Raw genomic sequence first — 139,241 nt, forward strand, 5'->3', positions numbered from 1 at the left:
CAAGGGATTTCTGAATTATACCATTGTGCTGAATGACTCAAATTTGCTTGATTAAATGTTTCCATTGTAAATGTATAATTTTGATGCCTAATTTTGTGCACTGGTTACTGGATAATGGGTTACGTTTTATAATTTCATCTAACTGTACCTCATCTACAACTTGCCATGTTCTTATATTTACTACATTTCTAGCGACCACTAAAATTAGTAGCTCTCTGGCATTTTTGTTTTGCAAAAAGTAGTTCACAGAAGGAAAAATGTTGGAGACCCTTGGTACAAAGTGTTATGTTTTCGAAAGATATAGAGCTCTGGAATGAATGAATGAATTATGCATAAAATTTAGTTTGTTTTAATTTAGATTTTGTCTCTTTTATTTATATATATTATATATATATATATATATATATATATATATATATATATATATATATATATATATATATATATATATATATATATATATATATATATATAAAGTAAGTCGTAAGTGAAATTGTAAATGCAAACTTGCTGTTCATACAATGCCTTTCTTTCTTGGGATTCCGTCATTGTTTAAAAGGGTTTGGCATTATAAGTACTTTTTACTTCAGCCTAAACCCTTTCAGTCATGATCCATGGGGTTGTCTTCTGTTTAGTTTTCTTTTGTAATGCTGCAAAATGACTGAATAAAAAAACTACTACTACTGAACCTACCTAGTTTTGGCTCAGAGATCATGATAATTATTCTACTGAAAATTCATTGATCACAGTCTGCTACTATGTTGTTCACAAACTCAAAAGGAGTCTATACCTTAAACTACTCTGTGAAGGTGATTTGTTAGTATGAGCTCTTTCACGGCAGAGACGTACAGCAGATGGTGCGTGCTGCTGGCGTAGTGATAAACTGTGCTACTGTGTCGACTCTCGCCCTCATCCCTCTTGTTCACTCTCTGCTCATTCTGTTCACTCCTTGCCCCCCCGCCCCCTTCTCGTCCCTGCGCCATGTGGTTCCCATTAGTTATAGTTTTTTTCTCAATCATCTGCATGTGTGTGTTCATCCCACATATTTCTCCTGAAACCCAATCATTTGAGCGTGGCCTCTGTGGGAGAGCAGCAGTGTCCATTTCTTCTACAAATACTTAGCTTAAACTTATGTAATGTTCCCCAGTGGGCTCCACAAAGACGTCTTTAATAATGACAACTACGTGATCTACTAACATCAATTTTGTTTGCTGAAATAAAACCGATTTGGTGTGAACAGTGGATACAATTGAAGAGTCCAGTATGGTTACAACTAACAATTATTAATATGCCGCATTTGTAGTTCTCCTTAATAACATTTCCATATCTTGAACAAAGATTTTGCCAAATACTCACTTAGATTAAGAAAGAAAATGATACATTATAGGGTAAAAATTTACATAGTTCTCAACTGAAATAACCATGGGAAGTACAAAGACTTGTTGAGCATGCCTGTCACGACAATGACTATATTGACTTACGGTTCGATGAATAAGAGGTGAACAAAAAAGATTATGCTGCTTTACAAATTTCAATGATGATCATTTATGGCAATATTTTCTGTTAGTTGTAATTGTAGCACACAGACAATCAAATACTTTTATTATAAGGATTCAAAAAGCTTTTCCCAAACATCCCTAACCACACAATGAGCACACGTGAGTCACATGCTCCTAAAATATTTGTCCAGTGAATCTGATCGCTCAACAGAAAACATGAACAGAAATGGTGCACTGGGGGAAGGGTGAACCACATACAAGTTTTAATTTCTGAATCCTCTCTCTGTCTGGCTCTGCACACATTTACACAAAACTCTGCCACAAACAGTCCATGTATTTTTCCCATTGGGCCCGAGGCTATAGGTCCATCCACACTGACCTCATCTTATACAATAGATGCTTTGTGTGATATTAAATGTGTGTCTATATGAAGGGAGTGGCCCGCGTGAGTAGTGGTTCATGATTGTTTATCTCTTTGTTTCTGTGAGCCTCTTAGTGGGTTGATGGACGATAATGAAGTCTACGCTACACTTGTGTTGTGTACATGTACAGTGAACTATATATAAACTCATGATTTAGAAGGATGTGCAAGTAAAGTGATATTATTCAGTGGAGTAGTACAGAAGTAATTTAAAACTGCATATTCAATTCAGTTCAATTAAATGGAGGGTGCAGTATTTTGGAACCTATATATTTAGACAGTTGCACACACCTGTTGGTCAGAAAGGAAACTATTGTTGTTGCTACCAGGGGAAAAAGACAATCAGTTTAACTGAAGAGTTTGAGTGATATCAAAGGAGCACTTTCCCCCCTTACTCTTGAAGTTGATGGTGATGAAATGTTATGTCAGCGTTATAGTCTTGCAGTATTTGTATTTATATACTTGTAAAACTGCCTGCAACTAGCCAGTGCCTCTGCTCAATTTCAATTTCTCTCCAGGCACTAGGTCAGGAATCGGAATACACTAGATGTTTTGAAAGAACCCCAGGAGTTGTAGACTGTGCACTAGTCAATCAGCGAAGAGCTGTGAAGCCATGACATCAAAATCAAGCGCCTGTCTGGGTCCCTTTTGTGGTGCAGCACAACAGTAAACAAAGCAGTCGAGATGGATGCAGATGAAGCCATACATTCTGTGTTGGCGACGATTCCTGAGATTGAGGATTTAAAGACAGAATAAAGAGAATGTTTGGTGAATTTTATCAAGGGAAAGACGTTATTGCCCTCTTTCCTACAGGATTTAGCGCATTACATACGTCACGACCAAATAGCAGCGATTGGTTAAATAAAAAAAGTACCCACCTACCATTGAGCGAATCCTAATGCTGCGAGGTCAGACGGAAGTGAAATTGGCTGATGAATCAGGCTAGCCTACAACTGCCTGAAAGTTGAAATGTGTTTGATCATTTTGTTAACGTTTGTTTTGTTTAATATATAAAACATCTACGAAATATTTGTCTTGCAAGTTTGCTAATGAACTTAAGACATTAAGTTTGACATGTTAACAAGGCTGAACAGGACTGTCAATTATTAACACATAATGAATGGCAATTCAGTTTTGATCAGTCCTATCAATAAGCTTGTACTTGTTTTTTCGGTTTAGGTAGGCCATTTATTTGGTTTGCCATTGTTATATATGATTGTATATTTTTTGTTTTTGATTGTTAAAGCATTTAATTTGGAGTCTACAAATGTCCAGAGACTGCCAATTTAAACTCATCTCAGTATGTATATTTAATATGTCAATTACAAGCAACTTTTTCTGTTCGCCGCTGTTGGCTCTCATGGATTTATCACATTAATAATGGCTACTACTGCGCTCATTTCATGTTTCTCTACTTGCGCGGCATTAGCTGTTGGTTCTTGGTCCCGTATGTTTTTTTTATTGTCTGTAGCACTTAATCCTTTTGATCTTTACTGGGGCGGTCTGGGTCTGGGCGGTGACAGATGTGCGTGGGCCTATGTGTGCAGCTGTGCCCAGTGCCCCTCTAATCCATATCGTCTGACGCTGCTCATTACCCTGTCTGATTTGAACCAAAGGAAAACCTGTTTTACACATGTAACCTACCGTCCGCTCTGTGCACTTCGTAGGCATGGACTTGTCAGCCAATCAGGACGAAGAAGGCGACCAGGAGGTGTTTCAAGTGGAGATCTGCCGTGAGAACAGGAAGTGCGCATTCCGGACCGCTGCGGGCAAATACTGGACCCTCACGGCCAATGGGGGCCTGCAGTGCACCGCCTCCACCAAGTAAGCATCACCTAGAAACATAAAAAATTAGAATCTCTACATTTATGATTGAACAGGATGTTACTACTTTTATGTGTAACTGGAGCTAGGAGTTTCCTGAGTGATTGAATGTTAAGAGTGGGAGGTGTGGAGTGAGTGGGCTTGTGTCATCCCTGTGGCATGTCTGACCACATTTCCATCTTGGACGTGCATGTGTGTGCGTGTGTGTATGGGATCCTTTCATTGTTCTGTTTCTGTACCTCCAGAGAGCTCACTTTTGATCTTTGACCTGGACTCATCCCTTAAGTGATTTTTGCTTTTAGCCATGGTTGAATAATTAGCTGTTGCCAAAACAAACGGTTTTCTCATATTGTTCAAAAAGCGTAGGAACATTTAACCAGATATACTTCAGTAAACATAATGAAAGCTCAGCAGATATTATGACAATTTTTACAATGTAAATTCTAAACCAAGATTTGCTTAAATACAAAAAAGTCTTTTGGTTTGTGTGTTGTGAATGTTGCATTTTTGTAGTTACTATTGACAGAAACGAAGAATTTCAAACAGCACCTTTTATGCAAATCGTGCGATACGTTAAGAAGTTAAACCAGTTTTGGAAGCATCTGTGTTTACCATTAAGTGTTTTTCAGTTAGGAGACAGTTAAGTCGGTTGTGCATTAACTTTGTGTTTTCTCAATGTTTTCCTCACTGCACTAAAGCCTTGCAACACATGATCATTTTTCTTTAAGAATAATTAACTTGATATGCAAATTGTTAGTTAGTAGTTAGTTGGTATCATACTTTACATTTGGTTAATATTTTTCAAATTTTCCTAACAAAGGATAGACAGAAAACTTGGCGATCTATAGCCCTTTATTTAAAAGTCTTATATTATGTGATTTTCTGATCTATGTTATAATGTTGTTTCCTCATCAAACAAACTTTTGAGTTTTGTTTTATTTCATTCACACATGTTTAACACACAAATCCTGCATATTTAGGCTAAAGTTCTTCTCTCAAACAAAAAAAAAAAAAAAAAAGTGGTAATATAGGAAGTGGGTTTTTAAACTTCCTACAGCTTCACTAGAATCTGGACCTGGAATTGCCAAACTCTACTGAACTAAAGGTAAATGGTAGCTCTTAATTTGTAAACTACCTCGACATGACATCACAAGGTGGGCCAGAGCATTCTGAACTTTGGAGATGTAGACAATCTAACCTCAAGGATTACTCAAACGTGTGTGAATAAAATAAACCACAGCTCCAGGTATGTTTTTGAGGAAGTAACATCATTATAACAAGCTCAGAAGAACCCATTTTGTGTAATAGAGGACCTTTAAGTAGAAAGATGAGATGGCCATTGAGCCTTTCACTGCAGGAAGTCTTTTGCATTCCTTTGTCACATTCCTGTTACTCGACTCTCCTTATCTCCTCTAGATACCACAAACTGCTCCAGAAAAAAGTGAAAGTCTTTTAATTAACCATTTGCTTACCAAGTGAAGCTTACCCCTCAGCTGTGAGTCTGCCAATCCAATTACCCAACAATCACTTAAACAGCCGGGAGTAGCCTGTAAGCAACAGGCGTGCGAAAATGAATGGGTGCTTTAAATTTACATGCTACTTGGATATTCAGTAGCCTAGGACGGTACTTGAGTGTCAAATGTAATTAGTACCTCAGCGCTCACTCACACCTTTACTTTCCCCGTCTGTGTGTAGGTCAGCTAATTGCTACTTCGACATTGAATGGCGTGGGAAGAGGCTGACTCTCCGGGCCGCCAATGGGAAATATGTTGCTGCCAAGAAGAATGGACAGCTAGCAGCCACCATTGATGCCGCAGGTATGTAGATCACAAATGCTCTTGGTGTAATTTTGAATACCTAGTGGATTGAGTTCATGTTTGGGTTAAACTACTGCTACTGCATCTACTGCTACTACTACTACATCATCTACTACATTGGACCCGTATATCTTATTTCTTGGACACTCAAAGAACTCACTTTTGTCTGTGCCCTGACACCAAATGCAGTAGATAGTTCAGATATCAAGATGATCTAATTGTAGTCCAACCGCAACTATATTTTCTCTTCTTCACAAAAACATTTATTCTTTTTCGCCTATAGACCAGTGATAGCCAGGCTGGCGCTACCTAGTGCCTCCGCTGAATTTAATTTCTCTCCAGCAACTAGGTCAGGAATCAGAATACACTTGACGGTTTGCAAGAACCCCGGAAGTTGTAGACCGCACACCAGTCAATCAGCGAAGAGCTGTGAAGCCATGACTGGGTCCCTTTTTTTGGTACAGCACAACAGTAAACAAAGCGCTCGAGATGGATGTAGAGGAAGACGAAGGAGAAAGACGTTATTGCCCTTCTTCCTACAGGATTTGGGAAAAGCTTAATATAAGAGTTAGCCCCGTTAGTGGCACATTACATATGTCACAATCAAATAGCTGCAATTGGTTAAATAAAAAAGTACCCACCTACCGTCGACAAATCGAATTCTAATGCTGCAAGGTCAGATGGTTTCCACGAAGTGTAACCAGCTGAAGAAGCAGGCTAGACCAATGATGTCATGTTTGAGATCGAAGTATAAATATTAAGATTGGAAACTGACTGAGTTCTGGTTCTTGAATGCTTTTCAATCTAAGATGAAAACATTAGAGACTGCCTTAATAATGTGCATTTGTTTTGCCAAATCTATGATCCATGTTGTTTTACTGTTGTTTGTATGAATGTGTTAAACTGCGGCCTTTTGACCAGGACTACCTTGAAAAAGAGGTTTTAATTTCAATGGGATTTTTTTTTCCTGGTTCAATAAAGGTTAAAACAAAGGTTAAATAAAGGTTAAATAAAAATATACTCTTGCCTGCTATTCCTCTGCTACTGCTTTGTGCAGACTCCACACCCAGCATAACGCAATGACAGAAATGCTGTATAAATAACTTCCAGATGTTTTTTTCAGGTCCAAGTGAAGAGTTCATCATGAAGTTGATTAACCGTCCGATCATTGTGCTGCGCGGGGAGCACGGCTTCATCGGCTGTAGGAAAGTGACAGGGACGCTGGACTCAAACCGCTCGTCCTACGACTACTTCACCCTGGAGTTTAGAGACGGAGCCTACAGCCTGCAAGGTGTCCTCTCTCTCCTCTGTAACCAAATGTTTGCCAATTAACAATGAGTTTTAAGATCTCATATATCAACTGATGTTGTTTCTTGCAAATTAATCCATCTAGCATTTTACTCCTCACTACTATTACAACTTAACTTTGGATTTCATGTTGTAATACTACGATTTTAGATTATGTAATTTTTCTGGTGGAGGGTTCATCACCTGCTTTTCTCCATAGAGATGTTACTGGTTTGCCAAAATTTTTCCACTATATGACATTAAACTATCTCCACAGAGACTAGCATATGTTAGCTGTGTTGGGAAAGTTCATTTCCTACATGAACTAGTTCAAAAGTTCAGTTTACAGATTTCAAAATGAACTAGTTCATTCATAGTTCATAGTTCATAATTGTTTATAGTTAAGTTTGTTCATAGTTCCAAAAAATGAACTGGTTCATCATTCTTTTTTTTTTTTTTTATACATTGCTGTGAGCGATTACTTTTCAATATCATAGCCAAAGCCCATATAGAACCACGGACAGCAATTATTTTATCAGTTTTAACAATTAAACTATGTGGTAGATTTTTTTCATTCACTTTTTTGTTTTGACTTGTTTCAATGATGCATGCGGCGATGTGACGCTTGTGGCTAGTGTTGTTGCCAGATTGAATGTTTTTCCACTACATATTAAGGGCTCTTTATAACATGTTTACCCGGGTTACTAGGTATTTTTAATTAATGAATACAAGCATAGACCAAACATAAATGCAAGATGGGTAATATAATGGGTTTCACAAGTAAGTTGTATAGCGCTCCTTTAAAGAGAGTATAGTATTGTGCCATCTTAAACTTCTTTGTTCACAGTTATAGAATAGTAGTTTGACTGAATATTGTCCTGTGTTCAGACTCCACAGGTAAATACTGGATGGTGGGTAACGAACAGTCGGTGGTGAGCAGCAGTGACGCGCCCGTTGACTTCCTGTTTGAGTTTTGCGACTACAACAAGCTGGCCATCCGTCACGCTGCCGACAACAAGTATCTCCGCGGCGACCACGCTGGCGTACTCAAAGCAAACGCCGACGACCTGGAATCTGCAACCTTCTGGGAATACTGAGCGAAACCACGGCAACGGCGTCACTGCTGTGGAGCGTGCACACAGCACTCCCGTCCCCCCATCTACCTACCTACCGCTTTTTATGTTGAACTGCACACTAATAAGGAAGGGTCATTTATATCGCCTTCCCTCCAGGCTCTGCTCTACAGTGTCAAACCTTTTTATTTTTTATTTTTTGTTGCCATAGTTACAGAGGGGCTGTGCACTTTCCCCTGCTCCGATCTGGTTGGCTGCTCGACCCGTCACTCCTCCCATCCTTGCCTTATGATTGGGCCTCCCAGTGTGGCTCGGTCCCTTTTACCAGAGCAGAGCAGAACCACAATAAAGCCCCTATCTTATCTCCACGTCCCCCCCCGTTCCCCTCCTCTTAATGTCTCTATTGTGAGCAGCACACGATGGCAGTATTTATGACGTCCGACCGGGAGATGCTTCTACCTGATCTAATAACCTAAACAGTCACTTCCTGTTTGTTCATTTGGTCATGTAGCAGCACCTCCATAAAGTTGGATCACTATGTATGTTTCTGGAGATGGCCATGATGCCCGTGTCCATTAAAAAACTATGATATAACTGGATTTTAAAATTATGGAAGACTTTCATCTCGAGTGTTAAAAAAAAAAAAAAAAAAAAAAATCACTATAAAATAATTTCCTGTGTTGTTCTAGCTGTGTTCTCCTTGGTTGGGAGTCTGAATGTCCTGGATCAAACAGGATGTAGGAAGTCAACCCCTCCCCTTTTTATGCCCCAATAGCTATTGTTCAAAGTTTCAGATAATTAAAAATAGTGCGGTAGGTTATGTTTATTGCACTCACCTGTCGTACTGGAAGAATAAGATACCCTTTTTGTATGTCCAAGGCACAGACATTATCATTAGTGGTGAAGAAGTCAGGTAGGTGTAGGAATGTCATAGGCCCCTGTTCAAAGCCTTTACCTTCAGCTCAACTAAACCTTAAACATCTCATTGATTTCTGGTGCTACTAAATCTCAAAATAATGCCGGTTTCTTAACATGCTGTGCACAAAAACATGTGCAAGCCTTATGTGTAATTTGTAAATTTTTCGGTTTTCATTACTGTCTGAACGTTGACAGCCTTAACAAATGCATTTTATCATCTCTGTTCCTGTCTTGAGTTAAATAAAGCTTTGCTAACATCTCATGAATTTTACTTTTGCCATTGCACACCAGGGCTGTTTTTTGTTTTCATGCATTTTAGAATGACAAAGTGGTTCTCATCTCTAATTCTCCCCATGTGGAAAGCCAACCATTGTTCCATCTCTTCATCTCAAAGGTCGTACAGTCGTGTGCCATGTTGGTTATCGTCTTCATGGCACCGACAGCGAGGCATGGTCAAAGAGATGTGGAAGGTTACGTGGTAATGACTGTGCCTTACATGCCAGATTTTCTGGGCCATAGAAGAAAAATGTAAGGAAATGGAAGATTTTGGAAAAAGAAGTCCACATCTTTGCTTTGTATAACTGGAAGTTCCTTTTTGTATTATTTTGTATAATTTTTTGATATTGTGGATGAATAATCTCTCTTGTGCCATTGGTTCACCTGAAATTCAACGACCAATAAAACCTGGAATTTGGAAAGCTGTTTGACTCCTTCATTGAATCATATTTTTTCTTACTCCACTACTTTTTATTAACAGAGTATTATCTTAATTTATATATATATTTGTTTACCTTACACTCTATGAGACAAGCCCATGCCAAAATAACATGATCAGGAGTACCTAAAGGACCACAAAGAAGCATAGTTAAAGATTAGAAAAATAAACATTTGGAACAGATAACATTGGAAAATAGACAAAAGCATAATCACTCTATGTGTTGAGATAATCCCAGAGGTAGACCAGCTCAGGTGCTTCATTACCATTATGGTGGGACATTGCATCATCCCATTTTCCATTTGGATAATCCGGATTTGGAGTCTATTTGCCAGTAGCATTATTCAGGCGAATGTATTCATGGGTCTATAGTTGTAGAGTAAATGGTTAAAGTTAAATTAAAAGGGTAAAGTTGTAAAATAACTAGGCTATCCCAAAATCCACAATTCAAGAAAAGGAAAATTTGGTTCAAATGCACCAAGGTAAAATTTTGGATAGCTTCATTAACAAAATAAAAAAAATGTCAGAATTGGTCAATTGTACATTACCTTACAACTCCTACCTGCTGCTCTTTCTTGTGTCTTGATAATTCACGTACATTCTTTACACAGTTCAGGGTGGTAATGTATTGATGAAGCCTCACAGATGCCTCTCCAGTTTCTCCAACGTGAACTCCCAGAGGACCGCCCCGTGGCAAAACAAGCATCCCAATTAATTTAGATTTTACCATTTATACTATGTGACCAGACGTCCTGTATTTACCCGGGACAGTCCCAGTTTTGAACCCTGTGTCCCCTGTCCCATCAGATTTATACAAAACCAGTGATTTGTCCCAGTTTTATACAAAAAAAAATGTCCCAGGTGTCCCTATTTTTCCCCAATTTGATCTAAACCAGGAGTAAATTAAGACTAACCCAAGACTACATCAGGTCTAAACCAGGACTACAGCAGGACTATTACAATTTTTGACTAGTGTGAACCCCGCCAACAGTAAAAAGGAGCATAAATTGTCATTTGTTTAGCCAAAATACAGAAAACCGTGTTTGCTAACGACCACACAGCGGAAAAATGTCCCTCAAATTACAACTGATACGAGAATGTACAATGTTACACACGCTTTTCACTTTTTTTTTTTAACCTACCATCGTAACTCGGGTATGACCCAGTTTAATACAAGAAATGTCCCAGATGTGCCTATTTCTGACCAAATTGGATCTAAACCAGTTCTATATCTGGACTAAACAAGACTAAGCCGGGCCAGCATCAGTAGGTAAGACGCATAAATAGTAATTAGTAATTTGTTTAAATCTGATCACCCTTTACTAGTAACTACTTCCTATTTTAGATTTAAAAATAAACTCAAAAAAAAAAAAAAAAAAAAAAAAAATAATAATAATAATAATTTAAAATAAAATAATTTAAACATTCAAAATGGCCACCGATTGAACCCAGCATTCTCACGTACGTGCCACGCGCCAGTCACGCAGATTTTGGCGACGTGTTACCATGGAAACTGCATCTGGAACAGTTGTCAATGAATTATGGCTGACGGAGTGAAAGCCCAGAAGCTTCATTACGCCTAAATTGCCAGTCCTCGCAGGGGTGGGGGGCTAAGGGCGGGTTAGGATGAGATACCCGGGGGAGACACAGACGGAAGGTGGAGACATGTTTGCTGCTTTTGATCAAGACCGAGTCGCTGATTGGAGAAACAGTCCTGGTTTCCCCTCCCTGTGGCACCCGTTTTAAAAGCATGTCCACTCTGATCGAAAATACTTCCCTCTGAGTGCTCCAGTGGCCATGTCCCCCGGCTCCTGTAGAGTCCCAGGCCTAGTCTGTGTGGGTCAGAGGGTCAGCGGGTGGGTAATCTCTTTAGAGACCAGGATGAGTAACGTGGGTCTGTGCAAGATGAATAGCGGTGATTCACTGTGGATAATGGGGGCAGAGAAGGCAACATAGAGACCTGTGAAACTCTAATGGCCAAATCAGGGTAAACTGATAAAGAATTCAAGTAGGACACAACATAATGGATTTTCATGCAAAGGCCCACTTTAGAGATACATAGTCAGCATCAGTGTGTGAGAAGCAAGGCACTGTTCAGGTCAGATTGCAACCCAAAGCCCACAGATAGGCAAGGAAAGCAGAAAATGAATACACATAAAATGAATACACATAATCTAGCCACAGATTGTAGAAATCAGGAAGGAGCCCTTATGCCTGGAACATATGATTGGCATACATATTTTGGGCCTGGATCCATTTGTTGTGAGGCAATTGACAGGCACATTAATGTTCAAACTACAATTATAGCCTATATTTGAACCTTGAAAGTCTTGGTGCATAAGCCTGCAGAACATATTGAGCACAGTGAAAATCTCAGCTGTAAAAACAATGTTCATGCAGTCTTAACACACACAGACAGGAGCAGCGTTCTGTGAGCAATAAAATTGTCTGGGGGACAGAATGTTGCCAGACACTGGTGTTCCCTGAGGACTGAGCTTAGAGCATTTTACACAGCACACACACAAACATGCACTGCAGCGTGAGCTACTGCTCCTGTCTAGTGTGAAGGTCATCTCGTTCACTGCCTGTGTGTTAGAACAGAAATGAATTCTCACTTTTTATTTAATGCAAAATGACAGGAAGCTGCTGTTGAGGTGCACAGACAGATATGGAGGTCAAGTCTGGTGGAATTCAAATATAAGGCCTCAACAGCTATACAGGCAGACGACTAGCTGAAAGAACACATTGTAAATCCTGCTACCACGGTAAATAAGAAAATTCAATGCAAAAAGGTTGTGCAGATAAAACAGAAAGCGATTACGTTGTGAGTCATCTCTATGACTTGTGGTTTTGACTATTGTTGCTACATAAGCCAGTCTTTGTCCCAGACTTAAATGAGTAATTAACACATAAGTCGATAATACCTCCAAATGTAATCCCACACATTTGTCTGAAAGGCCTAGAGGCATCTTTAAACACTTCCTTCATAGGAGTCTTTCACTACGAAGGGTTTTCTAGTGTTATTTGCTCCTAACACAGTAGTAGGGGCAGGGCACAACAGTCTATGGGTCACAACAGCTTCAGTCAAGACCACACTCATAGTTTGGTCATCCATTGTTAAAAGCAACACTTGACAGATTATAGCAGCATCCCAGGGGCAGTGGCAGGGGTACTTTTGATGTCATGAGGGTCCCATCAGGCTGACCTCATGCATCATGTAAATTAGATTTGGTGAAGTTCACACTAATGCATTTAACGAAGTCCATGCAAAGACGCAACATAGAAATACAAAGTGTATTCTAAACTTCTTTGAGGGTTGTGGACTGAAGAAAATGTGTTATGATTTAAGTTTTTTGGCTAGCTAAATTATACAAAAAGGTGTAATGAACAAGACAGACTGTTTTGCCTCATAAATCACCTTAGAAATACAGAATAATCAATATACACAAAAAAAAAAAAAAAAAAATCTGAGTTACACCTTTGTAAATTCCTCTACTATGGCGATCAATTCAGTTACTCTATACTTCATACAATTTCATTTATCCAACCACCAATAAAAGAGCGGTTTATGGCGATGACCTTCAGCCACTTTGGGATGCCCTTGTGTATTCAGATTGTGAAAACTCAGCATTATTAATTCATGGCCAGTGTAATAAGATACTGAATGTGATTAAAATCCAATTCAGTCTCTCATACAAACAGCATCTGTCCCTCGCTGCCCATGACTAAAACCTTTAGGACCCCTGGGCAAAAGCGGGGGCTCGTCCTTCCACTTTTACAGCAACAAGATGCCGTGTGTGTGCATGTGGCCAAATGATTTGTCACACTCACAGCACACTTTGGGTGAACAAAAGAATCCCCCTCCCCCCCTCTCTCGGGTAACATCATAAGCATGACAGTCGCTAAGCTGTGATTGGTTGAAAACAGGAGTCGACAGTCATGTGATTGGAGCATAGCCTCAGGGTTTAGTTATCATGAGTCAGCCCCTTTTTGCCAAATGTGCAAGGGAGGGGCACAAAATATCAAATGGTGAAGAAAATGTGATAATGGTGAAAAGATATTTGCACATTTTTTGAACAGAACTTTTATTGAAAAATGTGTGCCTTTAAAGATCACACTAAATATAGACAAGGGAATGCTTTTAATTTTTTTTTACTCAAAAATAGCAGTATAAAGAGGAAATAACTGATCTTAAACTGACTGAACTGAAGCAAAAGTAAACTAGATCCACATCAGAAGTAGAAATTGTGAGCCTATAACCCTAAAGTTGGGGCACTGTGTGAATGAGACAGAATGCAATGATCTGCATTTTATTCGTATTATAGCAATTGTCTAGGCTCAGTAACAAATGAAAACAATTCTCTTGATAGAAAATAAAACAGGCCATTCAACCCAGTGGTAATTCTGGTTCAAATTCACATTTTTTCCCTTTTTTGGAGGGGACCAAAAGACAACATAATTTATTGCATTAAATACACTCCTGACTAGTCAATAAACATTTGTCATCATTTTTGTTGTGTGTTCTTTTGTTGTGGCACTCAACCTGAATAAATGTGCCATTTTAATGTAACCTCAATGCCATAGTAGGAATAATATATTATTGTATGATATCTGCAGTCCACTGCATTCTGTTTTAACTATAGACTTTACAGCGTGACCCATGTATTTTTAATTAATATTTTTTTATTTTTATTTAGAAAGATAAACTTGCAAAAGGCTACTGTGTTAAAAGCGTCTGTAGTAGCGGTGGTGAGGTCCATAGTGCATTGGCATCATTTCCCAGTTGTTATGGTGATGTGGGTAGTGGTGATGTGGATTAGGGTTTTGATGGTGCCGCTGCTGCTGGTTGTTATTGTTCAAAGGGGGCAGTAGGGGGGGCACATAGGGCGCAGGGGGAACCGGAGCTAAGGGTGCAAGGGGGGCATGGGCGTAGCGGCCGCGGGGAGGCACGAACAGAGGAGCCTGCATCGCCTGTGGCTGATTAGGGGCCACCTGGTTGAGCACAGGAACAGGCTCTGGAGGGGGTCCCACACGAGGACGCTTGGCTTCAGCAATGGCTTCTGGAGGGGGGCCAACACGCTTCCCTGAATTTTCTGAAGAGAGAAAATTGTGTATGATATATGGCAGTTATGTTCCCTGCCTGGTCTCAAAAATGGTTTATACAGTTCCTTCCATAATGATTCTCTTGATATTTGTAACTGAAGTGAACACAACGATTGCTTGTTATTAGCAAGTAACACTACAAATTACAACAAAAAATAATGCTGTCAATCTAAGAATTCTGATATTCTTCATGATTTGTTTCCATGGCATAAAAAATGAACCTGAGCACCAACCTGCACTCTTCTTCTTGAGCTCAGCTTCTCCTTCCTTCTGAATCTGCTGAATTATTCGCTCATCGTCTTCCTGCAGACAGAAAAAAACAGATCTACATTTTGCACACTGGACTTTGTAATTACACATTTATGTCTCGACACAGTGTCTCCTGAAGCAAACAATCAGGGTGTTTTTTTTTAAAAGAAGGAAACATCAGCTTTTGCAGAGAGAGTAACACATTTATGGAGAGAGGCAATGTGCAGTATTAATTACATGGGAATTCTAATATCCCAGCAAAGTGCACTACTTTATACAACTCCCAAACACTTGTACACTTCCCTACTTGCACATATAGTAAAGCTAATACAGATAGTGCTCTCAGGAGAAACAAATATTTAGATTTTCTTGGCTGGCCTGCTACTTGTGCTGTGCTGCTGGACTAGTGCCATCTCATTACCAGCATGGGGACTAATTGTAGTTTCTGGTTGCCAGTGATACTGCAGCCAAGCCACTGCGGGTTAGTATGGAGTCAGACAGTCAGGGTCATAGAGGGAGGAGAAAACTGTCTGATGACTCCAGGCTAAAACCATTACACTAAAGCAGATCAATAGAGCAGAGTACCGTGGGGTCTGTCCACAGGGAGCACTTGCGGCAGTGGCGGCAGGGGGCGCCGGGAGAGCGGGCGTGCTGACAGAAGTGGTTGTAACCGTTGATGGGCTCTCGGCACAGGTAACACATGAAGCCGCCACACCGACAAGACATCCTGTTACACCCCTCCGACTTCACCAGGCCTGTCCCACACTTGGTGCACTTCCTCACCCGGGCCGCGGTCATCCTTTCCTCACTGTTGAGTGACATATAAATAACAAACTTGTTTTTAGTTTATAAGGCTTAGCAGAAGGGTCATGCAGCAGAATGGAAAATAAATGCTGTTATATAGTAAATATATTTTGCATTGTATGAGCAAACACTGACCTGTTTCATAAATAAAGGCTTTGTCATCAATAAGTTCAGTTTATTTTCGTTCTTGTTTGCAGCTTGGATTTAAGACCATATCCCAATTCTTTATGTCAGCATTTCTCAAAGTGTGGTATGCACACCACTGACAGTACACAGAGCCCTCTACAGTTTGCTTTAATTCATTTTATCAGACTCCATTGATTTAATTATCTAGAACTACAGTATTCATGGATTAGTGTCATTTTAGACCATTCTTCACCCTAATTTTGATCTAATAAAGACCAGGTATAGATCTGGTGCTACTTGATGGAAAGTCGAACATAATCTTTGGTGGCACTTGGTGTGAAAAGTCTGAGAACCAGTGCTCTGTGTATCATACATTTTGTAGAATTGACAATAAAGCTGACTTGGACTTTCTTTCTGCACAGATGTTCTGCATTGATGCCTATACCAGGCTACTTCCTGAGTCTTTCAGTGCCGGGAAATAAGTTGAGCTGTGAACAGGAACAACAGGAAGTGCTGAGCGATGGCCAGCTGAGCTACAGGAAGCAGCCGTTTCTCCACTTCCTGGTACACTGTCCGGGAAATGGAACTCTTTACCCAGATACACTCTACAGGACATGGGGCGGGAAAAATAAAGCTTAGACTGCATCCTCAAATTATAAAATGTATTCACTGTAAATACTATCTCAGGGGTGAAAGGAGTTTTCACCTTTTCTTTCTGTGATCAACTTTCTTGATATTCTGGATTGTGATTGTGTGAATGTATAATTTCAAGTTCAAATGGTCTCACAAGAGGAAAATAATAAGAGTGAACATAGAACAACATGCTTTGGTCTGGTTACACACTGAAGGCTCCATACAAACACTCATGACTGGTCTTGATGAGTTATGTGGAACATTTCCTTTGCTATGAAACAAGATATCACCTTCCACTGGCATCCCATTGATGGGGTAATACCATCTAGCCCACCATGGTCCTCTCAAGAGAAAACCTTTACAGTTTTAGCCTGACCATTAGCAAGGCATCTAAGACATTCATTACCAACAGCACATACAACTTGGTATGTGATGATGGTGTAATGGAAAAGTTTGTTGGCTTCCAGAAAGTATGGGCAGCAGTGAGTAAGCAAGTGGTTAAAACGTAGGCCCACCAATCCAAAAGTTGTTAGCTGGCGCATTCCAATTAGAAAGTTAGTATGGAGATGCTTCTGGCTCTTTCTGACCCTGGCTCCAATTGACCTACATTAGAATATTGTCACCCCTCTCTCTCAAACTGCTGTGGTAAGCCTCATCATTTTAGTTTCAAAACTTTCATATTAACTAATTTTACATGATTCTGGTGTTTTTATTTGGCTCTTTTGTCCATAACAAAATCCTATTCCTAATACGGAACTTGGCTCTAAATTTACTTCTATAATTGTTGGCATCGTGGGCTTTGTTTGAATGGAGTCGAACGCTACGGGTGATGTAACACTTGCTTAGTCCACCCCTTTATACGCTATGCTTGGGCCAGTGCATAATGTTGTTGGTTCCTTGGGCAAGACCCTTGACTGTGGCGTGTTAGGGAGGGGTGGTAGTCTGACTAGTGTGACTAGTTTAGTAGCTTCTATCAGTCTAGCTCAGGCCAGCTATGACTACAGAAATGGCTTAATGCAATGCTACATAAATCAAATGTACTATTATTCATATTTGGAACTTAGAACATGCAACATTAAGTAAAATTAAGCATTTCTTCTATAAATCTTTATATCTTGGCCAAACCCCACTTTTCCAAATAAATAAACAAATAAAATATATACAAGAAAAAATGTGTGTGAATATTGGACATGGAGACACTTACAAGACCACTCTCATGCGGATCTCATCCTGCTCCAGCACCTGCTCACACGTCTTCCCTATGTGCTCCTTCCACTGCACGTTGCACTTCCGACAGCTCTCCTACACACACACACATCAGACACATTCAGCTTGGATTAATTTCGTTTTGCCACTGACCTAACCCTTCGCAACACTATGGGCCATTTCCCAGCCAATTCCCTAGCACTGTATCTGCTCTATATGCCACTGCTGCTGCCACTGCAGACAGAGGTGTGGCTCTCAGAGTGTGTGTGTGTGTGTATGTGTGCTCGCTGACGACTGTCCGGTTGCTTAGAAACAGCCCAACTCCATCCTTCTTGTGTCGTGTCAGCCTTTAAGACGTGGAGCTAGAAAGAACCATCAGAGCAGACTGGCATGCACACAAACCCTTAGCACCCGGCCCTTCAGCTAAGTGGGATGGTATTAATATTTTAATCACTAAGGTAATATTGAATAGTCTGACAGGACAGGAACCCCGAGAATGTTATTCGACATGGAGATTAAAAAGAAGCTGTTCTTTGTAAATATTTCACAACATTTTTGTGCTTGCAATAAACAAGGTTAGCTAGAGGTTATAGAATTCTGGTATTCTAAATAAGAATGACCTCATATAGTCTAGTCATGGGTTTAGCTTCCTGTTCTGTGGTTTCATTTTGACAACAGTTAATCATTCAAAATATTTAATATTTACAATTGTTAATTGCTGTGGCAATTATCTCAACTTTTTATAATGAAACTCATGGACTGACTGTGGAAAGCAGACAACACTACAAATTCAAATTCAAGCCTTATGATTTTTTTTTAAATAGGAGCATTATTAATTTTAGAGTATAATAAATTAACTTTTGTGTTGCAGATTTAGGGAAAAAAACCACCCAAAACCTCAATTGTCAGTAAAAAGCAGATCACAAACGCTAGGAGCACGTGAAAGTGTCAGCATCGTGGTGAAAGATGGCCTCCTAGTGGTGACACATAAACCAGAAAGAAGAAAAAGCTGCTGAAGGCGGTGAGCTGACTGGCTTGGCTGTGTCTACAACCTGTCATACAAAAGCAGGCTCTCTGTAAAACTGAGAGTGCACCTGTGCTCTTATAGTGAGGCTATAAATATCACATGACATCACTCGACCCTTGCACTTATGGGCGTGTCCTCTTTGCACTTTTGACAGTCATCAGTAAACTGTCACATGGCTTTATATAGACAAAGTTACAAATTTTGACATGTGTTCCGCTCCTCTTCGCACGGCTTCTTTCATTCATACCACGCCACTCCTCCTGGTAGCATCTTCCCCATTTTGAATGCAGTACCCTCTCTAGTGTCTGCAGCAGTTCCTTATAAGGTAGTGCAGAAAGCTTGCATTGCACTGATTGGGGGGCAGTGGTTTTGGGTAGGGAGGTGGTCTTGAAGGTATAGGGGTGACCTCCAAGATGATATTCAACATTGGGGTAATGTTAAAAACATTACAGGGTCCAGTATGACCTACATTTAGGTACACTTGATGGAGTAATCACACGCAGGCCTGTTCTTCTCTTCACCACATGTGGAATACATTAGAGTGATGTGTAGGTCAGACGGAGCCAGGGGAGAGAGACGAGGAAAAGTGGGTCAAGCGCAATCTGGACCACATTTGAAACAGAAAAGGAAGAGGGCCTAACCAGTAGGAAACCAGTTCAAGGGGAGAACAGCATACAGACGGCCAGTCAGGGAGCAGCGAGGATTCAAAGGGGCTGGCCCAAGGAAGTGTGTCAGTTACATAATGAAGCCCCTCCCTCGTGGCACTGTACAGCAACAGTGTGCAGCTGGAGTTGGGATGTAGAAAACAGCAGCAGGGACATATACCAGGGGCCTTAAACAAATACTGCCTCTGACCTAATACTGAATTTTAATTAATAAGCATATTATTTTGGCTCTTATAATTTGCTTAATATACAATTTTTATACATATAAAATCATATATAAGTCATATATAATATATTATATATAGTGTATATAACATAAAACCAACAGAAGGAGTCTATATACAGGCACTACTCTCGATGTACAGCAATTATGTAATTCGCCTTCTTAAATTTTTTGAGTGAGTACATCGTGTAATGTAATACAGATGTGCTGTGCAGAGCCACACTAGAGTGGATACTGAAGACCTTTGGCACCATCTATGGACCATTATAAAGAATGGCAGCCAGAATAAGTTTGAAGACACATGCCAACACATAAAATAAATAAAAGTTCTTTCTCTCTCGTTAAGTGTTCACTATTTTTTTAAGTGGTAAAGTGTACAGTACAGTCTATACTGAATTGAATGTTTTTCTCCATAAATAAATACAATGTAGATTTTAACTGAAATAAATACAGATTTTATGTTCAGCACTGTCAGAACACTTTCTCTTTGTCCCGTTTTAGATGCAATGGTAAGTTTAGGTACAGTAAGAGCGGTACAATGGGAAAATAAAAAAAATTGAGTATTGTGAAGGCAAGATTTTGGAAAAAATACAATAAGTTGATTTAAGACAGGAAACCATGTTTAAATGCCTCCCCAACATTCCTCAGTCAGAGGGAGGAGAGCAGGGAATATTCCAGACAAACAGGGCTTGACACCTCAACACACGGCACCTTCTTATCATCCTCCTTAAATGTGGGGATCAATCTTTCACCCTCAAAGAATTTAAACAATGTCTGCCAATTTATGATGTAGTTCACTCAGCAGTGAAAGGGTGTTATAGAATTACAGACTGCAGGAGACTGGGTTCAGAATCTCTAAGCTACATTCTTTAGAATGTAGCTTAGAGGGGTATAGTGTTAAAAGAAATGTAGAGCTCACTGACCTTACGGCAGCGGGGGTTGGGACAGCTAAACCGGGAGATGCCTTTGTCCAACAAGGCTGGAAATTTGCAAAATGGACACCTAAAAAAGTCAAAGCAATTGGAGTTTAAACAACCAGTTAAGCAGCTAGCAACAACAATATTATTCATTAATTAATCTGAGCTACTTCTATGGGTACAGATAATCCAGGATGGGATACGCACACAAGTTGAGAACACGAAAGAATTGAACTAGTGACCTTCAGGATTTGAAGGTGACCTCTCACAGTCATACCCCAGAGCCACTTTTAAAACACTTGTAACAATACACAAGACCAAAATAGAACCCCACTGCCTGTGCACCTGTCCTTAGAAGGCCGCACGTACCTGACCAGTTCATCTGCGCACGTTGCAGCGACAGCCTCCTCTGCCTGTCTCTCGTAGTATTTACACAATACGTTCTCAGGCAACACCTTATTCAGCTCACACACCGGAAATGAACATGGGCAGTTTGCACTCAAGCAACTCAGCTCCGACTGAAAACATACATTAAAACACAGTCAAGCCAAAATCTTCTGACTGAAATCTTCTTCCTTAGATGTGAATGTAAAGATTTAAAATGGTGGTTTTTAAACCTCACGCTCTTCCTCGGGGTCACATAGACCCAAAGAAACTTTTTTTTTTCTTCCCGCTCTCTTGGGACGGGTCAATCAGACCCAAAAATCAGGCGAGAAAATAAATTTTGGGGCATGAGGGCTAGGGATGGTACACAATCTCGTGCCACAAGATCTCGCAAGACAAATTTGCCATAAGATTGTGGATACATGAGGAAAATTATCTTGTGATATTTTTGTTTACATCTGGACTGGACATAAAAGGTCAGGTGTTGGTGAAAAACTAACGGAAACTGATTTGAAAAAAGTATATATACAATCTCAAAAAATCTGAATATCATGAAAAAGTTCAATATTTTTGTCAATTAATTCAGAAAGTCATCCATTATAGAGACTCAAGACACATAGAGTGAAGCTTTCAATCTTCACTCTTTTTCATGACGTTCACATTTTTTGAGATGATCTGTAAATCTGGAATAATGTTAACATCTTTGACCCAATCTTGTGTCTCGTCTTGTGGAAATTGTGTCTTCTCCCACCACTAGTGGTTTCCATTTAAGCACAGTATAATCTCAACCTTTCAGTATTGTTAGTCAATGTGACAAATGTAAAAAAATATTTGACGAGGGTGAGGTGCAAGGGTTTATTATTACCTTTCCAGAGCCAAAAACGGCCTCCTGAGCATATTTCACCAGACACTCTTGACAGAACAGATGCCCATCTGAACACTGGGTCATCTTCTCAAAGGCAAAGTCCCCATAACAGCAACCACACTCAATCAGTTGGCCATCCTACAAGGTTAACAAAAAATACATTATGGTAACTTAATATACATCTTGTGACATACGTGTTATGCCATCAGAAGCAGGTCAGGAAGTTTCAAAGAGCCATACCTTTTTATATTCATCCTCATTGACTTGCAGGGCTAACAGGAAGTCCTCATGCTGAAGACAGAACAGGCAGGGTATTCATTTATTATTAAGAACATTTTATTCAAGGACATTGCACTTCTGTAGCTTTTCACACTGATTTTGAAAATAGTTTCATATATTTTTACTATTGCAGTTTCAAAGAGTGTTTACCTCTGCCCATTCCTTTGCTTTCTGTTGATAGAAGGAGAGCTCTTTTTGCACAGAAGGCTCTAGGTTACTGTACGTTCTGCAAAACCGCCGATCATGTTCCAGGAAGTACATTCTCTTTTCGAGTTTAACTGAACCTGAAGGTAAAGACGGATAACAGATAAATCAATTCTAAGAGGAAAAAAATCATATTAATTTGTATTTTTTAAATGAATGCTTACCATGTTCAAAATGAAAATCAATGTAGCAGCGTTCGCTGGACGTTCTGCTCCGTCGCCTTTTCCCTGAGGGGTCGCCTGAGCTCTGCCACTTCTTTAGAGCTTCCCATAAGGCCTATCGATCACATGTTTAGATTACACATTTACAATAATGAAACATAATAAAACAAGGGGAGTTCTACAAAAATGTATTGTGTTAGAGAAGTACCTTGCGTGTGATTGCATAGTGTCCCTTCAAGGCATTGAGAGCCCATTTGATGTCTTGACAGCTGAGCATCCGGAAATCTGCCATGAGCAAATCAGCAGCTTGCATTATCGCTCCATGCCCCACAACAGCCAGTTTAGAGTAGTCAAACAGGTCTTCTGTCTCCTAGGAGGAAACTTAGTGTTAATCTTTCTGGGACAAATAACAAATCAATAACAGTTTTAAGCTCCAATAAAGGAAAATGAAGGCTTTAAGATATATGTATGTATATTGTATGTGACAATGCATGTGCCCCTATATATAATATATAGGGGCACATACCTCAGACTGGGTGTCTTCGGGCTCCAGGAGGATACTGGAGGCTGCAGCAATCTCTCTTTGAGGATACTGTGGGTTCTCCAACAGCAGATTACAAATACTAAAACAAAAAAGGGTTATAGTAATAACACATCAATAAATAAAAGACTTTCATAATGGATAATAGTTGGGGAAATGTACGAGCCATTCAATAACATGGCCTGATATGAATTCTAGATACTTACACATTCAAGTCTTTCACATTATTCTTTTGGATCAGTTCTGCTACATAGGCTTCCTGAACATCAGGAAATAGATCCAACTGGAGCAAACAAAAAGCGAGGTCACATATAAGAACAAACAGCAGCTCTGGGTGGTCATAGTGTGCTGAGCACTCACCACTTTTGCGACCATGTCTCTGATGTCAGACTGTTGTTCCACTCGTGGTGCAGACGGACCAGGCCGTGCGTCCTCTATCCTAGGAACATCTTCCACCACTGCAGGCACCACCCCTAGGTCTGGGGCAGGTGCAGGTCTGTCTGGGTATGGGGCTGGCTGCTGGGCAACAGGAGCTTGGGTAGGATTGTGGGCTTCATGGTTTTGTTGATTTGGTAAAGGGTTGGCAGGTCCTGGCTGAGGATGGGCCAGGCTCCCAAGGACAATTCTGTGGCTAGCTTGTGGAGGCCCGAGTCTCTCAGGGGCAGCAGCTATGAGCACTGGAGGGGCTGTGACCTGTATGACCTGTGTGGCATTAGGGGTCTGGAGTGGTGCTTGGAGTAGTGCATGGGCGGGGGCTTGGGCAAGTATCTGGGGCTCGATCTGAATGAGATTACCATTTGTTTTGAACACCTGGGCCCTGACCTGGATGTGGGGCTGTGTAAAGAGAGTAGATGCTTGTAAGCTAGGCTGCTGTGGAAGCACAAGAAGCTTTACGGTCTTTACCTGTGCATGGTTGGCCTGGGGTGTGGAGATTTGACTGGGCTGTACCTGCCTGGATGTACCGGGTTGTGGTTGTGCAGATGAAGTGCTGGCCTGAGGATTGTCTTGTGTTACATCACCTGTTCCAGTATTTACCTGTGTCCTTGCAGAAGTATTGGGCACTGTGCTTGCCAATGCACAAGACTGGCGAGAGGCACTGGAGGTACTAGCTTGGGGCTCGTGCTTTATTTGTGCTGAAGTCCCGACCCGAGAGAGTCCAGATGTACTCGGTCGGTCATCAAGTGTTCCTGATGGGGTGGCCTTAGCCTGGACGTTTGTTGAGGTTTGTGTAGAAGAATCTACAGGTTTCAGTGAGTTTGTGTGAAGGGTAGGGTGAGGCAAAGTGGTTGAGGGGCCAGGCTGAGGCTGAGGCCGTCCATGCCCCGACTTACCAGACTCTGGGGCTGCTTCTGCTTGTGGGATGGCCTGGCTCACTATAGAAGTGGCCTTGCTGTCTCTAGAGGTAGAGGCGGTAGATGAGGACGAAGATGGTTTATTTGGAGCTTCCCTTTGCTCTTTATGTTCAGTTGATTCTTGATTTGAATTGAATGAAACCACACTCCATTTTGCAGCTGGACGAATCACTTGTTTGCGAGCTGGAGTATTAGACTGTAAATAAGGAGATAAACAAGCGGGTGGACAAGGTCAAAGAAGCAATTTCAGTGGTGTGACAGTGTGTTTTCTTGTCTCTAGTCTAATAAAAATGTTATAATAATAATAATACATCAGTTTTATATAGCGCCTTTCTGGACGCTCAAAGATGCTTTACAGAGCATTATTCATTCACTCCATACCCGGTGGTGGTAAGCTCCTACTATAGCCACAGCTGCCCTGGGGCAGACTGACAGAAGCGAGGCTGTCACTGTGCGCCATCAGCCCCTCTGACCACCACCAACACTCATGCACACACCATTTTCATACTAGGCAATGTGGGTGCAGTGCCTTGCCTAAGACATAATGACCCACTGTGGCACCTGATTTTCCCAGCAGTCTCCCATCTAAGTACTAACCAAGCCTGGCCTTGCTTAGCTTCTGAGATCTAACGGGATTAGGCTTTGACAAGCTGGTATGTTCACAATAATGTTAAATATCGTCCATAATTTTACAAAGTATTATATTTTCCTATTCCATATTATACTGAGTATTGGATCACCTGTGGCTATATTATTAATAAAAAAAAAAAAAAAAAACTCAATTTACCCCCAGTAATGTGACATCATCATCATCAGGAACGTAAACAGGACTAGAAGGTACCAAAGTCACAGGCTCTTCATCTGAATCATCAGAAATGGTGATCAGCTCCCTCTGCTGCTGCCGCCGTCGTGAACCTATTACAAGAAACTATCATAATCGTGGCATTCAAGGGAGATACCAGGGATATGTTGAAAGTGAAAGTATTTCAGGAGTCCAACCTTGGCTGCGGTGGATGTTGAAACTTCTGAGATGAATGACATCATCATCACTGCCCGCATCTGCCATGGTGAGACACTACGCAGCAGCCCAGTCACAGACTCAACCACACCATCTACTCCACACAAACACACAAGCAATTCACTGCTACAACTGTTCTAGTTCAAAGGATAAACCTAGTATACATATATTATTATTTTATTATTATTATAATTCTTAAAGGTTTTTCCTTTAATATGGGACTTACATGAAACAAAACTAAAATCTTAACGTTAAAACGATCACGCACCTACCGAAAATGCAAATTATATTATATTACATTGTATTATAAGAATAAATAGTGGAGTTATATGAAAAGTAGAAAACCATGTTGACGTCTTTAAAAAAAGTTGCCAAGCCTTTTCTTCGTTCAAGAGCAAAACCAATCAATCAAACTTGGCAGCAAGCTCGACAAGACGGAAAACAGTTTGAAAAAAACTACGATTGTTGATAAAATACCCATATACAGTACTGACAGGGGTTTTTAGACTTAGTACAGGGTCTAAAGGAAAGAATCAGAGGCATTTCCGTGCCCTAATCGTTACAGGGAAGAGAACACACTTTAAGGGCTACTGGAAATTAGCTTCGCAGGCTAGCCTGCTGGGAGGCAGTTAGCTTCCTTGAGTAAAGATTTACCCTGATATCGCACAATGGAAACATAGCAGAGATACATGTTTGGATTTATAAAAGTATGTGAACATGCAAATGTGTAAAATACCACAGCATTGTCCCGGAGATCCAGTGAAAACCGCCCTCTTGGTGGAGAGACATGCAGAGAACATCGGGGAAAAAAACTGCCAAAACAAGCAGAGCGACGTCACACGTACACGCACACAGCGACACTGCTGATTTGTGGGAGTTGTAGTAAAGGACCTAAACATTATTGGAAACAAACAACAAACACACAAACAAATATATGTACGTAACCGTAATGAATATTGCAGTCAATGTTAGAAATTCGGAATAAACAGAACACAAATATTGATTTAATTTATTTTAATATAATCTTATTTACATAGTATTTTCATAAATGTTTAGTACATAGTAAGTTACAATGCTCTTGCATCCATTACACAGTGAACTGAGAACCTAGAAAATGCAGACTGAAATACTGCGGTAACAGTCCTTGATCTTCAATCTACACCAGATCCCACCATTTCACCATCACTCTCTTAATAGGTATTACGTTTCATTTAAAGGAAAATCAACAACTGTAAAGCAACTTTGTTCATTCATAGATCATAGGGGTATGCCTGTTATAAAGGGTCCCTCTTTAACATTCAAGCAAGGAGGAAAAGACAGGCAGGAAGGTTCAAACTGGGCAAAGGAAAACTATATAAAGCATATGATATTTTATTGTACACGTCACATATACAACGAAAATAAAAAACATATTTAGCCTCCTTTATTTCATTAGAGAAAAAGAATATCCCATTTGTGACAGTTGACCTATCCAGAATACCAATGTGTCATAAAACGTACGTTTAAAAATGTGAGCTGGGAAGGTGATTTCCAAGACACTTCAATAAATGTAACAAGGTATTCAAAACAACACACTTTCAGTTTCCATATACTTGAGAGAATTTCTCTGCTTTTAATCTGTTAAAAAAGTAACAATATTCAATAAACCCACTATGTGGATTACTTGTGTAAATAGCCCCTATGAATCGGGAATATGGGTTGATGAGATTAGTGTGAGCTCTGGCTTGAGCATATAGCAGCTTGGTCAGTAATTATAATAAATAATAAAATAAGAGTGGAGGAGAGTGGTGGCAGATACAAACGGAGGAATCAAAGAGCCAACTAAATAAAGAAGCAGGCGTTTGATCATTTTTACAGAATAAAGGGGTGCCATGCCAGACAAACACGCAAACACGTCTCAGACAGAGACCGTCATGCACACATACGTAACAGACGTCCAGGACACACCAGTGGTTAAACATGAAGTATGAATACAAGTCAGTCCATCAGCTTGTCAGACAAAAGCGCGTCTTCCTTGTTCTTCCTGGTTTGAGTTTGCAGGCTTGTTTGTGAGTTTGCTGATGTGATTCAGTGCATCAAGTGTGACTGCAGTCACATTTGTTGTGGTGCTAGACATTCTGAAGACATGACATCATAGTTTGTTAAAATTGAATGATAAAAATGCTTCTCCAAAACATAGGAAAAATCTTTAAAATACTTTTTTCTTTTTACATATTTTCTGCTTTTGCTGTGCTTCCTCCTTTAGCCCCAACAGTTCGGTGGTCAAGAGGCGGCAAGACACTGTGTGTTCTTGTAATGCTTGGCTGCTTGGTATACTACTGTATACACAATATTGTGTTAAAAGGTCAAATGTCAAATCATTGTGTGCAAGTGCAAGCTCAAGTGTGACAGTCTATTGGTTTTAGTTGTGGATTTTCACTCCACAGCAAAGCCACAGGTTTCCTCCACAGCTGTTAGGAGTTTCTCATAGAGTTTCTCATACGTCTCATAGGGAGGGATGTCTATTCTGTTAAAACTAAACAGAGATCACAACAGTCAGTAAAAAAAAAAATCTATAAAAAACAAATTCATTAGTGCTTCATTCATGTAATGTTTTCAAAGTAATCATACCATGTGTGAGCCTTGGGCAGGTTTTCTGTATTGGCATCTATCAAATGGATGGTAAAAAGCCTTGGTCCTGCAGAACCTGTAGAGCCTTACAAACATACATTCTAGTTATCACTGCTCTGCCTTACCAAACAGAATAACATATTAAAACAGTAGGTTACTATTACCAGGTTTAAATGTTAATTTAATGCCATGCAATGTGTTTAAAAGGTTAATGTGATGTGTGTGTGTGTGTGTGTGTGTGTGTGCTGGCTTTATGTCAGTGGCTGACCCACCCTGCAGGGCTTTGAACCCCTGTAAGGGGACTCGCGTTGATCCGGTCACAAACTGCAGGAGGCGCCCTCTCCTCTCTTCACTGAAGGCCTCTACTGCCTGCCAGAACCACCGCACCACGTTGCTTTCACTTGTACAGTGCTTGAGCCGAGTATTGGTCTTCCAATCTGTAAGGTCAATCTTACTCAAACCACCAATGATCAGCTGAAAAGAAAATGCAGAGAGAAAAAAAAAAATCGTAAAAAGAATGATAATATGTTGAATGTATGTATGAAGTTGTAATGTGAAATTGTATGAAACACAGTTCCTACCTCCAGTTCTTTATGGTCAAAGGGTTTGAGGAGATGCTGGGGGATGAGTTCACCAAATCCCTTCTGTAGAGCTAAAAACTGTGCCTCAATTCCACGCATAAACCTCCAGTTGACATAAAGTCTGAAAATTACATATTTATTTGGTCACAATTCAATTCCTTAAATTTAATGCATTTAAAATATAACGGTGACAGTGACGTAAAGAGGAAGAATAGTTAACAACATCTAAGCCAAGACTTTCTGATACCTGACATATTCTTTTTTGTTCTCTTCAGTAACTGGAATATTGCGGCCATTGGGCTTCAGTTCATGTTGCAGGAATTTCCCAAAGGCATTGTGTTCCACGCAGAATGTGTGGTCAAGAACCGAAGTGATATCATTCTCTCTGTGCACAGATCACACAGACAGACAACATTAGTTTTAATTAAATTTTGAAATTTCACTGTCCTAATGTTTTTAAGTACTTACAATATCCAGACAAGGCTTTTGTGGAGCTCTGGGTCAGTTGTCTCCAAATCACTGAGCTGGATGGGTTTTCCAAGCAGCTGTTTATAAAATGGCAGGGTAAAACTGCCATTGATGTAGTGGCCATGGAAAACTGCTAGACCCATAACTCGACCCACAAAATGAAATATGATAGGTGGTCCTAAGGAAATAAAAACATTTGATTGGTGGACAAAACAACTCTTTCAGTCCTTGTTTTATTTCTTTATAGCCTTACAGGGTTAATGGAGGAGTCAGGGTTGATTTGTAGTGTGTAGATGTTGTCTGTAGAATATTGGAACAGGCCGTAATAGGGGTTCAGCATTTCATGACACAGAAGGTATAACCATTCCCTAGAGAAATCAAAGTGTGAATGTAAGCACTTTTCATCTCACCACTACAACTGAAATATCCACATTGCTACTGACCTGGCAACCCCCCCATAGTCCAGGCCTTCTTCCCCTCTGAATTTGACCATCAGCCTCTTTTTAAGGTCTTTAGGGCGCATTTTCATGATCTGCCGATATGACTCCTAGAACCACAAACAAATCACTGTGTATTTCAAAACACACATCTCTCATTTCAGTGAATTTGCACAAAGCTCTAACTCACCTCAAATATCTCTTCTCTGGATACTTCAATGCGACAGTGGCCAGCTTGAGGTTGCTGCAAGGACAGCTCATGTCGGAGCAGCTTTAACTTATGGACCAAGTCTCTTTCATATCGGGCAGCCACATCTCCTTCTCCACCGCCCCCTACTCCCCCACTCCCCTCTTCACCCCCCACTTCCATCTGAGGAGCCTGTGATGGCTCTTTGACTTGCTGTGATTGTTGGCTGATGAAGGAATACAGACAGTCAATAAGGCTGATCATGCACAATATCGAATAAATAAATATCAACTCATGATGCTGGGTTGAAGCTACAAGGTGGCTCCATAGTTATGAGTGCGTAGACAGTCGTTTAGGTTGTGAATGACAGGGTTGTTTTTCAAGTCATACTCAGGCCTCACTTTTACTAGGACTAGTACAAGTCAAGAGTCCAAATCAAGACCTTACATTTTAGCTCTCTTACAGTGCTAAACTAACTTAAGACTTACACCCATCATTAAACTTAACCTTTTTTTTAAAGCAGATACACACAGGCAGTATATTTTTGAAAACTATATTACTGGTTCATGTGTGGGTCTACAAAGTAAGTATGAGTCACTTAAAGCTCAGTCAGGTTCATTGTACAGTAGATTGTTCAATATTTTGTACTACCCACACAGAAGGTTATACCTGATGATATTGTGAAGACGGGGATCTGTGAATTGCGTGGTTCGGTTGTTATGGTCCACAAAATAAATACGCCCAGACACAGTGCTCCTGACCTCCCAGCCCACTGGCAGCGGGCCAAGCTCCTCACAGCTCACACTGGCCAGATCCCTGACAAGAGCAGACTTTAGTCAGCAGTCCATCAAGTAATCTATTCCACTTTCACCCAAATTAATCTGGTGAGCCCTGAGGCGGACCAGTTTTTGTCTAGGCCAGATCCTACATACTGTGTGATCTGAGCCTCTCACATGACATTCTAACCAAGCCTGCTCAGGTAATCAGAGCAGAAAAGTTTAACTTCAAGCTTTATAATGCAGTGTGGTTGCCAATTCTCCCTAATCTTTCAATATATGACCTAAAAATGTAAACACAATGTAGATATTGGAAAAGTAGTTATTAGTTCAAAGGAAAGCAGTTTAGATCCTTCGCTGCTAAAATGCATCTATGTTGATTAAATTGCCTTTTTACAAACAAAAAGGCCTTTCAGCATTCATAGTAAAAATAGGCATCACACTGAGACAGGAGGATGGATTAGTTCAGATGTAGAAAAGACGAAAGTTTGGAAACTTTACCCTACTCTACAGTATGGTTCTCTATAACAGGCTACCTTAGTAACAAGTGAAATTTTCTGTCCACATGGTGATATTCACCTGGGTATTCGAGGGTCGTGCCATGTGCTGACGCCAGTTTGCGTGTGAAGGAAATAGACCTGGCCTTGTACTGTTGTTCGTTGTTCTGTTAAAGACATGATTAAAAGTTGTTCAGTAACATGAAGTCATATTGAAAATGATTTCGTTGCTGTTCAGACTGACCGTATCCTTCAGGCAGGTCAGGTGGTTGGTGTCCGTGCGGCCTGTTCTGAGGCGTGTGGGCATGGCCTCTAGACTCCTGCCCTCTGATTCGCTGCGGCTGGAGCCGGTTCTCTTGACTGGGCGAGTCCAGGCGACAGTTCCCACCTCCCGCTGCTCCCGTAGGATCAGAATAGGGCAGGGGCTCTTCACTGAAACAGCCCTCAAACATAGGTCTGCACACAGCACAACAGGACAGATTAGCTTATGATTTCGGATGTTTTTGATCAGAATACAATATGAACCAAAATTTATTATTAAAATGCATAGAAAGCTTCACTCACCCATCATTTTCCAAAAGTCCTCTGCAGTCCACAACTGGGCCACCACTGCCGATGCGGTCTCGGGTCTGTAAGCTCACTAGAAAACAGATAAATTACGATTTATGAAAATGTGCAAATTTATAACACAATCTTGATATCAGAATCACATGTTGGAGATTTACATGGTGGAAAAAAGCATTAATAAATAATAAGAAATAAGTGACATTGCCATAGCACAAAGCACAGTGGGAGACTTTAAGGCTTATTGTCCAATTTGTAAGATGTCAAAACGTAAACCACATGGAGTGCTACATTTCACGCAGTAGTCTTCTGGAAATTATGTGCCTTCACATTTTAAGTCCTTTACACATCTGTGAACAATACTGTTATACTTTTGGGAATAATTATCATATAAATTGAATTCTGAGATGCATTCAACACTGACCTTTGACAACTAGCATAATTGGGTTTATGTTTTGTGCTGAAAAGAGTAGAAATGATGAAGGGTTCCTCACATAGGAGTGGAACAGTCGAGCAGATAATTCAGTGGGATACTGTCATGGCAAAGAGGAGAGCCAAGGGAATACATCTGCATGTCAGGACTTACCTACGATCTGCCCTCGCACTGCATCACTGTCAGAGGGGTTGAGTTTACATAAATCCAAACGCTGGTCTGGAGACACAGCAGAGATAAGATGTAATGAAAATTATTGGAGTCCACCTTATTTTTCTGGTTTGACTTCACTTACATCCTGTGTCTTTTAGCCGACTGATGGCGTTAGATAAAAGTCGTATGCATCCCAAGAAACCGGCCCCTTGTCGTTTATGGATCTTTTTGTGGTTCCATATGCTGATGGTGATGGAATCTGTTTTGCCAATATATCTGAAAAACAACCATTTTATATATTTTTTAACATTGGTGTCATCCATTCCACACTTAATCCCCTTTAAACAAGCATGTCAGGTTTATTCACAAAGGAGTACAGTGAAAAAACGCATTTGTAAGTACTAGTAATAGTTGTTTTAGGAGGGGCGGGGACTTACAAGTCATAGTGCTGGTTCCATTTGGGGTCCAATGTGCTCTTGACTGTATCTGTGGAGTGGCATTGACCTGATCCATCCACTACCACTTTTGCAAACGGATCTGGCAGACCTGCGGACGCACGAAACAGAATTCAAATTGACACGTGCCCACTGACACACAAGGACAGCGCAACGGGATGAGAGCGCACTTAAAAATAACCCATTAGTTCACGTGTAATGCCTGAGTCTAACATTGATTCAGGCAAACAAACACAAACAAGAGGTTGTGGGTCAATCATTGCGGCTGATGGGGTGCAATTATGGCACAGAAAGGCAACAGCAGTTTGTTACAGAAAACGTACACACAAACAGGTATTAAATTTTTTGGCCATGTTTGATTACAGTGGAATAAGAGCAACCAATGAAATGCTACATGTTGTTTGTTCTGTTTTATTTTAGTAGCAACTGGTTGATTTTTAGGCATTGTTTCTGTGTTTAATATAGTATGTTGCTAATGCTGTTGTAAACAAAGTACGACGAGAGATGCACTGTTAGTAACTAAGAGCTTGTATAAATAAAAATTCAAATATTACGAGACTTCCTGGGCCAACTACAAACAGTAAAAACTATTACTAATAGTGTAATGATATCCAAGTCTCACGATACAATATCATCATGGTATGAACCTCACGGTACGATATTTATTGTGATTTTATGGAGGCTAATATGCTACTTTTTCCTCTTAAAATGCCTTGACAAGACTTAATCCAAAGAACTAAGTCTTAAAAGTGCTTAGAACTGTTATTTCTTCTGGTAGTCAACACTGAAATGGAGCAAAGGATCATGGTCTATGTAGTTTCCTCTGTCTTTTTTTTTTTTTTTTTAGCTATTGCCGCACCGTAATTCTTAATTTAAACAAAGAGACTTGTAATTCGATATATTGTGACGGTCCTCGATATTATTGTGAGAACTTTGACGATACGATATCATGATATTTCGGTTATTGTTACATCCCTACCTATTAAATCAATATATAGGGCTAACCAAGATATCGGCTGACCCAATATTTCGAAGCGAATCTGGCAAATATTTCAGGATCTGCAACATCCAATACCAGTATCAGTGAGTCCATAAATACGCCTTTATAGTACGTGACAACTTCTTTTAAATGTATTAAATTTTAATAAGCATGAATAGCAGAGGGCATTTCATTTAGACCAGTGGTCCCAAACCTTTTTTGTGCCACGGCCTGGTTTAATGTCAGGCAGTATTTTCATGGACCGGCCTTTACAGTGTGGCAGATAAATCCAACAAAATAAAGTGATAAGACGAACACAAAAACGGGGGTAGTTTGTGAATATAATAATAATCGTCCCCAAAGATGACAGTTTTTTACTACTTTTCTAGCTTGTGGAATAATTCAAGTTATTTATTCCTTCTGTGTGGCCCAGTACTGGTCCCCGGCTCACTGATATAGACCATAGATTGAAGTGGATAAGTATTTGAGTATTGTCTTTAAAAGAATTTAAATAAAAAAAATACAAGCCTTTTTTCACACACATTAATACTTACGGAAAAAGTCTTTCTTTGCGAGGTTCTTGGCACATAATACTGCAAAAGAGAAAAAAATCATTATGAACCAAATGTAATGCACTACTATGTAAATGACACAGTGTAGGCTGATCAACTGTTCTTCTGTACGAGAAAATATATTCACGAGTAGGATGAGTTCTGCTTATGAGGTTAATATTTGAATACAAGTGGACAGTGCTGCTGACGCTGGTAAAGTCATGATCACAGCACACAGAGCAGGGAACAAAAAATGAATACTATGCATTTTTTTTGTACATAATTGTGCAAGAGATAGAGATAGAAGCCAGACGCATGTCACTTTGGTCATCACTTTTCAACTTAAAATAACATATGATACAACCACCACTGAGATCATTTACTCAAAATATCAATTTGTCAACGTCTTGGTTACTAGGTTTTCCAGCACAATTCTAAGAAGGTCATTTCAAAAGGATCCAAACTCAGCTTTTAAACAACAAAAGATTTCCATACAGGTGCTATGCAAATGATTAGTTCTTAGGTTCTGACGAGACTTGAAAAGGCTGAAACTGAGAATCATCATTTGATAAGTGATACGTTTATTTGTAATTCAAATTTACATTTAATAAAATTCACAACAGATATTCATGGTAATGTATTGATTCAGCTGCCCTTCACCAACTAAAAATTGTATATGTCCACATTAGAAATAGACAGATATATCGGTTGGACAATATATCGTGGTGATATATCGTACAGATTTTTTAAAATCTTTTTAGTGTATTCGCCTTAAATCTCCGATATTATGTTTTGGTCAATTTGTTGCCTAAAAAAAACCAAAAAAAAACAAAACACACAAAGCATTTTAAAACACTCTCAACTAAACAAATAACTGCACTAAATGTAATACACATCTCTTGTAAAGGTTTGTGGTAAAAAAAAGGGTTGTAGTTGAGTTTGTACTAAATTTTGAGTTTATCACCCATTGTTGGCTCTGTATTCTAAACAATTGGTATCGGCCATGAAAAAAAACAGATTGGTTGATCTATTGGAAATTTTATATTACCTTTTTCCACAATATGTGAGGAGAACTAACTTCGCAAGTCACGGGAGACTACTACAGGACATAATTTACATAATTTACAATAGAAAGGGCCATAAAATGCAGATTAACATGTGACGGAAACAAAAATATTCTCCATCAGAGTTGAATGAACAATGGGGGCAATGTGGGCACCATTACAGGTAGAAAATGGTATTGATGTCACGGCTGAGGAGAACAAAGAGCTTTTTAACACCCGTACACGCTGTGCCTAATTGAATCGCCATGGTGCCTAAAACAAAAGCACTGCCCTGAGGTGCTCTGGCGATGTGTCATGATTCAGTCAGTCGTGGCTTGTCTGGTGAAGCCGGGACGATTTCCTGTGACCAACCAATAAAGAATGGCAGCAGGATATCCGACCATCTGAGGGTTGTGTGGTAGTGATTCAGGCACACACAGTCTCTTCTTCTTGCCCTCTTCATTTCTTTGCCTCATTCAACTAGCCCAACAGGAAGTCAGTCTCTTTCACTGCAGCCTCAGACCGGGGACACCCTTTAATTACAACCTTTTTTTTTTTTTCTTGACCAGCTCTGCTGAACGTGTGACAAAGTTTCAGGAAATTCCAAAATCTGCCAAGGTCGGGGCTTGTCGCTGGTTGCTGACACTTTTTCCGCTCCTTCTGTCTTGGTGTTGTGAGAGAAAAAGAGAGAGGGAGCAGGCAGGAAAGAGTGCAGCTATTCGTTTAATCATGAGGGAGCACAAAGGAATTTAAAGTCAAAACATGTCCCAGTCAAATCAATAGTGCTCTGTGTTTTTTTTTTTCCTTTTTGGACATTTTGGGAAAAAAAAGCTGAAATATCCAACAAATGTCATTACGGATACCAATTTGATTTGATCTTGAATGTCTTAAATTAAATTCTTTTCTAATAAATAGGAGTCACAGTTTAACAATATGCATTATCTATTATCTATCTATATAGCTAACTTTTCAAATCTCAGTCAGGATGAAGTTAACATTTTAAGTTTAAGATAATCGCAAATATATAGAAACTACAAATTTGCATGCGAAGGCTGCAACTAATTGGCTAACATCTTGTCATCTTCAAAACCAAAAACATTATGTCTCCATGCAGTCTTGCCTGTTCTATACATGTGATTTACAAACATCGTCTGAAAAGCAAGTTTAAGTGTTCCATATTTCAGTCTTTTGCTTGATTTTAATGTTTTTATGTTCCTGAACGAGAACTCCAAAACAAAAACAGCCTGAGCAGCAGGGTACATGCAGCTTCTTGGTAACCCTGCATGTGCTGGCATCAAAACACAAACCAAAGCACTTCCCCATCACCAACATTGTGAAATAATTTGTGTCCCTGTCAGCATGGAGCATATATGTGTGTGTAAAAGATGTGTATGTTGTGTGTCTCTGAGATGTGACTCTGCACATGGCCCAGGGTTGAGAGGATTACAACTGCTTATTCAGCCCCTAAAGCATGCACACTTTCTTCATTTCCAGACATTTTTCTCACACTTCATTCAACCTTTCATATCTTGGTTGTTTATCTGTCCCACTTCCTTCTTCCTCACTGTATTCCCCTAAAATACCTACAGACCATTACCTTACTTTCAGTGTGATTACAGACTAGTGACCTGGCCTGTCAGCACATGGGCACTTGGAGTGTAACCCAAGTATTTGGCACCAGTCCCTGAGCGGCACGTGGAGCAATCGTGAGCAAATTAATCCAATCGCTCAGACTGATCCACAAATTCTTTCAACAACAACTACCTTCAAAACATAATAAATTGTTGACAAAAATGTGCCTTTATAGAAGGGCTGACCTACTTTTTTCCTGTGTTTTTATTATCTAGTGCTTGCCCAGTCCTCCTGCATACACTCAAATAACCTTCAACAAACTACAGCACAAAAAGCCAAAGAGCAAAGGAATTATTTAAATTTTGTTGCTAGTGTTACAAAATTCAATAAAATATAAAATAATTACAATAAGCTCATAGCAGCAATATTAGTGGATATAACAAAAAAATCCAATCCATATCTATTAAAGGTAATATTTTAATAAAAAATGTTGATATGGTAAGACACATGGAGCTGTGGAAACAAAAACAGGTGAATATATCTAGAGTAAACTATTTCAAACTGTAATGCGGCACGTCCTTTCATTGTGGCATAAACAGTGGCCTATATGTACAGACTGGGCTGGTGGGTGGGAGTCAGCTGGAGTGGGCTCTCCATGGCCTTTGTGTGTGCCCCCGCCCCAGACACACGCCTCATCGGGGCCAAACAACCCCTCGGTCTGACAGACTAAACAAAGCGCGGCCAGCCAAGCAGCATTGTGCTGCCATTGGCTCATGGTGCATTCCTCACCCAATTAGGATTCCTCTCATACCTGTGGGGGCGGGGCATTAGGGCAATAACCTCGGGTTGTAGCTGAACTGAAATAATGAGGTGCTTCACAGAACCGCTTGCACCCCTTGGACCAGACTCTAAAGTCTGACTTTGTTCAACCAAACTTGCTGTATTAATCTTTCTACATGTGGCTACCTCACAAAACTGACCGTGGTGAACTCCAATAGCCAAACAGAGTACAGTATGTGTGTTTTTGCTTGACCCAATGAAGTGGAACTGTGAGGTCTGTGAAGGCAATTGTAGTTTATGACCCTGACAAATATCTTAAGCAGGACGAGAATAAACAAACACCAAGAGGATGGTGGTGCCTTTTATCTGAGGTTAACATGTAACAAATGTTCCTGCTTCTTGAAAAATATTCAACATTTTGAGTGGAAAAACATTTAGTAAAACGTTCTGTAATATAAACTCTATATACTCCAGAAACAGCTGGCATGATAGAGAATAGTCTCTCACTCCAAGTTACTTGTAATGCTCATTTGGTTGTGGAAAAGATAAGACAAGGTATCTGTCCTGAGGCAAAGAGTGGTCATTTCCATGTGAAAGGAGGCCGCTGCGTGCCCAGTAGGGATACATTAGCTACAGTACAGTCTTTTGTTATGGCTGTGTTTTGGGAGTGAGAGAGTAGCATGAGACTGTTAGGACCACTTGTAATCATCCACACAGCGATGCTCTCGGAGTACACAGTCTGACACTCGCTGTAGTTTCAGCTGACATAGTGGCTGACTGCCAATCAATACAGGGCACAGTGCTAGCATGCCAAAAACAAACCCAGCGACACATTGATTCACATAGATGCGGCTCGACATTCACTTTTATTCCCTGGTAAAGGACACGCACGTCGCATTCAGGTCAGGCGAGTTCGTCTAGTGGTCAGCAGCAGAAAATGGGTGTAGCAATCCTTAGCGGTCAAAAGCTAACTTCAATTTCACAATACTCCACAACAGTGTTAAAACTAGAAGCCCGGGATCCCTATATCCACTGGCACAACTATCACACAGCAGCAACCAAATCCAAAATTCAGCAATATATCTGATGGACAGAAGAGAATAAGCTTAATTTGGTCTGGTTAGCATGAAGCTAAGCTAACAGGCTAGTGCTGTGTTTGCCACAAAAACCGGATGTTTAGGCAAACAGCAGACCCGATCGTTCAAAGACACATTCGCCCATGGCCTTTAAAGATAAAACCCACTTCTATGTAGTAACCTGCAGAATAATATTTAAGGTAAGGGGACATGCTCTGTAAGCGCTTTCTAACGCGGTGGCTTTTACCTGTCAGTCGGATTTTGATGCTGGACCCGTTCCTTCGAGTCCCAGGATTCGACATCACTCCGCAGAAAACGACCCCCCAAAGTTAGAGTCCCCCCGAACCACAAGTTTCACAACTTAGTGGGAACAGAACGAACTTCTGCGTCCGATCATGCGGCCTGGTGTTGCTTTCCTCTGGGGTAAACGTGTATTATTTCATCGTAAAGTCCTGCGCTCCTTCGAAATCCAACAACACGGGAGAACATTTTCGGGCAGGCTCAAGCACGTACTGACGTCATGTTCTTAACGTGACTAGGGTTACGTGCTCGTGTCCGGAAAGCGTGGGCGTGCACGACAAGTAGGAATTGTAATATTTATCTCTCGACTGATTTATAAATGGTCACTTAAGTCAAAGACGATGATAATAATAATAATAATAATAATAATAATAATAATAATAATAATAATAATAATAATAATAATAATAATAATAATAATAATAATAATAATAATAATAATAATAATAATAATAATAATAATCATAATCATCATCATCATCATCATCATCATCATCATAATAATAATAATAATTATTATTATCATTATTATTATTATTATTATTATTCACTTCTTTTTCACTTGCTACAGGGGATATTGAAGCTCTGACTTCATTTATTTTATTTTATTTATTTATTTATTTGAGACAGGGACAGCGCAAAATTTTTGCATTTTTACCTTAACAGGAGAGATGCATTGTACATCAGGTTGTAGCATCAGTACTAATTTCCACCTGTAGTCCCTGGACAGATTCATTGATTGATTGTATTTAACTAACCTTGACTGTCAACTGTTCTGGAGATCTATGTAGCATGTTTTGGGTTGATGAGATGAGAGCTGATGTTGGTTCCATTAGGCTGAATCAAATCCCACCAATGGCTCAAAGTAGTGAGTATGTTACTTTTAATGCTACAGGAATTACTGTGTTGTTAATATGGACGAATAAACTATTTTCAAGAAGTAATTCTACTCTTCTGCACCCTGCTCTGTGTCACTGTTGCCTAGAGATCAGAGAAGTTGTAAGGGCAGGGATAAGGCCAGAGGGATTTGGAGCTGGGGTTAGTAGCTCCAGGGCTGCAGTATTAGCAGCAGGAACAATAGACCCTCTCTCTCACACAGCCTGTTTACTGGACACTGTAAATCCATGCAGTCCTAAGGAATGAAGCTGTTTTTGGTCATTCTAAACCCAGACAGTGGAATACTAGATATGGCATGAATGTCAAATCCCTTTCTCAAATACTTACATTATCACTATTAGACATATATTTAAATTTTACTTCCCAATCCTTAAACGAACAAGAGATTACACATGCTCATATTTGATTCTCAGATAAAACTGTTGTATATTTAAACTTGCCAACACTTCACAGGTGGGTGGACATCCACTGGGGGCAGATGATGGGAGCGCTCCACACTGGCAACTGTTGGTCTCATTATGTGATTAGTTTATATTTGTGTGCATGTTATTCAAAGTGCTGTTGGAGCTCATGAGACCAGCTGAGTGGGCTACTTAAATCATTCCAGTCATATACAGACCACCGTAGTCAAGGCCCGTGGGAGGCACTTATTTAACATCCATGAAGTCATTTGGTGATTTGGTACCATTAGCAACGTTAAATGATTTTGTCTTTTGATTTCTATGTTAACAAGCAGGTATTATTGAGGTACGTGTAAATGTTTATATATTAACAATAGGCAAGCTGATTTTTGTCATCAGTGTTGCAGAATTTTATTCAGAGAAATCAATACGGTCAGTCCTGTTTTTGACAACATAAAGTAACTTTTCGAACGAGTTTGAGATGATGTGATGTGACCCATATATAAACAATGTCCAAATATGACTGTAAAAACATTGATCCATGTGTATTTCCTATTTGTTTTCAGCAATGAGGAAGTATGCATACAGGCCCCTAGGTGTGCTGTCCTGCAGGATCCGGGATGGGAGAGGAGTGATGGGGAGAGGAAAGGAGATGGCCTCTGCTCGGGTGATGACTTTCAAGGGACACCTTAAATGGAGCGGACTCAGATTGAAGAATTCCCAGTTCCATGGCTGTCAAGGCAGAGCAAAGCGATGGGACCTTTGGGCAGTAGCTGGTTTTAGAGTTGTGCCCATATCGGGAGGGAGCTGCTCTGATATATAACAGGCCGAGTATCAATGTATGTAGTCATAGACCAAGAGAACGCCTGCCTCCTGCTTTGGTGAGTTTTACACATGTATGTCAGGTACTAATTCAAATATATTTAACAAGTATTTTTTTGTTTTTTTTTATTAGGAAGCAAATTATTATTTTGTGAAAGTCTAATAGAACTGTTGTACAAGGGATGTTGTCATTCACTTTTAATAGGGATGTTGCTCATTTGTTGCTCATTTTACTGTGAATCGTAACTAAAAATAATTAATTGGGACAAATTACCAACAGCATTATACCTTTCTGCTCATCTATTTATAATTAATACTTTTCAAATGGTTGCTTTGTTTCTGTGCATGTTTCCTAAATGCATCATGCATTATTTATACCCAGATATTAAAGTACGTTTGGTAAATGGAGCAAGTTACTATTTAGAAATGTTTAACATGAAAAGTAAATACTTAATACAGAAGATATTTAAAACTTAATACAGAAGATTGTTCATTGGTTTGTATCCACAGGGTTCAGAATGATGAAAAATTAGAACTGTTGTCATAGAAATGAACTAGGCTATGTAACAGCAAAACATCGTGTCTTTGAAGCAGTGAAAATAATGAAAATGTTGCCTACATCAGGAGGCAGAAACCCATGAATATTATGCAATAATTTTTTTTTTTATTATTATTTTTATGTTTATGCAGTGGTCCAGAGGAGTGTGTGAGCAGGTTTTTCACTTGTCTGGCGTGCCTTGGCAGCAGCAGCCATGCCGGGTGGATACAAAGGGGAGTGCGGGGATGATGTGGACCCCATGCCATTCCTAGTGCCCTCTGAGAAGGAGCGCCTGGATGCCATGAATTTACCCTATGACATCAAGCGCTCCTGCTGGGTCAAAGACGAGAAGGAGGCGTTTGTGTCTGGGGAGATTGAGTCTGAAGACGGAGATAAAGTCACTGTCAAAACATCCAAGGGCGCTGTAAGGAAACGCACACACAAACCTCTTACATTTTCTTTTTTAGTCTGATTTCATTATTGTATTTGATCTTCTGTAGTCGGTGGTTGTGAAAAAGGAAGACGTCCACCAGATGAATCCTCCTAAGTTCTACCAGGCCAGTGACATGGCCAACCTCACTTTCCTCAATGAGGCCAGCGTTATGGAAAACCTGCGCAGCCGCTACGTCAGCATGAGGATCTACGTAAGTGTTCCAGAAAAGCTAGTACTACAATTTGTTGTGATACATAATTTTTTTTATAGATACAATTACATCCCTGAATATATTATTTAATCAGTTTATGCTATAACAAAGCCCAGTGAAATGCAAATACTATGAAAAGCCCAGTGTATGATGTCAAGATGGTAACATATTTAGTCAGCTTCATAACATCTAACATGAAGACATATTTCAGGAAAAACCTCTCATCTAAGGTGACTCACACTGTCTGAAAAGCTAAACATAGAAAGTTATGGACAAAGATAAATTATTCCCAAAAAAGACATATTCCATCACAGTTGAAAGATTATAAATGGGGGAGCAGGTCTTTATTTAACCATGCACAGCGACCATCAAGTCCATTATATTCTCCTTTCTCTCTAACCCAGACTTATTCAGGCCTTTTCTGCGTGACCATCAACCCGTACAAATGGCTGCCCATCTACGGAGCAAAAGTGGCCCAGTTATACAAGGGGAAGAAACGCAATGAAGTTCCTCCTCACCTCTTCTCAGTCTCCGATAATGCCTACCACGACATGTTGCTGGGTGAGCGAGCTTGAATGTCTTGAACGCAACGTCAAAGGGGGAGATTTCACAGAGGGGGTCCATGAAGAACGGGGGAAGGAAAATCATTTTAATCAGTGTAGTAGAGGAAAAAACAGGTTGGATAAGTGGTTGACAGTGCAGTGAAATAGACATACAAGTGGTGCGTGGTGATGTGAAGGGCCCCCTGGGGAGTTGTTAGACAGCCATTCCACAGTTGTATGGGGATGGAGGGAGTAGGCCAGTTGCTTCAGGTTTGTAATCAGTGTGCCGTGTGATGATTTGTTCAGGGAGTTGAAAATACTTTGAAGCCATTATGTGGAGTCAGGGGAGAACGGGCAGCTGTCTGTGTGGCTGGGAGCAGGATGGAGCACATCCACAGTTCTCTGATCTACTCAGTGGGAAATCATCAGGAATTACTGTCATCCCTCTCACATTGTCCTCCTTATGTCCTTTCATTACAGAGCATGAAAACCAGTCCATGCTGATCACGTAAGTACATCCTATCAAAGCATGACTGACACATTGAATTTGGGAGGTTAATGTAGATAGTAATACTAAGGGGTTTGGAAATGCAGAGAGCCAAAACAATTGATTGGCCAGTCTCCAAACTATTATTGCCCTGTTCAGTAAACGTATGCATGTAGGATCTCTGTGTAATAGAGTGTTTTTCTTTATTAGCGGAGAATCTGGTGCAGGCAAGACTGAGAATACTAAGAAGGTCATTCAATATTTTGCCAATGTTGGAGCATCTGGGAGCAAAGTTTCCGATTCCAAGGCATGTTTTACTATCCAGACATGTATACAGTGTAACATACTGCAGAAAATATGACCTTCTGAGTCTGGTCTATAACACAAAATCTCTTTCTTCACAGGGCTCATTGGAGGATCAGATCATTCAGGCCAACCCAGTGCTAGAGGCATTTGGTAACGCCAAGACCATCAGGAACAATAACTCCTCACGTTTTGTAAGATATAAACTTTCTTTCATGTTAAGTTAAACATGATGATTATGTTAATGATTTTATCTTCATCTTACAGGGAAAGTTTATTCGTATCCACTTTGGCCCAACAGCTAAGCTAGCTGGTGCCGACATTGAGACTTGTGAGTGCTTACACATATTTCTAGATGTATGTTGTGAAATTGTAATATCTTGTGTCTAATTAAAACTTTTTTTAAGATCTGCTGGAGAAATCTAGAGTGATATCCCAGCAGTCTGCAGAAAGAGGATACCACATCTTCTACCAGCTTCTGTCAGGGAGAAAGCCAGAACTCATAGGTATGTGTACAGTAGTGAGTTAACATAGAACACCTTGAGTCCCCTGTTTCTATTAACCCTCTCATTCCTTTACATCGTAGAGGCTCTGCTACTGAGTCCTGACCCGAAGCAGTATGTGTGGGTGTGTCAGGGAGTCACTGTGGTGGACAACATGGACGACGGAGAGGAACTGCTCCTCACTGATGTGAGAAACAGTTGACTTCTGACGTTTTTATTCTGCCAGTCTAAATGACTCTCAAATTGAGATCCTGCTGATGTGGTGTCATATCAGCACTGTGCAGCTCACATGTTTTTTTTTCGTGTGTCTAAAGGAGGCTTTTGATGTTCTGGGCTTCACCCAGGATGAGAAGATGAGCGTGTACAAGCTGACTGGGGGCATAATGCACTTCGGTAACATGAAGTTCAAACAGAAAGCCAGAGAGGAGCAGGCTGACGTGGACTCCACTGAGGGTAGACACTGCTTCTCTTGCTTTTTAACTGTTTCTTTTTCATGGTCAGTATTCCTTTGTATCTTACACAAAGCTTGTTTTTTACACCTGCTGCTACAACATATTTTGGTCTCATAATTAAGTAACATTTTAACACTAACTTTTTGTGTAGTGGCTGACAAAGTTGCCCACCTCATGGCCATTAACTCTGGTGAGCTGCAAAAAGGCTTAACGCGACCCAGGGTAAAAGTTGGAAATGAGTTTGTGACTAAAGGTTAGTCAAAACTGTCTTGTCTTCTTACATCTTTGGTGAAATTAACAATTATTGTTTTTAAACTATTAGGTCAGAACCAGGACCAATGTGTTTACTCCATTGGCGCTCTTGCAAAAGCCATCTATGACAGAATGTTCAAATGGATGGTGACTCGCATCAATAAAACCCTGGACACTAAATTGCAGAGGCAGTACTTCATAGGAGTGCTTGACATTGCAGGGTTTGAGATATTTGATGTAAGGCGCTTCTTCATTTTGTCCCCCCAATTTTCTTGCACTTAAATTAAATAATGTGTCTTCGTGTCTCTTAGTTCAACAGCTTTGAACAACTCTGCATCAACTTCACCAATGAGAAGCTGCAGCAGTTCTTCAACCATCACATGTTTGTGCTGGAGCAGGAGGAGTATAAGAAAGAGGGCATCGACTGGGTCTTCATTGACTTTGGTCTGGATCTGCAGGCTTGCATAGACCTGCTAGAGAAGGTAGAGCACCAACACATACTATGGATAAATATGTAAACAGCTTTTCAACATTGTTTTATCTATTCTACATCTTCAGCCCATGGGGATATTCTCCATCCTTGAAGAGCAGTGTGTGTTTCCCAAGGCGACTGACGCTACCTTCAAAGCAGCTCTCCATGACAACCACCTCGGCAAATCCGCGAACTTCCTCAAGCCAAAAGGGGGGAAGAAAGGAACGGAAGCCCATTTTGAGTTGGTGCACTATGCCGGCACAGTGAGTTGTAGTAATAATTATAACGTAAACAAAACAAATATTTGTTAACAAAACAATATTTCAACACAGCTTAGTTGGTCAAGCACACATTTAGGGCTTATATATGGGGCAACTACAGCTATTAGCTTGATCACAAATTACTGTATGGCTAAACAGTATGGTTACTCAATTAACTGAATGTCTCTCCCATTCTTCACCCAAATTTCAAGCTGCTTTCACTAACCATACCATAAAACATAGTATTAAGAAAAACCTAAAGCCTTTCAACATTAGACTAGTGTTCAGGATGTTATTATATAACTGTAATTTTTGGTGCAATTGTGCTAGTTAGTTATAATACAATGTTTAATTTAGAAGTCTGAGCATATTTGCATATTTTTGCTGTGCTTGTCAAAGGTGGGCTACAACATTACTGGCTGGCTAGAGAAGAATAAAGACCCCCTGAACGAGACAGTGGTGGGCCTGTTCCAGAAGTCGTCCATGCCTCTGCTGGCTCTGCTCTTCAAAGAGGAGGAGACCGCAGCTGGGACCAAAAAACAGAAGAAGGGCTCCTCGTTTCAAACAGTGTCCAACTTCTACAGGGTAACTCCTTCACTCAGCCGTGGCACAGGACACACACACCTGAGCAAACAAGCGTGTCAACATCACACCTCTCCTTTAAACCCACAAGCTCTTTTTACAGCCTTGTGTTTGTGCTGCAGGAACAGTTGAACAAGCTGATGAGCACCCTGCGAAGCACTGCTCCTCACTTTGTCCGCTGCATTGTGCCAAATGAGTTCAAGCAGTCAGGTCAGTGGAGAGACAAAACTGTAATATCCAAAAAGCTTTGTTTAATATAAAAAGGTGCACATGAAATAAGAGTGGTGAAATGTTGTGTTAAAAATTTGATCTTCTTTTGATAAAGGGTTGACTTTGATATATTTATTTAAGGGTCCTTCAGTGGGTTATTTATAGTTTTAGTGACCACTAGTGGTTGGAATCGGCAGTGCAGTCTGACAATAATCAATAATTAATTCCTGAACTAACTGGTACTTTCTACTTCTAATGATTAACTTGACATGGCAGGTTACATGCATATTGTATTATTTACTGAACTATCATTTGCAAAGTCTATTTTGTGGTTAAGGTGTGACAGACAATCATCTGATCCTGCACCAACTGGCTTGTAATGGTGTCCTTGAGGGCATCCGCATCTGCAGGAAGGGATTTCCCAACAGAATGCAGTATCCAGAATTCAAACAGAGGTAATGCATCTCTACTGCTGACACTGTGGTGCACATAAACTTTATGATACTCAGGTTCTTATTTCTTCTGTCATCTTAGGTACTACATCCTCAACCCCAATGTGATGCCAAAGGGATTTGTTGACAACAAGAAAGCATCTGAACTCATTCTCAGTTCAATTAGCCTAGACAGTATGGAGTACCGCATAGGCCATACAAAGGTTTTTAATAAACCAAATAGATTTATATTCTTTCACTTTTCCTGTTTACATTGGTTTTGACTGTCTTCTCAGGTGTTTTTCCGTGCTGGTGTCCTGGCTAAGCTTGAGGACATGCGCGATGAACGTCTGACAAAGGTCATCACTTTGTTCCAGGCTCGCCTCAGAGGAGTTCTCATGAGGATCGAGTTTAAAAAGATGGTAGATCGTCGGTCAGTAAGGCTACAGTGAAAGTCTGTGCTGAGTTTGCACCTTTGAACACTGATTTATCTTTGTGTAATACAGAATTGCACTGATGGCCATTCAACGAAACGTGAGGAAGTTCCTTCAGTTGCGCTTCTGGGGATGGTGGAAGCTTTACACAAAGGTGCACTGGTGTATTTCACCATATTACAATACTAAACTACATTTACATCTATAAAACATATATGTTAACTAGTGATACATTATTACTCCATTTGCCATTAGTCAAATCCTTTTCAGCATGTTCTCCGCTATTTGTGTGTAGGTAAAACCTCTGCTGATGGTGGCCCGTCAAGAGGAGATCTTCAAGGCCAAAGAAGAGGAGCTGAGAGTGGCTGTGGAGAAAGTGAAAGAGTTGGAGACAAAGATCAAAGATCTGGATGAGAAGATGGTCACTCTGTCGCAGGAGAAGAATGACTTGGCCCTGGCATTGGCTGCTGTAAGTGTACACCTATGCACACATTATAGTGTTTTTCTGTTCTATAATATGTTTGCATGATAAGAGTAAAACCCCTTGTGATATTGAAACCACAGGAGCAGGACATGCTGGGAGATGCAGAAGAGCGATGTACTCAGCTGATGCACCAGAAGGTCCAGCTTGAAGAATCAGCCCAGGTGCTTCACAAATATTAAAGAAATACAGTTTTAAATAGAGCTAAACATATGAACAAATATGTGTGAATGAAAAGTCACTGTATCATTTGGACTGTGCACGCAGGACCTCCGTGAGCGTCTGGAGGAGGAGGAGGGGACCACAGCAGCACTTCACAGCCAGAGAAGGCAGCTCGAAGGGGAGATGACTGAACTCAAGAGAGACCTAGAATCTCTAGAGTCAACTCTTACCAAGACTGAGAAGGAGAAACAGGTCAACACAGAGGCATATGGTTTTGTATTGCGCAATAATGTAGAATGAGGTTGGAATGAAGTTGTCATTCCTTTAGAGTTTGGACTTTAGAGTGCGAACTTTGACTGGTGAGCTTGACCAGCGAGATGACACTATCGCCAAGCTGCACAAGGAGAAGAGAGTACTTGAGGAACTGCAACAGGTCCGTGGAAGCACAGTTTACTTTGAAAACAAACTAAAGAATTTTGTGTATACCTGCAGCATTCAGGCTGTATCTTTTTTTCTAAATATAATTTAGAAAACTCTAGATGATCTCCAAACAGAAGAAGACAAAGTCAACCATCTAACGAAGACCAACAGCAAGCTTAACACTCAAGTGAATGAGGCAAGTTATAACTGAATCTGCATTTTGGAGAGAGAAATTCTGATATTTGTTGAAACCTTAAATGATTACCATAACTGAGCATTTTATGTGGCTTATAGCTGGAAGACAGTTGGGAACAAGAGAAAAGAATCAGGGCAGAGGTGGAGAAAGCCAGGAGAAAAGCAGAGGGTGATCTGAAGATGGCCATTGAAAATCTCAATGACATGGAAAATGCCAAACTGGATTTGGAAGATGTCATCAAGAAGTAAACAAATTTACTGAAATTTGTAGATTTTAAAACAAAACATTTCTGCTTTATTGCTGTTGAGTATTTGTGATTTCATTAGTATTAATCATTACTTTATAACACAAAACAGAAGTATATTAATTGGGAGATATTGTCAATCTGTTGCAGTTTCATAATCAAACATGTACTTTCATACAGGAGAGACTTTGAGATTAACAACATGAATGCAAAGTTGGAGGATGAACAAGCTCTCAGCACAATGCTCAGCCGTAAACTCAAAGAGCACCAGGTTTGGAATGAGTGGACTCATTGCCTGAACAATGACGACTAGTTGCCTAAATAACTTTTTTCTATCATAATTAAAATAGGCGCGCATTGAGGAGCTGGAGGAAGAGCTTGAAGCTGAACGAGCCATCAGAGCCAAGGTAACCCCCTTTATAAATAGTGCTCTATATTGTATATGACGTTATAATTTATGAAGATTGAATATGTGATAGGTGGAAAAGCAGAGAGCCGACCTGTCACGTGATCTAGAGGATCTCAGTGATAGGCTGGAAGAGGCGGGAGGAGCCACTGTTGCTCAGGTGAGTTTGACTGGCAGTCAAAATTTTTCTTCTTCAACATTCTGAATTGATGAATGAGCTGAATGATTCTCCCTGTACTTCATTTGTGCATTAGATTGAGCAGAACAGGAAGCGTGAGGCAGAGTTGCTGAAGTTAAGACGTGAGCTGGAGGAGGCCGCGCTGCAGTCAGAGGCCACAGCCGCTGCCTTGAGGAAAAAGCACTCTGATGGCATGGCTGAGCTGGGAGAACATCTGGAGAACCTGACCAGGCTCAAGGTCAAACTGGAGAAGGACAAACTGAGCATGAAGGCAGAGATCGAAGACCTCAACGCCACACTGGAAGCCACGCACAAAGCAAAGGTACTGACAACTGTACAGAAGTTAATTTTCAGTTTTTGATTTCTTGTAGGTATGCCAACACAGAAAATACAAAAAAACTGTATTTGTATTTTAGGTGAACTCTGATGCTCATGCCCATAAACTTGAAGACAGTCTGGCAGAGGCCAATGCTCGCCTGGCTGAGATGGAGCGCACTCAAACAGAACTCAATACTGCCAAAATCCACCTGACTGGTAAAAAGAAATGATCCAGTAGTGTTGTACAGAAACACTATTTTAAAACTGTGGGAATCAATTAGAATAAGAATACACAATTGCAATAAATTATAATATATTTGAAAAGAATGTGACTAACAATGAAGTGAAGGGGGAAAAAACAAGTGAGGAAAAAAAATCTGCTTCATTCATTAAAATAACATAATCATAGATACAGTCTTTATGATGATTGATGTTTGTTGCTGTTTCTGTCCTGAAGCTGAGAACAATGATCTGAGCAGAGAGTTAGAGGATGCACAGAGCAAGCTGACCCAGGTGACTAGGTTGAAGGCCACACTCACCTTACAGGTGGATGAGCTGAAGAGACAGCTGGATGAGGAGAGCAAGGTACACATCATAGTCTGATATGCACTGTTAACCACAGCATTATGGCATTACTTTGACATTTATTCTTCTGTTTGTATGTAGGCACGTAACACTGCCGTGATAGGCCTGGCCAATGCTCGTCATGACCTCTCCCTGCTTAAAGAGCAGCTGGAGGAGGAGTCTGAGGCCAGAGGAGAGCTGCAGCGCTTAGTGTCCAAACTCAACGCTGATGTCACCACCTGGAGAACCAAATATGAGACGGATGCCATCCATCGCACTGAGGAACTGGAAGAAACCAAGTATGTTTTCTTTTTGTGGGAAATAAATATTATATAATAATATACAGGGCTTGACATTAAGCATTTACAAGTACTTGACCGGGCAAATTTTTTACTTGTCCGACACCCAGACTTACTTGCCCGGAAAAACAAAATGGTGCTCAGTTAATTATATAATTTTAAATATGTGCACAGGCTAGTGTTGTAGTACTCTAGACCTTTTTTTAGGGCCTGGCTCAGCACAACATGCTCCTGGGGCAGATCTGTGTCGATTGATTGATTGATAGCATTTATATAGCGTCTTTCAAGATACCCAAAGCGCTTTACAGTTCATTATTCATTCACTTCACACTCAGTGGTGGTAAACTACTACTGTAGCCACAGCTGCCCTGGGGCAGACTGACGGAAGCGAGGCTGCCAATCTGAGCCATCAGCCCCTCCGACCACCACCATCACTCACGCTCACACCTCTTTCATACTAGGCAATGCAGGTGAAGTGTCTTGCCTAAGGACACAACGACCCACTGTGGCACCTGGAATTCCTAGCGGTCTCCCATTCAAGTACTACCCAGGCCCAGCCTGCTTAGCTTCTGAGATCTGACGGGATCAGGCTTTTACAAGCCGGTATGGCCACAGTGTCCTGTGAAAGAGCCCATGTCCAGAAATACTGTTAATTAGTGCTTTAAAATTTGCTTTTGAAATCCTCGCGTTTGCCCTGGTCAGCCTGTACAGAAGGTGAATACAAGTATGTTCAGCTGTTAGGGCCTGGCTTGACTGCACGTACATTTCGCTCTATGCGAGCGTAAAAACTGCAACTTTTGGACGTTTAACTTTTAGAATGCATGGAAAGTGAATGAGGACGGCTTCACTGCAGGTGCTAGACGCACGTATGGAGCAACGCGTCCTGCACGCGTAGATTTCAGAAAATAGGATCCATCCTATTTTTTGACACTCTACACGTATCCCCATCAAAATACACAGAGCATGAATCTTTGGTTGTATTTGTGCCTTTACCGTCAGGACAACGTGCTCCTGGGGCAGATCTGTGTCATGTAAAAGGGCCCAGGTCCAGAAAGACTGTTAATAAGAGCTTTAAAATTTACTTTTTTAAATCGTGGCTTTTGCCGTGGTCAGCCTGTACAGAAGGTAATACAAGTGTGTTCAGCTGTTAGTTTAACTGTAGACCTGATACAAGCGGCTAAACGCGCCCAGTCAAATTTGATCGTCTTTCTCATTGAGAAACACAGAGTCAGAGCTGCGCGTGTACTTCCTGCTGCAAGCTGCCGGTAGAACCGCCTTTGCGTTGACGCACGGCTGTGGTTTCGCGAGGTTACACGAGTTATTGGTCTCGTCTCGGACTCGACCACGTTTGGACTCGGTCTTGAAGGCGCTTGGACTCGGTCTTGTCTCGGACTCGAGGTCTGACTTTAGACAGGTGCGATCATATTTCATTACGGCCACTGCTATCGGCAATAAACTTGTACCGGTGTGCGGGGGCGTGCGGGGTGTCTCGCTGCAGCCTGTGCATTTGTGTGGAGCGCCCCCAGCGCGCGTGCCTTGTCCGCAACAGCGTGTACCCTCTCGTACCAGAATGTATCACAGGGAAGGATAAACTTTTTAAAACATTCTACCTGCCCATCTGCCTCACGTCATCTGCTCCTTCTTTTCGCGCTCTCGCTCCTCCCTGCATATAGCACAAACGGGCTCCCTCTTCAATGCCCACAGATTAGAAAAATAATACTAAAACGAATCCAAATTTATGTTACATTGTTGGCACAAAGCAGCACTACTACTACATGTGGTTGAAGGTTGCCTAATAAAAGTGCTCAAAATGCATCTATGTTTGTCACGACATGCGTTTGGTAAATGTGGTAAATCCCACTGCAAAACCAGCAAGTGAATGTAACTCCAGTTAGAAACTTGACAAAACGGGTTAAAAAATCCTACCCACTTTATTCACTTTGAAGCAGTTTTGTGTAAAATACCAATGGAAGTTTTCTTAAAGAAAGGGTTCTCAAACTGTGGGTGAGAGTCTAAAAAAGGGCAGTGTTCAGTACAGTACAGTTTGCTTGTCTTAATTTAATCTTAAATTAACATTTATCAGATAAAATGGAGATAGATTTCTAAAAACATTGATATATATGTGCCAAAATAACTGTAAAATCCAAATAAATGTAAAAAATGACAAAGATGGTCATGATTTGGTCTCGATGGGCTGTGGTCTTGGTCTCAACCCTCAGAGGTCTTGGTCTTGTCCTGGTCTCAGGACCCTGAGGTCTCGGACAGGTCTTGGCCTCAATTAATGCAGTCTTGACTAGAACTCTAGCACAGGCATATAAAAACTTTTTTTTCATATGAATACCAACATAACATGACCACAATGACTAAATGGTTTGAGAGAGTGGGGCAGAATCTCAAATATATAAAACAAGTTTAAATCATTTCATACTACACTCCACAGTGTAAATATGGAGGGAAAAAAGAAGCATACATGAAAAAGTGTGTCCAAATTTGTATGTATATGAGATGAAAACGATTATCATTGGTCTTCTCATTAAATTGTTCTCTCTTGTATCCACTCAGAGATCTAAGAGTGCCTCAACGTGTCTCAGGTTGTCAGACCCATATGGGCAGGTGACAACTAGAACTAATGTGATTATAGATAAATATGACAGAACATCTATAGTCCTGGTTGCTGTCATCTGGGACCAATGCTGGGACCAATGAGCAAGTTAATCTGAAACTGTGATACATATTGCCTTTTGCAGTGTAACATTTTGTAATGCAGTATTGTCCCTCATATGTAATGGAGTTACACTACTTTGCATTACATCTGATTTACTTTCTGTATGTTTAAAGTTAATTTTGGCTTCATGAGCTTCACAAATATATAGCCTTATAAATCCTTCCCTTGGACCCTCGCCCACAGGTTAAGAAACCGACTTTCACTTGCACATTTCACATTCCAAATATTTTAGTGCCAGTACACCATAGAACTGGACTTGCACGAGCCTATAGTCTGCGCAGATAGTGTTGGGTATCGAAACTCTGTTTCAAGTAGGCATCGACCGAAAAGGCCCGGTAAGTACTGGTAAGTACTAAAAAACTGGTATTAAAAAAAACAAAAGTTCGCTCGGTGCCCACTTTCGGTCCCTTTCATTAAATGCCCGCGTCAATAAGCCAACACACACTTTAATTTCACTTCAATTTATCAGTAGTGCAGGTGTTCACGCGTCAGTACTGCGCTCTGCGCAAATGTACTGCACAAACAGCGCTCATGTTTAACATGTTGAGCATGTCCTACATGTGTCCAAACTAAGTGCAGTGTGTCTTTTACCGGTAAAACAGAAGAGCTGAAGAAACAAGGTGCAGCGTGAAACTTGTATCCACCCGAAAACACCCAGTCTCCAGTGCTGGGCGTTTATAGAGTCTCAAAGCCAAAGTGCGTAATAATAAATCCACAGCCTGCAGTGTCCGCGTCAAATTTAAGCCAAACATAATATGAACCAAAACTCCGCAAAAACCCTGCTCCTCATTGGTAAATATATCCAGCGTGGAGCGCGTGTGCGTAAAGATGTATCCAAACGAATCTGCCTAAAGTTCTCCATAATTCTCCTCCGTCCTCCTCCGAGTAGAAAAAGCGTAAAGTTATTAATCAAAGTAAGAGCACATGCTCTATGCGCTGCCTTTTATATAAAGTGCAGAAAACGAGAAACAAAAGCGAAACTTAAGCGCAGGTCAGTCTTCGTGACAATCAGTTGTGCGTTTATTTGCGTGCGCATTTGGAGTTATACCTGAACCGTGTATAGTAGCCTACTCTGTTTTAAAATATGAATTAACATAGATATAAAGTTATTCAATGACTGAAAAGTATTTTCTTAATAATATTGGCCATTAATTTGCATAAAAACATAAATTGTAACTGTACCCTTTGCGCACTTATAAAGAAAACTACTACATATCTCGGTCCTCTACTGTGGAGTTAGTTTGGACTGCTTAAATTTAGGTCCTTGTTCGCGCTTCTCGTCGCTGCGTAATAGGTTAAGAAAACACGGGATTTACGCGCGTGGCACTGGAGCGACGCACTAGAGGCGCACAGGTAGGACTGTTCTCTATGAATGGATCTCAGTACGATGTGGGAGTGTGCACGTACAGGGCTCCATGAGGACTGAAGTAGAGAAGCAGGTTTAATGTCACGCGGCGTGGTCCTCCGGTGACACACGCCCCGCTCACAGAGCGCACGGAGCGCACGTATCGCTTGGAGACGCCCCGGTACCGTCCCAGTGAATGTTATTCCCAAAAGCACGGGCTATAATAATAACCTATGCATTTTAACTAATTACTGAGATTAGTGAGTAGGCTTGATAAATATATGGCAAATTTTTGGAGTTGGGTTTAGCCCTGAGTTCGCTTTTCATTCCGACGCGTCATGAAGTTTCCTAGATATGTGAGATGTGACGGTAGAATGAGAGACAAAACAAAAGGGGTGGAGTGGCACGGTCCGCACTAAGGGACATTTTTGATTGACTGGGCAAAGATTGTGGTGCAGGAGGCAGCGTAATACTACGTCCGTTTTATTTAAGATGCCTACAGTCAGTGGGAAAGACAAAACATTGACTGTGATGCGCACAGCAACGCGCATGAAGTGAGCACTTGTCACCGCGGCCGTTTTTCGTGGCAGTTCAAAAGGTTGGACTTATCTGTTCCTTTCACGGAAATGAAAAAAATGCGTTATGAACGGACAACCCGTCGCTTTGTTTATCAACCAAATAAATAGTTATTACTGGGGGACTAGATTTGTGTCGCTTTATTTTCACTTGCCCGCTCGGGCAACTAGGCAGAGGAGAGTACTTGCCCGGACAAAAGTTTTAGTTGCCCCGGACCAGCGGACAACCGTTAATGTCGAGCCCAGATATTTAATATAATATAAAGTTCACATAAATTAAAGTCTAAAGTCATATCCACTATTCGAACACACACACTCACACACACACACACACACACACCATGTTTAGCCACTGTACAATGTTTAGCCACTTTAGTAATGGAATTGTTCTTTTCTTTTCCACACATTTAGGCGTAAACTTGCAGTGCGTCTACAGGAGGCTGAGGAGGCAGCTGAAGCAGCTCAAGCCAGAGCAGCCAGTCTGGAGAAGGTGAAACAGAGACTGCAAGGTGAAGTGGAGGACCTCACCATAGACCTGGAGAAGGTACATCAGAGAAGACAAACAAGTAATGTTATGAACAAATATCCTTCTAATTATAATTTTGTTTCAATAGTCAAATGCTGCTGCAGCCGCTCTGGATAAGAAACAGCGAGCTTTTGACAAGATGGCTGCTGAGTGGCACCAGAAGAATGAGGAACTACAACTGGAGCTGGAGACCAGTCAGAAGGAGAGCCGCTCGTACATGACAGAGCTCTACAAACTCAAGACAGCATATGAGGAGAGCCTAGATCAGATGGAAACAATACGCAAGGAGAATAAGTCCCTCTCAGGTACTAACTGTTCATAACATAAATGATAATAAAAGGTTCTATCATGAACTTTGTTCCATCCACAGAGGAGATTAAGGAGTTAGTTGACCAGCTTGGAGAAGGAGGCAGAAGTGTCCATGAGCTGCAGAAGGCCAAAAAGAAACTGGAGGTGGAGAGAGAGGAACTTCAAATGGCTCTGGAGGAGGCTGAGGCTTGTCTTGAGGTACAAGGCAAAGTCTTAACCTTAACATACTACAATATATATGTATTATAATACTTAATGTAATTTATGAGAAGACTTGACTTGTGTTTTGATTGTGGTTCAGGTAGAGGAGGGTAAACTGGTGCGTGTGCAGCTGGAGCTCGCTCAGGTCAAAGCCGACATTGACAGGAGGATCCATGAAAAGGAGGAGGAATTTGAGGTTACCAGGTCAGCACACATACATTCATATACTAGTCTTTATAAAGTGGACCACGTCACTAGCATATGAGTGTGGAGGAAGTATTTTAAATATATTGAAATGACTCATACGTGCTGTTTAGGAAGAACCATGCTCGTGCCATTGAGTCGCTCCAAGCTAGCCTGGAGGCAGAGGCCAAAGGTCGTGCTGAGGCACTGAGGATGAAGAAGAAGATGGAGACAGATTTAAATGAGATGGAAATTCAGTTAGAGCATGCTAACAGAAACAACGCCGAACTGGTGAAAACTCTGAAAAAGCTGCAGCAGCAGATCAAAGTAAGCTGACTCTTTTTACAGCAACAAGCTACTAAACAATTTATCATTACATAAATAAATAAAGTACACAACATAACTACATTGTATGAACAAGTTAGATGTCCTGATTTCTGTGTGTGGTTGCAGGACCTGCAGGTGCAGATGGATGAAGATGCCCGTCTCCACGATGAGCTGAGGGAGAAATACAGTCTACAGGAGCGACGTCTGTGCCTGATGCAGGCTGAGATGGAGGAGCTGCGAGGAGGTCTGGAGGCATCTGAGAGGGCACGTAAACAGATCGAACAGGAGCTGGTGGACACCACGGAGAGGTTCAGTGAGATCAACATGCAGGTGTGTGTTAGGTCACACACAAGACACAGAAGATAATATGTCTTTAACGTGGACTGTTTTCATCTTTGATTTCTTTAGAATCAAAGCCTGACCATACTGAAGAGGAAACTGGAGGCAGACCTCACCAAACTGTCCACAGAGAATGAAGAGCTCATCTCTGAGTTCCGAGCTGCAGATGAAAGAGCCAAAAAGGCTGTGACTGATGTGCGTCATCTCAATTATTTACATTTTCTTCTATCATTCTAGCTAGCTGTAAACATTCCTCTCTCCGTCTTGAACATAGGCAACTCGCCTGTGTGAAGAACTTCGCCAGGAGCAGGACCGCAGCTCCCACCTGGAGAAGGTGAAGAAAAACCAAGAGCAAACCCTCCGAGACCTCACTCTGAAACTTGAGGAGGCTGAGCAGCAGGCTCTGAAAGCAGGCAAACGAACCATCCAGAAACTGGAAACCAGGGTCAGACTGCTTAGAATTTACTGGTTTATTCAGTACACATGTTATGCTAATAATGTATATGTCTGCTCTGATGTATGTCGATATGGTTTCTGTAGATTAAAGAGTTGGAGAATGAGTTGGATCAGGAGCAGAAGCGGCATGGTGAGACTGTAAAAAACCTTCGTAAAGGGGAGCGTCGGGTCAAAGAGCTGATCTTCCAGACGGAGGAGGACCACAAAACCAACCAGCGTATGCAGGAGCTGGTGGAAAAACTACAGAACAAGCTCAAGTCCTATAAGCGACAAATAGAAGATGCTGTAAGTTCAACCATCTATTTTGTTTTAAATGAAAGTTGTACGAACATTAATATGTGTCCTTATGTCACAACAGGAGGAGCAGGCTAACTGCAGCCTGTCTAAATACAGGAAGACTGTGCATGAGCTGGATGATGCTGAGGAGAGAGCTGAAATGGCAGAAATGGCTCTTAATAAATTGAGAACCAGGAACCGAGCATCGACTACAAAGGGGTTCACCTCAGTAGAGATTGTGCAGGTCACTAAACCTGCCAGTGGGGGACAGGGAGACTAGACAGGAAAATCTACACACTCATCAGCAGCAGGTTGGTAACATAATATTTGTTTGTAAAAATAAAACCATGGACTATGAGTTTGTTTTTTCCTTCAGGATGACACATGCCTACCCAACAGAGAAAGCGTCACTGAGGAAGCAGAAAACTGTGCTTCAACAAAGTCTTAAAATGCCTTTAGAAAGTCTTAACACAAGAAGACATCACCTATAGTCTTAACTACTCTCGTCTTAGATTTGTCTCAGCTGTCTGCCTGCTCACTTTGTCACTGCTCTGTGTATGTCCTCTACAGTAACAGTATAATACTGTTGTTCTTTTGTCAGCCTTCTGTTCTTTGCTTCTTAGCTGTGCCTTTTTCTATTGCCTCTTCTCTTTGGTGCATGTATCTGAAATGATGGGTAGGAGAGCTGTGTTCTCACATCAACGATAGAGAGCCCACCTGTGTGTGTCGTTCATGCTGTAGTGTCCTGTCCCTCCTGTTGCAGGAGAATAAACCGAGAGCAAGTCATCCTGTGGTACTGTGGTTTTTACCTGGTTCATTGGAGTTATTCATTAGGTAGCAGCAATAGACAAGAAATTACGTATAATAAATTAACTAAACAAAAGCAATACTTGTATAAAATAATTCGAAATATTAAATGTATGCAATGTTGGTGAGAATTGCACATGGACCTGTTCAAACTCCTCCTTCAACTGTCAATATCAAGTTCTGCCAAAAGGATACAGAAATGGTAGCTGGTGTAATGCTTACAAATATTATGAATTTGAATGAATGATAAAAGTATACAGTACCAGTAGCATCACAAAAATACCAGTGTGACAATGTACAAGAACATGAACACAAGGTGCTCATTTAATACATCAACATGGGTTTATTTTCATGGATCAAATGAATATTTCACATTTTGTACAAAATTATTACAAATGTCTGACATTACTCATCCCTCTGAAACAAAAGGACTATAGAGAATCATGCAGACTCCTCCTTGATCTCACTCAAAAACACATCTCCTGAACAATATGGTACAGTGGAAATCTACAAAGTACAGCAGGAGGGGGAGCAGGTCTGTATGTCTGTCAGTAACGACTTAAATGCCTTCAATGTATGAACACAGTACCACATCACCATGCATGTTTTCTTACGCATTGGTTATGACTGGTTAAGTAGATTTCAAAAAAGGTCTTTACATTAAGAGTTCAAAAGAGCAAACCAGAGGTCTGTCAAGGAAAGGGAGGTACCAAGAAGCTTTAGCCTGGATGTATAAAATGTGAGCAGGAGATGTAGGGTCATCGCTTGAGGTTTTTTTTTTTGCCAATGTACATGCCCAGCACAGACACAAATGAGGCAATGTCACTCATCCGAAAGCTCAGGGTGGACTGTAGCGGCCCACACAGAAGAATATTCAATCACTCCATCAGTGAGAGCATATGATGTAAGACAAAAGTACTGAACACATTGTTAATTAAGATCTGACAAAGCAACATATTTTATTGGGTCATTGCAGAGATTTCCCTCACAGAATTATCCATGACACTGAGGCACTTTCACACCACTTACATTTTACACAGTGTCTGTGTGGAGTTGTGCCTTGATTTTGGACACAGCTACATTTGGAAATCAAATGTTTTACATGCTCAGAGCATTGCCACATGGTTGAAGCATGTTTGCAGTTGGCACATGTACATGCAAAGCAGCAGGGAAAACAAAAAAGGAGCAAATGAATGTGGAAATTAAAGGGATAAAATGTATGTAGACAGACAGACAGACACACACACATAATGTAAGACAGGCTTTTTAAGCATTGAAAAACACCCCCGTCTTGGATCCTCCCCCTCGAGTCACATGTTTGCAACAGCATCAGAGGAGCATTCTGATTGATGGATACAGTTGTCCATTTGTTCAGTCAGTTTCTAATATGAGTGGCGGCTGCTCATTCTCTTCTTCTAAACGCAGGTCATTAAGGTCTTCATCTAGTCCTGCCCCACCCACTGCACCCTGCTCCTCACAGTTACCTAGAAAATATGTGGTACATGATATATTACAAATAAATCATTGTTGGAGAATTAATTTGAAGGATTAAAATATGAAGCACATGAAAAACATATGTATATGTATAGATAGTTAAACCAATACTATGATTTTGCGATTAGATTTATGAAATCAAATTTGCTATTTGGCAGATATTTTGTGTCCTTTGTGAAGATTAAATATGTATATAAAATCTAGCACAAGTATGTACAGATTATAGTGACTAAAAGCATTGGGCCTCATTCATGAATCTTTTCTTAAAAAATGTTCGTAGCTTTCACTTTAAGAAGCTACTGAGAGAACTCTGCCCCAGATTCAAAAAGCGTTCATAAACTCGCAAATTCCTTCGTAAGTGACAGTTATGTCTAATTCACCAACACCTAGCTACGAACACCTGCACGCTCATTTATATTTCATTTACATAGAAAATGAACATGTATTTGGTTAGAAACATCCTCTGAATCTCCAAATATGGCCAATATAGGTTTGGCATTATGATGTGTGAAAGCATAAAGCTGTTGTACAGCTTCAGCTGCGATTTCAAATGTCCAAACTCACATGAACACACACATATTTATTGCGCTTTCTGAGACTGCGGACTCGCGGTAAATAGCGAGGGACGGGGACTGGGGTAGGGGTGCATAAGAGTGCGCTCTGGTCATAGGGTATCATGGGGTATCGGGGGTATTGATTCCAGCGCGGACTATATCCAGGGCTGTCATAGTAGCCCCTATGGAGAGCATTGGAGCTGGAACAAACTGAGGCTCACTGTAGCCTGTACAAAATCTGTACCAACAGACCAAATCCACATGCTCCATAAAACGCCTCATAAATGTTATTGGATCACATAGTAATATGTTTTTAGGAAATAATTTAAGAAAATATATAACTTACAATCATGGAGGAATAAGAATTTTTTGTTGCATTATTGTCAGGGTAATAATATTGTAAAACAGTAAAATTTTTGTTCTTACGAGACTTACTGTCCAGAAGAACATTTTCAGTTAATAAAAAGTTTTGTAAATGCCAAAACTGTTTGTAAGAAGGCCTTAAGTACAAATTTGTTCATAAGAACATTTCATGAATGAGGCCCATTGTTACCTCTTGTGACTGCTGCACTGTAGGTTTGGGCCACAAGTGGGCGGTCATGTGACCCCTGTTCAAGGATCTCATTAGATGGCTCAGCACTGCCATCTAACCTGAGAACAACAAGTAATTGTTAAGATTTGGCAGAAGGTAACAAGTAAAACCGTAATAATGAGAAGTTTTAAATTTTAGATGTGTTACCTGTGCTGCTTCATTAGTGTACACTCTCCTCCCTCTTGGGGGTCTAGATTGTAGAGATACAAATATCCATCTGCTGCTGCCACAAGCAATCTCGGAATCTTCTGAATCCTGATTTGAAACAAGAAAGGTTAAGAAATGTAAAATCAGCCCAGATCCATGTACAGATTATTACCATAAAATAATCAACATAGATTATTTGTACGCGTCCAATAGGCATGTGGCAAAATCATGAGAGAGAGAGATCATGAGATTTTTTCCCCCTTATTTACATTTTGGACAAAAAAAATGCTTAAAAGGTGGCAAGTTATCCCTCTTGAGAAACTGTAGTTCCTAAAACCAGTAATGATAGCAATGACAGCAAAATATTAAATAAAGTAAATATAAAAATGGTGAGGCCAAAATTGTAGGCTGAACCACACAATAAATGTATTATAAATAAATGTAAAAAATTGGTCATGTCTTGTTCTCATGGAACAAATCTCTCATCTTATGGAAATTGTGTCCCACCCCTAGTATCCAGTATGAAAAGTCAATTAACTATTATAATGCTCTTTTGGAAAAATAATAAAAGGTTGTACTTGTTGTTTACTTTCTTTTACTCTTTTCATTTTGTAACAAAAAATAAAATTCATAGACTCACACAGCTAAGGCGCAGATATTTTTGTGTCCGCAGAAAGGCAGGCGCACAGTGGCAAAGGCCCGTCCCTGGGTGAACATCTCTGTAACCTGAGAAGGCAGGTAGGTTGTGGACGCCATCAACATTTTGCCAAGGTATCCTCCCCACGTTGCGGGTTCCTCCGTAGGCCTGACAAGATCCACAGAGCAAAGGTCATTTCCATTGAACAACCTCTGTCTCACAGTGTTGAGCGACATAACGTTAAAGAAATTATGCATACACATATTTTTCTTTTTGTGTCTCTAGCTTGAAAATGTGGACCGTCTCTGTGTTGCTGGAAGCTGATAAGTACAAGCCTTCCATACTAAATGCCAGTGAACAGATGCTCACACACCTGAGGCACAAGACAATTGCATTAGTACATGGTCTATGAACTTCAATATTAGTAATAATAACTGCCAGACTGATTCTGTGATTACAGAATTGTTTACCTTTTGACCCCTCTTCTGAATTCGAAAAGCTTCTGCCCCTCAGGGATTGAAAAAACACGTATAACTGTGCCCTAACAACAAAACACAGAAAGAAAATTAGTATAGAATAAAAGTGAATAAGAGAATGTTTAAAAAGACTACCTTTTCTGATGCTGTTGCAAGTTTGGTTCCACTGGCATCAAAAGCCAAAGCAGCTAATGGACTGTCATGAGCAGGAATCATATTGGCTGCTCGCTGACAAGACAAACAGAAAACAACATGAACCAACTCTGTGCAAAAGTGAAAGACAAAGACACAGTTGACCACTTTTGCACTCACCAGGTTGACCGTGTCAAACACTTGAACTTCACCTATTGTAGCACTACCTGGATACGCCAAGTAACAGTTATCATTGCTGATGGAAAGAGCACACAATCCTGTAAAAAATGTAATAAACATAAAACAAATGTAAGACAGAATACAGACATACCAAGTGAGTCTACTGATTTTTTGTCATATTTAGCTTTTGTTAATCATAGCATGCTACTTCTATTACTTCCACTCACCTGAAGGATTAGGGGGAGTTTCTCTGATAGTGTGCAGAACTTTCATATCACGGATGTTGTGGATGTAAAGTGACTCTTCAAGACAAACTATAAGCCTCTGCATGTAATAATATGTAGGACATTAACAGATGTACACAACAAATGTTTTTCTTTTCTGTAGGTGATTTCTATAGGTCAAACACATTTCTCTTATCTACCTGTCTGTTGAGTTTGACTGCCAAAATGGTGTTGGAATATGAGTAGTTGCATATCTCAGTTCCCTTCTTAAAGTGACAGACTTTGAGCTTCCTGGGAGCTTTGAGACTGACAATAGCCACCAGGCTACTGGAAAACAGGCGCTCCACAATGCACACATCCTCTGTGTCCGCTGCAGGAAGCACATAAGTCACAAAGAATGAACAGAATGACAACCCAGACAGGCATACTGCTCTACCACTACAATATAAGACTATTCCAATATCCATTTGGAAGCTTTATGAATTATTAAAAAGAACAAGCTTTACTCTAATGGTAGTCACTCAATGCAAAGTCAGATTGCGTTAAACACAATTACTCAACACACACACCCTAGTTTAACTATGACGGCTAAAAACAAAACAAAAAAACAAACAAACAAACAAACAAACAAAAAAACACTTACTACATTCATATATTTGCTCCAATTTGTCCACTGAAGACAGGGAGAAAAACTTGTAACCAGATTTTGTACCAACAGCCAAGGATCTGGAAACAATAGAAACAATACAATTAGTCATCATTTCCCAGACAAGAAGAGACAATCAAACGTGATACGAGTCACTATTGTCGCAATACTAAGAGATATAAGGCAAGGCCTTTGTAGCTGGGGTAGAAAAATAGGACTTCCCCTCCCAAACGTCACAGTGATAAAGATTACAAAGTTATTACCCATCACAGGCTATTTCAACAAATGCAGAAAAAGCCAAGCCCTGTCCGTTCGTAGTCGGGTGATTTTGTATTCAGTGCAACTGCTGACAAATAAATATTTCTCAATATTTGACTCGTAACCCAAATCGACGTGATTTCACATCGAGTTCCACGGCTGAATATTAGCTGTAGGCTATGCTATCAGCTAATCTAAGTAATTAAATAAATTAGGGTGATTGGATGAAATAGCTGGAATTCATATTTTTTCTAACAGGAGTTTAGATCAATTGCCGAAATTGCTTGTTTCTTCATTGTGGAAGTTGTCTAAGGACAAGGTGTTCAGAGAGGGAGCTAACGCTGCTAGCCTGACAGCACAGGCCAGTGGATCCAGACCCTCTCCCCGGCCCTGACTTACGTGTTGTCTTGGTTAAAGTTGGCGAAGAGGAGCTGGCTTCCGCCGGCCTCCCCGCTTAGACTGGCCAAGTTCATGGGCTCGGCACCATCGACATATACAGCTCCGATGGAAGTAGCAGCAGGGAGTTTTACTAGTACAGTGATATGGGCCTGAGACGTGCGCTTGTTCACGGGGCCATCTCTCTCCAGCCCCGCTGTAGTGTTCGTGTTGTTGTTGTTTTTCACTGAGGCTGTTGCACTCTCCTACTGCGCATGCGCTAACGTGGACCTGCGACATTTTTTAAAGAGACAGGACTCCATTTAACTTCACTCAAACTACAACAAATTTCTGACAGACCGAATATGGAAACCAATCAAATTACACATTTAGATCTATATATTTGAAATACGAGCAATGTTTGTCTTTTTGAAATATATTCCTTAAAGTGGTAACCAGCAAGTTTGATTCACATACGCCCTCTGTCGTCATTTCATGAAAACGACAATTGAAAAGAAGCTGCAGAAACCTGTGATCTCTAAATAATTTTTAGTTATATTGGTTCTGCTCATCTGGAATGTTATATAAAATATTAGGTCTAAATTAATACTCTTTTATACAGTCCAACATGAACATGATTTGGGTTTTTTGCTCTGATAACAATTTACAGCCTGGAACTATGGGCAATGACTTTGACACAAATCGGAATAGGTTTATAAAAGTATAATTTAAAACACTAGGTATATTACATACCTACATACTTAGTATTTTAGACATTAGACAGCAGATGGCTGTCTAATGCCATCTGCTACTGAGATATCCTTATTAACAGTTAGTGATTATGTGTGCTACATACAGAATAAGGATTACATATTATTTACAAGAGACCAAGATATAGTCTCTGTGTTTTAAACTTATCTAAGTCTGTAAACAGCTTTTTGTTAAAACATCAGGTCAAAAATCATTCCTTGTCAATTCATCATATCTTCTTGTTTTTGCTTAATGGATGTGTTCCAGGGTAGCCCACGCTCTGGTGCAGTTTAAAAGCTTGGTTAGAAAGAGAAACATGTTTTAAGGTGCGTAAGCATGTTTTTGCATGCTGCTGCATAACTGGATCATGTTTATTTATTCGTATCCACCAGGGCAGGAAAGTGGATTTAGGGACAAAAGTCAAGTGCGCCTTAAAGTTGAGGCGCACACATCTGCCTCATCCAAGTTGCACTTGGATCTGTCTCCGAACATTTTTTTTAAATCCATGATCCGTGGTAAAAGTGCATGGAGGGACAGTAGTAAATTCAGCAGCAGTGGTCGTGTGTGGTGGGGAGGGGCTGCTGTTTGTTGCTCCCTTATCATGAGCCATTAGCGGGGAGAGGGAGGGGGCAGAGGAGGGGTTACAAACCCAGTCCCGTGGAACATCCTGCAAACACATCTCAGAGTCTGGACAAAAGTGTCAACAGTTAGCAGCGCACCAAAAAACAACACTTTTACTTCTCTCCTCACATGAAATAAGCTTTTGCCACTGCATTCTCCGGCTCAGTGCAGCGGCTGGACTTATGTGTTTGGACGTGCGTCGGTGGGATATCCGGAATGGGGAATCCGTAGGAGGAGACGTCGCTGTCTGGTGTGCAGTCCACAGATAGAGCGCGCACACAAGACGAGATGGACTTTAAGAAGACCAAATTTGGAAGGTAAACTTATCGCCGTGGTATAACCATGCGGTTGGCCACCAATTGGATCAATTTGGTGCGTTCTGGCGTAATGGCGCACGTGGATACTTTTATTATATTGCTTGGAGCGCACACATTTATTAAAAAAAAAAAGTTTAAATATACAGATAAACGCACGCATCTCATCACTATTCTCGGCTAATGTAACATCAGTTAGTTTACTCGAAAATAATCCAATTCCAAACCGAACATACTTGGTTAGTTTGGCTGCATCATTTTGAAGATCAGAAAGTGATACACAAGAAATCACTTAGAGCAAGAAGCATATGATAAGACATTAATGTACCTCTATTAGCGAGCCTTTATTTTATTTTGCTTTGATCATCACTTGCGACTCGATTCAACAAAGCATGATCAAGTAGTCTACACTTTTTCTTCTTTAAGAAAATACATTGCTCATTTGAAACAACAAAACCAAACAAAAACACTCGATATTGTGTTTTTTATTATTATTTTTTACATATATTGCCATGCATGTGTATTTTATGCAAAAGTCATTATTAACAGTAGACTGGAATATATTACTTTAATCATATTTTTGATGGGTTGACACTACACTGTTGGTGATTCAGGGGACATTAGCAGGTTCACCTCCTGCAGCCCACCATGTTTGTGTAAAATTCTCTCACAGAATTCCTCATATAATCAAGCAAAGTGTTATTTATTTTTCAAATTCTGTCTTATACATTGTATTTGTCTATTTGATGTTTATGCATTTCACGCTTAAGACACATTTTCACTGTTGGGACAATGAAATTCATCTTATTTTATCAAAGACAAAATATTTGGAAAGTTATACTGCATTTGAATATACTCACGACAGTATCTATAGTAAAAAAAAAATAATAATAATAAAATAAAAAAAACCCTGTGCACATGGTAATCATTATGCAAAACCTGGTCCCATGGCAGGATAAGTAGATCTCTAAAAATAAAATGAGCACTGATCTCCAAAACAGTCTTTGACTGTTACACAAATGTACCCATAGTTCTGCAGATCTACTTAAAAGCTATTGATCCTATTGTGTATAATGTGCACTAACAGGCCCTCGCACTAAAATACCCTTGCACCCCACCTCTACCCCAGCTCGGGATTCACGTGTACAGGTTTACTCTGTGGCCTGAGCAGGGATAGTGCAAGACTCATGATGACAATGTCCCCTCTGATCACATCCTCCCTCCGCTGCTACACCCCACCCCCTCCCCTTTTCCTTTCACATCATTACACACATGCACAACAAACATGCACTCACACCGCTCTGTCATAACTGATTAGAGGGACTCGCAGTGTGGCATTCAGGGCCATTGATGGAGCCACAATACAGAAACAGACAAGAGAGCTGGACATAAAAAAGAAGGTCATGCAAAATGATTTAATTTGGGTTTCAAAGCCTATATTGTCATCTTATTGCATTTTACTTTGACCAGCCCTTCGGCAGTGGGTCATTTAAGGATTTCCTTTTAAATTTACAACTGAGAAGATGGTAGTGGTTCAGTTGCATCCACATACAAACTCAAAAATACAATTCAATCCTCATTACTACTACTACTACTACTACTACTATCACTACTACTACTACTACACTACTACTACTACTACTTCACCCACCTTTCCGAGAAGAAATCTAATGACATCAGATTTTCATTCAGAAATTCTGACATATTCCATTTGTTCTACACTTCAAATAGTCATAATTGTATTCCTTGTATATTTTTTAAATTTTATTATCTTATTGCTTTGACTACAATCTCGTGTCTGTAGAATGTTCCAGATGAATCCAGTTGCGCGTGTTTATTCGGGGCATAGACCGTTATACATAATCAAATAACACAGCTGACCAACAGAAACACCTGTGGCCCAGAACACCACTGCTTTTGGAGTACTCGTGTGCGTCTTGACGTGTGAAACGTGATTTCGTAACAGCTCCAGATGTGTTTTTTCCCCTCTGTAAGCTGAGATTTACTGCTGATTAAAACCAACGTGTGCTCTAACTATGAATGGAGTAAGGCTGCCCAAGTAAACGGCAGCCAAAATGCAAATGCGGTTAATGGTTAGTCAGTAACCGTGGTTACACCGAAAAATCAGTCAGTCATCATGTACACAGTGTAAAATAAAAGGGGAATATTAAGGTACATGAATTAACAGAAGTATACTAGTGCAATTACATATGCACAGCTCAAATTAAAATGTATTTAAGTGTCATTAACATTATATTATCAAAATGACAAACTTTCTATACATTTTAAAAACAATGATGATAATAAAATGCACACAAGTTGATCTGTAAAAGGCAAGGTAGTTAAGTGCACAGATAATTTATGATCTTATATTTGAGTATTTTGTATGAAAAGCTTTGGGGTCTTTCTATTCTGGGCATCCTGTTATATGCACTTTTTCCCATTCAAAACATAGGATATTTGTTTTAAATTGTTAATCCACATGATAACAGTAGATACATAGAGTTTTTTTTAATGGATTTTAGTTGTTTGGTGAGCCTACCCCCTGATGTTTTAACTTGTTCTCTCTCAACCGTAAACACACGGTTACTTATTAACCACTGAAACAGCATTTGGTCTTTACATACCCCCCTTAAACTTCTTTCTCTTTTCATGTCTAGATTTATGAACTGCAGAGTACCACCCAGTAAAAGATACCAGCCCACCGAATACGAACACGCAGCCAACTGTGCGACGCATGGAGTAAGTACACACAAGACCGCCTTAAGGAATACTTAGGACTCTCTCCGATGGAATGGCAGTGAGGATTGTGAGGAGGTGGGCTTTTGAATGCACTTGATAATCTGTGATTCAGCCTGTAGCATTCTCTAATCTGCTGTAATCCCTGGAGGCCTTTGGCTGTGAGAGCGTGGAGAGTGAATCAAACACACATAAACATGAAAGAAATCATTGAGAAAACATGCACATAATGACTGTTAATCTTTGAGAGGCATAACATCCTCCCCTGAGATGAACTAAGATGCAATGAAGAACAAAAACTATCCATGCAATTTTCCATGTACACTGTCTAAAACTGGCCAGCAATTATGAAAATTTTATGAAGTGTGAACTGTTTTTACCAAAAATGAATATTAACGTGTACAATGCAATGTGTCAGAGTTACAGATGAGAAGAAAAGAGCCTAATAATTGTCTTTTTTCAATTTCATCAGAATTCTTTAATCAAGCCAGTTTGTTTTAAAATCACAACACAAGAAAGAGTCACATTCAAATTCATGTTCATGTTATCATTTATTACACGTTTATTACACATGTATTGAACGTGTTGAATTCTATACTAATATCTTTGAAAGGCTCTTTTAATTTGTGCAATCTAATGTAAAGCTAAATTGCTCTATATATTTATATTCTTTATCACTGTTTTCATAGTTCTGGATCCTCCCCAGTCTGGTTGGTGGGTCAGTGCTGTACTTCTTATCCGTGGACCAATGGCATCGTGTCGCTGCCTGGCTCTATGGAAGCGGCCTCACCGGTCTATTTGTCACCTCCACACTCTTCCACACTGCTGCTTGGAAAATCGGCCATCTCCGGTGCGTACGTGATCCACACCAGATGTCTATCACAACATAGACACCCTGTTAGGTTAATTATAATGATGCCAGAAGGCTATGATGCAAACAACAGATGTTACATGGTGGTTCCTCATACTACACTACATGAGGTGACTAGACTGTATAATGTTCACATAAGAGCTGATCCTGTGTTGTTGTACAGAGGATTATGGCCTACATGACTGTCCTCAGAAAGACACAACAAATGCCAGTATGGAAAATTCAAGGTTGAGAGGTGACTAATCTGAAAAGTTGTTTTCACAAAATATAGACTCTGTCTTTGAAATTCAAGACTTACACATCATACGGCTATTCAATGTTGATAAAATTATATAAATTGATGTTATGCATTATATTATGTGTTGTATGCTGCCTGAAATACGATTTTCCTTCTGGATAATAAAGTACCTACCTGTCTGTCTGCTGCAGATATCAGTGTTTTTCCATTATCAAGAATATTAAAAGATGGGACTTAAGTAGGATGGGGCAATTATTTTATATTTAATCAAGATCAAAATTAATTCATGTCTAATTGGGAATGAAATGCTTGTTTTTATCAAGCCAATCCCAGCCAGTCCTCTGTCAATAAAGCAGAGTATGGTCTTAAGAGGAAGAAATTTGGTTATTTTTGTTTTTGTTAAATTTGAATGTTAAACAAAAGTCTGTCTTTTTGAAAAACAATACAAAATTTTATTGTAGTTTCACTGGGTTAACAAAGATAGAGCCACATTTGGTAAATTTATTGCAGAAGCACATACAATGAAATACATACAATAACTAATAATTCTATTTATCAGGAAAGTTGAGCAGCGTTTCCACATGTGCGACAGAATGGCCATCTATTTCTTCATAGCTGCCACCTACTCTCCTTGGTGAGTCACAGTGTTTATTTCAATATTCCACTACAAAGTATTACTATTCAAATCTTAGACAACAAAGCCAGACTGTCTTGTTTGTTTAGGCTGATGCTGCGGGAGCTCGGACCTTGGGCCTGCCACATGCGCTGGTTAATCTGGGTCATGGCTTGTGTAGGGTCCATGTATGTGTTCTTCTTCCACGAGAGGTAACCGAGTCCCTTCTTCACGCTTTGTCCTGGTTTGACACTGGACACCAGGGACCAATGTTTAAAGCAAAAACAATGGCGCGTGATGTTGAACATGGATGTTTTGTTGTCTCATGTTGCGTTTTTGGTAACTGTAGGTACAAGCTGCTCGAACTGTTGGGCTATGTGTCCATGGGGGCCGTGCCGGCATTGGTCATCCTGTCTATGGTAAGAGTAAACAACCACTAGCTTTGACTTTGTGTCTCCTTTTTGGCAAATAAATATTTCCTTCCTTTTACTGTGTGAAAAAAGACAAATATGTTGTTTTTTTTTTTAATGCAGATATATGGACAATGGATAATGATATATAAAATAGCAACTTCCTCAAATCTATTGTTTAACATCTTTTCAGCTGATGAGGATGTGTGGGTCTTACCAGCTGTACACCTATAGTAAATTACAGTAGAATTTCCCCCTATTCTATTCTACAGGGCCAAAAAAAGAAACTTAGGTTAGAGGGTAAAAAAAAAAAGTACAAAAAACAAACCAAGAGCGTGAGAAGTCAGAAAAGCTTGGGAAGCGTAGTCCTCTTCAATGGGAATCTTATCCTATCCCTATTTTGTAGTGAACTGGAATGAGATCTCCTTGTTCAAGGGTAAATCTAGAAATCCTTAAAGCCCAATTAATATATCAAATTAAATCTGTAAATTTGTAAAAAAAAAAAGTTTTAATACCATCTTTCTTACACATCAACATTGCCAAAACAGGCTGGTGATAAGTTTTCTATAACCTGATATCATTCATGCATGCTTGTTTTGTGTTTTCCAGGTGGAGCGTGCAGGTGTGGGCGAGCTGGCAGTTGGCGGACTCTTTTACGTGGTGGGCGTGGTCTTCTTTAAGAGTGATGGCGTGGTTCCGTTTGCTCACGCGATCTGGCACTTGTTTGTGGCAGCTGGAGCGAGTGTGCACTACTATGCCATATGGAAGTACCTGTACGTACCGGGGCCACTGCTGCAGACCTCTAGGTGACAGGGAAACGTCACTGTGGGACTGTGGTCATGGTATAGCTGCTATTGATTATTAGGGGCCAAACCGTAGGACCAGCCATTCTTTGCTATATGCAAAAATAACAATGAATGTCAAACAGGGCATTAAAGTCTATCAAGATAGGTTGACAGCACCAAGCACTGAAGTCTGCTGAAGCCAAGTCTTTCTCTAACACATTCCAAGTATTGTGCCATTACTTAAATTGGAGACATTCCTCAACTTTGCAATAGTGCCGTTTTACTCATAAAAGTAACCAACTTTCGGCAAGGTCAGTATGTTTTTAATGATCCCTGAACAGATGTTGTTGGCCTTGGCAAAAAAACATTTGTTTTCCATTGATCAAAAGTGCTTTTATACACAGCAGGTATCACAAAAGCGAGCTGGTCTGGTTACGATCCTGTGGCAGTTTTTTTTTTAGATTCCATAAAATCATTCCACATAAATTGTTTGTGTTAGAAGAATATAGTCTTAAATTTTTATTATTAGACAGGATCACTTTTTAATAAGCACTTTTTCAACACTAAAAACTACCATTTGTGTATTTTTTTTTATGTCTCACAGAGATTCTTAAAGCTCTTATTTTCATTGGTTTCATGACTCAAGCAATGTGTAGATCACAGTTTGGGCTTTTCTGTTTCTGTATTTAAAACACTCAGGTAGAGTTTTAATCAGAAGAAGATATTTTTTAATCAAAAGATCTATTTTGTAATATGTAATTTTGAGATTGTAATACAAATACTGTATTAAAAATAGATACAATGATGAATTTGTTCTCTGTATTTATGCTTCATCATAATTCATATTCAAACCAAATTTGACATAATAATGATTTAGTTCATTTCCTTCACAAAAGTGCACCACAGTGAGGTAGGGCAGCATACATGAGTTACTGAGGCTGCGTGAGGCTGGTGAGGGTCCGCAGTCGCAGAGGCATGGCCACATTAATGTCTCTGTGCCACTGTGGTTTTGTGACGTGAGGGGGTGGCGTCAAAACGCTCTGTGCCACACCAGGGGTTTTCAACAATGACCATAGCTCCTCCCCTCTCGTTACTATGGCAACTAGGTCATCATCATCTGAGCACCAAGCCACTGAGCCACTTCTGGATACAGTCCGTAATTTAGAGAAGAACAGAGAAACCCTAAAATGAAGCACAGTTACAATAAAGTTAAGTGTTCAAGTATAATGCAAATGACAAATACTTATTATATCAAGAATAACCTTGGGATAAGGTCATGGGACCTTGATGCTAATTTAGCAAGAGCACTCATCAGAGTTGTAATGACTCTCGGGTTAGGACACATGCCCCCTGGAGGCGGGGCAGAGGAAGTAATCTCAAACAGCACAGCTTCCAGCGCCTCAAAACAAGAAGTGATGTGTCTAACAGAACAGCGGGAGTCACAAGAAAGAGAGAGGTACTCTCCAAGCACCCACACCTGAAAAACAGTCTAGTGTTTAGTTTACAGGGCTGAAATCGAATGTGCTGAAATAAGTCCAACACACACAAATATGATCTAGCTTTGTAAATAAGTAACTCTCTTACAACATGAGTGTAAATTTCTTCTTTATTGTAGACATTGGATGTGGTTCCAGCAAAATCCAGCAGCTCATGTGATTGGTCGACTACAAGAGAAGGGTGGAGTTTACATAGTTTCAGCAGGTGGTAGCTGAACACTCTGCAAGACATGGATAGATCAAGTCAGGACATAAAGGTCATGCGTAACATGTATAAAGCCCCAGGAAAAAAACAACAAATACTTCACCTATGAATTTCATTCATATAGTTGGGAACTTTGAGGAGGAGACTGCTTCTTTCCAGCTGCACCAGAATCAACTGGGCTAAAAGCTTTTCATTCGCCACCTAAAGAACACTTATTAATATACAGTACAGTTTTACATGTCACATAAAATGACTAATGTCCCACCTTAATAACAGTGTTGAAAAATATATGCAACAGTACAGGAACAGTCTGCGCACACTGCACCACTCTCGGCCAATCAGAAGACTCAACCAGTAATTCATGCAGGACGCTCAGTCGGTCAATAGTATCTCCTAAAATATTTTAAAAGTCATTAAACTGGTTTGATTTTGGTGACCTACAACACCTATGAGCCATGATTACCTGAGCCTGCCTCGTTTCTGAGCAGGAATAGAAAAAGACCTCGGAAAGTGGGATTTCTAAAGGCATCTATGGCCTGAATACCACGAGTGCTCGGCTCAGTTATGGGCAGCAGAACAGACCTATGCAACACAATATGAAATGAAACTTTGGTATTTTTAAGTGCAAAATATTGACAGTAAAGAGCTTAATACCTTTGTTGTAGGACAAGTGTGGCAGAAAGGCAAGGTAAGTCGAGCAGAGTATGCAACAGCTCCACTGCAGTTCCAGTAGTCACCATAGAGGGCAACAAATCTACATAGTCATCTACCATTGCGGGACTGTCCCAGGCCAAGAACTAAAAATACAATAAAAAAAAGAAGCCTATATTATATTACATGTTAATTTACTCAGTCCTGCATTTTTGTGTTCTATTCACCTTGAGCAAGTTTGGGAATGATCTAGTGTATTGTGGCACTTTGGCTGGAATATTTTGGATATTTTGTCGAACAAAACGCAGAAACTCGTGGGCCAGGAGGGGGTCATTGAAAAGTTCAGCAGGGAAACGGCTAAACACTAGCTGCCACATGCATTCACAGTCCACTGCCGCCATTTCACCTTAACACACAACAGCAAACAATAATGATATACTATTGAGAAGAGAAGAGAAGAGAAGAGCAGGTGTCATTAAAATGTACTTTAGTAACAGACCATGGTTGAAGTAGAACTGTGCGATTGGTAACAGGACCCTGGCGTAAGACAAGTCGGAGCTGAGGCGGCCATAAAGAGCCTTTATACACGGGAACACTCGGTAAACCAGAGAACAGTCCTCTAAACACAGGGCATCCAGGATACACACTGCTTCCACAAGACACTACACAAAAATATTGAGAAATTAATATTTATTATGAAACAATATAGATTTTAAAGATTTTTGTGACTTACGGCTTTTTGCAAATCACTGTCCGCCTTTCTTTGTGCCTCTAAAAAAAAAGCATTTATGTATATTATCATCTGTTTGTAATCATACAGCTTAACATAAACATATAAATTTAAAGCAAAATGATGAATGAATATACAGACAGGGCTTTCGGTCGTATGATCAAACTTGGAAACATAAGAGACTCACTGCGATCACTCTGTTCAATGAGGCGTTGGCAGTACTGGAACGATTTCTCTCTCAGACGTTCTTTTGGAGGAAGGAGGCGACTAGAAGATGAAGTGGCTGAAACCATGGAGATAACTGACCCATCCACAGACCGATCATCTGCAACAGAGAAATTATAGGACCTACTGTATGTCCAAAACCTACTAGTCATGGTGAAACTGTCACATTACAATGACTGAATAATTTGTATCGAACAATATAATCATGTTAACAAATTGAATACACAAAAACATGTTTGGTCAGAAAAGCAGACAGAAATTAACATATGTTTTTCATAACTAAAACCCAAATTTGCCACATCACCATGACACACCACTGTGAATTATTCATATTACTCAAAACAGTATTAACACACGAGTGAAAGAGAAGAACACACATAATTAGTTTTCAGCCAGTGACAAATTTGATTAGGAACAGTTTTCCATTAAAGCCACATGAAACATGTTCAATAATGATTCGCTGCCCATGAGTTAAGAAAATAATTGGTTTAGATTATACAGATTTCTCAAAGACAAAGATGCAAAGGTGATACAGACACTATATCTTACCAGTGGGGAGAGAGTGTGAGTGGGATATGGGCAGGCTGTACTGTAGCCTGGTTGCTGGAGGTGTTGAAAACAGAGCATGTAATAACTGAGGCAAAACAGTGAAGGCTACTAGCTAGTCTTTGCAGCTGTGACATTAGAATCTGTTTTTGGTTGCAGGTAATTGGTATAATGATGTATTTCATTGGACAGGTCATACCTGCTGTGTCTGCCGTATTGTTGCAATTGGAAACAGAGTGGTAAGTGAGAAGCCAGTTGCGCAATATGGAAAAAGAGTGGACATTCATCCACTGGTCCTCAGTAAATCCCTGGCCCACGCACAACACTGTAAAGAAATCTCCAGACACGGTGCCATCCAACTCTGCAATAGGGCAAGGCTAAGAGAGATAAATGCACATTTTAGCTTTCATAACAAAATCCCACCCAAAAAAAACAAACCAAAAACTGATTTATGATATGTCCACCTGTCTTGACCGACTCCCAGAGAAAAATCCACCAGGGGACACTGCCTGAGTGATGCTGGCATAACGTAGCCAATCCACAAGCTTTTTACTCAGGATTGTCACTTGATCTGTAACAGGTGATCATCGTTAATGTTTTAGAAACCATATATTGCCTCTTATGAGTACCTTACTGGTATTTATGCATTACCTTCTGTTAGGCATTCAGGCCGATGTGTCAGAATGCTATTGAGGATTGGCAAAGTGTGTGTTTGTGAGTGAGACAGTGCTTCTGAATGTCGACTCTCCAGACTGCGCACAAGCTGAGCACAGAAAGGTAACAGGGATGTTGAGCAGCTGGTCTATGGAGGTTAAGAAGTAAACATTAGTCCACTTACATTTTTGCTTTGATACATTAACAAACAAAACTCATGCAATGAATCTGCTCACCTGTGCAAGCAGCAAACCAGCGACATGGCTATTCAAAACACTGGGGTTATTTTGGATGCAGTTCACATCTTGATCAAACAGTGGCAGTGTTTCTCTAAGCACAGCTGAGCCCAGGATCTGAAACTGCTCCGAAGGTGAGGAGAGGAGTGAGAAAATCTTTTTGTGAAGCTCTGGAGGCAATCTATTAACAGAACAAACGTAAACCATGAACATATTGACAGCACATTGAACACACATATAATTTGCATACAGATAATTACATTTTAGTTAAGTAATTATCGGTGATTGTATGTTGTTTATCAGTGCCAAGATAAATATGATTGTTTGAGCATGTACTTGCTTTAAGAATGGTTGATACATTTCTATGATTTACAACAATCTCTTTCAACTATCTACTGGGTAACTCATGCCAAAAGAGATTTTGCAAGAATTAAAAGTGTCAACAAAACAGCACAGGTTTAGCAGAAAATCAAGTGAGATCCATGATTGTATCTTACTTCCTAGTGAACTTTGTGGCTGACAGGATGAGGTGCAGTCTTTGTAGTGAGTCCACAGCCTCGTGTCCAAGATCCTTGCCCTGGAGCAGTTTTAACAATCTACTGTAAAACTTCTGCAGCTCAGACTCCTGGATATCCCTGAGAATAACACGACATGTCAAGCTAACGAGGTTTCGTGTATAATTGGTGATAACTCATCTGCACAAGAGCAATACTTAAACTGAATAAAGTAGCTACATCAAACGTGCACAAAGACAAAAACCTGTCAATGACAAATGCAAAACAATAACATTAGCATTTTGTAGCAGTAACTAGCCTAGCTAAGGAAGTAAAGGCATACGCACACAAAGTAAATCTAATAATATTTCAAACGTTTTTCCTCACCTTGCCTGTTTTATTAAACTTTCAGATCCGTGGGAATACATGTTAAAAAAAGAAACATTAATATCTCCACTCTACGCAAAACGAACAGAGAGCTCCACGGCACCAATGTAAACAGTGCGCTCGAAACCAAGCCCTGAAGGAAATCACATGACTGAGACTTTAGTTCCGCCTTCGTTTAAAGAGTAACCCTCAAAAAACAATTACGGATAAATGTATATTGCAAATTTTATTGTATGCTATTGTAATTAATTTTGTTTTATTTTATTCTATAATTATGAAATGCTTCAAATATAAGAGCTCAATCCCCAGTAAATGTCGGTTTCCCTCACAAAACAAAAGGTCCATGAAGCAAATATAGCAACAAGTAAACTACAAATTAAATTAGTCACTTTTTGGTGAAAGTGACACCCACAACAGCCAAAGTTTCCGAAATAAGCATCAGTCTGCTGAAACTAACAGCTCTCACAGCCTCTGCAGCGGGGCGTTCTTCTTCCTCACCTCAGTGCACTCAGTTTATTTCCATCCCGCCTCTTCTGTCTCACCGTCATACCCGCACACAGCCGTCCCATGCCCGGCTTTGGTCTTCAGATCCTTTCCCTTGTACAAATGGAGACAACTTGATTTTCGGATAAACGGACCGATGTCATCAAATATCAATCACGTTACATCGTTTTAAGAGAACGTGAGTCCACAAGGATAATCTCAAATCACACCGGGCTTTGTAACAACCACCTTGCAGGTAAGCAAACAACAGCAAGTCTTTAGGACTTTAGAAAACAAATCTCACGTGTGCAATTTAGATTGCACTTTGCATCTAAACTTTAGACCTAACAAGTCCTTATATGGAGTTTAGATTTCTTTAGGGGTTTTTAAGTGACACTTAAAACCTTAAATCCTATAGGCTCTCTCTAGGCTGTTTCTTGATTGGCATAATGACAACATGAAATTGTTTTTCTTGCTTTTTTTGCTAATTGTGGGGAACAAATCTTATTACAAAGTACCGTCCCATTCAGATATGATACATCATTAGACTATCGGATACAAAAGCATGGCCATCAACCAAATCAAATTCACAAAAACATAACTTAAGACAGTCACAGTGGAATTGCAGGCCAAACATCTTTCATTTTATTTAAAGGGGCTTTATCTTCTGGATTTGTACTTCAGTTCCTTTTGGCTTCTGCAACATTTTCATTGGCATGGTGCTGCAGACTCTCAATCATGAAGAGTGTATTATCTGGACATAAAATGTTTGGGATTCCAGCAGCAGGTGCAGGGGACAGAAGCTCATAGTGAAAAGTAAAACAAAAGACACAGCTGTGGGAATTCATTCTGTAAGAGTACATTACTTTCTATGTTTTTGATAAAATGCCTGTGTAGTTTATATATTACTTTTAAATTAATGTTCATTGTTTGTACACCTGTAAACCAAGTTTTTTCTCAAGTATTAAAAATAGATATAGATATTTTAAAAAGAGATAGACAAAACAAACAAACTGCAAATCCCTCCTGAAGTCATAAGAAGAAGCCAGTGTACTACGTGGAGCACCTGGTCCACAGTTTGAGAACAACTTTACGCACACATTGTTGCCCCTTTTGTATATACGTTTGACCTTTCCATTTTACTTCCTCTTACCTGAAACCATTGTATCAAATTCCTATAGTGTTTTGAGTTTAACAATGAAGTCTTTATGAGCGTGTTGTATACTTAAACTTAAACCAATCGTATGTCTCATCAGACCCCTGCCTGGCCCGCTGCAGTGAACCTGCACACAACCCCTGGACTATAACTGGCCTTGGTGGATTTGAGTGACTGCCGAATGGAACTAGAGCCCCTTGTCATCTGAAGGTACTCAGTTGTTGTTTATTGCAAAAAGTAGAGAGCTGAACCTTGTGAGTCAGTTATGTGGTTAGAGCTTACTAGAAAAGGTAGGGGGAGTACAGTGCAGGGTTAGGGGTATGTTTTGTGGTAAAGTGACTCAATTAAAAAAAAAATAAACAAAACAATACAATTACATCATGAAAGGCATAGTAAACTGTAAACATAGTAAAGTGTATTGGAACATTTTGACAATGTTTCCTTACCAACATGTCCTCACAACTGGAAATTGTATTGAAAAATAAAACCTGATACTGAAAATCCCTTCAGTTTCTGTGACTAAAGTATTGACTATCTTAGGCCCAATGCTGCTGAGAATTATCTCACTACTATAGTGGGCATGATGATGCTTCTCATAGAATGTAATATCTATAAAGCTAAAACTGAACTGGAACCTACAGTATATAGAGTAAAAAATTGGCTCCCGGATACTAATCAAAACTAAAACTAGAAAAAACTGTCACTACTGAGCATAAATAGGACAAGAATGGACCTTTCCTAGATAATTTTAGAATGGTATACCTGAACCTCTACAAAACCTCAAGGTATTAATGCAGCTCATATTATTTTGTGTTGAAAAGTATATCACATATTTATTTATTTATTTATTTATTATCATGATGAGTATTAAAATCAAGTATGTATTTTTGTAACATTTTTGTAACATTCATTAATAGATTACTCTGATACTTCTTGCAGGGGTGAAACTCTTTGATTAGCTGGTGCAATAGAAGTGAAGAGAATTGAAACTTATGACTGGACTGCACAATATTTTGCAATTCCCAACAGCTCCCTTATCACATGGCAGACAAGATTAAATAGTTTTGGAATTCAACGAGCAACGATAACAATAGGCAGTGCTGTGTAGACATGTTGTTTTTCCACAATTCTTTGATAACTTTTACTATGCCAGTGTGAAACTCAAATATTGCAAATAATCAGATTTGAATACTGACGAAAGATAAGCTTTCATTCACTGCAGGTACAACTTCATACTGGAAATAGTGGACATTGCAAAAAACTCTTTACAGTGGTATGCAATAAATACCACAGCAATAAATAACAATGTAAAAGCTGAAGCATTGACACATTGCAGCTATTGTTTGCATAAAGTGAGTTTCTTTTTAGCAGCCTGGTTTCATTATAGATACCGGATCTACAGTATGTGATAATGTATTCTGTACTCCACATTTAACATGGCTGCAATTCACTTGGGCATAGCACCTGGAACAGTATTGATTTCCTGCAGATTAACATTGATTTGTCATTTGTCATGGTAGTACAGAACTGTCAACCGTTTGATTGTATAATTTCAGCGTGCTAGTGGTTGGGTTGTTACACTGTAATTTAGCAAATGAAAGGATTCTCAGTCTAGTCTGTGGCTTAGCCTATTTATTCATGTAGCACAAATAACGGCTATCTTACAGTGAAAAAGAGAATGAGGATATGGGTCACAATACAGCATGCCCATTTTGAGTCATATGTTTGGTGATGTGGTGGCATTGTCTCCACTCAGTAGAACTTGAATAAATCACACAGCTGTTGGATTAATAAGATAATAAGATAATTAATAAGATATAGAACACTCCAGGTGTAACTTTTCTGTGAGCAGTTTGTCTTCATGGAGATGTTATTGCTTGGCCTGGTATGCTCCATTAAACATTAAACATGATTGTGTTATTCAGGCTTGCCATAAAGAGAAGTCCTGGTGCCATGTTTGTCTCTGACCTGCTTGTCTCTGTGAAGATATAGATCAGAGGTGTCAATTTCAAATTCACAGGGGGCCAAAATTTAAAACTGGGACTAAGTCATGGACCAAAGTAAATATTTTTTGAAAAATTTCAACAACATCTGTATGTTTTCTCTTCTTTCGAGATATGTAACGTTTTCTTATTAAATAAATGTTTAATAATAGTTTTGCTTAAACATTGAATCCAGAACAAGCAAAATATAAAATAAAAAACACAGTTTTAAATAAATAATCTCTCTATAGCCTATCTGTAGCTGGCAGGCCAACTCTAATACATATTTGATATAAGCTCCCAGGCCAAATATAATTATATTGCGGGCCAAATTTGTTTGAGTTTGGCATGTCTGATATAGAAGATTAATGCCATTCTGTGGAAAATTCTTGGAATAGCAAAAACAATGGACACATCTGGGTGATGCTCCACTAAAAAGTTACATAGTACACCTTTAATGTGTAATCGTGTTCAAAATTTGATCAAATTCAATTATACAACATGGAACATCATATAATTTGTTACAACTGGAAACCGCTTAGACTAAAATACATTGTCTTCATTATAATTTATCATACTTTTTCCCTCAAATAACCCTCTTCCTTTTGTACAGTAAATTTATTGACAATATGGAAATTCACTAGATTCTCTGATGTTACCCTGTACTTTTCACTAAACTTGAGACTGGCACAGAGAGACCCTTTATAGCAATTTAAATAAATAGACCTAATAAACCTAATTTAAATAAAATGATGCGTAATTTTTACATGACTATTACAGCCAATCTCACCAACACTAAGCATATTCATTGTCTTGACCATTTTTAACTATGTCATGATTACGATGTGACATGAAAACAGCTCATCTTGTGACCGTAAATAACTTGTGCACGTCTAGTCTATTTCCAAAAAGGGGAAAGCACTATATTGGATTAATCGCACAACCACAGGAAGAGGCTAGAAGAAGTGAGCCCATTTACAACTTGCATCTGGTCTGAAAAAGAGGAAGCATGGATGTTCTTTCTCGGTAAAGAACTCTAAAATAACAGAAGAGGAAACACGTGTGTGGTTTTGAGTGTGCGTGTCTATAGACTGCCTGTGCACTTTTCATTATCTGCAATGACTCTGGCAGTTTTGGACAAAATAATAGCTTCAGTGTTGGGCCCGGTGTACGATTTCTACATGGGATACTCCCGGAATGCACAAATGGCAAATGTCATGAGATATTCCTATCCAAATCTGAGGCTAGAGAATGAAACCTTTTGCTCTCTGTTAAAACTATGCAATGTTGCTGGCTTTAGTGACAGCAGGTATACGGGAGATTTGCCTAACTGTTGACTTAATGGTACAATGCATGATTATGGATAAGCTCCCACAAGCCAAACACCATGCAAATATCACATGTGGACCTGTGTGTGTTGGCAGGTGGAGACTGAGAAAGTATGGAAAGATATTAACAAGCAGGAGTGTAGGTTGGAGAGTGAAAAGCTTGTTCTTGTGTTGTTTACAAGAGAGGAAAAAAATGTGGGAGTAGAATTTCATATTTTTTCATGGTACCGCGATAGCATGATAATGTCAATTTATCATCAGAGAGCAGCTCACAAAGGTCTTTTGTGTATTCAGCAACATGGAGTCAAACAGATTATATAGTGTTTAGTATCTTTGTGAGAGTTACAAGACCCCTCCAACTACAAAGACGATACTGTCTTTGTATTGTCTTTTGTTCAAGTATTACATGAAAAGTCAATGGACCATAACATTTCTAACTTACCTTTACTGGAGAATATTAATTTTCATCAACCCTTTTATGCATCTTTTTGACAATGTTCTTATAGGAAATCTTATAGTGAACATTTTGCGTATTTCTAAAAAAAGCGCCTTTCATATTTGCATTTCAGCGTGTCTAAGATGGAGAATGGTCAGTCAGTTGTTTCTGAAGAGGAGTGTGTGTGGGAAAAAGTGGACTGCAAGCGCTATGAGCTTTGCCGTAACATTTCTCCCTCCAAACTCACTCCGTATCTGCGCCAGTGCAAGGTCCTGGACGAGCAGGATGAAGATGAAGTCCTCAACTCCCTTCGCCTGGTGTCCAACGCAAACCGTACAAGTATGTGCAGTAGAAAGTGCAATAGAAAGTGTTAAATGCCATTTTATAATAACTACACTTTACTTAGCCTCATTAAATCATGGAAAAATGATACAGAAATATAACTACTTAACACTTATGCATTCCAAGAATCCTAATTATTCACCATAATGAGTTTACTTTTCACAACTTGCAGAAGTCAAAGCAGAATTTTGCCATCACAGTGAAGTTAACACATAGTTCCTGATTATCGGACAATAAAAAACATTTTATTATTAGATGCAGATAGTGCAGTTGACTTATTTTGATCTCAAGAGTGGCTTATACCATATGCCACACTGGGAAAGACAAATTCTGCTTAAACACATGAGGAGAAGAATGGGGTAAATCGGGTACAGGACCTTTTGTTCATGTTGTTAAAGCAATTAAAAGTGTTGCCAATGTTTTGACTCAATTTCCCATCAGGCCGCTTGCTGGACATTCTCCAGACCAAAGGAGAGCGTGGATATGGGGCTTTCCTGGAGAGTCTTGAGTTGTACTATCCCGAATTGTACAAACTAGTGACGGGAAAAGAACCCACGCGCCGCTTCTCTACCATCGTAGGTCAGACATCTTTAAACCTTATTATTACATGCAAGCAGAGAAATTCCCATCTGTTGAAAATGTCTTAAAAAGTCTTACACAAATGAAATGCGCATTGTGGTTTTTTAATGTTGTCACTTGTATTTTGAAATTCTTTGTGTGGTTTTACTAACTAAGACCATTGACGGTGATATGATGATTTCCAGAGAAAAGATTTGATGATTTGAGATTTTGAAGTCAAGTCCAAGTCGTCTGCGTTGAGCTTCAAGTCATTTCAAGTCTTTAAACCAAAGTACTTAGATTTTTGCAATTTATATGTATTTTAAGATAAATTACACTTATAAAATCATAGTATATTTATATATGAGTATTTATAGAGTATATAAGAGTTGTAGAAATGCAAATTTTTCCTTTTTAAATGTCTTGACAAAAACTTAGAGTGAATCATATGGTCAGAATAGAAAGAATTCAAATTTAAAAGTGCTTCTCAAGTCACAGGCCTCAAGTCGGAGTCAAGTCCCAAGTCACTGACCTTCAAGTCCAAATCGAGTCCCAAGTCTTAGTCCATTTCATCAAGTCAAGTCTCAAGTCCTAAAAATAGTGACACAAGTCTGACTCGAGTCCAAGTCACGACCTGCAAGTCCCACCTCTGTATATGAATGAATAAAAGTAATTCTGATTTTGAAATCTTCATGTACATAATTAAATATTTTGAATAGTGTGTCAAAAGTTATTATTATATTTATCATTTTCTGTCTTATTGGACCTATTCAAGTTATTTCTCATTATGTAATTGTTAGTTTTCCTTGTGGATCCAACCTTCTGCCAGTTTTAGAGTTCAGTTTAAAAACAAGCCTTGATAATGTGAATATTTTGTCCCTATATGAACTTGGCTGCTGTGTTCTAGTGGAGGAAGGTCACGAGGGCCTGGTGCACTTCCTAATGAACGAGGTGATGAAGCTTCAAGCGCAGAGCAAAGTCAAGACTCTACAGCAGGCAGAGCTCCGGAGCAAGAACTGCACGCTGGAGGATGAGCAAAAGAAGCTACGACTCGCCAACCAGGAACTCCAGGCCTTCCAACAGAGTACGCACCCTCTAATCATTATCAACACAATAGTGATAAAAACACATTCCTCATAGTACTGGGAATCTTAATCAAAATATAATGCGTATAACCAGACTTCATTACATCATCTCTATCAGTGGTTCTGAACTGATGGGAATCAAGTGTCCATGGTTTGTGGGCCAAATTTTTGTTCAGTGGATTTATTTGTATGGCTTGAAATGATTATTTAAATACTTTATTCATTCAAATTTTATGAATATTTTGATTATGTTGGAGTTCGTAATGATAGCTTGGAGGTGGGTCCCAAAGCTACACCAGCTGATAACAACTGATAAAGGCTTTTCATCATGTTCTTATTGATTGATCTCAACACCATTGCATTGACTGTAGGGAAACTGAATACATAGAGGTATAGCTTGAAACGGTGATCAGTTATAGTAGTTATAGTATATAGTTTTTCCGCAGTAAATGCTGAGATTGTTGTGACTTGTTCACATATTGCTTATTGATACTTTGCATTACTTTTACTTTGTATTTCTATGTATTTCTATGTATTTCTATGGTGGATTGTTCATTAGTTATCATGGTGACACAATGAACACAAAAAACACAAACACACAAACTGTCTGAAAACTCTAGAAAAAAAAAGCTAAATGAATTTAAACAACACATTTTCAGGAGCCTGTGATCAGTACGAGTGTTCACGGTCATGTTTAGGTGTGAGTGACTCTGAAATACTGTTGTTGCTTGTGACTGTCATTTTTTGTGTGAGGGAATGTTGATAACATCAGCTGCCAAGTATCAGTAAGTATTTTCTCAGTGTTACTGAGTTACGTAGTTTGGGATAGTCATATGCTCTGACAGTGAAAATAGTGAACTGGCTGCTAGTTGCACATATGAGGTTAATGTAAGATATGTGCTCTGGTTTCTGAAAGTTGCACAACACTTCCCATTATAGAAAGGCACATGTCCATTCATCTCCCACGAAAAGTCATTCTGAAACTATCTAGTCATTTCAATACAGTGTTTACTCTACATAGATTAATATTGGACCACTATGGTAATAAAAAATGTGCTGTAATAACTTGCAGTATTATTTGTTTGATTTCTTTCAGGGTTCAACAAGTTAAAAGAGGAGAGAAATGCCTACAGTGATGAGCTACTCAGAGTAAAGGATGAAAATTATAAACTTGCCATGAGGTACGCTGCCCTGAGTGAGGAGAAGAACATGGCTGTGATGCGGAGCAGGGATCTCCAGCTTGAGGTACAACTACATTACCTTACTCTCCATAGGTTCTCTGCCACAGACCAAATAAAGAAGTGGGTTAAGTGAATGTGACATCACCCATAACAGTCAAATTTAGAGCCAGGCTCTATATTATGAATACGAACTTCCTATTTGCAAGTTAGCGGGTTAGTTTTGTCCATTTATATATATGAAGTCTAATAGGAAGTTAGCAGGCAGGTGCTTCTGGCTCCTTCCCTTGTGTCGGGGGTCAGGGGATGAAGGGGGGTGTTGAGTCCAGTACAGTGACCAGGCCCAGGGCTGTAACGGAGGCCCATATGGAGGCACTGGGGCTGGGACAGACTGAGGCTCACTGCAGCCTGTATGAAGTCTGTTAGACCCAATAGACCACATGCTCTATAAAGCGCCTCATAAATGTTATTGGATCACAGTCATATGTTTTGAGGAAATAATTTAAGAAATATATATAACAATCATGGAGGAATTTGAATTTTTAATTGCATTATCAGAGTAATAATATTCTAAAACAGTAGAATTTTTGTTCTTACGAGTGCTCCTGACTGTTCGTAGGATTGCTTTTCCAGAAGAACATTCGCAGTTAAGAAAATGTTTTGTGAATGCCAAAAATGTTCGTAAGAAGGCCTTAAGTACAAATTAGTTCGTAACAACGTTTCATGAATGAGGCCCATTGTTAGCATCACTACTTCCTGTCCAATTTTATTTCTATGTGTTTTTTGCCAAGTTGTGCTAAAATGAATAATTGGACACTTTTTATTATAATTCATTCACATTTTGATAGGTTGTTGTTTTATGGTTTAATAAAAGTGACTGTTTTGAGACACAGTGAGCTAGCTCGTGCTGCTGTGCACAGATCATATTACACCTGCTTATAGGCTGTGTTCATGCTTTAGAATTTGATAATGTCATAATTTCAGATGGAGGGCAGTGGCCTATTTAACTGGTGGAGGATTCACTGTTTTTGAAAGAAATGTCCAAACCAAATGTTGAACCTTATCATTATTTGTTTGGGATTGTCTTAAAGTTGCCATAAATGTTATGGTTTAAAGTCTTTTCATCTGACAACAATCATTTCTTTGGAGCTGAATAATGGCACAACTTTCTGAAGCTATTGTGAAAAAATATTTTAACTATTGTTCATTTATGCTGACAGAGAAGACATCCAACTTTGTTTCATTTTATGCTTCATGTAGACACTAACCATGCATTCTTGGTGGTAGTTAGTTCATGGTATAGTGATCAACAAATCTACAAATGACTAATTCCATCAAAGAAGTACGACCTGTCCTCCAGCTGAGTTTGAAACTACTGCATTGATTTTAGAATGATATCATATTACGTGAATGTAAATATCAACAACTGTGTGATTTTGTGCGTCTTCTAGATCGACCAGCTGAAGCACAGGCTCAATAAGGTGGAGGAGGAGTGTAAGATGGAGCGCAGGCAGAGTCTAAAGCTGAAGAACGACATCGAGAACAGGCCCAAGAGAGAGCAAATCCACGAGCTGGAGAGGGAGAACGAGATGCTCAAAATCAAAGTACAGGAGCTGCAGTCCATCATACAGGTACAGGTCCATACAAGAGTTTTTCTGGTTATTTTTTGCCAATATTGCCTCAAACTGCCTGCTTGAACTACTCATTTTACTAAAACGCAGTTAAGCTTATTATATTTAAGATTTTACAAAATAAAATGGCAAAATCACTACTTCCTATAATTTCCAAAGGATTTTTCAACTTTTCTGTTTAAATGACTTCTTGATCAGTGTAAATCTAACAGGTATTATCGCACCAAATTAAGTCAAAATATGGGAATCCTAAATACCTTTAAAATTAGCTATTTACTCTTACCATAATGCTCACTGGTGCTGCAGTTTCTCCCACCCGCTATTTTATCTCTTGTCATGGGTAAATGATTAATAGGATAATATACTCTATGAACTTGTACTATTTCATTGTGTATTGTTCAGGCCAAGTAAAATAACAACACAGGGAACATTATGATACCTAATTTCGAAACCATGACAGCGCGACTTCCTCTCTTCTGTGGGCCGTTGTGGTTGTGAGTCCCAGATTTATGTGTAACTTATGTGTTACAGCCTGGTATAGTCCCCACTTCTGACAAAACCATTCTGGACATTTTGGAGCATGATCGGTTAGAAGCTCTGGAGGATCGCCAGGACTTGGTAAACCGCCTTTATAACCTGCAAGAGGAAGTGAGACAGGCCGAGGAACTGCGTGACAAGGTGCTTAAAACAAATGCACTGTAGGTAATAACTTGTACTGATGTGAAGTTAATACATGGGTGTGTTTGGTCTGGCGCTCTTAGTATCTGGAGGAGAAGGAGGAACTGGAACTCAAATGCTCCACACTTCAAAAAGACTGTGAAATGTACCGCAACCGAATGGACACCATCACCATACAGTTAGAGGAAGTAGAGAAAGAGAGAGACCAGGTGCAAAGTCACACATGGGTGTATTTATATTTATCATATTGGCGTAAGCTGTTTTGTGTAATTATTTTAATGCTGTTCCCAGGCATTCCGAGCCCGAGATGAGGCCCAGCACCAGTTTTCCCAATGCCTGATTGACAAAGACAAATATCGGAAGCAGATTAGGGAGTTGGAGGAGAAAAGTGATGAACTTCATATAGAGATTGTTCACAAAGATGCCAAGATTATCACGCTGGAGTCTCGACTACGCCGGCTGGGCAAGGATCATTTGCTGGACCCGATCGACAAAAACATGGTACTTCATTTATTTATTGACTTTTATGATTCTTTTAACCATGCTATAATGGTTAAACTCATCATTACTTCACTCAAATTTGTATTTATATTGATTCATGCATGTTTGAATCATCCCATATTGCACTGATTCAGAGGCTTGAGTGAAAAAATTTCGAGTCCCAATCGCATCCCACTTCTCCGTACTTACTTGTGATTATGTAAAAATTTTTTTTTTTTTTAAATGTCAGACTGTGGACTTGACTTTTTATTATATATATATATATATCATATATATATATATATATATATATATGACACTGACACATTGGGCTGCGGTGTGTGGAGAGGGTAGATAAAAATCTGACGCTTGCTATGGTGTAAGGCCCCTATGAGGAGGCAACTTCTTTTAGTTCTGCACTTTTGAACAGGAAGTCAGTGTAGCCTTTTCTCTAAATAAGTCATTTTGGATCAATTTTGCAGTTTACAATTAACAAAATATACAATAATGACCTACCTATATTATAGTTTAATACTAAATATCTGAAAAAAAACAAACAATATGTCTTCTTTAATGATGCATACTCCTTAATACTAATGATATGATACTAATTTGCTGGTTGTTTTTACACAGACATTACCAAGAGATTTTGCACCGAAGAGCATCTCAGAAGAGGAGGAATTTAAAGCAGCCCCGGGCCAACCAGAGTGGTCCAGTGACGAATCTCCAGAAGACAAGATAAATTCTGAGACGCAACGGTTCAAGCGCAGACCCAACATCAAAGCTAAAGAAGGGGTATTACACTTTTCTTGAGTTTTCTACCATGTTATAATGTTAAAAAAAACATGCCTGAAGTGGTTTTATGTGTCATTATGTCCCGGAATTCAAACCCTCACACCTTTTGTACAAAGCTCAGCCCACAAGCCTACGCAACCACGAAGCTCTGTGCAGACCTCTTAACCACTCCTGTATAACCATTTTTCATAAGATAAGTTTACAAAAGCAGGATATAAAACTGTGCACACCAACTTCACAAACCTGATCAAATGTACAGTAGTTTTATTATCAGAATGCACATTGATCGTGTTGTAATGCATAGGCTTGTGGGCTGAGTCTGACTGTTTAGAGTTGGGATTAAAATAGTTTGTTCATTTTTTTTAATAAGTGATTTTTCTCCAGCAGATCAGAGTCAAGTCACCGGTGTTTCATTGCAAAGAACATCATTCTAATTCAGAAGTTACTCAGACAGCAGGTATCTATTCTTTATTCTTCGTAAACACTTAAATCTTATATAATAAACCTGTAAGTTTCCTCATTACCACTACCATTTTACTGTGGTTATGGTATTGAACAAAACACTTCTTTCTCTTTGCCTTGCAGCTGTGGTTACACATTTGAATGAAGAAAAATTAAATAATTGTTTTAATATAAAATATATGTATATCTTAGTAACATTTGAATCCCTTTTTATTTTTCATTTTGCTAGCCAATGGAGACTTCTTGGAGACACCTATCAACATCCTTAGCACCTCTGCACCGTCGTCTCCTAGTGTACCAATCTCTCCAATATTTCCTCCCATCTCTGCTTCTACCCTCTCCTCATCGCCAAAGCCCATCCCTTTTATTGTGGACAGGCCTAATATGGTAAGATCCTCATCATTCAAACCCTGCGTTACTTTACCTGTGTGAATGTGTAATATGAACATCGTTTTATTGAAACTTTATTACATTTTTTCGATGAATTTGTCAGTTGCGATATCGAAATGACAGCATCTTGTCCACAAACCCTGAGCCACCAGACAAGGCATCACTTTACCGCAGGGAAAAAGAAAAGGAGAGTGACATCTATCCTCGAAGATACAGGTACACACAAACAACTATATCAATTTATATTTTAATGACATGATAATAAAAAAAATCTGATTTCTTCATGTCTTTCAGTCATTCAGACTTTGATAGTGATAACCAGGAAATGGATTTAGGTAAGTAACGTTTAAACATAGTACATATTTAATTCCATATTCTTATTCTTAATAGTTCTTATTATAAATTATTTTTAGATGATGAGGGGCATCATGGTCCATCTTCTGTTCACTCGTCTTCCTCCTCCCATCAGTCCGAAAGCATGGACACGTACGACTTGGAGCAGGTCACCAATATTTTCAGGAAGTTGTCTCTAGAAAGGTAACTAAAATTAAACATATTCATTGATGTATTTTTATATATGGATTTGTTTGTAATTTGGTTTGTTGATTTTCTTTTTTGTGTGTGTGTGTGTGTGTAGACCATTTCGTCCATCTCTGTCCTCAATTACCAGAATCAGCCCAACTTTAAAACCAGTGCAGGAGGTGTCGCTGCTCGGAGACAACTTGCTAAGGGACATCACACTAGTTGGTGGCAATAACAGTGGGATCTTCATCTCCTCTATCCAGACAGGGTCTGGGGCTGAGCAGGCGGGGCTAAGAGAGGGACACAACCTTCTAATGGTGAGTTAGTGTCAAATAATTGATTGTGCTCAAGATATTTTACAATTTTATGTCATTATTTTAGATGGATAGTTGGCAGGGGCCTATACAACTCTGTAAGCAATTTGCTGTTTTTTGAAAATGCTGAAGGTTTTAATTTTTGGTCAAAAGACTGAATCCACAAATTTGTCTTTTTAACCAGAAAGTGAGAGCAAGAAGGAAAACATGCCTTTGTGTTTGAATAATGCAGATAGGACAATTTGGGAAAAATAGCTACGGTAATTCTGACAAGCATTGTGATTGTGATTCCATTTTAATAATAGGATTTGGTTCATGGTTCACATTTACACATCTTTTTAAAATTAAAATGATAAATTCAGTAATTTTTTTCTTATAAAGTAGACATTGGAATTGATGCTAGTTTTTGTTTCATCTGGATAGATTAAGTAATAATGGATATATTAACCACAAACCAGACGGAAACATCTGCACTTCACGGTTAAAATGAACATTACATCACAAAATGTTGCCCTGCCCAACCCAACTTATGATTTTATGGTTTGATTTGTTGTGTTTTGCCAGCTTTTCATCTGCACACACACAAAAAGTGAACTAAAAACATTGTATTCTTGATGGTTGGCTGAATAGTTGGAAGGCGTTATACGAGGAGAGAACCAAAGCGTGTCGTTGGACACCAGCACTCAGGAGGAAGCTCACTGGACACTACAGCACTGCTCTGGCCCTGTCAAACTACACTACAGATCCAATTATGACGGTACGCAAATGAAATCACTCATGAAGTATACATTTATTTATTATGTCATTAATTTATTTACGTTTACGCTTCCCTCCAGCTTATCGGCGTCTTCAACGAGACATAGCTGAAGGCACATTGGCTTCTGGAGATTCATTCTACATTCGGGCCAATCTCAACATTTTCAACCAAGAGAACTGCTCCCTGAATGTGAGATGTGATGAGGTGGTGCACGTTTTGGACACCCGCCACCAGGGGCGCTGTGAGTGGCTGTGTACGCGGGTGGACCCCTACACCGGCCAGGACCTGCACGAACGAGGAACTATTCCATGTAACTCCAGGTAAAAAAATGTATATATGCTCAGTGAAATGTAGTACAAATAGTTAATGATATCATAAAAAAAACGGAATACCTACACTTAAATAAAACTAATATAAATATATAAATAACATAAATATAGATCACATACAGCATTATTTTACATTTTCACAGTATTAATATAAAAGGGTTAATAATAAAAACTGGTGCATGACTTTCTCTTTAAAACCACAGACCAGAATAGAATATGGCTATGCAGCATTTATACCCTACATGTTTGACCCTGAGTCAGTTTTTTTTAGTTTAAATTTTTTTTTTTTTAAAGTAAAATAAAAAATGGGCGTGAATATTTTTGAGGAATCATTGTTATACCATGATTAAAAGTTCATAAAAGTCCATTTGCTACAAGTTAAAATTGCTTTCGAAATGAGTACTGTTTTGAGTAGATTTGACAAGTTTAGATTTATTTTTTGTTTTTGATATATCCACAGACATATTTTCTTGGTCTATGGAGCAAGAAAATACATCAACATCACTCTCTGTAGATCATTTTGCTAAAATGAAAAAAAAAAAAAGAAACATGGAAGTCATCCAAAAAAGTTACTAACTTAATAAATGCAAGTCCCTTTTCTCTCCTTTCTTTCTTTTGAAGGACTGCTCCCTTTGAACCTTTACCTTCAGGTATTCTGTCAGTTAAATAAATGAGATCAAATGAAAGCCAAAACCTGTAAATATATATATCTCCTGTTTTTGATGTACGGTATACTCAACAAACTGCACTGCACTTTTATTCTGACCCCATAAAATAGTCCTGTACTTTTGCTACCCTTTTACTGCCCTTTTCTCCTTATGCCCTTTACTTTGACAATGCAACCTACTCACTTATATAGTAAAAGACAGCAGACTATAGGCATGCTGGTTGCAGTTTGTGGTACATGTGAACATCCTTACAAAAAAGCCCCCCTCACAAGTTTTCACACTTAACTTTGTTGCAGGGTTAGAGCGTTGAAAAGGAAGTACTGGTGTGAAGACTCTTTCTATATTAAGTCTGCACCCAGTACTTACGACCATGAATCAGAATCGTTAGCTCTTTCTAGTTATTCAGATCTTTCATTTTCCAGTTATTCAGATTTTTCAGGTGATCAAAGTCATTAAGAAGTAGTAAAAGGTTTAAAGCCATAAATGAATAAATCAAATCAATCAAATCATGATTTTAAGATGTGTAACAAAATGATTCTTTTCCTCCAGGGCTCAGCAGCTGCTCCTGATAAAGATACAGAAGTTGGTCATTCGAGGTGGGAAGGAGGAAGGTGAAATCAATCGCAATGCAAGAGTAAAGAAACTTATGATTGTCTTTCATAATAATAAAGGATGTCATTTTATGTCATATTTCACTTTAAATAATCGTGTGTGTGTTGCTTGTATCTAGAATAACTTTCTGGCAGAAGAGCCGGGTTCCTCTTCAGACAAAACCAGCCCTCGCCTGTCCAAAGCTAGTATCTTCATTGCACAGATAATACAGGTAATCACTATTCTGTTTTATTTCTACTGTAGCACTGTAACTGGACATCTTATCAAGAAGGATACTGGATTTACAGCCCACTGATGAAACTCAAAGTTTTCGATAAGATTTTAGCCAAATCTACACACATTATGAGCTTTTGGACAATAAGACTTGCCATATTAAATCCTTTCAAATGATCAAAAAACATAATGAAACATCTGAATTATGCTATCACTTTCTGAATTTATTAAGTAGTTACTATATACCTGGATTCTATAGTAATATACTACAAATATACCTGGAGTTGTGGTTTGTTTCTTTCACACAGATTTAATATTTAGGCTGAGTTCTTCTCTTAAACTGAAAACACTCTGTTCCACCTTGTGATGTCATGTGGTATCTTCACTAGAATAATTTGATATTTACCTCCGCCAAAGAGGTTATGTTTTTGCCGGCGTTTGTCTGTTTGTTTGTTTGTTTGTTTGTCTGTTAGCAACATAACTCAAAAAGTTATGGACCGATTTTGATGACATTTTCAGGCTTTGTTGGAAATGTGAAAAGGAAGAACTGATTTCATTTTGGGGGTGATCCGGAAGAAATCCTGGATTCTGGATCACTTTGAAATTTTAGTTAACATTGTGGTAAATGGGGCCAAAAATGTTGTTTCTCAATATCTCGGTTAATTATCGACCAAACCCCATGAAATTTGACCCAGGGATGGACAATGGGATCCTCTTTCATATTCCAAAGGCTGATCCGGATCTGATCCAGAAGACTGATTTTATCGCAATTTATATAAAAAATGGGGGTAGTCCTTGGCGGAGGTCTGCGCTCTCTGAGTGCTTTTCTAGTTATATATGTTTTGATACGATAGACAAAATATCTTCTCTTAAAATGATAAAATAGGCTGTTTTGTTTATTTGACCAAGAAAACAATGTTTATAATGCAGATTTCATCAGATTTCATCTATTTAGGGCAATTTGATGATTTCATGTTCTGATCAGGACAAGCTGTTTTTCTGGAGAATATGCATATGTCATCTTCTTAAAAGTGCATTGTGTAACTTTTCTGGGAGAAGGTTCGTCAAATGCTTTTCTTCATTGAGATGTTATTGCTTTGTCTGGAATGTTTCACAGTATGGCATTAAACCGTTCTATCATCATGGAGCCCAAACCGGACCAAGTTACAGGTCAGATCTGTGGAGAGGCGACGTCGCTCACAGTCAGAAAGCCTGTTTTTCTGGGTATTTTTGAGCTATAAAACCACCTCCAATTGAATAAATGTAAGGTAGAGCTGTTTAATGTCATACTGTGGAACTTTCCAGACAGTGCAATGACATTTCCATAGAAACAAGCAGGTGACAAACCTCCAACCAAAAAGTTACACCTTTAGGATTAAACTTATCGTAAATATGAATATAGTATGAAGCTGTAACTATTTGATAACAGATTTTTACTTACTTACAGATAAAATTCTAATTAACGTAAACAATCCTTCCCCCCATCTCAATATTGGTAGTTTGGAATTTTGAAACAGTAAATTTATTTATTTAGTTTATTTATGAGACAGGGACAGTGCACAATATACATAAACATTAACAGGAGAGATGCACTGTGCCAGGCTGTACCACCAGAGCTCATTTCTTCCTCTAGCCCCTGGTGCATGTTTTTTAGGTTTGACTAGAGGATGTGGGTATTTAAATATATCGACCTTGTTGCCAGCTCTCACAAATCTAGTATAGTCTGCACATTCCTAGTATATACATGCATACAATTGTTGGCCAGTGCACTATCCTTTACGTATTTATGAAAAACGGGTACTTCAGTTTTAACGTAATCGATAGGGATGTAACAATATCCAAATCTCACGGTACGATGTTATCACGATATGCCTCTCACTGTACGATAATTATTGCGATATTTTGGAGAGATTGTTGGAGAGAATTGTATATACGCTATTTTTTTCCTTTTTAATTACCTTGACCAGTCTTCAGTGTGTATAAATATTGCTATATTCCAAAGAAATAAGATTTAAAAGTGCTTAAATAAAGTGAGTGTTCCCTCTTTTTTAATACTTTTAAGTGAAAAACCTTGTAATTCGATTATTGTGAGAGTTCTGATGATACGATATCATGATATTTTGGTTATTGTCACATCCCTGGTAACAGATATAGACTGTGCATGTTTGGGACCCTTATTATTTTTTTAAAAGTCTGCTCTCATATAACAGTGTTGTAAAAGAACATTTGCCTGTGCAGTTTGTCAGCAGGGTGGATATCAAGTACAAGCGCATGAACAGCAGCGAGCGCGTCAGACTCGTAAACTCGGGTGGCACTCTGCCCAGACAAAGCTTTGAGATGCTCCGACCCGAGGGTGAGAAGAACAACATCCCTCTCATTACAAGAATCCTCTGGAGGACTGTAATAATAAAACTGCCCTGTGCCACTGTCTTCTCGGCGTTCAATATTAACACTACCTCATTACTTCCTGACCCCAGATACTGCTGACCCAGACAATGAGTTCTGTCGGAGTTTGAACCTCATCCCCTACAGCCCAGTCACGCCGCAGAAAACCCAGAGGAGGCGACCGGTCCTATTCACGCCGATCACGTTAGCCAAAACTGTCATTAACAAAATCCTCACCACACCGGGATCAGTGGACTTTAGCAACTGTAAACCAGGTGGGTAGAACAAAAGAGCATCAATAGAAAGAGAATCAAAAGAAAGGAAAAGTCAAAAAGGGTGAACGAGGCGATCTGACGATGTAGGTCATGTATTGTGCGAGCGGTAACTTTAGAGCCTCAAGAGGGTGAAAGAAAGATGGCCTACATGATAATAACAATGAAGAGTGACACTTCAGATGGTCTTTAAGAGATGAAAACTGTTGCGTTAAATGTCATAACAGGCCTTGCTCGCACCAGAACGGATTTTAATGTCACAGGGCATTTAAAATAACAGTGTAGTGTTTTTAAAGGCAACAGCAGATAATAGTGAAGCATCTTATAAACTTCTTCTCGCCATGGATGATACGGTTTTATAGAATGTTACACAGTAAAGCATTAAACTTATCTATCTCCATGGAGACAGTAAGTGACGTCGCCAAGGCCAAGTGACAGATCAGATCAGAGGTGAGTGTAGGTATTTCTGAGTAATAAAACACACACAGTTAAACGCAAAATAGATATGGAAACACTCAGGTAGCTGACCCCACATCAGAAAAGTTACAGAATGCATCTTTAAAGTTTTGTGTTTTGCCTTGTGGACATATAATACGTGCTTATAGTACCTTTGACAGATTGGAGTACTGATTTGACTACGACACAGTTAAGATCATTTTTAGGGCTGGGTATCATTTAGAAGTTGCCGATACGATACATACCTCGATACATAGGCCACGATACATATCTCGATACAGTGTACTTTCGATTCTATATAATATATTTCACATCAATTTGATACGGTTCAATAAAAAATTATGGTTAAATCATGGCTGTGATACTAAAGTCTGGTAAACCACTTCTTGTGCAAAGTTCATATGAAACATACACATTTTAATCATTAAAAAAGTGTGTCACATGAATGAGTTTCCTTCTTCTGAACAAGCAACAAAACTGTAGGAATGTAACAAAATAATTTAATGAAATATACCAAAAAATACTCTTGGCGATATATTGATACAGCAGCCCACGATATCGATATTGTATCATCACACGCCTACTTGGAACAACCCATACATATATTAGTATGTATGGGTTGTAGTGGCCCCCACCTATCACAGCTTTGATTACATGTGAAAAACTGAGCCATTTGTAACGGTTGTCAAATCACGTCTTTAGTGATACAGCGGAGGTGTCAAAAGACGTCATTAAGGAAACAAGGGAGGGTCGTCAAATGTCGTCTTCATGGGGGAAAGAGTTAAACCATACGATATATCGATATTTAAATATTTTTGCACACCCCTAATCATTATATTTAAATTTATTTTTTTTTTTTATTAAGTTTGGCACTTTTTTAGGTTTCAAATTTTACTCTCTAGTTGGAAATCATGATCACCCTAAGGACTTCCATAACTGTTACCTAGCAACCATGTCATAGACTGGGCCAAAACTCCTAAAATGTTCACAGGAATGATTATTTAAGAAATAAAAATGGATCCAAAAACAAATTTTTTGCTGAAATAATGTTTAAAATGTGGGAAAAAATGTGCTTCTCGTGTAAATTGTCCAAAATGTTTAGACCTAGTGTCATCAAATTAGAAATCTAAAAAAGAACTCTGCACTTCTGTTATTTTTAACATATGTCTCAACTTTTCTTTATAAATTGCTTCCTCCTTGCTGTAAAACTATCATTTATATTTACAACAGGTATTATCCCACTAAATAAAGTCAAATTAGAGAATCGCCAAATATGAACTTTATGTATTTACTAGTTGGTTGCTCTTGATCCAAATGATCTAATATAATGTGTAATTGCGAAATTGTGAAACGCGTTATGTAACCGTTGCCCTTCTGCATATTTCCTAAAAAAAAGGATGAGTCAATAATTTTTAAACTTTTTATGTTTATTTTGCAGAGACGTTCACTAAAGATGAGTTTCAGCTCAAACAAAACGTGGAGCCCTTCGTTCACTACACAGAGAAGCAGGGCGCGTACGAATGCATCACGAGAGAAAACATCGAAACCATCGCTGCAAAGGTGAGCAGAGCCGAGCGAGAGGTGCTGACTCTGAAATGTCAAATATCCATAATACAACGCAGCCGTGAGCGCAGTAAACATATGGGGTAAGATGATGTTTGTTCTTAGGGCAAACACTGTCTGGTGGAGGCTGAGCTGAACTGTGTCAAAGACCTGCTGAGGAGAGAGATCTACCCCATCATTATCTACATCAAGATCTGTGAAAGAAACATCAAGAAACTCAGGTTGGTCCTTTTAGAGCAATGTGAGAATACAGTCATTCTTATAGTAATTTTCAAGTTAAATATTTTATTGTTCGAAGGTAATGCTGATTATACTAGTACTCATGTTGCTTTAAAGATCAGTAATAGGTTAAAATAAATACAAACTCATACATTGATTTGTTTTTTACAGTAGTTTATACCAGTTCTACAGGATGAAGGAACAATTTAGTCTTGATATAGACTACTAGTAATTCAATCATTTTAACTGATTGATTGATTTATTTCGGTCACAGGTAAATTCTGACATTATTCCACAGACATATTTAACATCCTTTCTTCAGAAGTCAGAACGTATTTCCAGCTACTGTGCCTTTTCACTAAACCAGTTTCTCTGAGTTTCGCTAATTTATTTACCTTAACCTAAACCCAAACCTTCAGTTGTTTAATAGTTTACTTTAACTTTCAATCAAGCTGTTGACCTAATAAAAAAGGACAGGGTCTGATGGGAGCCTGGTCCCATGATGATGTGAGTGTGTAGAAAATGGAAAAATGGAAAGTTATGGCTATGTTTGATCACTTAAATTGCGTTTGTAAATTGCTTGACGTAGTTGTGGTTGGTGAGACGTATTGTATGAGAAAGTTTGGTTCACTCAGTAATTCTTCCTTCCTGTTTCCTGCCTTCACAGGAAGTTGCCGGTGCGCATTGAGGTGGAAGATGAGTTTGTGAGGTTATGCCGGGCCAAAGAGAAGGAGCTAGAGGGCATGCCCTGTCTGTACGCCAGCCTGGAGCCTGACTCATGGACAAGCCTGGATGACTTGGTCAAGGTCATCAAAGACAGGATAGTGGAGGAACAGAAAAAGACCATCTGGGTGGAGCAGGACTTGTTATAAAATTATATTTATTTATGTTTTAACATCTCAAAATGTATCATAATCTGAACAGTAGCACATATTTTTGTATATTTCTATTTTAAATAAACTGATACAATTGAATTACTGTGTATGTCTTTAGTTTTATGGGTCTAGGGACCTCTGGTGGCTCACAGCTATAATGAGTTCTGTATGCCTACAGAATCTTGCACACTAAAACATACAAATCTGAATTGGTCATTGGATTTCTGGTGGTATGAGACCATTTAACATTTCTTAAACACATTTCTATTTTTTTTTTTTACATGGTTTAAAGAAAGCAGCTGGCTACTTTGATTAACCATAATCATTTAGATTCAGAAAACTAGCATCCAAAATGATATCATTTCTGCAAAGAGCAGATGCTTGAGTCTGAAAACGCATGTGCCAGAAGGGGATTTGCTCTCACCTCTTTCAGAGCACCACATAATCTGCAGAGGATATAGTGATGTGCACACACACATGTGGGATGCTTCTTAGCATGGGGCCTATATGCATGTGATTTAAACTGTTATACAAATGCCACTAATGAGGCGTGCATGTGTCTTTAACCAGACTGTGATTTTTCTACATGTTTATTACAGTCTCATGGAGGTATGTGTAACACCAGGTAAAAGCATGTAATTATTCAAATGCTCTTTATCCTCTAGTAATTGGTTTGTGTTAGATAAACTGGAGGTGAAATTTTATGAGCATCTCGTGACACTGATTGAAAGCAGATGATGTGGTGTCTGCATGTGTCTGCAAAGTGAATCAGCAGTGTGGAAGTTGCCAACACTACCACTAATCTCATAGAAAAAAAACAACATAAATACTCTAACATCAGCTCCAGGCACCACAAATAAACAGACGCACACGCACTCCGCAGCCACGTTTCTTCTGTCATTCTTTTGGTCTCTGTTTGGAGCATGACATTTGTTTTGCAGGTAGGTAGGGCGGGTTATTTTCAGCATATCTCCATAGGGAGTCAGCAGAGCAGAGGAGATAGGCCCCTATTGCAGCGAGGCGTACTGTCAACATTAATCATCCCAGAGAAGAAGAGAGGTTGTGCAGGATTTGACCCAGAAAAGTGAATTTTCTCTCATGAGCTCACTCTGCAGAAAGCCCAGCTCCCCAAATCTCGCGGTGTTTGGTGAGCTCGCGTTTATATCTTGGAGAGGGAAAGACAGCGCTCGCATCAGACGGAGGCTGCTCAGCTGACGCGGCGCTGCTTCTCTAACGGAAGGTAAGTACAATCTTTGGTCCTTATGTTATTTTAATGTCTTATTGGAGTATGTGATATTTAAAGACTGACTGTAAAGAAAATGTATTTGCGCTCTTTGTTTGAACGACTCTACAGTACTTGGAGACCGCTATTCCCTCTCACACTACACGTTGATAAAGCGGCACGCAATCTTATTGTTTTGCTCCCAACTTCGAGCGCTACCGTGACGCAAATGTAACAGACACGCCGCTGCTTTCATGAATGAATGCACATGCAGACATCTGCCCGGTGCAGAACAGCCCGTTCCTGTGGTCCAAACCCAGTCAAAGGCGACATTGTGTCCGCTCTGGCATCCGCTGGCGGCTGCAGCGGGCTGGACGGTGTCAGCGTCTCCGGACCGCTCGTCTGCTATAGTCACTGCTGTTTACCCACCTGGCACATCCACACACACTTGGAGCTTGGTAGGGGTCCTAACTAAAATAAACCTAATTCTGACCTTTCCTTGGCTTTAGATTAACATACAGTGTGTGGCAGAGTTTGGGGGACTCACGTGTCCACACAAACCTGTCTACAGCCTGAAACAGAAACATCAAGGAGCACAAGGCTAATCACATTTTTACTGTCCAGTCATGCTTTATAGTAATAAACGGCAATAATTAGACCCCATATAGACATAACTATGGTAATATAGTGTTATTACATGCAAAACATAAAAAAAACTATAATACTCCTAACAAATTACATTGAGGCAAGAACTCTCCTTTGCATGTGTGTATTGTTGTGTTATAAGCTCCTTTTATAATTAATGTCACAATCACTAAAGTGAATTTTTAAAATGAACATGTTCTGGGTTCATTTGAGTCTCTATACTGGTTCATTTCACCCAGCCAAAGTGGCAGATGTTAGCATCTTAGCTTTAGGAAAAGGAAACAGTGTGAGCTGCTGTATGGCAGTCACCAGATTTAGAAACGTGCTGGACTGGAAAGTCATACTCCACTGAAGAGGAAATGTGAGATTGTGCCGGAATAAGACAACGGCTCTACTATAAAGCTATTGGCTGCTTAGGCTCTATATTAAAATGCAGCCGGTGTACCAGAATACACAGTGTGAGCCTGTTATGGATAGAGTTGGATATTTCTGCAGTGCACTTGGGGTTCGCACATACCTCGCAAAGCCTATACTGACTGGAGGCATTTGACAACTGTGTGTAATGTTGACACTTGGAAGGGCTTGGACAAGTGTGTTGCATTGAGTTGACATCTGCAACACTGTAATTTGAGAATATTTTATAGAGCAATTATTCAAGTTCTAAATATAAAGTACTATCACTGGCCTTATTATTTTATTTTATGCACTTACTGTCGGCCTATTATGTAGAATGAGTAAAGTAGCATAATGAGTATAAGGCAGATGGATCATTTTTAATCAGTCTAACTGTGTAAAATGTAAAACTTGATGAATGTATAGGTCTATGTGTCACACTGCAGATGTAAATTGTCCTGTTTCCATTATGCTGCTTTGTAAGCCTAAAATTTTTTCCTGAATTTTAGCTAATAAGACCGCGTTTTTTATACTCTACAGTGTATTATTTGATCTATTTGTTGTTACAGTGCAGTTGATGTGCCAAAGTCAATAAGAATATGTGTGTGTTGCACAGGGGCTGCAGCAGTGAGCGCTGAATCTATGGATGGCACTGCACCAACATCATGACAACCTGCCTCAACCTCCACCTAGCATCTTTGTGTCGCTATGGTGACAGGCAGTACCAAACCTTGACTTTGTTGTCATGGTGACTGCGTAGCACGAACACCCTTTAATCCCATTGTTCACATAAAGCCTGGCCGGGTAACAGGTCCCAATCTGCTGCCATGGCGACGCCGTAGAGATGCCCCACCAAGACAATTGTGTTGCTATGGTGACCCTGTAGCTCGCACATCTGTTAGTCGCCATGGGAACATCCAAGATGCTGCGTGTGTTTGTTGTCTTGGGCTCGCTCTTCATGATCCTCTTCATCATTATCTACTGGGACGATGTTGGAGCGTCTTATCTGTATTTGCACACTCACGTCTCGCCTGGGCCCAAGACCTCCGTGCCGCCTCCACAACAGAAGCCCAAAACTTCTCAGATGCCCTCTTTTCTCTCAGACATCGATGCCTTTGTCAACCAGTTTTTGGAACCAGGAAGTGATGAGCCCACGGACCCTGCCCCTGCTGATACGGGTAACCAATCAGAGAAAGCCGAGGAGCGTTACATACCGCGACAAGAGTGGAAGGTCCACTTGACCCCAATAGCACCTGAGCTCCGGGAGAGACAGGTGAGACAATGTGACCAGTTGTACTTTGAAAAATCTAGTTGCCATTTTTTGTCACTTTTCAAAATATTTTTATACATTAACATAATGCCTTTTAGGGCTGGGTATCATTAAGAAGTTGCCGATATGATACATACCTCGATACATAGTCCACGATAAGATGCGTCTCGATATAGTGCACTTTTGATTCGATACAATATATTTCAAATTGATTCGATACAGTTCAATAAAAAATAAAGGCTAAATCCCATCTGTGATACTAAAATTCTTTGTTAAACCACTTCTTGTTCAAAGTTTACATGAAACACACCCATGTTAATCATCAAAACAGTGAAAATGTCAAATGTGTTGCATGAACGAGTTTCCTTCCTCTAAACAAACAACAAAACTACAGTGCTGTAATTAAGTAAAAAAAGCCAAAAAATAGTCTTGGCGATATACTGATACAGCAGCCCACAACATCGATACTGTATCGTCACATTAAACGATAAGATATATTGATATTTTTATATTTTTGCACACCCCTAATTATATAGAACCCCACTGATATTCAATTCACTGTTGGTTTGGAAATACTGAAAATGTTCCCTAATCAAATTGATTTACACCAACATTTTTACAGATATGTGTAGCTCTACTAGCGATGACAATAATCGAAATTCTGTGATATCATATTGTCAAAAGTCTCACAGTAATATTATGGGCTTGTCAAAATATATCGAATTACAAGTTCCTTTGCTAAAATGCATGGTTTTATAGTAGCAGCAGCTTATAAACATCGGGAACTACATATCCCATGATTCATTTCACTCCGGACAACATAAAGAAATATGTTTTTTACTTGAAATCTTGGGATTATGACAGTAATAATTCACACCAAAATCTTGTCAAAGTATTTTAAAAGCAAAACAGTGTCCCATCTACAATTATATTAGCTTCTTCAAAATATCGCAGTAAATATTGTGCCGAGAGATTTGGATATCGTTACATCCCTAAGCTCTACATTACAACCTTGTGTCTTGGTACAGTGGCACGGGATGATTCAGGACAAATGAGCTTTTGATTGCCTAAAGAGAAAATAGTTAACATTTTTTTAATTCATTTGTTCGATCTATTTATTAGAAAAGACTTCTGAATCTGAACAGGATAAGAGCTATCCCAAATAAAACAAACACTGAATACTATTATTGCCAATTGTGCAACAGATGTACTTCTCCTGATTCCAACTTTGCAGCTGATGTCATCAACATTCCCTGGGAGTAACTTTTCTATCTGGAGCTTGTTAGACTACTGAGTTCTATTTTAACACAATCTGACCAGAAAGAACTTAGAAATTAGCCAAGAGCTTTTCAGTTAGTCACTCTCACCTTTTTGATGAAAATTTAACACCTAAACAGAACCACGAATGCTCATATTGATCACAGACTTTTTTTTTTCCTTGAATTTTCAGATGATCTTAAAACATATTTGTCATAGTTTGCTAAAGTGTGTGTTGTGTCTCCATGGTAACTGCTGAACATTCACAATTATGAAGATTTTCCCCATGACTAAACAGAAGAAAATAAAGGAATTAAAACAACACAGCAAATATTTCCTGACGAATATAAATATGCGCAGATACAACACACTCCCCCATAAGGCTGCTTTGAATTATGAGCTACTTTTCAGGGATTAGAGAAATAAGTCAACCATAAATCCTGTTATCGTGCCTTTTTATATCTCACGTTCACAGGAACAGAGGCGCAGGATGCTTCAAGAATTCTGCTCCAACGACAGCCTGACATTTCCGGGCAAAAACCGCTCCTTTGACGACATTCCAAACCAAGAACTCAATCATCTTATTGTTGATGACAGGCACGGCATTATCTACTGCTATGTTCCCAAGGTATTCCACTGATGGACTATTCTTTCTAACGTTTTTTGTTTTGAAACTTTCATAGGTTGAGCTTTAGTGTTCATCACAACATTCCTGTAGTTTAAAGTTGAGGCGGCATGTCAAGACTTCTGTGCTGGAATTTGCTGTTAAACTGTGAGATTGCAGAGTCGTTGGTCTGGTTTGTGGTTAATATCTCTATAATTAAGGGGCTTATCCACATAAAACAAAAACTGGCACAAATTCAGCGTCTTTCTTTGTCAACGGCAAAAAAGCGAAAGTGATTTGTTTTCACAGTAGCTTCACAAAAGACATGATTGATGAGTTAAATGACCTTAAAGCATAAAATTAATATCAGAAGTCTGTTGAGCCAACCCCAATCAAATAATGATGAGGTTCAACATTTGTGGATCATAAATTTGGACATTTCTTGAAAAGAGAGAGAAATTACAGCATAATTTATTGGTCCTTTTAGAGTCTAGAATGTGATGGGCATATTTTCTTATTGATTACATTGTGCTCTGCTATGAAATATTCAAAAGCAAATGTACAAATGTTGAACCAGATCATTTATCAGTGGCTAGACCCTAGAACTCACAGTATTAGAAAAATCTGAATTTGAAAACTATTAATTTCACCTTCCCCCATCGGTATGAAATATTATTGACCTGCAGAATGTTGTGCTGCCATCTGAAATCCGGCGGTAGGGATGTGTGTACTGTAGCATGAAATGACAATGTTGTGGTGTGTTGCCTCTGTGCTGGCCGCAGGTAGCGTGCAGTAACTGGAAGCGCATCATGATCGTGTTGAGTGAGAGTCTGCTCCATGATGGGGTCCCGCAGAGAGACCCCCAGGCCGTCCCCGGGGAGCTGGTGCACAACAGCAGCATGCACTTCACCTTCAACCGCTTCTGGAAACGATACGGCAAATTCGCAAAGCATCTCATGAAGGTGGGTGCATTGGAAAACACCGTGATATGGCTGCGATATCGATATGATTGCTATATTTTTTACACAATAATTTATAGTTATTTTCAAACTTCACCTTATTTCACCAGTCAGATCAGTTAGAAGTAAAAACTTAGACAAAACCAAGACTAAATCAATCTTTATTTAAGACAATGAAAACAATAAATATAAGATGTCAGATGGAGAACCTTCATGTTATGGCAATATATTAGGGGTGTAACTATATCCAAGTCTCACGATACGATATTGTCACGGTATGAACCTCGCAGTACGACATTTATTGCAATATCTTGGGAAAGCTCACGATATGGTGAGGAGGCTCACGATTAGGGATGTAACGATATCCAAATCTCTAGATACAATATTTTCACTATATACATCTCATGGTATGATATTTATTGCGATATTTTGTGGAGGCTAAACAGCTAAAACTGTTAATATGCAACTTTTTCCTCTTAAAATGCCTCGACAAGACTTAATCCAAAGAACTAAGACTTAAAAGTGCTTAGAACTGTGATTTCCTCATGTAGTCTGCACTGAAATGGAGCAAAAGATCATGGTCTATGTTATTCCCTCTGTCTTTTTTTGACTATATCTGCATCATAACTCTTCATTTAAGCAGAGACTTATAATTCGATATTGTGATGGTCCACGATATTATTGTGAGAACTTTGACAATACGATATCACAATATTTTGGTTATTGTTACATCCCTATAATATATTATAATTTTTTGCAGTATTGATAATTGTGTTAGCCAGTTTTGTGATATTGATACTGTTGCAATATCTGTGTGCAAAGGTTTGTTTTCAGATTGTACAGCTTCATATAGATGGGATGTATGGGTAGAATATGACTGAGAGACTTTTGTATGTATTTATCCGCTTCAGATTAACAGATTGCAGACTGTGCAGATTAAGTATGGCATTTTACCCAGCTTTGTCACACATATTGTCTATCCAAGCCCTGCTGATGCTTCCATCTGACAGGGCAGTGCATCACATTTAAGAACATACTGACACTGTCTGAGACATCTTCGATTAAGTGTCATAGCTGGTACAATTTGACCTGTGTGTAGCTCAATAACTTATTCTCTAACATTTACAGTGGTAATTAAAATTTGTATACACATTTTTCTTTTGGTTTGGTTTTGTAATATTATTTTTTGACATGAAGATGTGATGGCCAATTTATTATTATGTCCAGGGAGGTTCATTTGGTCTTCAGATAATTAATTTTATTAGGTTCTTTTTTCAGACCAATAGTTTGTTTTTATAGCTGACACTTTCAGCTGCTCACTAGCGGTCTTCCTCAGAGTGTCACATTATGTTGTTGTGACGTGTCCAGTCAGCTAATTTAAACAGGTTTTGGAGGGACTATAAACCGGTAAGAGGGGGCTTCTTTACTCTCACACACCTGGGATACTGCCCTGAGGAAGTCGGACTGCAGATGGCGCTTTCATTCTGTCTCCTTCGATAGAAAGACAGCACGAAAGACAGCGCTAAAACCTGTTTAACTCAGCTGACCAAACTCGTCACAGCAACATCAGGTGACCACTCTGAGGAAGACCGCTAGTAAGCGGAAACTGTCGAAACTGTCAGGCAGAGGTGAGACCAAGTCATCGTTTTGCTAGTCTCAAGTAAGTCTCAAGTCTTTGACCTCAAGTCCGAGTGAAGTACCAAGTCAAAAACAGGCAAGTCCAAGTCGAGTCTCGAGTCATTTGCTTTGAACTTCAAGTCTTTAAACCAAAGTACCAAATATAGCTTTGATTTTTGCATCATATATGAATTTTAAACTAAATTGTATTAAAAAAGTCATAGTATATTTATATATGAGAATTTATAGAGTATGTAAGTTGTAAAAATGCATTTTTCCTTTTTAAATGTCTTGATGAGATCGTAGAGTGAATCATTACAGTCTGAAAGAATTCAGATTTAAAAGTGCTCCTCAAGTCTTCTCAAGTCACAGGCCTCAAGTCCGAGTCAAGTCTCAAGTCACTGACCTTCAATCCCAAATCAGTCCTAAATCTTAGTCCATTTGATCAAGTCAAGTCTCAGGTTCTAAAAATAGTGACTCAAGTCTGACTCGAATCCAAGTCACGACTTGCAAGTCTCCACCTCTGCTGTCAGGTATGAAAACAAACTCTTGGTCTGAAAAAAGAACCCAATAACATTTGTTGTAGCTATTTTACAACAACGAAATCCAATTACTTTTTTGAAGCAGGTCTTACTGTAACTTTAACAAAAAAGATTCTGAAAGATGGAGGCGAACTGGATATAATGTCCTAACTGTATGCACGAATGAAATAACCTTTCTTATATCTACCTGGGTAACAGAATGTTTTTTTCTGAAATGTTTAAACCAAATTTAACCTTTTAGTTGATTAACACACTTAGAATATATTAAAGGGTCTGTACTTTAATGTTTTCTGGTTAAGATAAAGTGCTCTTTACATTATGCAGTGTAACATTACTGCAGATAATTGGGAAAAAATGAGATTGAAAGACATTAACAGTGCAGATTGCAAAGCATTTTGGGGAATAACTAATAGAGAAGCTGTTGGCAGGAGCACCAGATTTGTACTTAGACACATCGTTCCCTAAGAATTATGTAAAAACAACTGCCTGACACTATCCAAGACAGCTGATTCTTGGTCATAATATTTGAAGTACACAGTAACAGCCAAGATGGAGGTTGTTTCTAAACTGCTCTGTAACTCTGTAGAATATTCCACACATACAGTTTGTTTCCAAAGTCGACAGCTATAAAAGTCCTTCCCTGTAATTACTACCTTGGCACAAGTCTTCTGCTAATGTTAATTTATGATATCAGGGTGCTATTATGGGAAAAGCGCTGTGCAATGATTGCCCTTAGTAGACTATAATTTGGATCAATTGCCCGTTTAATGCTATGCTTTTGTGCCTCACGTTTATTTTCCTTCTCAGGTGAAGCTTAAAAAGTACACCAAGTTCCTCTTTGTGCGGGACCCTTTTGTGCGCCTCATCTCAGCTTACAGGAATAAATTTGAGCTTAGCAATGAGCAGTTTTACCAGCGTTTCGGACAAGTCATACTACGGCGCTTTGCTAACCAGCCCACCCCCCCTGCACACGCTGACGAGGCCTTCTCTCAGGGCATCCATCCCTCCTTCGCGCACTTTGTGCACTACCTGCTGGACCCTCAGACAGAAAAGGACCAGCCCTTTAATGAGCACTGGAGACAGGTGTACCGGCTGTGCCACCCATGCCAGATCCAGTATGACTTTGTGGGACACTTGGAGACGGCCGAGGAGGATGCCGAGCACCTCCTGAGGCTGCTCAAAGTGGACAATGTCGTGGAGTTTCCCATTACACCTCGAAACGTTACTAACAGCAGCTGGGAGACAGACTGGTTCCGCACAGTGCCCCTAGAGGCCCGAAGGAAACTGTACAAGCTTTATGAACCTGATTTCAGGCTTTTTGGCTATGACCGACCGGATTCGATACTCAATGAGTGATTCTGCAACGTTTACTGCTCGGATAAAATTAAAAATTAAGTATTTTATATTTTCTGCAACAGTGACACTTCAACAAAACAATGTTACTTAGCTGGGGTCATTTAAGGACACACACTTTAATTCTGAACCACTTACAACGCAAAGTTTTGTATTTAAAAGTTAGAACACAGTGTGATTTAACTTCCATATTCATTTCAAAACACTTAAGCTGTATTTGTTGTAAAACATAACTCCACAATAACTTTATGAGCATAGCAAAGAATCATTTCTGAAACCTTATTTCCAATCTTGAAACTTTTAGTGAACAGCAGAAAACAGTATTTGCAACAGTATTACCACATTTACATACATTATATCTTGAAACATTTTGAACAGAAATTTAGTTGGAATACACAGAGAAAGATCTGATGAAATTTAATTTTAGTCTACAAAACATTTCATTTCCTTGTAGCATTTAGCTGATGTAGCACAAAATGTAATCAAAAACAGATGAAATGTTCATTGGCTGCCAATGTACATTCAGTATTTTTGATTTACAACTATTGAAAAGGGTCTATTCTGCCAGTCTAATCATCAACTTGTCAGCTATTCTTTTTAACACTCATAACTCTCATAAAGCAACTATGAGACAGAAACAAGGTCAAATCTGTATCAGAAAACCGAGCACTTTGTGCCAAACTGAATCATGACAGTAAATTTAAAACAGCTGGTTATGTGTAAGTGAAGAGAGCAGGAGGTGAGTGTCCTGCCTCAGGCGCTAATGTCGTGCCTGTCCCTTTAAATATCACATGGAGTCTGACTGTAACAGTATGAAGGATAAAACACATGACACATAGCTCCAGCTGCTGAACTGTTCATACATGATGCTGTTCTAACAGTGGGAACTGTAGTTGCACTAAAACATCTTATTTATTTCACATGTGCAATGATTACCCTGAGCACAAAAGGGTCTCTGGTATTTTTACTTTTTACAGTGAACTGTATCAGAACATGTTTTACCACAACAAACCTGGTGATGTATTGAGCCCAATACATGTGGTTTGTGCATGAAGAGGAGATACTATGACTAGTGTAGTTTTTACAGCTTGCTTTAATGGGAACATTTCAGAGCATGACATGAATGCCACATTGTAGCGTCATCTTTTAGTAGCTCCAGCAAAGACTGCTGCCGCTGGATTTGTCTGAGCTTGTTTTCAATGTGTAAAACTGAGTTTTTACATTTTTCTTGGGTTTATCTCAGCTGGAAAACCACAGCAAATCCCCACAGACTAAAGGAACATATTCAGTTGTTGTTTTTTTCATAGAATACATCTTTTAACAGTAAAGGGTACCACTGGAGACTGCAACAGTGTTTTTTTATCATCAATTTTACATAAAAAGGGTGTATTTTTACTGAAAAAAGTGTTTTCGAGTATGTGCAATGCTACTGTGTTGTAATGTAATCACTCCAATAGAATAGATTTAAACTAGCACTTAAAACATAAAGGAACAGTTAAAGTTGATGTTGATAGAAAACTTGCCTCTGTTTCATGAAAAGTCTCATATCACACAGGTTTGCAGTGGGCCGTACGGTCAGACAATGGACAGATAAAGGAAGTGCCTTTGGATGCAAAAGTTTACATAGGATAAAGTATTTTTGTAGGAGGACTTTGTTTTTACTCTGTACAGTGACTACTGTATCAACCACAGGAGGTGTTTGATCCATGGGCCTTGTGGTTACAAAAATAGAAGAACATTTCCTTTAGTTTTGTAGTGTTTATTGTTGTTGGACATGTACTGTATCTGATGTCAGACGCCTTGTACCATGGCCCACCTGTTCTCCTGGTAACACTGTCGTCTCTATGCCTTTTGTTAATTTTGTGTAAAGCGTGACAAATTTACGCCATTTAAATGTAATGATCCCAAAAGATGAATGCAGAATCTTTTTCATTTGCACCTCATCTGCATTTGTTTTTCATTTCTGATTTTCATTTTTTGTTTTGTCTGTTCTTATCACATATCTGCCTAATATTTCAAACCACATAAACAGTTTCTTAGTAATTTATTGCAAGACAAAAAAATATCTGCTTTATTTTGCTGCTATTGACAAAGGGAAAATGTCCTGAATCATGAAATGCACATTTGAATGTTTTGTCATTTCTGAAGTGACCAATGTCATAGCTGGAAAATATCCTTTACACTTATCGAACAGTCTTTTTCATCTGGTATATTTGTATTTTGTGGTTTTGCATCAAGGAGAAATAAAGGTTGTGGGCATGATGGAAGAAAATCTGCAGTGTACTCGTCCTTTCTCCTCTCTAAGCCATACATTTGCATTTTATCTGATGAAGATGGCAGCTACTAGACATGCATTATGGCATTGAATCAACAGAAATAGGCCTGTTAAAGTATATTACATTTTGTCTTACAGAGCAGCCAAAGGGATATATGGGTGACATACTGATATAGATTAAAAATTCAATTAAAATTCACATAATAGAAACTCCCTTTGGGCCAGCGTAACAATGTGGGGATGAATAGAAAGTAACCATTTTCTATTTAATTAACAAACTATTAAACAGAGCTGAGTTTGGCATTTAATAACTCAGCCTGGGGGTGATATTTAATAGTCAAAAGGTAATTTATGAAGGTTATAACTTTATATGTTTTATGTAATAATTACACCTTAATTAATCTTAATAAATAATAATAATAATTAGCAAATAGTTTATTAAGAATGGTTCAGGTGTAGTGAAGGGCTGTGGTGGAATGTAACAAAATACAAAAGTTAAAGTACAACACTTAAGTAAAATTTTTAGGTATCTGTGCTTTAAATTTTACAGTGGATACTTTTTATTTTACAACATTTGAGAGCATGTATTTGTACTTTCTACTCTACTATATTTTAGATCTGGACTGAAAAGTATAAAGTACTTTTCTTCGCTTTTGAAACCATTTATTTAATGCCTCAACTTTGAGCAAACCAAACACAAAAAGTTAAAAATAGTTTTACTTGAGTATATTTTTTCATTCTACTTGAGTAATCTTTTGTCCCTGTTTTTGTACTTTTACTTGAGTAACAACATTGAGTACTTCATTCACCACTAGTAAAGAGTTAAAAGTTAGGGTGCAAAGTAGTTACAAAACCTGAATCATTCCTAATAAACCATTTGTTGAATATTGAGTTTTTCTTCATGCTTTATTAATGCTATTAAAAGTGTGCTATTACAAATCTTAAAGTAGTTGATGTAGTAGTAGTAGTTAATGAGTTTGGCTAGTCATGCAGACACTGAATCATGAGTACAGAACAAAATATGGTGAATAAGTGCCAAATTTTAATAAAAAACACGCTGCCTTTACCAATACCGTCATCTGTCTACATAAAAAGGCGTTGTATATTTCCGCAGTCTGTATAAACAACACAGGAAGAACATAAAACATACACATTACAGAAGTGCAGGGAGCTATTCCGCGGGGAGCTCTTCAAACAGCACAAGAATCCGGAAAAACAGTGGCCACAGAGGGAAAACAGACCAGTTATGAAAACACTGGGAAGTCTGAGTCTGAAAAGGACTTTTTAGTACATTTTACAAGTGAACAAGTCGAGTCTAGTACAGTAGAGAGTGCCATGCTGAAAGATTTAGGCCAGGTGAAATCAATATTTAAGAGGGACTATATTTTGCTCTGAAGAGATAAAATGGTGACTTCTTTCTGACCCCGTTCGAGCTACTTCAGACATATCCGCAGATACGAGGATACAGGCGCCTATAAATACTAAACTGGAATAGCTTTGTAGACTACCCTGATGTGACTTTTATGACATTGCCTGGTCACTCACAATTTAAGCTGAATGTCTGGATGTAAAAATAGCTATTGTTATTATAAAAATAGAAGAAAAAGAAAAGAAAAAAACTTTTATTACTATTATACTAACTGTACAGCACAATAAACATGTTTTTGTCTGGCTTAAGCACCATGTAGTATACAGCCCATTCAAGTTGAAGTCATCTTTGTTTGACATCTGTCTTATCGACCCAGTTTGAAATAAGTGGTAGAAAATGGATGGGAGTAGATGCAGGACAAAAGTACCTAAATCTAGTCCCATTAGCTGATCAAATACTGATATGACTGGCTAGAGTACTGTTTTAGCACCAAAGTAGCACCAGAAATACAAGTTTGTCCCTCCTACATGGATTTCAGCTTTCGTTTACTTGGACAATTTGAAAACGTTTCTCCAAGATGATATAATTTGGTTTAAAAGTGCACTGTGTAACTTAGTTGGTAGAGGGTCCGCCACCTGATTGCGTCATTAGTGATGCCATTGCTTTGCCAAGAAAGTTCCAAAGTATGACATTAACTTTATCTATCGCTCAGACTGTTTTTAATGCCACCAGACTGTTTTTAATGCAGCTCACAAAGCTAGGCATGCAAGCACAACTGCACACTGAAAAAAACAAAACAAAAACTTATACTGTCATTTAAGGTAAGGTTTTTTTTTTTTTTTTTTTTGGGTACATGAAAAATGGGAAGTTTAAACATCAGTCTGAAAAACTCATTACCAAACATAACTAGGTTCCTCCTCCTTCTCCTCTTCCCACTTGTGACTACACAGACTGGCATATGTACTGTTATTATTTCCACAATTGTCATTATTCTCAACATTGAGCTTATCCCTTCAATACACTGTTAAGAATCTCTACATAACTATACACAATTAGTCATTTATATTTATTTACTGATGCTGAAACCTCACACTCTTACTCATACATACACACTCTCACACGCACATACACAAACTTTGTCTGTTGTGACGGTGTATGCATTTGTATTGTATTGTTCCGTATTGTGTCTAATGTCTGTGTGCATGTTGTATGTTGCAAATTAAATGGAAAAAAAAAACTAAATCTTCATCTATGTCCATGAAAGCAAGCAGGTGGCACCAAGGTCGGACTGAGAACAAAATTTGGCCCTGAAATTTTAACTCACAGTAAGAATGCATATTTTTTAAGTCATTTTTGAGCAATGAAAACAATAAATAACTGCGAGATAGATATGTTGAGGGTTAAGCTTCAGGTCACGGCGCCAAAAAGGAGACTTAAAACCAGGGGGGACTGAGTCTTCTCTGTGATTGGCCCTGAACTCTGGAACACACCAAACAGCCCCCGGAGTGGAGTGTTTTAAGTCTCGTCTTAAAACCCACTTTTATTCTCTGGTTTTTAACACCATGTGAGTTGTGTGGTCCTCTGTGTCTTTTATTTATTTTACTTATTTACTGCTATTTAAGGATTTTATGTTTTTTGCTTTTATTTGCTTTTATTGGTTTTATTGTTTTAGGACTAGTATGACCAAATTTTTGCAATTTATCTTTTTGTTGTCTTCATTTTCATTTCTCTTTGGAAACTGCTTTGTTTGTAAAATGTTTGGATTTGGTTGTTTAATGCCATATCCTGGAACGTTCTTCATGCAATAATATCTCCTTGCCAACAATCAGGTGGCAGACCCTTACATAAAACGTTAAGCAGTGCACCTTTAAACTTTCAATTGCTATTGGCATTGGAAACAGTCCTCATTTTTTATCATTCTGAAACCCATGGAAAGCAAACGTAAAGCATTATCAGTTCTAAAGACTGGCCCTGAGCAGGTATCCATTGAAAGTAATGTAAACATCTACATCGTCACTGTAAATGGCGTTCTCCCGCTCTCTCTTGTAAAGCCTCACCCACACCTCATCTTTTAGCGCAAGCTCCAACATGATGCTCTGGCTCTGCATGATGGACCGGTCGCTGGGCTGGGCGTAGATGATGGCTTTCTCAGTTTCATTCAGCATAATGTGCAGGTACGTCTCCTTGAAGTTCCACGTGTGAATGTTGACGTTGAAGAAGTAGATGCCCGGGATTTGACAAATAAACTTTCCCTCAAACATGTTAAAGTGCTCGTCCATGTTGACAAAAACGGTGTCGAAAATCAGCGCCTGGTACGTCTCAAGGCTGTGGAGGGATTTCCGGCGTCCCACAGAAAAAGCGGAGTGCTGGGTTTTGCACGGGTCGCCTGGTTGTCCAGCCTGACCCTTGGAGCCTTTAGAGCCTATGGGACCTCGAGCACCAGGAGGGCCGTCCATACCCACTTTACCAGGCGTGCCTCTGTCCCCACGGTCTCCTTTGTCACCTGTAAACAAAGTAGTATTACTCTGAAGTTACTCGTGACTCCATCTAGTGGCGCAAGGAGGTAGTAGACAAGAAAATGTATGTATGCATTAAAAAATAAATAAAAATTGATTAGGTCAAAATAGTCTTTCAGATTTGGAGTTTGGGGCATGTCTGTCTTGCAAATGCTATATTTAATTATTTTGAGAGAAAATTAGAAATAATAATATATTAAATAAAATCTAAGGTAAAATACTTAAAAATAAAGTATGGAATGCTGAATATTAACAAGTATTAAGAGGTTTTAGCCGCCCAAATTTAAGTCCCCATTCAAATGTTTATGTTTTTTACATTCTTGTGCAAAAAAACTGCAAAAGTAGCATATTATCCAGTACAAAAGGTCATAAATCAGACACTTATTTCATTATTTCAGCATATCTACAATGGTTATTCTTACTTCTACACAAAACAATGTGTTAATCTATTCATCTTCACTTCATGGTCACTGTTACTTTTTTTATTATGATGTTTTTTTACCTTTGAGAATGGTCATATTGATGTAGGTGCGGACCTCTGGCATGTGACTGAACCTCGCTGAGCGGTCTCTTGTGCCCTCTGGTGGTTCCAGGTGGTCACAGCAGCGCCGACATCCACCTGACGGAGGGGGCCCCGGGGCCACCACAGAGAGGAGGGACAGGACAAGCAAGGGGCCCAACATGGTGTGGCTCACTGAAACACAAGAAGAACAATATATAGTGAATCATCTATGCAAAAATAGATGCTATATTTAACAATAGACCTGCCTCCCATCTCACTGACACAGGCCTATAGGATGCTGTCATGTATCTGGTATGAATTGTAGACCTGTGTTACAACTGGAACATAAAACCAGCTCCTTATGCTGTGAACACACTATTGCTGCACTTATTATGCCAAATTTATAAAACTGTTAAGAACACGGTGCACTCTCCTCATAAACTGAAGTACAAGTGGAAAATAAGGTCATTATACGTCCTTAAAGTCACTCCCCGAGCGCTGAAAATGGGAACTTAATCCGTGGCCTGTGCCAAAGTAAACAGTGTTTGGCCTGAAGAAAAGCGATGGGAGAGAGGAGATCAAGGAGCAATAAATCATTTTGTGAAAAGAGTTTGCTGCACATAAACATCTCAAGCATCTAAAATGAGAAGGAGATGGCTGGAGGTCAGCTACAGCTTCCAGGACAATGAAATACAGCATAAAAGTGCAGAGCTCAGATAAATGAGAAGTTACTAAATTATGATGGGCTAATAAATCTCACTTAAACGACCATGTAGGCAGCTGCTGATTTATGGCCAATTAGCTGAGGATGGTTTCCCGCCTCAGCAGCACACTCCATCCTCTAGAAATCAGCTCAGGCCTCTGTCTGCGGAGACAAACATGTATTTATGGCTCCATAAATCTGCCAGTGCCAACATGAGGAGAGGAGCTGAGTGCGCCCATGGTTTGTTTTAGTGCGCCAAGCCTGGATCACAGCCAACACCAGTGTAACAGGAAGAGAGAGACTTTATATACAAGGGCTTATCGGCTCTGTAATGAGTTTGTAAGTCCACATTCATGTAATTGTAAAGATGAAACATGAGGAACATGATCTAATAACCAGATAAAGATGTTTATGAGTAATCCCGAACAAAGATTCTCACCCAACTACAACAATTCCTGCATAATACAAGTCAGCAAACCAGACCCCGGACGGGCCTCATCACCCAGTGCACCGCCTTCTGACGGCTGAACAAAAATGAAATATTTCTGGTGCAGACTTACTAATAATCAATTAAGGAAGCATTCACATTTAAATATTATCTGAGAAAAACAGCTGGTGAGGATAAAGGCAACAAAGGGAACAACTCATAAAAGCTTTGAACACACAAAGGCGACTGAGAAGCACAGTGTAAATGTTGCTGCAGCTAGAGTTGAATTTCCCTCAGGAGTAATAAAGCGTCTACCTATCCATCTATCTCTATTCGATCATGTTTTTACTTTTCACACAGTGGAGAAGCTATATCGCAGGGTAACTATCTTCCATATTCTTGATGCTGTCATATTCATTGGTTTCCTACATAATCCAGCTTTACACATTCAAATAAAGACACTTTTAGCTTCTCCTCTGACTGCAGCCTCCCTGAGTAAGTGACAGGTGGATTTAACCCATCCCCGTGAAGTGTGAACTCCCATAAAAAGGGATCAAATTCTACAAATAATATCAAAACAGTACCTGGGTAAATCCTGCATGTATTACAGAGTATGTTGGACTAAGGAAATGCAGTCATATCCTGTACTGGCTGGATAAGATTTATTGAGTCTTTAAAATCCTATGCCTATATGAGGACTTTCCCACACAGATCATACGCATAGAACTGTACATCATAAAGAATTAAGCAATGCACAGGAGGAATGCAGTGCACTTCACAAGTGAAATGACAAGTGATTTAATATCAGATTTTGCAACTTAAACTTTATATTGTGGGCCAAGAAACAGACAAAATGAATACAGCTGCAAACATGATAGAACAAACCTCTCATCAAAACGCATTCTTGGCTGGATGAGATGAATGAGCATTTTGCTTTTCACAGTTCATTTTGAGGAGTTAAATCTCTTGAAACTATGTGTTGCCAGAACTAAAACCACAGAGTTATGGAGAAAATGACCATCCCCAGTGTTTGGTATGACTCGGATGGCCTACTGTCCAGAGAGATTATGTAACCAATTTGAGGCACCATCACATTTAAAGGTGCAGTATCCACACTTATAAACTTGTAATATGGTGCGTGTGTGTGTTGCATTTATTCAATTACGGTTGTTTAAAGTGCAAAAAAGTATTTCATAAGCCAGATCGTCTCACATGGTTGAAAAAGGCACCTCAACAGCCAATGAGAGTTACATACTAGATGATCAATTAAAAGTTTTTTTTTTTTTAAAACCAACTTTATCGATGTATTGTAAGAAGTGTATGCGCCATGTCAACAGCCTTCCTTATTTTGACCCCTTACATAAGAATCAGAAGTAAGTTATGCAAATTATTGACCAAAGCATTTCAACACATCTACGATTTCCTCCCTCCATTAAAAAACTAAGACTGCTATGTAGAATTAATTTAGTTTAGTCCGATTCTGCGTCCATCATTTGCTTTCTGTTTCTTCTGCTGCTGCCTACAGTCCTTCTCTGAACTTAAAACGAGGACTATTTTAGTCATACTGCCTATAATTTTCCAATTTCTTAAATTGCTACTGCCAGACGCCTGGAGTACTTCTTAAATGTCAAAACATTTTCTCCTCTGCTCTGCTATGTTTATGTTTGACTTTACTGAGCAGACAGGCACACATCTAGAGGCAAGATGACTCACTTTGTAGCATGCATTTTATAGATTGCCACGTTTACTCCTATTAAAATACTCATCCCAAGCGCTTTACGCAAGGACTAAAAACTTAATCAACACCGCAGCCAGTCTAAAAGAAAAGAAGAAGAAAAAAAGCGCAGTCAAATCTTACAGCAGCTATTACCATGTGATAGTCTACAGGTGACAAGGGAAGGCGCACTCATCTCACCTCGTGGATGTCTCTTTTGACCGCTCCAGTCCTGCGCGCGGAGGGGGCGAGCGAAGTTCCTGAGTCAGCAACTTTTCCTTCTCTTACAAAACTCCTGTACCTCGTCGTGTAATCCTGGGAAAATCCTGCAACGTCTATGCAACGTCAACGAGTGAAACTGCACCCGGGAATGTCAGCAGTGACCTTATAGTGATCACTGATGCGCGTAAAAGCTAATTATTGAGCCAGGAGTTCCACCAAAAAAGTTAACTATAGCTACTGATTAGTTAAAATGTTGACACAAAAGTCACTCTGGAGTATCTGGGATGGTGCTCCTCAGTCACACATCCACGCTCGAGCTCCCAGGCTTGAGTGAACTTGTGGAGAGAGCGTGGAGATGTACCCACACGGCACCTCAGTTCGTGCACTTCCGCTGGGCTGAATTCCTGCGCTCCATCCCTCCCATCGGCTCCTCCACAGCTGCACCGGAGCAGCCCAGAGCGCACTGTCGTTGGGGGAAGGACGGAGCAGGGATGGAGAAGGTTCAAATGACAGAAAATCCAAAGCCCATACGGAAAAGATTTGGAAACCTTGATTGGGACCGTGAAAAAGACAAGGGTCCAAGTACACGGTGTAATTTCTGTTTTACGTTACTCAAAAGAGACAGATATTTGGGGTTAGGTTTTATGGGAAATTTCTCGATAGCTACAAACAAATGCGACTCAAAACTATTTTTCTAGCATGTGAGAACAAATGGATGCCACTAGAAAAAAACACATTCCAAACAAAACCACGGCCTTGAGTATAAAATGTGTTTACCAGCGGTCTGAAATCTATTCTACACCTCTTGTCTTGACCCAATGCCAGGGACAAACAGACGTGATTCCCAAGAACTCAACGTGAACTTGACTGAAAAAATAAACACTTTCACAGACTTTCACATGCTCCAAAGATAGTTTATTTCCAGCACAACTCAATGTGCTTAGGCTACAGCTATGATTGTAATGCCAAGTTTGTTTTTACTCTCTGATTAAAGGCCATTCCACAGTGCAAAACTGTGTTAACTATTTTGGTGATGATATCTGAAAAAATGTCAATAGAAAGTTGAAGTTGTGCTGGAATGTGTGGTTTATTCTATTGCAATACCTCTTGGTTTGACTCAGGTTTTGCTTAAATGGTCCATATCATGCAAATTTCTGATCAATGTTTCTGGTCTCAAAAACATAGGTCTACCCAGAGTTGCGTTTTGTTTCATACATACTCGTGTAACTCCACAAATCCTGCCTATTTAGGCATTAAATTTTGTTTGTTTTAATTTATATCTGTCTCTTATATATACAGTAAGTTGTAAGTGAAATTATAAATGCAGATGCTGCTTTTCTTTCTTGGAATTCTGTCATTGTTTAAAAGAGTTAAGCATTATAAATACTTTTTACTTCAGACTAAACCCTTTTGGTCATGATCCACGGGGTTGTCCCATCCATCCATCCATTTTTGTCCGCTTATCCGGGGCCGGGTCGTGGGCGCAGCAGCCTAAGCAGGGACTCCCAGACTTCCTTCACCCCAGACACGTCCTCCAGCTCCTCCGGGGGAACCCCGAGGCGTTCCCAGGCCAGCCGAGAGACATAGTCCCTCCAGCATGTCCTGGGTCTTCCCCGGGGCCTCCTCCCGGTGGGACATGCCCAGAACATCCCGAGAACTTCCCTAGGAAGGCGCCCAGGAGGCATCCGGAACAGATGCCCAAGCCACCTCAACTGGCTCCTCTCGACGTGGAGGAGCAGCGGCTCTACTCCGAGCTCCTCCTGTGTGACTGAGCTCCTCACCCTATCTCTAAGGAAGCACCCAGCCACCCTGCGGAGGAAACTCATTTCGAGCGCTTGTATCCACGATCTCGTCCTTTCGGTCACTACCCAGAGCTCATGACCATAGGTGAGAGTAGGAACGAAGACTGACCGGTAAATCGAGAGCTTCGCCTTTCGACTCAGCTCCCTCTTCACCACAACGGTCCGATACAGCGACCGCATCACTGCCAAAGCTGCACCGATCCGCCTGTCAATCTCACGTTCTGTCTTTCCCTCACTCGTGAACAAGACCCCGAGATACTTGAACTCCTCCACTTGAGGCAGGGACTCCCCACCCACCCGGAGAGGGCAAGCCACCTTTTTCCGGTCGAGAACCATGGCCTCGGACTTGGAAGAGTTGATCTTCATCCCAGCCGCTTCACACTCGGCTGCAAATCGCCCCAGTGCACATTGCAGGTCCTGGTTCGATGAAGCTAACAGGACAACATCGTCTGCAAACAGCAGAGATGAAATCCTGTGGTCCCCAAATCGGACCCCTCCAGCCCCTGACTGCGCCTAGAAATTCTGTCCATAAAAACAATGAACAGAACCGGTGACAAAGGGCAGCCCTGGCGGAGTCCAACATGCACCGGGAACAGGTCTGACTTACTGCCGGCAATGCGAACACAGCTCCTGCTCCGGTCATACAGGGACCGGACAGCCCTTAGCAAAGGAGCCCGGACCCCATACTCCCAGAGCACCCCCCACAGGACACCACGAGGGACACGGTCGAATGCCTTCTCCAGATCCACAAAACACATGTGGACTGGTTGGGCAAACTCCCATGAACCCTCGAGCACCCTATGGAGAGTGTAGAGCTGGTCCAGTGTTCCACGGCCAGGACAAAAACCACACTGCTCCTCCTGAATCCGAGGTTCGACTATCGGCCGGATTCTCCTCTCCAGTACCCTGGCATAGACCTTACCGGGAAGGCTGAGGAGTGAGATCCCCCTATAGTTGGAACACACCCTCCGGTCCCCCTTCTTATACAGAGGGACCACCACCCCGGTTTGCCAGTCCAAGGGTACTGTCCCCGACCGCCACGCGATGTTGAAGAGGCATGTCAGCCAAGACAGCCCCACAACATCCAGAGACTTAAGGTACTCAGGACGGATCTCATCCAACCCCGGAGCCTTGCCACCAAGGAGCTTGCCAACCACCTCAGTGACTTCGGCCAGGGTGATGGATGAGTCCGCCTCCGAGTCCCCAGCCTCGGCCTCCTCCTCGGAATACGTGACGGTGGGATTGAGGAGATCCTTAAAGTATTCCTTCCACCGCCGGACAACGTCCCCAGTTGAGGTCAGCAGCTCTCCCCCGCACTGTAAACAGTGTTGGTGAAGAACTGCTTCCCCCTCCTGAGGCGTCGGACGGTTTGCCAGAATCTCTTTGAGGCCGTCCGATAGTCCTTCTCCATGGCCTCCCTGAACTCCTCCCAGCTCAGAGTTTTTGCCTCCGCGACCACACGGGCTGCAGCATGCTTGGCCCGCCGGTACCATTCAGCTGCTTCAGGAGTCCCCCCCGAGCCAGCAAGGCCCGATAGGACTCCTTCTTCAACTTGACGGCATCCCTTACTTCCGCCAGCGAACCCAACTCACAACCAGGTGGTGATTAGTTGACAGACCCTCTCTTCACCCAAGTGTCCAAGACACGCAGCCGGAGGTCAGATGACACGACTACAAAGTCGATCATCGACCTCCGGCCTAGGGTGTCCTGGTGCCACGTGCACTTATGGACACCCTTGTGCTCGAACATGGTGTTCGTTATGGACAAACTGTGACTAGCACAGAAGTCCAATAACAAAACACCACTCGGGTTCAGATCAGGGAGGCCGTTCCTCCCAATCACCCCTCTCCAAGTGTCACTGTCGTTGCCCACGTGGGCGTTGAAGTCCCCCAGGAGAACAACGGAGTCCCCGGTCGGTGCACTGTCTAGTACCCCTCCCAGGGACTCCAAGAAGGCCGGGTACTCTGCACTGCTGTTCGGCCCGTAGGCCGACCACAGTGAGAGACCTGTCCCCGACCCGAAGGCGCAGGGACGCGACCCTCTCGTTCACCGGGGTGAACTCCAACACACAGCGACTGAGCTGTGGGGCAATGAGCAGGCCCACACCAGCCCGCCGCCGCGGCCAACGCCAGAGAAATGGAGAGTCCAGCCCCTCTAAAGGAGTTGGGTTCCAGAGCCCAAACTGTGCGTGGAGGTGAGGCCGACTATATCTAGTCGGTAACGCTTAACCTCCTGCACAAGCTCAGGCTCCTTCCCCCCCAGCGAGGTGACATTCCATGTCCCCAGAGCTAGTCTCCATGTCTGGAGATCCGGTCGCCGAGGCCCCCGCCATCGACTGCTGTTCAGATCTCTTTGCACCAGCCCCATATGGCTCCTCCCGCGAGTGGTGGGCCCACGTGAGGACGGCCCCACGTCGCCCCTTCGGGCTGAGCCCGGACGGGCCCCGTGGGGGAAGGCCCGGCCACCAGGCGCTCGCTGGCGGCTCGCCCCAGGCCTGACTCCAGGGTGAGGCCCCGGTGACGCCAGTCCGGGCGACGTAACTGGCCTCTGTGTGTGACTCATCATATGGGACTTCTGAACCGTTCTTCGTCTGATCCGTCACCCCGGACCTGTTTGCCTTGGGTGACCCTACCAGGGGCATGAAGCCCCCGACAACATAGCTCCCGGGATCATTCGGGTACTCAAACCCCTCCACCACGATAAGGAGACAGTTCAAGGAGGGGTGAAATGGAACAAAACAAAACAAACCCAACCAGACAAAGAACAGGGGTGTTTAAATATCTGAGGAACAACTAAAACTGAACACAAGAGTGGGGAATTATACTAAATAATGAACTAAAACTACTAACTTAGACAAAGTAACAAAAAGGCAAACAAGTATAATACAGATCATAATAAAGTGATAATAGATAGATAGATCGATAGATAATATATAATAGAGTGACCTTAAGTGACCTAAAAACAAACTAGACAAATTAACTTGGTAAAACTAAACAGTGCTCCCCATTATTTATTCATGGTGGGTCTCTGCCGAGGATCCTCCGTCTGACACTCAAAAAAACAAAAAGAAAAATAAGTAAGTAAAAATAATTCAGACTTATAGTAAAATGTGTGCACCCAAATTAGAATATAAGTCTATATTAAGGAAATAAATTATGTGCTGTAATTAACTTAATGTAAGTGAAATAATACTAACACTGGAGTGGTGGCAGAGGTATGCACCACAGTGGAACAGAGCATTTAAGCTTTTGAGTTGTAGACAGACTGATAACAAAAGTTTACTTAAACATAAACAAACAAACAAAAAAACTTCAGGGATGTTTTTGATGAAGTAACGTTACAATATTAACGCTCACAAGAATTCATTTTAGACAGGTTCTATATTTAAATTTAAGGGTCCTGAATTTAAATAGAGGAAGCTTAAATTTGAGTGTCTGTCTGGAAATGTCATCACTTTTTGATTGATTGATTTATGTATTTATATTGAGCAAGTAAGAAATGTACATTATTTTACAACGGAACACATAACATTAATGAAATAATAGCAGAAGTAACAACAACAACAAAAATAAATAAATAATTGGCCCAAAAAGTAGTGGGAAGAAGAAAACTGATTTAATCCCATCCCCCTCTTCTAATCTAACACAATGAGCTTTATTTTGAACTTTTCAGACATTTTACATGAAACTATATGAATTATTTACAAGTGTGGACAAAGAGCTTTTCCTGGAATGTTCCACAGTATGGCATTAAACTTTAAACAAGCAGGAGATGCGATCAGGCCAAATTACAGATCAGAGCTGTTGAGAGATAATCCGGCTCAACAAAGACTGCAGGTTTTTCAAGGTGACTTTTTAACACTTAAAAACCATGTAATTTCATTAAATGCAACACAGGAAAAACAATAACATCCTCAACTGTATCAGAAAAGTGACAAAGTGTATCTTTACATAATCGTTTCTTTGCCAAATCAGAAGGATGTGGAAAAGGTTTACCAGTGATGTGCTTTAAGTCTGGCCACTGTTTCCATTGCGAGATGCCTTGGGGAGGATCTACGTACACTTATTTATTCTGTGGCTTACTCAAACCTTAGTGTATTTACAAATGTACCATCAAATTTGGGCAAGAAAAAATAAAACGTGGCAGCAAGAAGCTTTCAGATTATAAATGATGGGAAAGGTGGAACAGGAAGAGGTCATACACATGTTTACAGTATAAGCCTACAGCTGGTTAGCGTTACTGCCCGTGTGTGCTGAAGGACAGCTAATGCAGTTACATCAGGGGTGCATTCCTTTGTCCTGCAGCCAAAGTAAACTAAAATGTGAAAGCACCTCTTACAGCCATTTTATCTTTGTCCAAACATCCACTATCTCCTGTTTTTAGGAAGGAAAGCCCAGTTCCCAAAGGAGCCCAGCTCCTCCTGTGATTTTCACCGCCTCAGTCTGAAGACCCAAAACCAGGCCAGCGGTGTGGTAAAGTCTTCAGTGGACATCAGACGGGCTGAAGCAGATGGAGGTGCACTTCCCGTTATGAGTAAGAAACAGGGCAAAGGTCAGGTCATCAGGTCACAGGATTTATGTGGATGTCTAAATACAGTGTTGCTCAATACAAGGAGTTGCTGATAACCACTGGTAAAATCCAAAATATATACAAATGGCATTTTAAAGCCCCAGCATGTAACTTTTTTTTGACTCGGACTCTGATTTGACCTTTTTTTTTCAGTGGAAACATTGTTCCTTTCCTATGTTTTATTTAGTTTTTTTTATTTGTCTGTTAATTAGTTTGACAGGGACATTGCAAAATAAATACAAACAAACTACATTTTTGGGCTCATCTCAAATTTTCAAGGGGGTCCTGTAGAGCAGTTTTACACCATGGCCCTATATATAGGCCATCAATGCACACAAATGTTTCATTGGGTCTGACGCAATACAACATTACCTTATGATCAGTTTGGGTAATTTTAATGATGAAGTCTACAGTCAGTGCTCTGTCAGTAAAAGCATGTGGTGTGGAGCAGAGGGAAGATTTTGAGGGGGAAAAAAAACGATTCTAAGTCTGTATTGTTTATGAAATGAAGACTGAAAGCCATATGTAGAGGCTTAAAGGTGCACTGTGCAACTTTTATGGTGGAGGATCCACTACTCACTTGTAACAGTTTTGGAAATGTGATTTCATGATTTCCAACCAGAAAGTACAGGTGGTTGGACTGAAATTCAATGAAAACCAAATTTTAAAGGAGATGCATGTGAAATCAACTTGTGAGTGTTTACTCAAAGTTGTGTTTCAATTGATCCATCCTTTTTTTGTCCTGCATTTGAGCTCTGAGTACTCAGAAAATATATGCATTCACCAACTGCATAATACATAACATGTCTTCTTTACTTGTAATGGCCAATCTTCTGGCTCATTTTCTATATGTTCTCAAGACTATATTAGACTGTCAGATGGGTGAAAGTCAGTCTGTCAATGGTTGAATCAGTGCTGCAGTTTTGTCATTGAACGAGATGTTCAAATGTATTTATATGAAATGTGCTCTTCTTTAGTATTTTCTGAATGTGCATTTACAAGAAAGGAAAATAATAGTGCTGTCACACCAACATATAGTGTTAATATTTTTATTTGATATTTTGTATAAAAATAAACATGAATAATAGTAAGGTAACAATGGAAAATATTTAGCTTTAGCTCCAATACCAATTTAACAATTGATACTTGAGCTAATTATTACAGTTAATTAATCAGCTAAAGGTTAAACACTGTCACCTTATAGCAACACGTTTTCAGGTTTGATTCCCAGATCACCCGTGCATTTTCGTGCAGAGTTTGAACATTTCAGTTCCTGTTTAGGAACTGATTCCTGAGCATTTTGTTCCATCTAATTGATGATCTAAATATTTTCTGGCTTCCTGCAGGCACTTCAATTTCCCCCGTCAAATTCAAAGAAAAAATGTCAATATACGGGGGACACAAAATGTACCTTACTTTTCAGTAAGATACACAATACTATACGGGAGAATCACCTCCACATTTTCAGTCGCTTGATAGTCTCCTTCCACTTCTCCTCCTTGGTCGCCATGATGTCCAGGAGCTCCTGGTTTTGTCTTGTCAGAGCAGAGTTAGTGTTCTCTGAGGAGGTCAGAGCCTCTGAAAGCTCCTGGATCTTCTCCTGCAGAGCATTCCTCTTGTGCACCTCAGTGCACTGTAAAGCTCTCAGCTCATCTCTGTGCCACGCCTTCAGTTTCTCCATCTCCTGGTTGGTGTCGTGCACTTTCTGTGTCAGGTGGTCTTTTTGTCCCAGAACAGAGGCATAAGCAGCACGGCACAGCTTGATCACAGCCTTTAATGTGGCTCTCTCTGGACAGTCTGCTTTAAGGCTTGTGTTGTTGCCTTTTGCTCTTGGAGAATCTGGCCCTGCTCCTTCTCTCTGAAGAGGAGGACTTGAATCTCTCTCTCCACCACCTTCAGTTGGTCCTGGAGCTCTCTGACAGAGCTCTGTGCCTCTGCCAGGGCAGCTGTAAGGATGGATCCCTCCTTTGTCAGGATGTTTTTTTTTTTTGACTCCAGTAGCTCCAGTTGGCCCAGAGCTTTTCTCATAGCTGTCTTCTCTTGTGCCAAGGCACATCTCATAACAGACACTTCTGCTATCAGCTCTTGTTTCTCTGTTTCCAGAGTGTCTGCTCTGCTCTGAACTGTGGCAGGGACCTGTTTCTTCTCGTTCAGGGAAGACTGCAGTTCAGCCACAAGACACATCAAGCTCTGCTTTTCCACCTGCTCCGTTTCAAAGTCCCGAGAGAGAGCGGTGATTTGGTGCCTTAGTTCTTTCTCCTGTTGTTCCTTCCTTGTGATGGTATCCAGGAGATACTGGACTTTTCCCTCAGCTTTAAGGTTGGCTTGGCCGAGTTGTCCTCTGAGGAAAGAGTTAGCTGTGGCCTGTTGCCTGCATCTCCAGCCTAGCTTTCTCTATTTCTTTGCTAAAAGCAGTGGCCTTCTCTTTTTTGAGCCGTTGTGTCTGCTTCTGGAGATTTTCCACATACACGCAACTCCATTCACATTGCTCCTGATGGAAAGCTTTCTCTTTCTCTCTCTCCTCCTGCTCCTTCCTCAGCTGTGCTTTCAGCATTCAGTTCTGCTTCGGGAGTTCTTCCTGTGCGGCTTGGTTCTCCTGCTGTTCCTGAACCTAAGGGACCTCAGGTAGAATGTGCAGAAGGTTGCTCTGGTCATTTGTCTGGCCTACCGCCTCTCAGTGCAGGGCTCTCCTTTGCTTTTGTCACTCTTTGCAATTCAGTGAAGGGATCTCAGGTCTTAGTTCCTTTATCTCAAACTCAGGTTTGCTGGCCATCTGATCACTATAAAACACTGTGATAATTGTCACTAATGGTCACTGTGATAATTGTCACTAAAAAGTAATAAAGAAAATCATCAACTAACTTCTAACTCAGCGTTAGAAAGAAGTGCTCATGTTAACAAACTATTGTGAATCAGTTTTAGGTACACACTAATGTATGACACTAGGCAGTTGCTTTATCAATCACAATTATCAACTACCAAAATTTTATCTTATTGTTATTGTGCAAAGCAAGGAGTCAATAAAAGTGCAATTTTTTAATATAATCTATTTGCCTTCTGCTAGGCTCCTGCAGCTGCAGTCCTCACAGACGCTGGGTGCGGCCCTGGTTGAGGTACACAGTTGTTACTTAGCTACGACACATGTTTGTCGTTTTTGGTTCAGTGGTCAGTGTCTCATCCTTTTGTGTAGACCTTCAAACAGCTGTGTTTTCCAGAACCGTCTTATTTTTCTCTTCATCTGTGTCTGGGCTGTCTGTTCACATCTCCTCCTGTATTTGAGGCTTAATGTACAAAGTTTTAACACTGTGAAATGTAAGAGCTGTTTATTTGAATAAGTCAGTGTAGTTTTTACGAGACTGCGTGGGATTTTCAAAGCTTTTATAGTTGTTTGTGATGTCAAGATTAAGTAACAGGCAGATCCTAATGGAAACGTGGAAAGCCTGTAATACTACTGTAACAGATGGCGCCCTCTTATGGTAGAATTCACATACTACAAGTCATAGTTATTCAATACTTTATACATTTTGGATGTTTGTGTTAAAAGTACAGAGTGTAACTTTTCATCCTTGTCTTCAGGGAGATGCTATTTATTTGTCTCAAAAGTCCCATGGTATGGCATTAAACGTGTCTATCTCCATGGAGACAATTGGGGACACCACCAAGCCATTCCAGGCCACATCTGTGCTGAGATGTCCCTGCCCACTGTAAGACACTGTACACTTTCACTGTATTTTTGAGCAATAAAAACAGTTGTAAGTGAATAAATGCTAGATAAATATGTTTAATAATATCCATAGAATCTTCCCTCACCAGAAAAGTCACATAGTGCACCTTTAAAGTGGTTGATAGAGTGTTCTGCATTTGCTGGGACCGTCACCTGAGGCCACATCATCTGCATAATTCCATGGAAACAGAAAGTTAAAACCACACTTTGTAATATTCTCCATGGGAATAGAGACTTTTTATGTCATACTGAATATTACAGCCAAAGGAACATTTCTATGAAAGCAAGTAGGAGGACGCCCTCGTTCAACCCAAATAAGAACCACAGTAAAGACCCATGTTTTTCAGTTTCTTAGTGCAATAAACACAACCAGAGTGACAGAAACATGATTTTCTTTCAGTTTATTTATTGGCTAAAACGTTACATTCTGTAGCTTTAATAGTAACAACAAGTTACAAAAAACAAAAAATTGTTCAGTATCAATTCAGTTTCAATTTCTAAGTTTTTTTTGCTGAGAAGTCAGTTCATCAGTGCTTTTGGTGAGAAGAGTGATTCAGTTGAAACTTAAACAGTGTTTTGGTGCTGTGGTTTGTGTCCAACCTAGCTACTAAAAATTGATTTGGTTGTGCAAGGTGAGCGGATGAGGGTTGTAGACTGAAATGTCAAACCACACTAATGACACTCACGAGCTCACCGCTGGGCCCACCTGGCAGGACACCCTGACACACAACAAAGGCTCGGACCAACACATACCTCGTACACACACACCCACATACACACGCCACGCACACACACGCACACACACAGGAAGTCAGAAGGGTGACCCACTTCTGTCACGACTTTATTTTATTTAGGTTTAGATGCAATGGAAGGATTGCATAAAGAGAAAACAAAAAAAAAAAAAACTTTGCAAACCAGCTCCAATATTCACTCTATGTACAATTGTGTATTGCTGTTTACCATTTAGTTGCTGCTACATGCATTTATTCTACAGTATTTACAGGGTCAGCCTAAAGCTACAACTGGACTACTGCCTACTAAACATGTGACCAGTGTCTATGCAGAAAATATTTGTCCCTAAATCTTGTTGATGTGTAATTTAGCAGCTGTATCAAAAAAGAAAAACAAAGATATATAAATGTTGGAATAGTTTTGACTGAAATTAACATTTTTAATAATAGAAGCAGTGGGCGTGTTTCTCAACATGCGATACCTGAAAAGTCTGACACACTGACACAATACTCAGATGGATTTGTTGCTAAATGTGGTGTGCAGCTCTTTGAGAGTGAGATAACCTGACTTACATGTGTCTACAGGTAAAGACGAGGCCCTGCACATGGGTTCAATCACAGGCCAGTCTGACAGGTGCTCACTGGCAAGAGAAGCAGCGACAGGTGTGTCCTCTTCTAGCCCGTGGTTATCAAACACCAGGTTCACCTCAGAAGGGTAAAGGGGAGACGCAGGAGAGAAGGATGAGACATTCACAGGCAGATGGAGGAGAAGAGGAGAGCTCTGGTTGTCATGGAAAACCTCTGTGTCCTGGTCTTCAAACCTACCGATCCCAAACCCAGAATCTGGGCTCTGTGGCTCCCTCCGCAGGCTCTCGTAGATGGACGAGGAGATAAAGAGTGGGCACAGGGACAGGTGAAGTTTCCTGTGTGGACTGAGGACGTTGCCCTGGTAACTGAAGTAGGGGCTGGTGCAAGTGTGAGTTGAGCTGCCAGTGCCACTGGACATGAAATAGTCCATGTTGGAGAAGCAGGAGGAGGAGCAGGAGGAGAGAGGGTCATCTGCACAGGGGGAGTGGACCAGGGCTGAAGAGCTGCTGGGGGAGCTGGGCGGCATCTTGTCCCAAGACTCACACACCTCCACCGCGCAGATGTCCTCGCATGGACGGGACACAAAGAAGGGGTTGGACATTGGCGCAGGATTCAGCCATTTCTGAAAAAGATACAATGGATTCCAGAGGCTGTCGATAATAAACTGTCTTTATGTTTTTAAGCAAGAAATGCATTTAGAATCAAATGCATTATCTATGTCATTCCCATAACAGAACTATTATGAATACTGAATATTGTGTAAAGTATAATTTCCTTCAATCTATGAATAAGTGAGTGAAAGGTATTCTTAAATGTTATTAAATTACCTTGAAATTTCCTCCATAAACTGAATGCAGCGTACAGAAGTATTGGGAAGGATTCGGAACAGTCTTCAATTTCAGATTCCTGAAACAACAGTGGGTTGTTTCAGTGGGAGGAAAAGATAACATAAATAACATTCTGAGCACAAGTAACTCACTAACCGTTTTCTGATGCAACAGCTGTAAATGACCAGCACTGAAGCAACAAAAAAAAACAATCCCAAGGGGAGAACTAAAAGTATAAAAATGAGTGCAGACGGCTGATCCAGATTTAAAGCTGAAAAAAAAAGAAGATTAAATTAAAAACATTACTGACTGACAGTTGATGTTTTGTTTATCCAGTAGTGTTTGTGTAGTTTTGTGTGTGTTGAGTGGGGAGAGATGGGCTTTTTTGTTATATACAGTATATTCTCAAAAAAAAAAAAAAAACATTATTATTTGGTATCTGCTTAAAACTGTACTGACAGAAAACCCAATTCACTCTTAAAACATACCTTTTTCCTGTGATGTTGCCACTTCATCCTCTTCCACCCAGGACGTGGTCGGGCTCCACTCACTCCAATGGCCCCCTTTCCATTGATTAGACTTAATTCTTACTCTAACCTGGAGATGGCCCTTTAATTTCTGCCATAGGATCATCTCTGAAGGCTCACTCACTGTGAAATTCCCTTTGCACTCATACGCTCTTGCATCCCAAGTACTGGAGGGCAAAGCAAAATTTACTTTCTCCCATGACTGGTGAGCTTGTTTGATCTGAATATGGACGGTGAAAGTCTTGATGAATTGCGACTGGGGGCTCCCGACTTTCCAAGATATCCGGGTCATGTTAGAAGTGCTTGTGACATTAGCAGTGCTGGGCCGGTGCATTTTAACTATTCAAACATGAAAGCAAAAATAGCTTAGTTTACAAGAAATTGATAAAAGAGTTGTTCAATTTAAAAATTTTTTTTACTCACTGTGAAATTTGGGTTCATAGATTGGGGATTGAATCAATGTGCCGTTGCAAGACACACTAATATTTTTGAGTTTTTCAAATGGATTAAATGTCTAAAAAAAGAAGAGATAAAAAAGTGAGCTCGTCACATAGTAAACACACTCTGTCTGCAAGTAAAGAGATTGTACTGACCATTTATCTATGTTCTAATGTTGTTTCCTCATCACCAACATACCTGGAGTTGCGCTTTGTTTTACTGACACATGTTCAACACGCAAACCTGGCAATTTAGACTGAGTTCTTCTCTCAAACTGAAAACCACTGTTCCACCTAATATAATTCAGGAAGCGCTCCACTGTGTTTTTAAACTCCATACACTTTGAATGATTTGGATGATTTTCGCCCTGGAATTGCCAAACTCTACTGAATGAAACACTGATTAAAACACAAAAACATAACTCCAGATATGTTTTTGAGGAGGTAAAGTTCACATTTCAATCCATTTTGTGCAATACAGAACCTTTAGAACCTTACACAAAATGTATTACAGCTAAATGATAATGTTGTCATATACAATTGACTTTTTAATTTGACATTTAAACCACAATTAACCTTTATCTGCCTCTATAGCAGTGATGCTTATACGCCTGGTACAGAAGTGGCAGTGGGTGAATGAGTGAACGGCAGTAATTTTGTGGTTAGGCTTCGGGTTATTGTGCGGAAACGTGGCTAGATTATCTATGCTCTATCATCTACAATTGTACTATATAAATAACTTACCTGATCGAACGCAAAGGTGCATCCTGGGAATTCTCCGTGTTGTTTTAGTTTGCAGCTGCGCCTGGACAAATTTCAATCACAATCAGGTTCTATTTTTTTAAATATATATATATATATAACTTTGGTAAATTACAAATTAGTAATACCCAAAATGATAGTAACAACTATTTGGGAAACTACTACTCAAGTAAGATTAATTATGAAAGTAACTGTATAATGGCTGTATAATATAACGCACAAAATCTGGTATATTCAAAAGATAGACCACAAAAACGAGAAAAACTAAATCACATCTGAAGAAGAGGTGAAATAAACTCAAATAAAAGTACTTTAAACTTAATATTACTCAAGTAGGAGTCCACAAACTACTCCAAGATGTACAGTTCCTCTTAAAGTCAATGCATTTGTAAATGTAACTGAGTACTATCCACATACACTTACACATAATCCATATAGTATACTTACTTGATATCCACAACTTGACGTCTGTTATCTTTATAGATGTGTATTGTCTTAACTCCAGACGCCCAACAGTCCGAGCTGGAGTTGAATGCAGAGTGCTTCCAAGTGCAAGTGACATTTCTGACAAAGTCGTTGACACAGGAAAGTTCTGTAAGGCAAAACAGAACTTACATTTTTGCTTGTTCGTTGGCTTGCACAGTAATACAGAGACCACAGTCGCTATTGTACCTGACAGGCTTTGCCGAGCCTGAGCTGCGTGCGTCGAAAGGAGAAGCACAGCCGAGTACATGGACCACTGAAACCCGACTGCCATGGCTTCAGTCAAACAAAAAACGTACATTCATATGAACAAACAAACTATTTTTTAATAAATCTGTCACTTAAGATGGACTGTCTTGCTGTCATAAAACTTAACATGTTTTTATGCAGAATAATAAATAAATAGTTCACAGCTTTGATTGAATGCTCTATCAGTTTTGGACTAGTAACATTAATAACAAGCTACTGAATTGCAATTAAAAGATGTTGCAAATGTGCGTAGTCATTACAGATACTACCAGCATATCTGGGGAAACCAGCAAATGCATTAAGAAATAGTTCTGTTTTGAATAAAGGTAAAAATGTACCTCACTGCTTTCCTTGACTCCTTGACTGAAGTTGCATCCTCTGAACTGTCTACATCTCTACATTGTCTCCAGTGCTGCCTCTCCGTCAGTCATCCCTCCATCTCCTCAGCCTCTTGACTGACTTGTTATTTTAAGTGCCCGGTGACATTTTCCACTTGTGACCGCAGCCTGTGTACAGAGGGCTTACAGGAAGCCCCATGTAGCTGAGTGATAGTGAGAGGATGGGCCTGGTCGCACCTCCTCCCCCCGCTGCTATTGCTGCTACTGCTATACCTGGACTCCTCTGTGGGCTCCTTCAAACACAATAAACACAGTTAAAAACACAAAAAGACAAAGCACACCACATCCTGTTTCAATAGCCTAGCACGATGTGAGACTTGCATGTTTACTTGTGAAGTGGTTAAACTCATTGAAAGTCAGTATAAACTAGTAGATAGAAAAGATTTAAGTGGGACCTAATTTAGTAGGAGGTGGTTATTTACATAGCATGCATTGAGAAAAGCTGTACGGCACTAAAACCACCGTTACAGCCGCAACCACTGAACTCATACGGATGTCAACTGTGCGTATAGAGGCCAAGCGCTAAAGTTTAAGTTTCAATAGTCAAAATATATGCATCTGTAATTAAACATATGGTATAGAGTAGAATATTTGATAATATGATATGCTTCCGTTTTAATGACTGACTTAACAAAATGAAATTACTTGAGAAATAACCTTAATAATCTTGTCATAATCATACCACATACAGTTTTTCCAATATGCTGCTTCAATTGAAATGCATTTGTATTTGACTGACAGGCAAATTTTCAAAATCTATAATGAACAAGTCTCATGTATGTGTAATATAATTAAAAATACTGACTGAGGAGCACATGCATCATCAAAACAATACAGTTTTTTTTTTTGTATAACTGAGCATTGTGCAAGAGGTAACTCTGACACAGAAACAGACAATTGCACAACAGTTTCTGAAGTCAATCTTTCTGGCACCTGTCAGTGATTGTTAGAGTACAGAGACCTGCTGTGGGGCAAGAGCTGATCCGCTGTCTCCCGCCCCCGGTTCCTGATCTATGCACCGGTGTCAGCAGCCGAGGGGTGAGGAGTAGGAGGTGGTGGGGGGGGGGGTGTACATAACCTGCTGAAAGGTCAGACTGCAGTGTGTCATCAAGACCAACTGATTTACAAGACAAAAAAGGAAGAAAAAAAAGTGTATTTTAAAAGTTTTTAGAAATGTACATAAAAAAATCATGAGTTATTATTATTACTTAATGTATAACTCCTTGTTTCAGTGGAGATGTTTTTCCTTGGAATTTTCTACAGCACAGCATTAAACGTATTCATCTCCAAGTGATGCTACAAGGCCAAGGTACAAGTCAGATCTGTGGAGAGGTGACTTTGACAGCAATGAGAATGCATGCTCTTTGAACAAAAATAAAACCTGTAATTTACCTTACGATAGATACATTTTATGGTATACTGTGACTGTGGACCATTCCAGGCAAACCCTCTACCTGAAAAGTTGCATGAAAAGTTACATAATGCACAGTTAATATTCTCCAACCCAGTGTGGTAGCTCCTTGAAGGTCCTGCAGAAGTTCCAGGCATGGGGTTGTCTTCTCGTCTTCAGGGTCCTCATGTTTCTTGCAAATTTCTGTTTCTATGAAAAAATTGACCCATGGGTAGCATCACAGGTGAAGGCATAAGGACCAAAGAGAAGGAGTGAACCCATACCCACCAAAGGGTCCAGGCTGGTGTCTCATTAAATTCCTTCATTACTGTAAGTCACCTTGAAAGAAACAAGATGCATTTACGGGGCTGCTGCGTAATAGGTTAAACATAGACTGGCACTTATGGTTGAACAGTATGGTTATATTTTAACAGCATTTTGTGGCCTTATTATTTCATATGTTTCCAGGTATTAAACAGTATTTATAGTCTGGTTGCTACATTGTAAATTCACTATTAATGCAATTTATATAAGCAACCTTATATTGTCCCTTGACTGCCCTTTGTGGCTCGTGTCCTTTTGTTCTCTTAGGTTTGGAGACATAAAAAAAGCATTTGAGTTGATTTTAGTGACTTGATCTTACTGCTGACATATGAAGCATTGCTAAACGATATGTGCATATTTCAGAATTAATATTACTTATTATGGGACAAAGTATTTCATAGAAGGCCTACACAATCTATTATCCACAAATAACAGTGTGATAGTATTACGTAGGTCTATTTTCTTTTCAATTTGACCATTTTTCCTGTCAAATGTTATATGTTGAGAAATGCTTCTAATATGTTCTCCAAGAAGGTAGCAGGAGATCAGAGCAAAAGTTGAGTTTGTAGTTTAGAGTTTTTGCTGAGAGAAAGTTTTGTAAGTTTTGTGCTGCTGCAGATGGTCAGAGTTCAAATGAGCAATGAGTCTGTGCAAGAACTGCTGCATCCGTTGCCAGGATACTGATAAAAGTGGGCGGGGCTTACATCGTTTTCTGAGAGAATTGTTTGCAAACTATTTTCTTAATCCTTATTATTACTTAGATCCTAAAATGTCTTTAGAGTTATTTGACATTGATATTTATTTTACACAGTTGTGAACTCTCTCTGATCTTGCATTAGTCAGTGTAACTAGTAGATTGGTGGTAATCTGCAAATGATGAGCATATGCAAACACACACACAACACAACATCAGGGAAATCTGTTCTAGATGTTAGCCAATGATGTGCTTCTGGAAGTGACTAAAGGTAGTTTCAGTGGTTTATGCTCAAACCACCAATTTCGCTGGTTTTGAGCAGAGGCTCATTGACATTTACGTAGAACAGCTATCCTGCTTGAAGTCAGACTTGATATACTTGATATTCCTTGTCTGTATTTTGGGCAGGATAAATATGGGTTATTTAGCATTGCATACGTTTTTATTTGTGCAACAAAACACACAAACACAACACTCAACTCTCCTCTCCACAGATCAATTGCAAATAAAGTGAACAAAAAAAAAATATCTAAAATGTAAAATTAGATTGTGGTTTCACACCCAGAAGAGCAAAAGAGACATTTAGTGACACCTTTCCCCACCCCTGTCATTCTTCTTAAGCTTGTGGTTCATGATGTTCATTTCCGTCCACTGGACTGCAAAAAACACAAAAGAACAGGTAAAAATAATGAAAAGTGCCAAGAAAAAAGAAAAGCAAGGTGGTTATGTCTACCCAAATCATCCGTCTTGTGTCCAAACCAGAGATTTGAGGGCCATGTAGTGAGTGGGTGAGCAACATATGAGTCACTGTAGACAGATTTCCAAACGACTGGATAACCTGCAGAAATAAAAGAGCGTAACAGGAGGAAAAACAGATTCAGTTTCATTATACATTTGAAGTGGAGGGCCTCAGACCTGAGAGAATCAATCATTCAGATGGATGCATTTAACACAGCTTTGACAGTTTTGACCCCTTACAGCTGAATTAGAACAAAAATGCCCCCAAATCTCCCCACTTTTGCAAAGAAATTGTATACATGATACCTAATGAGAACCAAACATATAGTGTTCCAGCTGTCATATATTGAACTATAAATTGTTATATTCATCGTAATAGGCCTAAATGTATGTTTCAGACCTGGGAATATGTTGGAGCGGAGACACTGGCCCAGACTGTGGTAGCCATTTGCTAGTATGCTGGTTGATCCAGTATCACTAAAATGAGGGAGTGACGGCATCTTCACCTGCGGACTCTCAAATGCTCCTATCTGCAGTTTATACAACACACAATATTCAGCAAGAAATTACAATTGTGACGAAAGGCAAATGTCTCACCTGTGACATGACTGCAGCGTATTGAGGTCAAACTGTGAAGCCAAACCACAAAGAGGCTATGGACAAACAAGTGGTATTGCATTTCTCAAGAAAGTCACCAAGACACCTGAGAGCTGTGCATTCACCTCAGGAAGAAGAAATACGAGCAGGAAATGTGTGTTTTTGAAAACTAAGAAAAAACTGAACAATTTGTTTGTTTTCTTTGTCTTTTTATTGAATTCATGACACCCTTAAATGCTATTTGTGTTGTTGAACTTTACCGCACACAAATGTCAGACTGGCTAAAACAATATAAAACATAACAACCACAACATTATTTATATTATGTACATGCGCTCATTTTCTCAGAGGCTAAAGAAATCAAAGAGTCCATTGTTCACTCCCAAGTGCACTTTCATTGGTTTCATTCCGAGGACATTAACAGAGGTCTTAACAGCTGATGCCATACAGTTCATTTTAAACATTTTATTGTACAGTAGAGTGAAGCATGAAACAGTTTTTTACTTTGCTTTTCCTTGAAAAAGCTACATTTGGGTCAGTGAATGGCAAACTAGCTGGATGTTGTCACTTTGCAGTTTTTAAACGGACTACACATTCTAACTAGAAAAGTATATAATTTGCCCAATTAGGAATGGCTCTGTGAAAGGGAACAAAGCTAACACAATGGAGTATGTAAATAAATGTTTGAAGTTTTGTAGTTCTAAATTAGTCCAAAAAACAACACTGTAACAAATGAAAAACAAGTGCTAAGATTGTCTTTGACCTGTTTTGGCTTCAGAAAACTAAATTGGAAAAATATGAAGTAAAAAAAGAAAAAAGTTCAATTGTGCTTTTTGTGGTTTTGCTCTATTTTGTGTCCAAATGCATTCAACAGTTATCTATAGTCTAAAAAAGTAGTTTGGAACCATATCCCCATTACCTCTAATACTGACTACATAACAAAGTGTGAGTTTAACATGAAATCTTACTTTACAACTTGATTTGGATGTTTAAATGGACATGAGTAGGCATACAGGCACTCATACCATAAGAGTAGATGTGGATTCTGCGAGTGTTTCAGCAAGGCTCATGTAGACGGCACAGTTCTAGAATGATGGGCTATGCATCTTTATACACATTGTTGAATACCGGTAAAATCATTCTCTTATAAAACGTGACTTGCTTTAAAAACAAAGGAAGAAGCAGGGTTTGCTGCTACCTGGGTAGCTGAAATACTCATAATCTGATGTCTGTTGGAGTGGTCCTTCAGGAGCTACCTGCTTCTCTCTGCTCAGGCAGGACACAGGCCATTGCTTCTTTATGTGGGTGCAAACTTCTTGGCCTGTGCCCGGACGCGCTTCTCATAGTCCATCCTGTTTTGACTGAAACAAAACACAACATGTTAAGATGTTGAAATAAAGCAAACATGTACTTTGTGTGGTAAACACAGACCAGTAAATCGTGTATGCCTCTGCTTGAGCCGGGTCTTGAATATTTGGCTCATTCAGCAGTTCTTGGATTCCCAAAAGAATCTGAAAAGAGTTCATGTAATTACTGCACCTTTTTTTATGCGATTTAAGTTTTTTGTTCAGCCATGTCAAACCTGTTTGATGGTGATGGCAGGCCTCCAGTCCTTGTCTTCC

At 39.8% G+C, this 139,241-nt stretch overlaps 12 protein-coding genes, 1 long non-coding RNA gene and 1 pseudogene across 19 annotated transcripts in view; 5 read left to right on the forward strand and 9 right to left on the reverse strand.

The window, feature by feature from the left end:
• fscn1a (fascin actin-bundling protein 1a) overlaps window positions 1-9,540 on the forward strand; it is an 18,724-nt gene extending 9,184 nt beyond the window's left edge. Inside the window, exons 2-5 of the mRNA XM_020927184.2 lie at window positions 3,588-3,744; window positions 5,440-5,561; window positions 6,685-6,852; window positions 7,737-9,540. Coding sequence (XP_020782843.1) covers window positions 3,588-3,744; window positions 5,440-5,561; window positions 6,685-6,852; window positions 7,737-7,945 — 656 coding nt within the window. The 3' untranslated portion in view covers window positions 7,946-9,540. The remainder of the gene's footprint in view (window positions 1-3,587; window positions 3,745-5,439; window positions 5,562-6,684; window positions 6,853-7,736) is intronic.
• A 4,074-nt stretch (window positions 9,541-13,614) lies between these two features.
• Window positions 13,615-26,188, reverse strand: rnf216 (ring finger protein 216). The gene is made up of 17 exons (XM_020927232.2): window positions 26,048-26,188; window positions 25,293-25,405; window positions 25,081-25,208; window positions 23,302-24,489; window positions 23,148-23,224; window positions 22,927-23,023; window positions 22,609-22,770; window positions 22,404-22,515; window positions 22,186-22,319; window positions 21,997-22,047; window positions 21,757-21,894; window positions 20,877-21,025; window positions 20,514-20,592; window positions 17,674-17,771; window positions 15,492-15,714; window positions 14,891-14,960; window positions 13,615-14,647 (listed from the first exon to the last, which is right to left on the reverse strand). Exons 2-17 carry the CDS (start codon window positions 25,357-25,359, stop codon window positions 14,280-14,282), a joined length of 3,141 nt encoding a protein of 1,046 aa, XP_020782891.1. The 5' UTR covers window positions 25,360-25,405; window positions 26,048-26,188; the 3' UTR covers window positions 13,615-14,279.
• A 122-nt stretch (window positions 26,189-26,310) lies between these two features.
• smurf1 (SMAD specific E3 ubiquitin protein ligase 1) lies at window positions 26,311-38,990 on the reverse strand. The gene is given in 19 exon segments (XM_020927165.2): window positions 26,311-27,826; window positions 27,922-27,997; window positions 28,194-28,395; window positions 28,503-28,623; window positions 28,750-28,887; window positions 28,971-29,133; window positions 29,136-29,148; window positions 29,224-29,338; window positions 29,414-29,517; window positions 29,598-29,820; window positions 30,264-30,410; window positions 30,950-31,034; window positions 31,112-31,323; window positions 31,432-31,507; window positions 32,018-32,083; window positions 32,160-32,293; window positions 32,455-32,563; window positions 34,006-34,044; window positions 38,721-38,990. Coding segments are annotated over 19 exon segments (2,178 nt in total). The 5' UTR covers window positions 38,776-38,990; the 3' UTR covers window positions 26,311-27,726.
• LOC110162432 (myosin-16-like) lies at window positions 38,176-58,284 on the forward strand. Its single transcript, XM_020927333.2, has 46 exons — window positions 38,176-38,673; window positions 40,638-40,952; window positions 41,584-41,855; window positions 41,932-42,075; window positions 42,480-42,636; window positions 43,098-43,125; window positions 43,315-43,411; window positions 43,509-43,601; window positions 43,675-43,738; window positions 43,815-43,913; window positions 43,994-44,097; window positions 44,225-44,363; window positions 44,514-44,615; window positions 44,685-44,851; window positions 44,926-45,096; window positions 45,173-45,349; window positions 45,746-45,931; window positions 46,051-46,138; window positions 46,476-46,593; window positions 46,673-46,793; window positions 46,866-47,002; window positions 47,076-47,157; window positions 47,299-47,472; window positions 47,568-47,648; window positions 47,752-47,898; window positions 47,975-48,079; window positions 48,176-48,262; window positions 48,361-48,506; window positions 48,687-48,777; window positions 48,857-48,913; window positions 48,986-49,072; window positions 49,167-49,412; window positions 49,507-49,624; window positions 49,866-49,993; window positions 50,075-50,271; window positions 55,328-55,460; window positions 55,531-55,747; window positions 55,813-55,949; window positions 56,053-56,156; window positions 56,270-56,462; window positions 56,589-56,792; window positions 56,871-56,996; window positions 57,076-57,246; window positions 57,342-57,542; window positions 57,616-57,844; window positions 57,910-58,284. Exons 3-45 carry the CDS (start codon window positions 41,646-41,648, stop codon window positions 57,811-57,813), a joined length of 5,832 nt encoding a protein of 1,943 aa, XP_020782992.2. The 5' UTR covers window positions 38,176-38,673; window positions 40,638-40,952; window positions 41,584-41,645; the 3' UTR covers window positions 57,814-57,844; window positions 57,910-58,284.
• Window positions 50,772-50,888, reverse strand: LOC129410938 (5S ribosomal RNA; annotated as a pseudogene).
• Window positions 58,285-58,659: 375 nt separating the features above from the next.
• Window positions 58,660-64,308, reverse strand: wipi2 (WD repeat domain, phosphoinositide interacting 2). The gene is made up of 12 exons (XM_020927334.2): window positions 64,080-64,308; window positions 63,420-63,502; window positions 62,977-63,146; window positions 62,780-62,876; window positions 62,553-62,650; window positions 62,376-62,468; window positions 62,235-62,305; window positions 62,024-62,137; window positions 61,768-61,932; window positions 61,128-61,235; window positions 60,942-61,039; window positions 58,660-59,824 (listed from the first exon to the last, which is right to left on the reverse strand). Exons 1-12 carry the CDS (start codon window positions 64,151-64,153, stop codon window positions 59,712-59,714), a joined length of 1,284 nt encoding a protein of 427 aa, XP_020782993.1. The 5' UTR covers window positions 64,154-64,308; the 3' UTR covers window positions 58,660-59,711.
• A 1,163-nt stretch (window positions 64,309-65,471) lies between these two features.
• Window positions 65,472-71,785, forward strand: mmd2a (monocyte to macrophage differentiation-associated 2a). Its single transcript, XM_020927283.2, has 7 exons — window positions 65,472-65,743; window positions 68,401-68,482; window positions 69,169-69,329; window positions 70,148-70,222; window positions 70,312-70,413; window positions 70,551-70,620; window positions 71,221-71,785. The coding sequence occupies exons 1-7, from the start codon at window positions 65,715-65,717 to the stop codon at window positions 71,419-71,421; spliced, it is 720 nt and encodes a 239-aa protein (XP_020782942.1). The 5' UTR covers window positions 65,472-65,714; the 3' UTR covers window positions 71,422-71,785.
• A 416-nt stretch (window positions 71,786-72,201) lies between these two features.
• ap5z1 (adaptor related protein complex 5 subunit zeta 1) lies at window positions 72,202-77,659 on the reverse strand. Of its 4 annotated transcripts, none has more exons than XM_055159974.1 (18): window positions 77,519-77,659; window positions 76,637-76,774; window positions 76,140-76,320; window positions 75,901-76,051; window positions 75,714-75,820; window positions 75,449-75,626; window positions 75,253-75,306; window positions 74,666-74,803; window positions 74,482-74,519; window positions 74,248-74,410; window positions 73,976-74,154; window positions 73,752-73,894; window positions 73,561-73,679; window positions 73,363-73,490; window positions 73,201-73,298; window positions 72,981-73,113; window positions 72,659-72,873; window positions 72,202-72,578 (listed from the first exon to the last, which is right to left on the reverse strand). In XM_055159974.1, the coding sequence occupies exons 1-18, from the start codon at window positions 77,587-77,589 to the stop codon at window positions 72,326-72,328; spliced, it is 2,487 nt and encodes an 828-aa protein (XP_055015949.1). In that variant the 5' UTR covers window positions 77,590-77,659; the 3' UTR covers window positions 72,202-72,325. The 4 variants fall into 4 exon arrangements, with proteins under 4 accessions (XP_055015949.1, XP_055015950.1, XP_055015951.1 ...); XM_055159975.1 differs by lacking the exon at window positions 77,519-77,659 and adding an exon at window positions 77,021-77,501; XM_055159976.1 differs by lacking the exon at window positions 75,253-75,306.
• Window positions 77,618-99,288, forward strand: card11 (caspase recruitment domain family, member 11). 2 transcript variants are annotated; one of them, XM_020927185.2, is made up of 26 exons: window positions 77,618-77,759; window positions 78,760-78,869; window positions 82,539-82,744; window positions 83,189-83,326; window positions 84,213-84,389; window positions 85,487-85,635; window positions 87,020-87,199; window positions 87,731-87,877; window positions 87,961-88,086; window positions 88,169-88,378; window positions 88,991-89,152; window positions 89,537-89,609; window positions 89,844-90,001; window positions 90,108-90,220; window positions 90,299-90,339; window positions 90,418-90,541; window positions 90,642-90,843; window positions 91,471-91,597; window positions 91,677-91,917; window positions 93,144-93,228; window positions 93,325-93,417; window positions 95,658-95,772; window positions 95,897-96,079; window positions 97,971-98,092; window positions 98,201-98,316; window positions 98,982-99,288. In XM_020927185.2, exons 3-26 carry the CDS (start codon window positions 82,549-82,551, stop codon window positions 99,184-99,186), a joined length of 3,483 nt encoding a protein of 1,160 aa, XP_020782844.1. In that variant the 5' UTR covers window positions 77,618-77,759; window positions 78,760-78,869; window positions 82,539-82,548; the 3' UTR covers window positions 99,187-99,288. The 2 variants fall into 2 exon arrangements, with proteins under 2 accessions (XP_020782844.1, XP_020782845.1); XM_020927186.2 differs by having other exon boundaries at window positions 89,540-89,609.
• Window positions 99,289-100,277: 989 nt separating this feature from the next.
• chst12a (carbohydrate (chondroitin 4) sulfotransferase 12a) lies at window positions 100,278-111,323 on the forward strand. The gene is made up of 5 exons (XM_020927194.2): window positions 100,278-100,429; window positions 102,066-102,722; window positions 104,452-104,604; window positions 105,363-105,542; window positions 108,506-111,323. Exons 2-5 carry the CDS (start codon window positions 102,357-102,359, stop codon window positions 109,052-109,054), a joined length of 1,248 nt encoding a protein of 415 aa, XP_020782853.1. The 5' UTR covers window positions 100,278-100,429; window positions 102,066-102,356; the 3' UTR covers window positions 109,055-111,323.
• Window positions 111,324-112,706: 1,383 nt separating this feature from the next.
• c1qtnf6a (C1q and TNF related 6a) lies at window positions 112,707-119,045 on the reverse strand. Its single transcript, XM_020927303.2, has 3 exons — window positions 118,759-119,045; window positions 115,714-115,905; window positions 112,707-115,198 (listed from the first exon to the last, which is right to left on the reverse strand). The coding sequence occupies exons 2-3, from the start codon at window positions 115,892-115,894 to the stop codon at window positions 114,654-114,656; spliced, it is 726 nt and encodes a 241-aa protein (XP_020782962.1). The 5' UTR covers window positions 115,895-115,905; window positions 118,759-119,045; the 3' UTR covers window positions 112,707-114,653.
• Window positions 119,046-129,263: 10,218 nt separating this feature from the next.
• Window positions 129,264-134,134, reverse strand: il2rb (interleukin 2 receptor, beta). Of its 2 annotated transcripts, XM_020927245.2 has the most exons (9): window positions 133,817-134,134; window positions 133,419-133,505; window positions 133,194-133,338; window positions 132,729-132,789; window positions 131,971-132,061; window positions 131,509-131,886; window positions 131,177-131,291; window positions 131,021-131,099; window positions 129,264-130,815 (listed from the first exon to the last, which is right to left on the reverse strand). In XM_020927245.2, the coding sequence occupies exons 2-9, from the start codon at window positions 133,501-133,503 to the stop codon at window positions 130,117-130,119; spliced, it is 1,653 nt and encodes a 550-aa protein (XP_020782904.2). In that variant the 5' UTR covers window positions 133,504-133,505; window positions 133,817-134,134; the 3' UTR covers window positions 129,264-130,116. The 2 variants fall into 2 exon arrangements, with proteins under 2 accessions (XP_020782904.2, XP_055015998.1); XM_055160023.1 differs by lacking the exons at window positions 132,729-132,789; window positions 133,194-133,338; window positions 133,419-133,505; window positions 133,817-134,134 and adding an exon at window positions 132,141-132,706.
• Window positions 134,135-135,241: 1,107 nt separating this feature from the next.
• On the reverse strand, window positions 135,242-137,673 carry LOC129410916 (testis-expressed protein 33). 2 transcript variants are annotated; one of them, XM_055159999.1, is made up of 4 exons: window positions 137,423-137,673; window positions 137,018-137,122; window positions 136,887-136,940; window positions 135,242-135,605 (listed from the first exon to the last, which is right to left on the reverse strand). In XM_055159999.1, the coding sequence occupies exons 1-4, from the start codon at window positions 137,520-137,522 to the stop codon at window positions 135,592-135,594; spliced, it is 273 nt and encodes a 90-aa protein (XP_055015974.1). In that variant the 5' UTR covers window positions 137,523-137,673; the 3' UTR covers window positions 135,242-135,591. The 2 variants fall into 2 exon arrangements, with proteins under 2 accessions (XP_055015974.1, XP_055015973.1); XM_055159998.1 differs by lacking the exon at window positions 135,242-135,605 and having other exon boundaries at window positions 136,616-136,940.
• A 1,249-nt stretch (window positions 137,674-138,922) lies between these two features.
• Window positions 138,923-139,241, reverse strand: LOC129410917 (uncharacterized). Its single transcript, XR_008633061.1, has 3 exons — window positions 139,202-139,241; window positions 139,051-139,130; window positions 138,923-138,980 (listed from the first exon to the last, which is right to left on the reverse strand). It is a non-coding gene; the product is annotated as an uncharacterized LOC129410917 (long non-coding RNA).

The sequence above is a fragment of the Boleophthalmus pectinirostris genome, unplaced genomic scaffold (assembly GCF_026225935.1).
Source record: "Boleophthalmus pectinirostris isolate CB_2022bp ecotype Guang Dong unplaced genomic scaffold, ASM2622593v1 HiC_scaffold_2826, whole genome shotgun sequence".
Lineage (NCBI taxonomy): Eukaryota > Metazoa > Chordata > Actinopteri > Gobiiformes > Gobiidae > Boleophthalmus > Boleophthalmus pectinirostris.

What these genes read in the sequence shown, in the direction of transcription:
- c1qtnf6a (XM_020927303.2), bottom strand. Translation starts at nt 115,894, where the DNA reads ATGTTGGGCCCCTTGCTTGTCCTGTCCCTCCTCTCTGTGGTGGCCCCG. An exon ending in CAATATGACCATTCTCAAAG is followed by an intron (nt 115,199 to 115,713) that starts GTAAAAAAACAT and finishes CTTTGTTTACAG; the next exon opens with GTGACAAAGGAGACCGTGGG.
- wipi2 (XM_020927334.2), bottom strand. Translation starts at nt 64,153, where the DNA reads ATGAACTTGGCCAGTCTAAGCGGGGAGGCCGGCGGAAGCCAGCTCCTC. An exon ending in AACTCCCCCTAATCCTTCAG is followed by an intron (nt 62,651 to 62,779) that starts GTGAGTGGAAGT and finishes CATTTTTTACAG; the next exon opens with GATTGTGTGCTCTTTCCATC. An exon ending in AATATCTGCGCCTTAGCTGT is followed by an intron (nt 61,236 to 61,767) that starts GTGAGTCTATGA and finishes GTTTCAAATCAG; the next exon opens with GATTCAGAAGATTCCGAGAT.
- LOC110162432 (XM_020927333.2), top strand. Translation starts at nt 41,646, where the DNA reads ATGCCGGGTGGATACAAAGGGGAGTGCGGGGATGATGTGGACCCCATG. An exon ending in GAGGAGCCACTGTTGCTCAG is followed by an intron (nt 49,073 to 49,166) that starts GTGAGTTTGACT and finishes TTTGTGCATTAG; the next exon opens with ATTGAGCAGAACAGGAAGCG. An exon ending in CCAAAAAGGCTGTGACTGAT is followed by an intron (nt 56,997 to 57,075) that starts GTGCGTCATCTC and finishes TCTTGAACATAG; the next exon opens with GCAACTCGCCTGTGTGAAGA.
- mmd2a (XM_020927283.2), top strand. Translation starts at nt 65,715, where the DNA reads ATGGACTTTAAGAAGACCAAATTTGGAAG. An exon ending in CCAACTGTGCGACGCATGGA is followed by an intron (nt 68,483 to 69,168) that starts GTAAGTACACAC and finishes CTGTTTTCATAG; the next exon opens with TTCTGGATCCTCCCCAGTCT. An exon ending in CATTGGTCATCCTGTCTATG is followed by an intron (nt 70,621 to 71,220) that starts GTAAGAGTAAAC and finishes TGTGTTTTCCAG; the next exon opens with GTGGAGCGTGCAGGTGTGGG.
- chst12a (XM_020927194.2), top strand. Translation starts at nt 102,357, where the DNA reads ATGGGAACATCCAAGATGCTGCGTGTGTTTGTTGTCTTGGGCTCGCTC. An exon ending in CTGAGCTCCGGGAGAGACAG is followed by an intron (nt 102,723 to 104,451) that starts GTGAGACAATGT and finishes TCACGTTCACAG; the next exon opens with GAACAGAGGCGCAGGATGCT. An exon ending in TCTACTGCTATGTTCCCAAG is followed by an intron (nt 104,605 to 105,362) that starts GTATTCCACTGA and finishes TGCTGGCCGCAG; the next exon opens with GTAGCGTGCAGTAACTGGAA.
- il2rb (XM_020927245.2), bottom strand. Translation starts at nt 133,503, where the DNA reads ATGGCAGTCGGGTTTCAGTGGTCCATGTACTCGGCTGTGCTTCTCCTT. An exon ending in CTATGAACCCAAATTTCACA is followed by an intron (nt 131,887 to 131,970) that starts GTGAGTAAAAAA and finishes ATGTTTGAATAG; the next exon opens with TTAAAATGCACCGGCCCAGC. An exon ending in AGCTGTTGCATCAGAAAACG is followed by an intron (nt 131,100 to 131,176) that starts GTTAGTGAGTTA and finishes CTGTTGTTTCAG; the next exon opens with GAATCTGAAATTGAAGACTG.
- ap5z1 (XM_055159974.1), bottom strand. Translation starts at nt 77,589, where the DNA reads ATGGGACGGCTGTGTGCGGGTATGACGGTGAGACAGAAGAGGCGGGAT. An exon ending in CTGGGAGTCGGTCAAGACAG is followed by an intron (nt 75,627 to 75,713) that starts GTGGACATATCA and finishes TATCTCTCTTAG; the next exon opens with CCTTGCCCTATTGCAGAGTT. An exon ending in CAGAAACGAGGCAGGCTCAG is followed by an intron (nt 73,491 to 73,560) that starts GTAATCATGGCT and finishes AAAATATTTTAG; the next exon opens with GAGATACTATTGACCGACTG.
- rnf216 (XM_020927232.2), bottom strand. Translation starts at nt 25,359, where the DNA reads ATGGCAGATGCGGGCAGTGATGATGATGTCATTCATCTCAGAAGTTTC. An exon ending in AATGTGAAAGACTTGAATGT is followed by an intron (nt 23,024 to 23,147) that starts GTAAGTATCTAG and finishes TTTTTGTTTTAG; the next exon opens with TATTTGTAATCTGCTGTTGG. An exon ending in TGATTTTCATTTTGAACATG is followed by an intron (nt 22,320 to 22,403) that starts GTAAGCATTCAT and finishes CTTTACCTTCAG; the next exon opens with GTTCAGTTAAACTCGAAAAG.
- card11 (XM_020927185.2), top strand. Translation starts at nt 82,549, where the DNA reads ATGGAGAATGGTCAGTCAGTTGTTTCTGAAGAGGAGTGTGTGTGGGAA. An exon ending in GCAGGGATCTCCAGCTTGAG is followed by an intron (nt 85,636 to 87,019) that starts GTACAACTACAT and finishes TGCGTCTTCTAG; the next exon opens with ATCGACCAGCTGAAGCACAG. An exon ending in AGAAACATCAAGAAACTCAG is followed by an intron (nt 98,317 to 98,981) that starts GTTGGTCCTTTT and finishes CTGCCTTCACAG; the next exon opens with GAAGTTGCCGGTGCGCATTG.
- LOC129410916 (XM_055159998.1), bottom strand. Translation starts at nt 137,522, where the DNA reads ATGCCGTCACTCCCTCATTTTAGTGATACTGGATCAACCAGCATACTA. An exon ending in CCGCTCCAACATATTCCCAG is followed by an intron (nt 137,123 to 137,422) that starts GTCTGAAACATA and finishes TTATTTCTGCAG; the next exon opens with GTTATCCAGTCGTTTGGAAA. An exon ending in ACACAAGACGGATGATTTGG is followed by an intron (nt 136,941 to 137,017) that starts GTAGACATAACC and finishes TGTTTTTTGCAG; the next exon opens with TCCAGTGGACGGAAATGAAC.